The following is a 101,321-nucleotide window of genomic DNA, read 5'->3' as shown; positions in this document are numbered from 1 at the left end:
CCAAAAATCCATCTTAAAAATAGATTTTTCAGAAGTGAAATTTCTACATGGACTCATAGAAACCGTGTCCATCATTATTTGTGATGCTTATTGGTTGGTGAGGTTGTCACAAGTATAGAACTCTCTCTCTCTCTCTCTCTCCAAAAGTAACTTTGTGCCAGTTACTTATAAATTGAATTTGTCTTTTTTATCATAGAGTTCTAGTGTCAATAACAATTTTGGGTGGAATTTATATAAGGCTGGCGCCTTAAACAATAAGAGTAAGGTGCACTCTGAACTGATGCTGAAAGACGTGGTTCGATTGCCGTTAATCTTTGTAATAGTCCTTAAATCTATTTCCATATATAATTATGAAATTTAAGGTTTAAAAAAGAGTGTCAATTAAGTAGTAGATCTATAAATACTCGAAAATCTTGGAAATGGGTATTTAAGATAATAAATTACAAAATGCACTTTTTTTAGGTTTTGAAATCCACTTTTTTCTTTTCACATCGATACATCTTAGGGTCGAAATTATTTTTTGGAAGATTTTTTGGTATCAAAATAGCCTTTTCTGCTGAGTTTTGAGGTAAACTTTTTTTTATAGTACGAGGTTAACACATTATACAAACTTTTTACTAACAATTATGGCTAAATCTTAGTAAAATAAATTTATCACAATATTTTATGGCTTTTGTTATTATTGTGATAGGGACTTTTCTAATAATAGTATGTATGAAAATTTGACAGTAAAATTAGCTATTTGAATTAGAAAACAAACATGTTTTTATCCAAAATAAGCCATAAAATTTCAATAAGGCAAATATTGAGCAGAAGAAATATTTTATATGAACAAATCAAATCCTATTCCGGGTGGATCAAGATGAATGAAGAAATAAAACGTAATTTTGGAGATAAAAAATAAACTATAGATAAATCCAAGCAATTTTTTCTTAAATCCAAATGATATTTTTACAAGCGTCTGCCCCCAATTGGATCGGGGGATCAAATTGATTATAAAAACATGAGTTTAATTGGTCAATTTGACAAGAGATTAGAAGTTCAATTAATTAATTACCGCAATGAATTTTGAGTTTAAATTTTGATGCACAGCAAAAGTTATTGTTAATTTTGTCATTTGTAAAACTTTTTAACCTATTTTTGTTTCTGGCTATAATGTTAATGTGAATTCATGTTTCTTAATCTAAATAAAACTTTATTCTATCACCACTCATATATAAACGTCGAAGTAGTAATTCGAAAAGCTCAATGCTGGGAATCTTGCATCTATATGAATATATCAATCAAACCTATCTTAAACAATCAAATCAAGGTACACTTTCAAACCCTATTGGAAGATGTAATTTTAATATGGATAGCTTAAATGATGGCTAGAAAATCTGTTTCAAACCCTAATTCTGAAAATTTATTTTTTAAAAATAGTGCAGAATAGGTAGATTGATAAATACTTAAAATCTTGAAAGTAGACAATTATGATAATGTGTTACAACATGCATTATTTTTAAGACTTGACCGTATTTTTGTAAAGTAATGATCCTCTGAGTCCCTCACACACCCATGTGTGTAGAACCCCAAAGGATCACTATTAATTTTAGCACAGATCTCTAAAAAAATCAAGTCCCACACCCATGTAATAACTTTTGTAGAGATCTGTGCCAAATTTAATGGTGATCCTTTAAGATCCTTTACACATGGGTGCGGGAGGGTCTCATAGGATCATTACTCTTTGTTGTATCTATAAATCTCGAGATTGAAATGATATAAGAACAATCTTTTCCAACGGACTTTTGAAGTTTGCCGCACTTTTGTAGTATAAAGTTGACAACTTTATAGACCTTATTTCCAGAGATGAAATGGTGATGGCCCGATTGTGGTTTCCAAATCCAAATGTAAGGTTGAGATTGGGGTTGGGTTGGGGGATTTGGAAATCTACACCTCTGGTATTTTTTTTTTTATCTCATCGTGGGACTGAACCTAATCGAGCGATTCTAAGTTGGCTCATCGATCAATTTTTGAAAAGCTTTGTATCCTTCAAAAAACTAGATCAGACACGATTACAACTTGAGGTACTGCATAGGGCATGCACCAAAGTAATGTAGGCCACAGCCCGCTCCTCCTTACAGGGATATAGCCGACCTAGCTTGGACCAGGTTCCCAATAATAACAAGGAAAAAATCTAAAGAAAAATAAAATGTTAGCTGTTCCAGTTTTCGATAGCCATGCTGGGTAGAATTGGAACCGGCCAGGTTACTTGGAACTGGCATTTGGCCGGTCCAGTTTTAGCTAGTTTTTGTGGTCAAATTCCAAACTGTTTAAAAGAATTGAAAAAATTTAAAAAATTTAAGAAAATAAGAAACTTATTTGTAATGTGTTTTCTAATGTTTTCTATCATTTTGGTAAAGATTGGACGGTGTGTGAGCCATGAATATTTATTTTTATATTTTTGTTTTTTGAAATATGTTTAGAATGTTCCTAGATCATTTCAAAAATACCCCCATTGATTTAGATGTGTTTCATTTAAGTTTGGGTGCTCCTAGATCATTTCACAAATACCCCCATTGATTTAGATGTGTTTCATTTAAGTTTGGGTGCGGTTAGCATGCAGCCAACCTGCATATTGTAAAAATGCTGGGTTGGGAATAAATATATTTTTTAAATGTAATTTGTTCTTAATTTTTAGGGTATGGATAATCTTTAACATGAAGATCATGATTATGAAAAAAAATTGAAAATCAGAAATAGTAATTATATTAAAAAAATATTTGTATCTTTAGTTACAATTGTTTTGGATGGACCACCTATTTATGTCCATCTTTAAGATGGATGCTTTATACCTTAGGAGCGCATATTGTTTTATGCGATGGCCCGCATGAAACAATTGTTCTTTAAGTTTACCACAAACACAATCTTCATATTTGTTGAGTGTATTTTATATTTGGGTGTGGTTTTTACAAGGTTGCAACCTTAAACAATCCAATTAAGGCGCACCTCCAAAAATTATCATAACACGTAATTTTGTTGAAAAAAATTCTTAAGATTATCTTAAAATCTATTTTCATATTTAATTACAAAATTTTAAACTCCAAAAATGATGAAAGCAAGTAGATCTATAAATATATGAAAATCTTGAAAATGGTTGGTGTAGATAATGTACTGCAAGATGCACTATTTTTGGAACTCAAAATTTTTTTTTTTCTTATTCATACTTTTTAATGTCTAGACGATCAATTAGATGTTTTTTTCAATAGTAAAACAATTTTTTATGGTAGATTTTTTGAGGTGCATATATAATTCTACATTTTAAAGTTGCAACATTAGATAAACTTTTTCCTTTATATTCTTATTTTTTTAATAATTTTTTGCCGAACCAAAACCTACCCAATTTTTGTGAATTACACCGAGTCGATTATAGGTTGCTCAGGCCGGCAGGCCCATGTTTGGGTTCCGTGCCCGAACACAGAGCGGTCCAATCGTGGCTCGGCCGCATAGGGCAAGGCCCAAGAAAGGCTCGAACCTCAACATGGCGGCGTGCAGAATTTTCACGAAATTTCGGCAAAGCTGTTGGGTTTCGTCGGGAAAAGGAGTTTACGTCTTGTGAGAGTGCCTCACGGGAGCATAAATTTTGGGCCGCGTGACCTCATCGCTACTTTGGTCGATTCTCTCTCTAGGATCCCCTGTGTTTCTCTCTCTAGGTACGCGTGCAAAGGGATTCTAAACTTTGTTCAAACTTCAAAGTTTCAGGGAATTTCGGAAAAGTTCAGGTTCCATGATGCTCTAGGGAGCGTGTGTATATTGTGTACTGTTACTGTGTACCGATACACATCAGCATATCAGCCATCCATTGTTCCTGATGGACGGTGGATATGAACTATAGGTCTTCTCATCAACCCTCGTGTGTATCGCTATGTTTTAGACAAATTGTGTAACATAGCATCGGTACCTGATTGTTCATTGTAGCATGGTCAGCTTTTACTCCTTTTCCATGATAATTCTACGATTGCACAATATGTATCGATATCGATGATTTAAAAAACATCGGATTGGTACGGAATCATCGATCTTAATTAGAAATTGGTCACGCATTCTAGTTCTACATATATATAGGGGATTGGTACGGAATCATCGATCTGAATTAGAAATTGGTCACGCATTCTAATGCTACATATGTATAGGGGATTGGTACGGAATCATCGATCTGAATTAGAAATTGGTCACGCATTCAAGTTCTACATATGTATAGGAAAATGGCTGAGTTTAAAAAGGGAACCGGCAGTTCCGCACAACAAAACATGGGTTCGAACTACAGATTCACTCTTTGGATCGGTTTTTGACATGTTCGCTGTTTTTTCATGTGCTTTTTGCAAGTTCACTACTTTTTTTAGCACAGTAAAACGGCTATCCAGATCGCCGATTCACTGATCTAAACCGGTTTTTTGGATGCTCGATTTAGATCACCGATTCGTTTTTTAAATCACTGACCGATACCGAGACTGGAGCGTACTGGCCGTTCGTTCTTTATCATGCAACCCTAAACTAGAAGTATTCTTAAGACCCCAAAAATTTAAGGATGTATTTACCCCATCAAATGACGTGGTGAGAATCTGTTTTTGACTCCCAATTTTATTGTTTTAAATAAGGGAAAAATTTATATAGAGCTCAGGCTCTAAACAATCAAATTACAGCCCGACTCAAAAATTTTATTAGAAGAGGTTGTTTTGGTGCCCAAATATCCTCAAACTGAATATCTCGACATCAACATGCTTGGACATGAGAAAAAAATGGATTTCAAGTTTTGAAAATAGTGCATCTTGTAACGTATTTTTTTACCGTCAATTTTTAGTATTTTTAAATGTTCATAAATCTGCTCCATCTACACTATTTTTTAACCTTTAAATTGTATAATTAAAGATGGAAATATATTTTAAGGCTATCACAAAGATTTCCAATATTCAAACCACATTTCTCGATACTATTTGAAAGTGGACTCTAATTCGATGGTTTAGAACCTCGGCTCTATAAAAACCGCACCCCTTAAATGATCATAATGTGATTTTTAAGTGGACCCTAGAATTTCAGATCTAAAAAATTCTCCGAAATAACTCTTTTGCCCGATGGAGTTAATCACATGAGCACGTCATACAGGCTTTCAGCCTCTTTTTGGAAAATAATACTATAAACTTTATGACCAGTCAAAAGAATCATCATCGTCTAATGGATGATTGAACAGTGATAAGGGAGTGGACTCTGGTAGAGCCTTTTCCCAATATTCTCCTAAGCGATCTCCTTCACAACTTAACCATTTATTGAATTGTGATGACCCATGTGACCACAGGTTTTCTCTAGTCATGATGATCATAATATTGTTCTCCTACCTCGAAAACTGGCCGATAGTTTGGTTTCGAGTAAACAAGTCATGTCTTGACCAGTCTAAAAAATATTAAAAAAATACAAAAAAGTTTAAAAAATATATTAAAAAATGATTTACTAAAAACCCATCAATTTGTGTTAGAGATATTTTGAAAATTAAAAAAAAAAAAATATATATATATAAATAAATATTTATGGTCAAAATACTTTCCAATCTTTATCAAAATGATAAAAAAAATATTAAAAACAAATCCTCTATCTTTTGAGATTTTATATAAATTTTTTGAAGTTTTTAAAATAGCCGGTCACAACACTAAAATGGCCAAAATCCAAATAGGCTAGTGCTAGGTTCCGGTTTGACTCGCCGAGTTTTACAAACAAAGGTTGCACATATTTTTCTAAACTCTCTCTCTCTCCAACACCCTCTACAGAATTTTCTCTCTCTAGGTGCACATTATCTCTCTAGAATGTGTTCGAAAACAGGTTTCAAATAGCAGCAATCATTGAGAGGTGCTTTTGTAGTCGCGATGTTTTTCTGCTCACCGGTAATTAGGACCCGTGAAGAAAGTAGAATACAAATTATTTCAACTCAAGTGCCAATAATGAAAGCATGCATAGGGACCATGCTAAAAGGTAACACAACTCAAAATTCTTCGATTCCCACTTACCCATCAATATAAAGAACAAGAAAATATCTTAAACAAGAGACCAGTGTTTACAAAAGCTAACCGGTTAACCGGACATGGGTTTGGAAGCGATTTAACCGATCTAACTGGTAAACCGATCGATTCAACTATTTTAATTGAGCAAATTCCAGGTGGTCAAAAACATATTAAAAAAATAAATTTACTAAAATATGTAAATTATATAAAGAATGATTGAAACAAAACACATTCAAATGAAGTTGAAAATTAATAAAAAAAAAATACATTTTAACTCATTTTATATTTTTCAAGAGCTATTTTTAAAATTTTCTAGAAAAAATAGAAAAATATAAAAGTGAGTATTAATGACCAAAACAATTTTTAATTGTTACCATAATGTAAAGAATATTTTAAAAAGTATTACAAATCAAATTTTTTATTTTTGTAAATTTATATACACTTTTTTTTTTTTTTTTTTTAATACCGGTTGATCACCCTAACCGCCCAAAATCGGAACCGAAGTAGCTGGTTCCGATCTAACTGGGCGGTTAGCAATTAGATCGGGTAATTTTGCGAACAATACAAGGGACCCATTCTTCAATTTAAGTGAATATTCAAAAAGAAAAAAAAAGAAGGAAAATAAAATGTATTGCTCAATTCACACTTGCCCCACAACAAAAAGAACTTCAAAATATCTTTATTAAGGTATGTATATCGATGCACCCTAACTATGTTGCTTTACCATGCACTTCATTTTCGATGAAGTATTGGGTGGCACTTGGACATTGGGTTGACACTTGGAGATATATACTTTTTTAAAAAAAAATAATGAGCCAAATGTGGGTTCAAATTCCAAATTAAATTTTGTGTGGTATACATATTCAAATATAGAATGAATATGAACTATTTATTATTGTACACTAAAAATATGTACTTTTATGATAAAATAACAGTAATAGTCTTGCTATATTAACCTTTGGCTTTTACGCAAGTATCATGCGAGTTTGTCTTCAGCAGTCTTTTTTTTCCTTTTTCTATCTGTGAATCGGTGTGATTCACACACCAGGGCCAACAACTGTAGTTGTATTGGATGCTAGACCAATGTTTGAAAAGTCGGATTTTAGTTTAGACTTGTGAGAGTCTAAACTTTTGGTCCTCATGATCCGTGACCCGAACGAGTTGTATCTGGACAATTTTCTATAAAAACGTAAGAGGACTTGCAATTATGTGGTTAGTGAATCTCGATTCGGATCGACGATTTTTTAGACATTGCTCTTAAATTTCAACTCTTATGTCATTTCTTTTAACTCTAGGTAGCCGCTTATTTGATGCGACCCTTAATTTTGCGTTTTAGTACCCAAGTGGCCCCTATATTTGTCGCATATTTACATATGAGACGTAGGTGCATGTGCCTTGTCAAGTATTCTCAATTTGGCTCCATCTATTGCATGATCCTCGTCTCATACAATGCGTACCCCATTTTTTTGCTATTTATTTTTTCTTTTTCAGATAATTTATCCACAAGAGACTTTGTTGATTCTCAGATCCAGAGTTTCCTAGTTCTGGATAGCCTTGAAGCGAGAAATCAAGCATGTCAAGAAGTTTTCAAGTCCGGAGGGCTCGTTCGGCTTCCTGGAAAAATTTACTCAAAATTTCAAGGACGGAAAAAATTCCACGGAGGTTTATAGAAGAGAGAGATGATATAGGGTGAAAAAGAATATCCTTTTCCCATAAATGAAGTAAAAATTAGGATTAGGCAACGATTTATCTCCTGAGGATTAATACTGGAGATGCCTAGTTTGTTGGTACTAGGGAGAATATAATGAGAATTATTTTGAAAAAATATACAGTAAGACTATTTACCTTTAATATAAGGGGGTTACAATTAATCTTGACATTTGTATAGAAAATTGGGTGGCTGCACTTATTCTATTGATCAAGTTCAAAGTTTAAATGAAATTTTATCGAACTTTGTGACACACCCAGACTATCAGATTTCACATCTGTTTGGTATAAGTAATTGTGACATCTTTGCATCAAATGTAAATGATTTCATTTTATATCAGGTAGTTATAAGTAATTGTGACCTCCTTACACCAAGGGTAAATGATCTCATTATATACAATCTCAGATATTTTTAAAAAATCCAAAGAAGTCCTAAGTATCTCTTTCTTTTATTGCTTAGGACAAATCGTCCAAGATCAGCAAGCCAACTCAAGATGGCTTGCTGACTTGAATCGACAAATATCTGAGTTGGCACCGATTATTGTTTTGAAACACTGAAGTATCGATAATAATTTCTATGTCATGGACTATGAACTTGTCTTAAAGTCAGTTGTTCTCTCTCTCTCTCGACCTATAGAATTTTATGGGGTGTGAACTATGTTCATCAAACAAAGTATGTTGTACAGATGAGTGTCACCTTGTGGGCCAACACAAGCCCAAATATCAAGGGTTGGATTAAAAAAGAAGAGAAACACGAGGAAGAGATCTTATCCATGCCTGTTAATGAAAGTCTACCTAACGAATGAAGTTTCTATGAGGCTTAAGATTTATGAATATTACTCTCTATAATGGATCTAAAATCAATTTCTAACACCGTCAATAAAATTTGAAATTAAAAAAATAGTACAAATCTTGCGGATCTATAAACACTTATTTTTAGGGTCAAATAGATGGTCTAGATAATTTGTTATAATATACACTATTTTAGAGTTTAAAATCCTGTTTTTTTTTTTACAACCATAACGTTCAAGCCAAGATGATCGATGTGAAGGTGTTTCAATGCTTGATTTGTAATTTTTGATGAGTTATGATGAGAAGCTTTGCTTATTTTGATAAGGTTGCAGCCCTACCAAATAATTTCCCAATGGTTAATAATGAGAGGCACACGAAAAAATAGTTTCTCCCTAAGGATCGAGTGCACCCAAAATATTTGCTCTTACATAGCAGGCTTAATCCCATTTGTTGAGACAAATGAGAGAGAAGGGAATCAAGTGGTGTTTATACACTTTTAGTAAAAGCATGTAGGAAATAATTGTTTTAAAAAATAGATTGGTGGGGTGGATGGCCTATTACCGATGTCGATAAGCCATCCGAAAAAATAGAAAATTAAGAAATAAATAAAAAAAGTTATGAGAATTTTATCAAATTACCTTTGAATGGTCAATAATTTAACACTTTGCCCACATCTTTTTTTATTTATTTTTTAAATACCCATACCTATGAAAAATACAATATTGTGTTGAAATAGTTGCAAATAAGTAAATTCTTGATAATTTATCTCTAATAGATATGATAAATTGCCCGATAAATTATATGGGAGGCATACATTATTAGAGCCCTAAGAAAGTGATTCAAACCTCAAACATGAGGCTGTGCGACTCCACACATTACCCAATAACGCCATTTGTATTATGCAATAAAAAATTTACATATCAAACTATATATATGTTGAACCGCCTAGAATCAACACAGTGGCCACCAATTATCGATCTGGATAGCCATTTTGTAAGAAACAGGGCATTTTTTAAAAAATCGGAATTGTTCACAACTTGCTTGTGGCGATTCTGATTCACCCCGTTCGACTGTATCACTAAGTCGGATTGAGCACTACCAATAAATAAATAAAAACAAAAGCTTAAAATCAAAATTGGAAAATGAAAATGTGTCCAAGGTTCTTAGAACTCGGATCACTAATCACTAATCCCAGCCAACTCGGATGACTTCGAGTCGGATTGGCGATTTTTCAATAAATAACTAGCAAAGTAATTGTCTTGAGGAGTGGGGCAAGGCAAAAATTTCTCTCTCATGGGTTTATGGAGTGATGGAGAGAGATTCACTTCGGCATATGCAAGCCATTTCCATTTATGGCATGAATTAATGCTCCTTTGATATGTAAAGAAAACCGTCAGAAAAGCATGGAAAGGTCTCTTAAAACCAGGTTGATTCCGGGAGCTGGACCCGGATCGAAATAAATATATAGGCCAGGAGTCAGTAGAGCCCCGACCCGGTCGGACCGAAAAATATAATGTTGGACTCGGACCTTTCGTAATTTCCCTACTTGAAAGTGGGCAAATTTGTCGCTAGAAATGCTACAGACGCGCGGGCAGTAAAGAAGTAGCCGAACCCTTCCGTACTGTAATATCGGGGATATCGTACGGTAGCGTGATGGGGGATGTTTAGAGGCTTATATTTGCCCAAACATTAGAAGAAGCCCAAAATAGCCCTGAATAGCCCCCTTTAATGTTTGTTTGGATTTATCCGTAAAATGTCCAAAATCTCGTCTAGATCGGTAATTTGGATCAATTCTTTGGTTTGAGAATCCTTGTGCCGAGTGACCATCACGGTATCCATTCTTAGCGCTAACATCTCCATTTAACATCTTCAAAATGTACTTCCTCAATCTATTTTAAAAAATTGAAAAAAATGGTATATATATATATATATATATCTATATATATATACGAAAATAAACAGTGATTTCGTCTACCCTCATCGCCATTCAAACTTCATTGTACAGTCAAAGTTGTCCGATAGTGTTTTAATTTTCATTTTTTTTACTAATTGAAACGATATGAAATTTAGAGCATATCTACATCTTAGTGAGATGTACCTAATAAAAATATGAAAAAAATAATTCACAAAAACTGAATTGACCAAAATACCTCACCGCAGCATTCCTCGTGTTCACCTCCGTGATGGCCTCATTCGCTCTGCTCTCATTCGGTCAAATAGTGCTCCTATCCGTCCAATCAGGTGGTTGCCAGTATAGAGGTGGGCCAATCATGTGCAACTCCACTGCCCAAATACCCTGCATGAGGTTCTGAATGGTATAGTCAAATCTTCGCTCCCAAACTTGGTTAAAGAAGTTCTCTCTATCTCTCACATTATGCTCGATCGGTATTTCTAGCGCATAACCTTGAGGAACATGTAGGGGAATGGTCTGGACGTAGCCAAAGTGGCAGAGCATACGATCAAGGTAGTAACCCATCACCAGGTCATCGCATATCAACCAAACCCTACACAACCAACTAGGTCGAGAAGCCATAATGATTGGGTCCTCTAACTCTGGTAACTCGCCAGCATATGGATACCAGGTGAACTCCCCAAAAAAGTCAAATAAGAATGACAGCGAGGAGTAAGTGATTCACAATAATCACAAGAAGTAGAAGGTTACTTACTGTCTGCTCAGTCAACTCATCCACGTGAATACACAAAATGTAGGTGTCTGCTCAGTCAACTCATCCAGGTTAATACGCGAGATGTTGTTAATACACAAAATGTAGGTGTCTGCTTAGTCAACTCATCCAGGTTAATACGCGAGATGTAGGTGTTGGGAAGAGCTTTCCTATATATATATATATATAGGGGAACCAAGAGATTTGGATGGTTTGAGCCATACTGATTTTTATGTCCTATAAAGAACCAATCTAGTTAAGACCGATTCACAATCCAAATTGGTTGTTCATGATATGGACCATTGGGTTTTAAAATGCTCCAATTTTTTAAGGGTTTAAAATCTCATCATCATAATCATCTAAGCTTTATCCTAACTATTTAGGGTCGGCAATATGAATTATGTTTTGCCATTACAAAAGGGTGTGATGTGTATAATGTTGCAACCTTAAACAATCCAATTAAGACACACCTCCAAATTTTATCATAACATTATACTTTTGGTGTAAAAAATTATTAACATTATCTAAAAATTTATTTTCATATCTAATTATAAAATTTTAAACTCCAAATATTGTTAAAATCAAGTACATCTATAAACATATGAAAATCTCAAAAATTGACGGTCTAGATAATATATTGCAAGATGCACTATTTCTAGGACTCATTTTTTTTTTTTTCATATTCATACATCTTGATGTCAATATGATCAATTACCGAGTTTTTCTATATTAAAACAAAATTTTTCTATGGATTTTTTATGTGCATCTTTAGTTCTATATTTTAAGAGTGCAACCTTATATAAACTTTTTCCTTAACATTTAAAATTGTGAAATAGATGTGGTAAAAGTTTTACATCAGCCACCTACCTAACACCACCTTTCTCCTTTCTTCGAGCATGGGACTGACCATGACAAACTTGGTTTAAAGACCCATATGGGTTTAACAACCCATTAGCAGGTGCTCAATCGGGTCTCCATTGTGCTAGTTTGGATTTGCCCTCCATTGCAGTAATCTGGATCAATAATTTCCTCAAGTAACAAAAATAAATAATTTATTTTTCTCAAATAAAAAGAAAGAAAAAAAAAAAAAGGCTTATATAAAATTACAACTTTATACCATTGCAGTAAGTTGCACTTCAAAAATCCTATAGAATAAAGTATTATAGTACTGGAGACCTTCCTATTGATCATCTCAACCTCGAGATATATAGGTACAAAAGGAAAAAAAAATTCGAAGTCTAAAATACAATGCATCTTATAACAAGTTATCTAGACAATTCATTTTTAAATGTTTACTGCTGTGTTTGAATTGTACATTTTTATAACTTTAACTTTTATAATTAAGGATAAAAATAGATTTTCAAGTCGTCATAAGTTTTCTAACACAAGAACAACATCTTTAAGTAAGTTTTAGAAGTGTGCCTTACTTTTACTTTATAAGGCGACAACCTAATACAGCCCTCACCCAAATTTTTATTTTAATTATATTAAATGAATTGTATACAAAATTGCCAATCAGGATCATCGATTCGATGAACTAAATCACCTAATTCTATGACAGAACAGGAGGATCGGATGAATATCGATTCGATGAACTAGATCACCAAATTCTATGACAGAACAGGAGGATCGGATTAATATCTGACCGATTGTTATGGACCCAGCAAGGGCACTTGCTTAGGGGTGGCAATGGGTTTGGTCAAGGACCAAGACGTTAGCAAACCCGATCGGACCGAATAAAAAATTAAAATATCTATGTATTTCATTATATTTAAATATATTTTATAAATTCACACTCGAAATATATTACTAGACCCGGACCCAGATCCCTATCGAGTCTACCCTTCGGTTCCCGGGTCAGAGGTCCTTTGCGACCCCTACTTCCCTACACCAACTGAATCCAATTGAATCGGCACTTTTTTCTTGAAAACTTTTGAGTTCGATGCGAACTAGGAATAACCGACAGTCTCTTTATCTCAAATGAAAATACTGGATGATTCCGTCATATTGAAAGAGTGAGGGGTATTGTTATATCACCCTATTCTTTTTAAACAACGATATGGCGCAAAAGTAAAGTACAGGGAAAAGCAGCAGCGAGGTGGAAGAGACAGAGAGATGAACAGCCCGAGCAAACCCTCGGAGACACAGATCCAGATGCCGGAAACCACGAAAGCGACCGCCAATGATTCAGTCACCATGAGCGGCCCCCTCGTCTCACATTCTGGCGCCGCAGCTGATTTTCTGGCCACTCATGGCCTGAAAACTCGCCGGAAATCGGATCCCATCAGCGCTTTCCTCCGCCTTCTCTGCATTGTCTCATCAATAACAGCAATAGCATTCATGGTCTCTGCTCATAGCTCGGGCTCAGTTCCAATCTATGGATTCAACCTCCAAGTTGACTCCAAATGGTCATTTTCCGACTCTTTTGAGTAAGTTTCCCTTCGTTTTCCGGCCATTCAGATTGCTTCTGCCATTTTCCGACAAAATTTCCCGGCCATTTTGTAAAATCGTGAAGGTCGTGAAGGTATTTTTACTACTTTTCGAGCTGTTTTTGACATGGCGGAGCTTCTTCCCGGCCATTTGTTACAGTGGAGCTATCCTTTTGCTAACCTTTTTAGCTTTTCTTGACATGTTAGCGCTATTTTTCGGCCATCTTAGGCTCAGTGGTGCTAGTTGCACGCTACCTTATACTCGGTGGAGCTATTTTCAGTCATGTCAGATATTGTCGGCTCGGTTTTGTTGGCCACTTTAGGCTCAGTGAGCTTTTTCCTCACCAGCTTTAGGTCAAAAGCAGACTCAATGGAGCTATCTTCCGGCTGGTTTTCTGGCCATTTTAGAGTCAGTTACTCATTTTTCCGGCTAGTTTGCTGGTTATCTGAGACTGATCTATTTTCTGGCTGTTTTTCCGTCGAAAAAATAACTGAAATGGGTTGTTTTCCGGCCACATTAGACTGAGGATAGCTATTTTTCGGCTACGTGTTCCTATCATTGCTATCAAGTATCCAGAGCTCTGTCCTGAAATCGTTTGGAGCTTCTTTCTTTTATCTCATCGGCAATACCGATGATCACTTTTTTCTTTTCACTTACTCGTATTTTGCGGCGCCATGTGGAGGAATTTCCATGTACTAATACTTTCCGTTCTTGTTCCGGCCATTTAACGCCGGAAAATTTCCCGTGAAAGTTTTCTGGTCAGTATTTCCCGGTCACGGTGCTCGGAAAACCGTCAGGCCCCTGTAAAATTACTTGATTAACTCCTCAATCTTTTCATCTTTACAAATCACCGTTCATGAAAAATTGAAATTTTGAATGTTTACTTTACCCTTTTTGGGACTTTTTTTATTTTTTGAAAGTGGTTGATCAGGGTTCCGAAATTTCGGTCGAAGCCTAGTCTTATATTTCCTCGAAATTGCATTCCTTAAATTTATTGAAATCAAAATTCCGGGGTCATTTTTCAGGAGGGGTAATTTAGTTATTTGTGGTTTTTGGGCAGGTATTTGGTGGGAGTTTCGGCTGCCGCGTGTGCTCACTCGCTTCTGCAACTGCTGCTCAGTGTAGCAAAGCTTTGGAAGGGCATTCCGGTAATTCCTTCAAGGAACCATGCCTGGTTAATCTTTGCCGGTGATCAGGTATTTTGACGGCCTCTATTTTTTTCGTTCGTGTGACCAGGATTGCCCTTCGTATTTCCGTATATTATATGAATTTCGCACTCTAATTTTCTTATTATTTAAAACTCTGAGAACTTTTTCCTTGGGGAAAATTATTACTTGCCAGCATCTTTCTAATCTCTTTCGCCACTATATATTTTCGTATTTTTTTGAGAAGAAAATTATGAATTTATTTTTAAAAAATGGGTTTATCTCTACAAAATTCACAGCGAAATCACATTTTTTTTGAAATTTAATAGAAGTAGCTTTTTTTTATATTTACGTGAAAGTCCTATTTTTTGAGAGCACATAGCATTTAACTTTAATATTTTGTACACGGGGATTAGGCTCAAATTTGAATTTTTTATACACAGGACTAGGGTATCTGGGTTGTCATACCTCTCACCATCAAGCATCCACTAAACAAATTTAAAAGATTGGTTCAATAAAAAATTAACCACAATAAACCTACAATATTTTGTTAATGTTATTTCTTTCAAATTATTTTCTTGTATTTTTTATTTTTTCCCCACAATTTGATTTTAATCCAATATATATACAATAAATAAAATTAAGATGCACCGTATGCTCTAAAACATTGCGACTTGAACGTAAAACTATGAAATACATGAGAATATTTTTCTATTTTGAAAGTAAAATAAGATAGGTGTGATTTGTATAAGGTTGCAAGCGCACCCCCCAAATTTTATCATAATATAAACTTTTGGTCTAAAAATTCTTAGGATTATCTGAAAATCTATTTTGCATCTCTAATTATAAGATTTTAAATTCGAAAAATGGTTAAAATCAAGTAGATCTATGGATATATGAAAATCTTGATAATGTGACTCAAAATCTTTTTATTTTTTATGTTTTATATTTATACATCTTGATGTCGAGATGACCAATTAGAGGGTTTTTCAACATTTTCCGATGGCCGATGGATTTTTGAGGTGCATCTTCTTTAATTCTACGTTTTATCGTTGCAACCTTGTATAATTTTTTTCCAAATAAGATTTTTCTGTAAATTTGCCGATATTAATTTGTCCATATTTGGGTTCTGCTCACCAACCCCTCCTGACCTATTGATTTGTCAGGCTTTGGGTTTCTTAGCTTGTTTGACTAAGAACAAAAGTAGGAAAAAAGTTCAGTATCTGATTAAAAGTAGGAAAAAAGTTTGGTATAATGAGTTTGTCTATTTTCTCTTAATCTTTTTTTTGTTTTTTGTTTTTTTTGTTTTTGTAGATATTTGCTTATGCAATGATGAGTGCTGGATCAGCAGCAGCTGGTGTGACTAACCTTAATAGAACAGGAGTTAGGCACTCTGCATTTCCTGATTTTTGCAAGCCTTTGCATCGTTTCTGCGACAGAGTGGCAGTTTCCATTGCATTTGCTTTCTTGGGTGCTTTCATGCTTGCCTCCTCTGCCATTTTCGATGTTATTTGGCTTTCCAAGTATTAGAATATGAAAGTCTCTCTCTCTCTTCCCCAATAGAAAGCATTGTACACAACTTGCACAATTTTGGAACACTGTTGTCCATAGTTTCTCAATCTTTTTGGTTACTTCATTGGCCTTTAGAACAATGTTAAACTTCTGCTTAGATTTATTTAATGTATATGAGATAGAAGTGTTTTAGAAATTGAACAGGGGTCGAACTGGTCACGCACTGGTTTGGAGCATGGGATCCGCCCGACTGGCTTGTTGGTTTTTGGGGGGTATACCTGTAGAGAAATTTAAAGGATGCATAAAGAACACTATAGTGGGAACTGGAGCAAAGTCGAGAAGCTATAGATCCGTGCTTGTATCAAGCCAGCTCAAGCAGGCTCTGAACCGGATCCTGGTTTGGTGATTTTTGGAACAGTTCTATATCGTGGCCATCCGTGTCTCTTGTTGGTCTGGGCTCGTTATTGATATTTAAGGTATCTTAAAAGTACAGTGGTATTAGTTATTAGATAAGGACACGGTTTTTATGAGTCAATGGAAAAATGAGTCACCTCTTAGAAATATATTTTTGAGATGTTTATTTGGACTTAATTTTGTAAAATGGGTTTTTCAAAGTAGGTCCTTTTCCATTGCTTTCCGAGGCTTTTCTTGTATAAATTTTCCTACAAATGATGAGTGTTATTGTCCATAAAGGAAAAGTTTATATAAGGTTCCAACCTTGTACGGTTGAAGTAAGGTGTACCACAAAAGTCCTTCATTGAAGAGTGTTCCGGTAGAACTTATCATTGTGACCTTGAGATGAATGGACATGAAGAAGAAAAAAAATTTCAAAGTCCAAAAAATAATGCAGAAAGTTATTTAGACAGTCTATTTTCAAAAATTTTTTAAATATTTATTGATTTGTTTAATGTACTCCATTTTTTAAATTTTGAATTTTATAACTGAGAATAAAAAAAGATTTGGAAGCCATCATAAGGTTTTCAGTTATGCAACATCTCTAAGTAAATTTTAAAGGTGCGCCTTACTTCTATAGTATGAGGAAGCAACCTTATACAAACCTGACCTTTTCGATATAAAGGAGGATGAGAAGTTTCTCACTCTACCAAAGTTTTCCTAATTGTAGAACTTTTGTTGTGTGCAATAATGTCTTGAATTCTACTGTCTGCACTGCACTATGTTGACCGAAGGTCTAGTGCTCTCCACCCCTAACTGGGACTGTCTTGGGAGGCCATCTGCCCATGGTCATGGGTTGGGAGCTCTCGACTCAAAAATTTGGTGCTATTATGGAGGTATTTTTGGCATATGGAGGTGTTTATCTTGAGGTGTGAAACAAGATTTAAGGTCCATATCGGCTCTATTTAATTGAAGGGTGCAGTTGGCATATGGATGCATCCTTAGGTGTAGAGGTAAGGTGCACCTTCAAATTTTATCATGGTATATAATTGTAGGGGTAGAGGTAAGGTGCACCTTCAAATTTTATCATGGTATATAATTTTGATGTAAAATGTTCTTAGGATTATCTCAAAATCTATTTTTATATTTAATTATAAAATTTTAAATTTTAAAAAAGGTTAAAATCAAGTAGATCTATAAACATATGAAAATCTTGAAAATGGACGGCGTAGATAATAAAATATTAAGACTTAATTTTTTTTTATTTTTCATAGTCATATATCTCGATGTCGAGATGATCAATTGAAAGGTTTTTCAACATTAAAACTATTTTTTCGAATGGATTTTTGAGGGCACATGTGGTTCTACATTATAAAGTAGCATCTTTATATAAACTTTTTTCTTAATTGAAATGAGTGCTTAAAAACGGGTGAGTTGGATAGGAAACTGTCAATCCAGATAGAGAATTAGCCGAACTGGTTTTAAGAAGATATAGGTTTGACCATTATCCCTCTCCTAAAAATGCCATTTATATTTGTTGTTTAAGCTCATGTGATTAACACAAATCCACACAAAAAGAAAACCTACTACATCAACACATATTTAAGTTTCTATTTTGATTTTAATGTTTTTTGGATCATTGATTTGCACCAATCCAGATCAATCCAAATTGCCGATCCAATTATCTGATATGGATCTATGAGGTGAACAATCCAAGCCACTGACCTAGATTTTGAAACACATATTGAGATTGGCTTGTGTGAGAACAGTTTTGTACCTTCTAAGTTGCAATAGTGAAGACATTAATTGTCTTGACCTATGAACTTAATCATTAGATTAGTGATGAACTACGTAAATCATGGTGGAGCAATGATCCAATGCAACGACACTCCTGGAAAACTATGTTTGTGGCATTTGTATAATCCCAAATTTTGCACGCACACTCTCTTCATCTCAATAATCAATTCTCAAAAAAAAAAAAAAAAAAGTTCAATTTGAACCCTAAATATGATCAAAATGAGTACCTTCCAAAAACAAATATAGACCATTCATTTTGTGAATTTTAAAACTTAGTCTTTATAAACTCAAAATCATTTTTTTTCTTTTTTAACATTGTTCATCAATAGTAAAGCCATCCAAAAAAATTGGAAATGAAAAATTCCTTCTAAAGTCTAGATTTAGGCATCTCACCAAAATGAACGGCTTATGTTAGTTGAGCTAAAAAAGTACTTTCTAGGTTGTGTTTTTAATTTTTTCTTTTTTTTTGAGACTGTTCATTTGAATGAAAAGAGTGTATATTTCAAAATTTGGATCAAACAAATGGCAATAAGATGGCTTTTTAAGGTTGTTGTATCATATTATCATACAACGGTTGCATGAAATCATTGCCTATCATGGTGCTTCTTTGTGCATTATATTTTTACTCTACTTGAGTTATGATGATGCTCGAGATTTATTCACACTCATTAAAAATGTCGTCTCTTGTAAGAATGGACTCAAGGCATTGGTTGTGTAGATGGTGGGCCATAACCATTTAGACTGGACCAGACTCCAGAGTCTGACCGATTGGGCTGCCAATCGGTGCCTCGATTTGGTATGAAGTAAAAATCTTGTTTAGTTAATAACGGTCAAAATTAGTGCTTGATTGATTTTGGCCAGTTTGGCCGTCTGGTTTTGATCAACTCGACTGGCTAAACAAAGTTGAGAAATTTTCTTCTTCTTTTTTGAAATTCTATTTTAAAAAAATATTATACTTATACTTTTTAAAAATTTGATCCAACATGTTTGTTTGATTGTTGAACTAGTTTTAATTAGACTAGATCCCCCACTCATTCGATAACTAATCTGATATTTATAACTATGTGATAAGGTGCTACGAGATGATATCTTGAATTTCATTCATTAATATATTCATATTATTCGCTCTCTAGGATCTTATCATAAGCTCAGGGTCTCCATGGGGGAAGCGGGGTTGAAGGTGAAGGCTGTCCATATCTCTCTCAACCAAAGTCCCTCTACTTCATCTTGTCTTTTTTATCCATCGTATTTTGTCCCTCATGTTTATATCGATGCAAAATACTCACAACACACATCAAGATGATCACGAACGAGCAATGATTCTCAAAATTCATGGAACAAATCAGTTTATGCAATCAATTTCAAAACAAATTCCCCTTATGACTAGAGGAATAGCCTCTCTACCTGGGTAGTTATGGGTTTTCCCTACCTCAACTTCAAACTGGGGTCTCAAGGTTACAACCATAAATAAATAAATAAATAAATAAAAAAATTTCAAAGACCTCAAATTCAAGAAAAGATGCTTAAGAGAGAGCAGGGCTTTAAATACCAGATCAATACCCTAAATTGTTAGGGCACCAGTATTTGGTTCACCGATCCGGATAGTGTATGTATAAAACTAGAAATTAAATAAATAAAAAACATGTGGAATCAGGCGGTTCTGGACGTTTCTTGTATCAATAGAAGTATCCCAACATTAAGAAACAATGAACATCCCTCGTATCTAAGGGGAGAGAGATTTGAACACCTTGAGACTCTAGTGAAATTGTTCAAGTCAAGTATCTTAAACAAGCGACTACATTATGGAATTGTATACAATGAGACCATTTGCTTTTGGTACAGAGGTGGTCACAATTATCTACAACAATCTGATGTGAAATTTGATAGCTTGGTTGTACCACAAAGTTCAAAAAAATTTATTTGAATTTTGAGTTTGTCAATGAAATAAATACAACCACCCAATTTCACATCCAACAGTCAAGATTAATTGTGACCACCTTGTACCAAAGGTAAATAATATTTTTATATACTTTCCCACTATAAAAAAGACCCACTATTAAAATGGTCTTATCATAGGTGATTATAATTACCACTATATTATATGAACATTTGGTTTAAACTCATAGGCGGTTATAATTACCACTATATTATATGAACATTTGGTTTAAACTATAGATTTTGTATCTAATAGCTTGGGGGTGATTGTGCCCTCCTTAATCAATGGTCCTATTATATATCTTCCGGTATTTAATTCATCACTCATGAGCAGAGAGGTAGTAGGTAGCAGCATGAGCATTTCAAAGGGCAATGTTTTAAAAACTGGAATTAATTTGTGGACTCAGGTACCAGTATTGGCTTTGCGAATTCTAAGCCAGATTCTAACTCAGGTACCATAAAAAGGAAACCACAAAAAACGACTGAAATCGAGCCCCACCAAAAAAAAAAGGAAAAAGAAAAAATCACATGGAATTTTAGAATGGCATGAATCCTTGTAGGAATTCTGGACCACGTAGAATCCAGGACCCCAAGGTAAGCCCTCACAGGGGATTCCAAGTCAACTTTGCTTTTAGGGCTTAACTCGGCCCTTAAACACTAATGCTTGGGTCACAAAATGTAGATTGAGGGCAAGGGCCTGAGACATGACAAAGCCAGGTCGCCCTAATTGTTTTCAGCCCCCTCTGGGCTTGGGCTGACCCTACAAGGATTAGATTGGGCTGGGCTTGGCCAAGCCCGTTACCAGTCCTATCCACTATATGGGATCAATGTTTGGTATAGTAATCCACATGACCATTTGGAGCAAATGACCATGGGAATCACCACCAATGGAGGGAGGATGAGACCTGCTCCAAAATCATGCATCTCCTTCTATCAGAGTCCATCCTTTGGTATAGAAGGAGATGACCATTAGCCCCACTTATCTACTTCCAATGGCTATCTAGGTTTTAAAAACATTCTAAAAAATGGTCAATTGGGTTGGAACCGGTCGGTTTGAATTGAAAATTGGAGGAACCGGTCTAGTTCTACCAAAATATTGGGAGGGAATTGATCGGTTCTTTAAGAGAAACCGCAAGTTTTGTCAAAGAACCAATCCCACTGTCATTTTTTAATAATTTTTTTAAAAAAAGTCGTTAGCTAGATAGCTGATTTGGACTGCCTATCCATCGATGAAGGACCCATTTTCCGGATTGGTAACCCTGATCACCTATCCATGTTTAAAAAAATGGTGAAAAACCATACATTTTAAAACATGGTGAAAAACCATACATTTTAAAACATGGTGAAAAACAATACACAAATTTTTTTCCCTCCCAAAATTATGATTTAGAAAGGACCCAATTTGCACTTTTTAGGCATCCTCACCCAACATTTTTTATTCCATACTGTAACCTCAATACTATTTTTCTTTACAACTACCTCCAAATTTTAAATATTAATATTTTAGTACTAAAATACCATGTAGTTTAACACCCAACATGTGTTCGTCCAGCACAAAAATGTGGCAAACCAACAAGAGTTGAATATAGAACTTGTCCAGTATAAAAAATGTGTTGGACTGACTTTGTACAAGTTGTGCCAATTCAGCACATTTCTGCCCGACCGACACAAGTTGAATATAGAGCCGATTAGGTACAATAAATGTGTCGAATCAGCTCTGTATAAGTTGTGCTAGCCTGACACATTATATATCGACCGGCTTAGAGAGAGAATGGAAAATGTGGCCATCAATTGAATATTTTGGTCTAAAGAAAATCAACTTTTGCATTTGAAGATGGTTACAAGTCAAACATTGAAGTAGGAGAAGTAGAAGATGTGTTTGGAAAGAAGGGAATGGGGGACATGTCTAGAAAGTACAAATTGAGATATTTATAATCTAAAAATATATATAAAAAGTTATTTATTTTTTTGTATAAAGAGATTACAGTCATTCTGGTCTTTTCAATTTTAAAATGGGTAGCGATAAGAGTGTCATTGAGTAGTCTTAAAGTTAAATTTTTTTTTAAAAAAAAGTTATAAAAAACTCAAATACTATCCTTTCTATGGATCTTACCCCAACCTAATTTTTGTTCTCACTTCTTTCTCCCTAATACACTTTCTATATAAATACCCCCAATCAAATAAAAAATTAAAAAAATCTTAAACTACCCTCACTTATTTTTACTTTAGAGGCGTCTCTCCTCTATCCCACCAAAATAGGGGATTTGGCACCTCCACTATGTAAAGTGCGGTCCCGCAGCAGTACAAAAATTCGCCTCTCTCTTCCATCCCACCTGGCTCTGGCACTGTGTAAGTGGAGTCCAACCGTAGAGCTTCTATGTACGGTCTAACAACAGGCTCGGCACTTTATAAAATGCGGTTCGGCAGCAAGGCTTGTAAAATATCGGTCCTGTAGTAGAACTCTCATACTGTGTAAAGTAGGGTTCGATAAAGAAAGGCGAAATGTCTTTTTATAATTTTTACAAAACGAAAAAGTTTTGTTTCGGGTAAGTTATATAAAAAGTGTGGTGTTTAGGTTTTTTTTTTTTTTTTTTTTTGTAATTTTTCCAAATAATTATCTGACCGCATAACTCAGCCCAAGACATCCATTGTAACATACTAACATCTAAGGAGTGAGAATAGTCGTGACCACTGGTAATAAAATAAATGATCATTCCCCACGAAAATAAAAGTATATCAATGCTATTTCTCCATCTTCCCCTTCCAAAGCAAAGGACAAATGGATAGCATCCCTTCACAAAAAGTTGCACAAATTTCAGTAGGAGAAGCCCACACCCTTGTTCTTTCAGGTACAACATCTCTCTCTACTTTTGTTCTCCTTCCATTTATTCTTTCCATAAACCCAATCTGCAAATTTTCATCGATGCGCTCATATCTGAAACTCGAGATTTTGACCTCATTGGAATTTAAGCATATATATATATATATATAACAAATTTTCATCGATGCGCTCATATCTGAAACTCGAGATTTTGACCTCATTGGAATTTAAGCATATATATATATATATATATATATATATATATATATATATATATATATACTACATTTTCTTCCGTTTCTTTCTTTCTTTCTCTTTCCTTACTTCAAAAATTGGGATTTGGGTTCAATTTTGCAGGTGATGGCAAGGTTTATTCATGGGGTCGCGGCATGTTTGGCCGGCTTGGTACTGGTAATGAAGCTGATCAGAATTCCCCTGTTCTTGTAGGTTTTGAGAGAGCGAGACGAAATTTTGCAGAGGGAACCCTAGAAATGGCACCCAAATTTGTTGCGGTTGCCTCTGGTGCTTACCACAGTCTCGCATTGCAAGGTAATTTTTTTTTTAAAATTTTTGCTTTTTCATCTCTATACTGGTATTCATGATTTTTTTTGGCTCAGTTCTTTCCTTTCGTCTCTTTCATTTCAACCTATTTTGTCACGTCTGAAGAATTCAACACATCAATGAGTATTGGTGCCATATATATTTGCATTGTTTTTTAATTCAACACTCCATATTCGTTTTGAATGATGTTATTTATTTTGTAGAGATTATATTATCAACTCTAACCCACCTGGACCTGCCAGGTCGGGTGTCCGGATCTGGTCAATGCTGGGCCGGGCCTGGGTCAGGTCAACCCTTTTCTGATTTGTTTGTTATGTAGTGAATAAGTGTGGGTATTGGTGCCTGCATTCTTGTGAATTGCATAATTATTATGTATATGAGAATGCACTGGTGAATTGAGAAAATTATGTTTATATAGATAATACATAATTATGTATGGGACTGTAAATGTGATTAGTAATGTCATGGAAACATCATAACCATGAGGTTGTCACTGTCGAATCATTGATTGGATGGTGATAATCCACATGGTCAAACATTAAAAGAAAAAAAAAGAGACAATCCACTGGGCGATGTTGTTATGGATAATATTATTGATTTTTTCTGTTAGGTATGTATGCATATGAAATTTGAGAATGCTTAATGCACTAGTGAATTAGTATGTGTATTGATGGACGCAAATGAAATTTTTTAAATCTACATATGTACATATGTAACTATGTATGAGTGATTTAGCATAGGGATTACATTTTGCAAAGAGAAATAAAAAACAACTAATCTGGAAAAATACATGGGATAAAACAAATCCCCTGGAAAAGAGACTGTTACTACTTATAAAAAACAAACAAGATATCAGATCTGCACAAAATCTTGTTTGGATTCTCATTGAAGATGGCTTGAAGAAAGAATGACAATAGTAACAATACCTTAAAGAGCTTGTGTTTTGTGGTCATTTTCTGTTTCTGTTAGGCATTTTCTTAATAAATATGTTATCAACAGATTGAAGTTGGTGGTTAATATCTTGACATTGATAGATTTTGAGCCCTCTGAGAAGCTTTATTATATGCTTGCGTTGAGAAGTATAGTGTCAACTATACTCGTCTCATGGAAGTTGCCTCCTTCACCCTTGCAATCCTTTCTTTTTGCTGATCCCATTCTTTATTCTTGTAGATGATGGATCGCTTTGGTCATGGGGGTACAACTATTGTATCCTTTTGATAATGGCATATTTTCTTTCTCTCTGATCATCAATATAGCTAAAACTTGAGCCCTTTGTTAGAATGTTAATGGTTTTCTGTTTCAATAGTTTTTTCCTTCATAGTTGCACGGATGGCCAGCTTGGTCATGATTCAGGTAATACTTTGACTCCTCATGTCCTAAATGGATTCAGTGGACTGAAGTCTATTGATGATTCAGTGGATGAACCAAATACCAACATGAAGGAACAATTGAAGGTAAACCAGTCGTGGCATGTTTTATTGTCTCTAGTGCCTTCAAGGCCCTTAGTGATGGGACTTCAGACTTTGAAGGTCCAAAGTTAGAAGGCTCTTAGTGATGGGACTTCAGACTTTGAAGGTCCAAAGTTATAGTAAAAGTTCCTTTGGACTTCTGTATAAAGTCGTTGTCATTTTGAACCTTGAAGCTTCAAAGTGGGGCAGTTTTTTAGAAAAAATGAGAAAAGGGAAAAAAAATGGGTATGAGCGTTAACTGGATCTTAAAATTCACCAAATAGACGGTCAAGATTTATTATTGGATGGGGGCTCATTTTAGTATATGTAAGGTGCTAATTGAATTTTATTTTTTTGGGGATTGATTGTTGGGATGAAGAGGATACTCTTAACAATTTTCAAATTGTGGTTTAAGAAATTTGACATTAGAGCCACTTAGAAGCAGCCCAAGGGCTTTGTCCTTTATCACTCCATATGTTCTCCTTCCTTTCTTTATTTATCATCTTTTGGCTGGACTTTTTCTCAGGTTTCTTCAATAAAGGCTGGAGGAATGATGTCACTTGCAATTGATAGTCTGGGGAATCTCTGGATATGGGGCAACTGTCCATTTCAGCTTGATAAAAGCAATACAAAATTCTCTCTTGTGAGCATTGTCCCTCCAAAGCCTGTTTTGGATTTCCATGGACGATTTGTTCACAAGGTGGCTTGTGGTAATGAGCATGTGGTAGCCTTAGTTGGCTCCTCAGAAACTTCGAAGGATTTGCTATGCTATTCTTGGGGTAACAACAATCATGGTCAGTTGGGTCTAGGGGACACCGAAAGGAGGAGTCACCCTGAACTTGTGAAGACTTTTGGACATGACAGTCCTTGGATGGTTTGTGAAGTAGCATGTGGGGCCTTTCACACCGCCATACTCACACAATCAAAGGCAGGTAATCATAAATCTATGCTATGATACACATGTACACGCGTGCACACACACACGTGTGTGTATATATATATGGAAGATGCTAGGGTTAGCCCACTTCCTAATGGAATAGTATAAGCGGAACGGTCCAGATTCAATCTGGGCCGATCTGACAGTCAGAAGCGTATTTTGGTAATATAATTTTAATATTGTTATATAAATCCAAATAGCATGAAATTTGGAGCATCAACTTTTTTCATCAAGGCGCACCTAATAAAAATATTAAAAAAGTAATTCGCATAAAATAAATTGAACTTCAAGGGTATTTTGGTCAGTTTATTTTATGCGAATTATTTTTTTGATATTTTTATTAGATTCCAATATTTTTGAAGAATAGATGCTCCAAATTTCAAGTGATTTGAATTTGTAGAAAAAAAAATTAAAATTCAGTTATGAAATACAATTGTGATCATTAGATTGGCCCAGATTCAATAGGGGCCATTGGACTTATACTGTTCCATCAGCCCATGGGCTAACATGAGCTTTTTCCTAAGGCTGCAACATTAAAATGTAGAATCACAGATGCACCTCAAAAATCTATCGAAAATGTTTTTTTAATGTTGAAAAAACACTCTAATCGATCATCTCGACATCGTGATGTATGAATATGAAAAAAAAAAAAAAAATTTGAGTCCTAGAAATAGTGCATCTTGCAACACATTATCTAGACCGTCAATTTTCAAGATTTTCATATATTTATAGATCTATTTAATTTTAACTTTTTTTAGAATTTAAAATTTTCTGATTAGGTATGCAAATAGATTTTACGATAATAATAAGAATTTTTTACAACAGAATTAAATGTTATGATAAAATTTTAATGTGCGCCTTAATTGGATTGTTTAAGGTCGCAACCTTATAGAAACGGCACCCATAATAGTATAATGCAACCACACTTTTAGAAACCATGTTTGTGGTATTTGTATGACCCAAAATTTTGCACACACTCTCTCTTCATCTCAATAATCAATCCAAAAAAAAAGTTCAATTTGAACCCTAGATATGGTCAAAATGAGTCCCCTTCAACAACGAATGTAGACCATTCATTTGGTGAATTTCAATATCTTAACATCGACAAATTCAAAATCATTTTTTTCTTTTTTAACATTGTTCATCTAATGATAATAATGCCATCTAAAAAATCTGGAAAAGAAAAAATCCTTCTAAGCCCTAGATCTAAGTATTTTATCAAAATGGACGGCCTATGTTAATTGGGCTAAAAAAATATTTTCTTGGTTTCGTTTTCTAATTTTTCTCTTTTGTGATTGTTCATTAGAATGAAAAAGGTTTATATTTCAAATTTTGATTCAAACAAATGCCCCTAACATGATTTTTGAATATTGTTGCATTATACTATGATACAACCGTTGCATGAAATCATTGCCTATATATATATATATATATATATATATATATAGAAAATGATCCTGTGAACCACTGGGCTCAAAAGTAAAAATGAGCCCAACGGCCTAGATTGAATTTGGGCCGATCTGACGATCACGGATGCTCGATAGTGTTTGAATTTTAATTTTTTTTCTACGAAACCAAATCACTTGAAATTTTAGACTTGTGTTCATAAAAAATAGGTGAATCTTTGAAAAATATCAAAAAAATATTTTAGATGAAAAAAATTGACCAAAATACCCCAGTAAAGTTTGGGGGGTATTTTGATCAATTTGTTTTTTTTAGGATTATTTTTTTTAGGTGCAGCTTGATGAGAAGAATACACACTTTAAATTTCAAGTGATTTGGATTTGTAGAAAATAAATTAAAATTTAAACACTACCGGACATCCGCGATCGTCAGATCGGTCTAGATTCAATTTGGGTCGTTGGGCTTATTTTTTCTTGTGTGCTCACTGGCTCACAGGATCATTTTCCTATATATATATATATATATAGGAAAACACAACAAAACGCCTATAAGTGAAGTTCTATAGTACTTCACCTATGGCTTTATCACCGTTCAAAGTTTATCATATGGTCATCGATGTTTGATAATGTTTTAATTTTAATATTTTTTTACAAATCATAATAATCTGAAATTTTGTAGGTGTGTGTGCCTTAGTGAGATGCACATGAATAAAATATAAAACATATAATTTGAATGATAAAAATTACGTAAAATACCCCTATAAAGTTTCAGGGGTAATTTTATCATTTTATTTTATGATTATTATTTTTTTAATATTTTATTTTGGTGCGACTTGGTCATATGTACACACGCCCCAAATTTTAAATAAATCCGATTAATACAATAATTATAAAAATTCAAATATTACCGAACAACTGTGACCGTGTAATGAACTTTGGATAGTGATGAGGTATAGGTGAAGTAATATAGAACTTCACCTATAGGCGTTTATTATATGTTTCCATATATATATATATATATATATATACTTTTTTATTTTGAGGGGTTGTTAACTATAGATGACCCCTATATATGCGCGTGCGCACACACACACACACACACACAAAGAAGCAGACATGTTTCCCTTCTGTTATAGTTTTCATGTTGGTCTTTCAAAATCTTTTGAAGTCTAAATCATGGTTCACATTGTTTTGGCCCAAAACAATAACCATCTCAATCACCATAGGTTTTTGGGTGAGGTTATTTCCATGCATTTTTGGGTAAGGTTATTGTCCAATGAAAAACAATTGTTTCTTGTCTTTGAAGGCCTCAGATATATTGCTGAAATTTCGTATTACTTTTAATTATGCTCATTTTCATAGATGACTGAAGTATGAGTAACAAATCTAACTGATGGGTCCAGTCTCTCTAAAACAGCTGTTATAGTCCAGTGACTACAATTGCTTTCTCAAAATCCATGTTGAAATGGACAATCCAGTAAAAGATTATGAAATGGATTATCTAGGTCAGCCATTGAGGTAGCAGTCAAGATGGAGCAAGTTTTAGTGCTTCAAATCCTTTTTCCTTTTTATGTCTCTTTTGTTCCAGATCCACGAGGTCAAGAGGATGGATTTGCAAAGTTTTGGGTCTTCAATCCATCTCAAGATGGATTTTGGAGGTGCAAATGTAGTCCGTGAACTACAATGTAGGTGTTACTGAAACAGTTTTTCTAAGTAATCTATAAATCTCTATTCTTAAAGAAGTTTTATCGAACAACTGTGAGACCAGCTTTGCTTTATGGGATGGAATATTGAGTAGTCAAGAAACAACGTACTCCTAGGATGTGTAGCTGAGATGAGGATGTTGAAATGAGATGAGTAGCGAGACACGAAGGGATATAATTCAAAATGAATACATTCGGGAGAATTTATGTATGGTTCCAATTGGTAATAAGATAAGAGAAAGTAGACTTAAGTGGGCTGGTCATGTGCAGCGCAAACCTAATACAACACTTGTTAGGAGGTACGAGTTGGTTCAAGTGGAAGTCTCAAAAAGGACAAAGGGTTGACTGAAAAAGACATAGTTGAAAGTAGTGAGAAAAAAATGGCAACTTATGACCTCACTGAAGGTATAACCCTTGATAGAGCATAATGGTGGACCACGATTGGTGTAGTCAGCTACAAATAGTTGGAAAAAGACTCTAATAATGATGATGATAATGATGAATCTATAAATCTCTATTCACATCAATGATAATGGTTAACAGTAACCAAAAAAAAAAAGTAATATTGAAAGGGAAAGTGTCCTGCGATCTGATTGGCCATGTGAATGGTTAGGCCATTGGAAGGTCTTCTCCGTCCAATGAAATGATGGATGTCAAACATCACTGAGGTCATGTCCTAATCTGGTGGGTCCCACTCCCTCTCCATTACCTTTCTTAATTTCATTGAGGGGTGATGACTCCAGTTGTGTATGCTTTTAATTCTTCTTGGATTATAGTATGCATACTCATTGTTGTAATACTGAACTCATTCACTATATTTTGGAACAACCATGCAGCCTTCAGATTTTTATAAAGTCGCCCTTAAAACCTGAATTTTATCCTGTGTTTAGTGGGGTCTCTTTTGAGTATTGATGTAATTCCCTTTTTGACTTTACAATGTTTCTAATGTCCTCAATTTCAATCAAACCAACCAAGATGAATTTCATTCTCTTGGACATTTCATTTGAGTATTTTTGTGGCATGTGACTTCATCACTGTCACTTCAATCATATTTTCGGCCAATGTTGTTTTTCTATTCTATTGACTTTATGTTTTTACCATTAGTTCCTCATGTAAAACCTACTGCTGAGTCAGGAATTGAAGGAAGATTAAGCCACTGCTGGACATTTGGCCTTGGTGATAACGGTCAACTTGGGCATGGAACCACCAAGAGTACATCTATACCTGAAACTCTGACTGGATTACCTCAAGATGCATTGCTCAAATCTCTTGATTGTGGATTATTTCACACTTGTGTGGTTAGTGAAACTGGTGATGTGTTTATATGGGGCATGGAGAGAGGTCTTGGCCTATGCCCAAATGCCTGTTTTACTGGGAATGATGCGGGGGATGCATTAACTCCTGTAAGGATGATTTGTGAGGAAGATTATGGACCAAGATTTAGAGACCCGATTCAATTAGCTTGTGGTGCTGCTCATACTGTTCTTGTAGCGAATGGTGGCTCTGAGATTTGGACTTGGGGTCGTGGAACCAGTGGCATTCTTGGAACAGGTAACACAGGTGATAGTTTTCTTCCTTGTAGGGTGATATGGCCAGAACCTGGTGCGGACCTCGAGGAAAAAGAAAAGGAAAAAGAGAAAAAGGAGATCGAACCTCCTGAAGGGGACTCTAAGGAGAAAGAGAGAAATGAGACCGTTGAAAAGGTTTCTGATGAATTGGAGGGTGATAAAATAAAGGAATTGGAGAAAAAGTTGGCAATGGCATTGGATGAAGTGCAGCTTCTTCGTTCAAAGTTAAGTGTTATGGAGAGCTACATCAATTTGCTTCATTTCTCAATTTTTGGGGAGAGCATAGAGAAGGGTGATGTGCTCTCGACCTTGCAGAATGTGGGAATATTCGATGTCGAGAGGGAGTGGGAGAAGATGCTTGAGTCGGCCAGCCATCGCAAGCTTGGTCAGCTTGAGGCATTCTACCGTACCATGCTAGCTGGAGTGAAGGACAAGCTGATTAAGAGAAGGATACAAGAGTTGCTTAGGGATTGCTTCCATTCTCTCTCTACCGGAGGCCATATTCCATCCAGGGATGATTCAGTTTTCAGATAAGTCTTAGGCTCTATGAAGCTCTCTCTCTCTCTCTCTACAAACACGCACATGTATATGTGCTCTCTCTCTCTCTCTACATGCATGCACGTATACACGTGTGGTCTCCTATAGACCCTCGAGTTCGTTTTTGAACCTGTATGTGCCATCACCTAAGTTTATGGTTTTCCCGAATATTCAAGGCAATAGGTTTGTATCACACAGTTTGAATGACTACCCATTTTGTATCATTTGTATTTCATGTTTTTGTGTCCATTAAAAGCATTAGCACTAATTATAGTAACATTTATAACCAAGAAAAGAAAATCCTTATTAAAGCATATAAACTTTTGATGTTAAGCTCCTTACAGAGGCTGCCTTTATCTCTAAAGAGAAGCAAATGCATCATCATTGTGTCATTGCCAACTGTCAACTGTGGACTTTTCCTGACCTCTTTGATAGTACTTTTCCTTTGTGAAGCTCTGATAATTCTTTTGTGTAAATCATGTTATGTTATGGAAAGATATGTTATGGAAAGATGTAAGAATGGTTAACGTTCCAACTTCAAACCTTTTTAGTCTTTTGTTTCTTTCTTTTTTTCCACTTATTTGCATTGAAATCAATGTTGTCAGATTCGCTTCGGAGGTTTTTCGGTTTGGTGAGAAAAACGACGCAATTCGATATTTCGGCTGATTTGGAAGAAGACTTCGTATATATATTTTTAATTTAATAGAAATAAATTAGATATAAATAAAAAATAAAAAATTTGAAAAAAACAAATTACTTTTGTATAGATATTTCTTTATTTCGGCTGAAGCTTATGTCAAATCGGACTGAAGCTCACCGAAGTGGCCCGAGGCTTTCCAAAAGTGGCAATACCAGGCTTTACCTTGCATCGATTTAGGCTTTACTTTGCTTTGGTCTAGGCCTAAAATTAGAAGGCTTCGCCACTACATCTGCAGCCAAGCAAAATGAAATCTCTTTCGAAGGCTTAGCCACTTCATCTGAAGCCAAGCAAAATGAAATCTCTCTCTCTGCATAGAGAACACTTGGCATTCAACCTGTATTAAGAGTGTAGGTTATCGTGGCAGGGAGCTGCTTCTATTTAAATTTGAAAATAGTTGATTTGGGTATAAATGTGTGGGGGTTGAGTGATCATTTCCTACTTCATTGGAGTGCTATTATATAAGGAAAAAGTTTCATCTCTTCCTTATTATTAAAGAGTTTATTTTTTAAAAAATAATTTTCACGGATGTAATTATTCTATTTTACTTTCATTATCTCCAACTTCCATATCAATGCATTTTTCATGAAATTGAACCATGAGTTTAAATCATATACTTAGGTATGATTTGAATGACTCGAATAATAACTTAGAAACACATGATTTCCCTATGTTAACATTTTTCACATGTTTCAGCTAATCCTTTATCTCTATAGGTAGAAAACATTCTAGTCTCTACCAAAAGCCAGAAGGGCTTGGAGAATGTAAAATAAAAGTTAGATGCCAAAACCAAACGTAGCAATAATATATAAAATATATTGGAAAAAACGAAGTGATAATACATGCTCGGAGGTTGGAGGAGACTGTCATGGTAAATATCTTAAATTAATAGTTTTTTATTCTATGATTTATGGTACTACTAAATATGGTAACTATCTTAAATTAATAGTTTTTTATTCTATGATTTATTTGATTAGGTACAAGTAAATATACGGGTCAAGGCGCAATTTTTTTTAATAACTTACTAAACTACGTTTTTGTTTTTAAAGTTTTTATGGGTGTTTTTTTTTTGGGTAATTGAGTAGGTGGGACAGGCCGATATCCGTTTTTTCAATAGATTGGGGAGTTACATTTTGAAGGTGTTTTTTCAATAGATTGGGGAGTTACATTTTGAAAGTGTTTTTTCAATAGATTGGGGAGTTACATTTTGAAGGTGTGTTTTTTCAATAGATTGGGGAGTTACATTTTGAAGGTGTTAATTGGGGGTATCAGCGGTAGAAGGTGTTTTTTTTGGGACATTACATTTTGAAGGTGTTAATTGGGGGTGTCAATGGTAGGAATGGATACCTGTTGTTCAATAGATTGGGGAGTTACATTTTGAAGGTGTTAATTGGGGGTATGCTAATGGATACCCATTTTTGGGGAGTTACATTTTGAAGGTGTTAAATTGGAGGTGTCAGCAAATACCCATTTTTTCAATAGATTGGGGAGTTACATTTTGATGGTGTTAAGAGTTACATTTTGAAGGTGTTAAATTGAGGGGTGTCAGTGGTGGTAGAAATGGATACTCATTTTTTCAATAGATTGGGGAGTTACATTTTGAGGGGAATTACATTTTGAAAGGTGTTAATTGGGGGTGTCAGTGGTAGGAATTGGGGCGTGTTAGAGTTACATTTTGAAGGTTTTAAATTGGGGGGTGTTTGTGATGGTAGAAATCGATACCCATTTTTTCAATAGATTGGGGAGTTACACATTTTGAGGGGAATTACATTTTGAAAGGTGTTAATTGGGGGTGTCAGTGGTAGGAATTGGGGAATTATATTTTGAAGGTGTTAATTGGGGGTGTCAATGGTAGGAATTGGGAAGTTACATTTTGAAAGTGTTGTGTTAATTAGGGGTGTCAGTGGTAGGAATTGGGGAGTTACATTTTGAAGGTGTTAATTGGGCATGTCTGTAGGTGTTGTGTTAATTGGAGGTGTTAGCGGTAGGAATTGGGTAGTTACATTTTGAAGGTGTTAAATTGGGGGTGTCAGCGGTGGTAGGAATGGATACCCGTTTTTCAATAGATTGGGGAATTACATTTTGAAGGTATTAATTAGGAATGGATACTACGATGTGGTAACGGAATGTGGGGATGCTACCACCCCGATCCCAACCCCTTTCCTATTGGTGTTTTAGTTTGTATAATTAGTTTTTATAATTTTAAGGTTCACAAATAGCATTCCTACTAATATTTTTCAAGTAGGAGCATAAAATTCAATCATTTATACTTATTTCCATTTTACTAATAAGAATCAAACTGGTGAGAATTTTTTTTTTTTAAAAAAAAAAGTATTCCATTATCTTTATTTTCATTTTATGAATAAAGAAAAAAGATCTTGTTAACCCATGAGCTGATGGAATAATATAAGCCCAATGGTCCATATTGAATCTAGGCCAATCTGACAGTTACAACTATATTTCATATGAAAAATGATCTTATAAGACCCTCCCCCACCCATGTGTATAGGTCCCCAAATGATCACCATTAAATTTGACACGGATCTATAGAAAAGTCAAGTCCTACACTCATGTGATAACTTTTCTAGAGATCCGTACCAACTTTAATGGTGATCATTTGGGATCCTATACACATGGGTGGGGGAGGGTCTTATAGGATCATTACTCATTTCATATTTCAATTTTAATATCGTTTTAAAAATCCAAATCACATGAAATTTAGGTTGTCCACTCTTTTTATCAAGGTGTATCTACCAAAAATATTAAAAAATAATTTGAAAAAATAAATTGACCAAAATACCCTTTAAAATTTTAAGGATATTTTGATATATTTAATATTTGTGAATTATTTTTTCATATTTTTATTGGATTCGCCTATTTTTAAAGAATAGACTATCTAAATTTCAAATGATTTAGATTTGTAAAAAAAATAATTAAAATTCAAATATGAAATACAATCATGACAATTGCATCGGCTCAGATTCAATCTGGGCCATTGAGCATTTACTTTAGCTGTCAGCTGACGGTGAGACCTCATATTCTCCATTTATATCGACCTCATATTCTCCATTTATATATATTTTTTCTTTAGAGAGTTTCATTCCATTATCTTTATTTCCATTTTGCTAATAATGATATAAATGGGTAAGGTTTCTTTTGGCTATTTTCCTATCTAGTTTCATTAGCAGCATGACATTTATTTTTTTGTGGTATTGTGCTTCCTATAATTAAATAATTTTGTATTGGTATATATTTCTTGTTCACTTATTTATTCATGTATATTTCTCTATTGTGCGCTACCTATGATTCATTTTATCCCATTTGTGCACTTATGAACATTTTATGTACACATGTGCACTTTTATCTTTTTGGCTGTGGTATTGTGCTTCCTATAATTAAATAAATTTGTATAGGTATATATTTCTTGTTCACTTATGTATTTATGTATATTTCTCTGTTGTGCGCTACCTATGATTCATTTTATCCCATTTGTGCACTTATGAACATTTTATGTACACATGTGCACTTTTCTCTATTATGTGCTACCTATGATTCGTTTTTGGTTAGGGCATTGTGCTTCTTAGAATTATGTAATTTTAAGTTGGATGCAGTTTGTATAGAGCCTAGGCTCTAAACAATCAAATTAGAGCCTACTTTCAAATAGTGTAGAGAAATGTTGTTTTAATAGTGAAAATCTTTGTGATAGCCTTAAAATATATTTTCATCTTTATTTATGAAGTTTAAAGTTTCAAAAATAGTGTGGATCGACAGATCTATGAAAACTTGAAAATCTTGAAAATTGACGGTCCAAAAATGTATTACAAAATACACTATTTCCAAAACTTGAAATCCATTTTTTTCTCACGTCCATGCATCTCGATGTTTAGATGATCAATTAGAGGATATTTGGGCATCAAAACAACATCTAGTGAAGTTTTTGAGGTAGGCTCTAATTGCCTCGGCTCTATATAAACTTTTCCTTTTAAGTTTGTGTATATTTATGTGTTAACTTTTATATTTACCTGAAGTTCATTTATCCCAGGTGTATTTATGTAAATTATTTATGTTACTTTTGTAGTTGTGTGTATTTCTCTATTTCTTTGTAAGTGTATTTATATAAATTATTTTCATTACTTATGTATTTATGTGTATTTCTCTTTTTTTTTTTTTTCATAGAAATACATAAGACATGCTTGTACAAATATGATCCAAATATGAGGGATCAAAACTCTCAAATACGGTTATAAGAGAAGGAATTGATCCACCTATCTTGATCGAGGAGAACAGGAACATGCCATTGGACAAAGATTCCGAAATCGCCGATTCTAAGGAAGGAATCGATCCACGTATCCTGATCGGTAGAACAGGAAGACGCCATTCTTTAGGAAGATTATGAAATCGCATACAATTGATCGTAGGAAGATTTTGAAATCGCATACAATTGGTCGTAGTTGAGTATTGAAATTGGTTGAAGATCACGAGGCGCGTCGAATAAGAACACTATTTTTTGAATTACTTTTAATTGTTTGTTGGATCCATCAAATCTATCCTTAAGGTTTTGAATTAATTTTAATTATTGGTTAGATCCATCAAATCTATCGTTAAGGGAAGAATGAATTAAGGAATTTTAGTCTGTCTGTTCTATTTCATTATATCTTTCTATTTCATTATATCCTTTATAAAATCGTTTCATTTTGTAATATTACTTTATCCTATTGCATTAATTGCTACTTCATCAATCCTATTGATTCGTTCTATTGCATTTATTGCTATTTCATCAATCTTACTGGTTCATTGTATTTTTTTTGGTAACTATCTTTAATTCTATCATCTCATTACTTCTTATTTTTTATTTATTTGCATATGAAATCCTAGTCATCTAGACACTCACCTCTTGCAAAGAAGTTCGTCTCGAACCAACGGACTGGAAAAGACCTTTACAATTCGAACTGACTTTAAGATTTAAAGAGCAAACTTTTTCTGGGCCTTATTCCTGGCAAAGAAGCTCATCTCAAACCAACATCTCCGGGGTCGACTAGAAAAGGCCTTTACAATTCGAGCTGGCTTGAAGATCCGGTTCGACTGGAAAAAGGCTATACAATTCAAACTGGCTTGAAGAAGCAAACTTTTCCTGGTTTCATAAGGGTGGAATTCCTTAGGCTACAAGTCATTTTTTATTTACCTATAAAATCCTAGTCATCTGGACACTCACCCCTTACCCCTCGCAAAGAAAGATCATCTCAAATCAGTGGTCGACTGGAAAAGACTTTTACAATTCGAAAGAAGCAAACTTCTCCTGGCTTCATATGGGCCTTACCCCTCGCACAGAAACAATTCTCATGTCTTACCCCTTGCAAAGAAGATCATCTCAAACCAACATCTCAGACCTGAAAGAAACCTTTACAATTCGAACTGACTCGAGAGGCAAACTTTTCCTGGTTTTACATGGGCCTTACCCCTCGCAAAGAAGCAATTCGAATTGACTTGAAGAAGCAAACTTTTCCTGGTTTCAGATGGGCTTTACCATGACTTGAAGAAGTAAACTTTTCCTGGTTTCAGATGGGCTTTGCCATGTTTGATGTAGCAAACTTTTCCTGGTTTCATATGGGTGGAATTCCTTATTCTACAAGGCTAGAAAGAATTCATATTCCAACTTCGATTACTTTACATCAAAGAGTCAACACAACACATTCATAGGAGTTATAGATTTGCTTTAAGAATTTGTAAAAACTTTAATTCCTATTATGTTGCATAACATCTCAACAACAGAGATCGGCTATTGAAACACACAAAAGCAGTTTCCAGAAACAAAATTCCAGAATTGTTTTTGTATCATTTTGCATGACCTTGTCTATTAGTTTGCAACCACGAGAGAAAATAGTACAGCTAGGCAGAGATATAAAAATGAAGGGTAAATAACTTATTGCATAACAGAACACCACATTCTCTTCTTTCTCTCTCTACCCCAAGAGGAAATCCAAGCAGTGAAAAACACACTCTCTCTCTATCTCTCCTCTCTTACTTCTTATAGAGGAAACCCAAGAGAACAACTCTCTCTCTCCCCTCACACACGAAACCCAGAAACAAGAAACCGTTACAGAATTACAATTCTCCACTTTAAAATTTTTGAGAATTTCTTTTATTTTTGAAAATTTCCTTTACACATCTATTTTGGCAAATATATATATATCCATTCGTCACAACTTGAATTTCAAAAATGTAATTCATAAGCCCAATGTCTGTCATCTCAAATTTAGTAATCATAGATTGCTTAAAATCACCAATCATGCTAAAGTTATTTTCGGTGAAAATTAAATCATCAACATATAAGCAAACTATCAATAGACCACCATTGTCATTCATCTTCAAATATTGAGCATAGTCAAAGGGGCACTTATAAAAACCATTTTCTTGAAAATATTTGTTGATTCTTGAATTTCAAGCTCTTGGAGCTTGTTTCAAACCATAAAGTGCCCTTTTCAATTTATAAACTTTATTTTCATGCCCCTTTATAATGTAACCTGGTGGTTGTTCAATATAAACTTCTTTTTCAAGATCACCATTTAAAAATGCAGATTTGACATCCATTTGAAAAAACTTCCATTGTCTTAGAGCAGCCAGACCAATAATTAATCTAGTAGTATCCAATCTAACAACAAGAGCAAAAACCTCTTTGTAGTCAATCCCGGCTCTTTGCTTATGTCCTGCGGCAACTAGTCTTGTTTTGTATCTTTCTACTTCACCTTTCGCATAGCTTTATAAACCCATTTCACACCAATTGCTTTATGCTGATCCGGAAGTGTTGTAAGCTTCCATGTGTCATTTTTCTCAATAGCTTGAATCTCCTCATCTATTGCTTTTTTCCACCTTTTGCCACGAACTGCATAGTCAAAACTTACAGGTTCGAAGTCGACTAAGAAACAAAATAAATTGTGCTCATTGTTAGTATTTTCTGTTTGAGCATAAATTTCACTCAAACTCCGTGTCCTTGGTGGCCTTTCATTTGATCTTTCATCCATGGAAGAAATAGATAAACTTGACTCTTGTTGAGGAGTTAAAGGTGGGGTATTTTTTTCTTGTGATCTCTCTTGAACATTGTCATTTCTATTCATTGATTCATCCAACTCCACAAACATTTTTTTTCTTCCGCATATGTGGTTGCTTGCACTACTGTCAAGAAACCATGTGTTGCTACTTTCACTCTCTTCTTTTTTACATGCCAACATGAGCATTGGTTCTTGATCCACTTTGGATTTTTCTACACAGTTCACTTGTTCTCCATTTTCTTGGGAGTTCTTAAATTTGCATTCAGAACTGTAATAGCCGATTTTTTTACAATTAAAGCAATGAATCGAAGATCTGTCATATCTTTGACAATTGAATGGTCGAGTAAAGTTTCTACCACATTGACCTCTTGAGGATTGCAACATATGGTTGTTTCCTTTTTCGGCATTGAAATTGGAATTATCGTAGCATCGTCCACTTCTATTAAATGTCCCACATCCTCTTTGACCTCTACCTCTAAATCTTTCTCTTTCATCTTTTAGGGAGAGATTATTTTTGAGCACTTGTTCCAAAGGGGTGTTTGTTTTATTCATCATTCTTTGTTCATGGGCTTGCAAAGAACCCACGAGTTGATCGGTAGTCATAGTCGACAAGTCTTTACTTTCTTCTATTGCTACAACTATGTGCTCAAATTTATGGGTAAGAGATCTTAATATTTTCTCCATGATACACACCTCATCTAGCACCTTACCATTTCTCTCGAGTTGGTTTGCTATTGCCAACACTCTTGAGAAGTAATCTGAAATTAATTCTATCTCTTTCATGTGAATTATCTCGAACTCGGCTCTTAATGTTTGCAAACGAGCTTTCTTTACTTTTTCTTCTCATTTGAAAACATTATGTAAGATCTCCTATGCTTGTTTTGAAGAGATGGCAGAACCAACCTTTTCAAAGGTGTTTTTGTCAATGCCCTGATAGATTAAAAACATATCTCTCTTGTCTAGTCTCCTTGATTCTTTTAAGATAGCCTTCTAATTGTTTGTCATTTCTGCTTCATCTTCTGGGGTTCTGGGTTCATTGTATCCTTTTACAACAATTTCCCACGCATCATGTGATCCGAGTAGTGCTTTCATCTGAATGCACCAATTTTCATAATTTTCTTTTGTAAGACGAGGACCTTGTAGTTGGTTCTTTTCGAACCGTGCTGTGATACCAGTTTGATAGAAATTTGTTGCAACAAAAAAGAATTCAAAATATAAAATAAAAGAGTTTCAACTCAAAAAATATATAAGAAGCTTGGATTGAATCAATCGACACTTTCACTATTGCTTTAGAATAGAACACAAGGCTGTAGTACAATAGAGCAACCACAATCTTTCATTTACGCCTAACTTGCCCTTTCTATCTCAACACACATATTACATCACAATAATGTCTTATTATTTATAGACTCAATTAACCGCCTATACATATAGTCTACAAAGGGCCACACACCCCATCACATTGTACACCTCTTCACACCAAGCACCCCTTCACATTGTACACGTCTTTTCACCAAACACCCCATCGATTCAGTTAAACCGCCACTTATGAATCTTCTAGAGAGAAAGAATGAGCATAGTCGTTAAAAAACAAATTAATATTCGACATATATTAATGTCCACAAACTCATACACAGATACAATGGGACGAGGTGCGAGTGCAAGCCTCTATTTCGAAATTGGGAACACGGATGGGACTTATTGGTGTGCAACCCTGCAACCCACATGAAAAGACTCATTCCTGCTTTCCCTTTGACTCTAAATAAGTTTGGGTTTTATCACGACACCACCAATGAATCATTCAAGATATTCATGATGGGTGGGTATGTAAGGGGCTTTTGGATGTTCAGCTCCTTGATGGGATACTGGGAAAGGGTCTCCGGGGGGGCCGACGACTGGGTACCGGTCAATGATAACAGGACTATGAGCATGGACATATCACTATTGTCTATAGGCATGTTCCTGTGTGTCCAGGCCGCATGCTTTGGAGTTTTCAGATCACAGGTCATTTGACGAATATCGCTCGTTCATTTTTTATATGGAGAGAAGAATGGGACAGCATCGCGTTACCTTCGATACTGAATTTCTCAGAAGTACGATTGAAATTGGTGAGATGCGGAGAAGAGCTGGTCTGCTTGGCTCATAAATGTCAGGAGCGGGGATTAGAAATATGGGTTTTAAGCAATATGAAGTGGGATAAAGTGATCCAAATTAGCCTTGGAGGAAACAACATTTATCCTGTTCTAAGTGATATGTTTCTGATTTTGAACAACAATTCTCTCCTCATTGTCGATCCAGGCCGCAACAGCAACAGAGGAGAATTCCAGTTTTACGATGTAAGGAGTACCAAATTGCTTGCCAAAAGCTGCTCTGAAGGATTGTACAACATTTTTCCACTTGCACCAACACTTTACACTATACAGTAACTGTAAAACATTTCACATTTCACATTTGACACACTTGCACCAACGCTTCACACTATATAGGAACTGTAAAACATTTCACATTTGAAACATTTTGTAGTGCACCAAAGTTTAACTCTAAGATCTCTTTTGAGGTTAATGACACTTATCTTTATAGTTTTTTGTAATTTGGATATTTCGAGCTTCAAATCAAACTATAAATGAAAGGTTTTCATTATTGGCTCGTCATTGTAATTGAGTTTTAATTTTATTTTCCTTCAACGGTTGGGATGTGATGCAAAAATCACACCTTATGGCTCTATAGTATTCTCCCTCTTATTAAAGGGTATTTTTGTCACTAAAAATAGAACTTTTTTTAGTGGAACCTCTTAAAAGGTTTTGATAGAGGAAGAAACGCGTGGGTGAGTGAGGGAGGGTGAGTGATGTAGAAAGAAAACTTGTAAAGCAAGAAGCTTGGGGTTGAAAATTGGGGGTTTTACAACAAAACCCTAGTACTGGTGGACTGTTTTTGTCAGTATTTCTTCGCAGCATCGGTGAGTCAAAGGAATGACTAATTTTATAAATTTTTCCTCTTGATAGTGAATATATCTTTGCCGGGAATACATCTTTGCCGTCTTGCCCGTGGATTCATTTTTGTTGTACTTTGAAGATTTCCCATATTGTTTGTGGTTTTATTGTTTTTTATATTTTCCCAACATCTAGTGGGATTTGAGATATCCCGATTTGCTGTGGATTCATTTGTGTTGTGCTTTGAAGATTTCCTATATTGTTTGTTGTTTTATTGTTTTTTATATTTTCCCAACATCTAGTGGGATTTGAGGTATCCCGATTTGCTGTGGATTCATTTGTGTTGTGCTTTGAAGATTTCCTATATTGTTTGTTGTTTTATTGTTTTTTATATTTTCCCAACATCTACTGGGATTTAAGATATCCTGATTTGCTCAAAAGGATTGATTGAGTTATCTCCATTTTACAATAAGTGGTATCAATAAACAAGTTTGCAGAAGGTAAAGGTAAAGTTTAAACAAGTTTGCAGAAGCTAAAGGTAAAGTTTTACTCTTTAAGAATCCAACTGCAGGGCAAATAGAACCCGAAACTCTTTATAAATATCCTTTTGAGAATTTTCATCCTACGGCGATTCTCAAGTTCATTAATTAAAGAAAAAATATCTTTTTATCTCTTATTTTTATGTTTCATTTCTTGATAAATCCAAGGTTTTAAAAGATTTCTTTTAATCTCGGGTCACTTTAAACCTATTTTTTAACCTAAACAAATGTGAGGAAGATATGTTCTTTCTAACTCCAATCCTTTCTCCCTCTTCACTTATATACCCAAATTTCTTTCTTTCTTTCTCATGTGTTTCTCTAAACACCTCTCTCTCTCCTCTCAGTAATCTCTTACCTCCACGAAGCCTTTTTCTCTCTCTCTCATCTCTCTTGAAGTTTGGGAGGCTGGCTTTTAGAGAAGGCATGTATTTTTAAATTTGCTTGGCCCAAAAAACAAGTTTAAATTAGCTCAGGGGGTTAGAAGAAATAAAATCTATGATTTTTATGCCTTAAGATATCTTTTAAAACCTTGAGCTTATTGTGAAATGAAACCTAAAAATAGAGGGCTTCTACTCTTCCCGCCATCCTATGTAATTTTACAAGAAAAAGCTACATGCATGTCATTTTCTAGCGAGCTAATTTTATAGATGGGGCAAAACATAGTTTCAAGTTATCATAAAGGCGTTACCGCATTGAAACTGCATGTTTTTGGCATGGCTTAGAGGTGCGCTTTACACCTTATACATACCGTACCCATAATATAATTAATGAGCAAGGTTTGGTATGTCTTCGAGGTGCGCTTTACTTTGAATGTTTAATATCGACACCTTATACAAACCATACCCGGATAATATAATCAAGGGCAAATTATAAAAAAACACCCTAAAATGAACTATCTATGCAACTTACCCCACCCCAATCTTTTCTCTCACTTTTTTCCTCAAAACAACATTTTCTTGCAAAAACCCCCCAAGGTAAAAAAGGTTATTATGTTTTGAACGGAAATGCCCATCCTGTACAAACCAAATCAATTCACGGGTCCCAAGTAGCGTACTGTCCGAGCGCGTCTTTGCACTGACGGAGCACGTTATCATAATGCCGGAGCGCTGTGGCATAGACCTGCATTGCCAGAGCGCACATTCAAAATGCGTTTGTACTTGTTTATACTGTCGGAGCGCGATCCTCCATTGTCGGAGTGTTGTGACTCTAGAGACTTCATTGTCGGAACGGAATACCGGAGATGTCTTTGCACTACTGGAGCGAGTTCTCATAATGCCGGAGCGCTATGGCTCAAACCTGCATTGCCGGAGTGCGCATTCAGAATGCCGAAGCGCATGTTTTTACTGCCTGAGCGCATGTGAAAATAAGAGAGCGAATGGCGTGTGAAAACAAACAATAGTAGTTTACTCTTATTTCATGCCACTTTTGGGTTAGGGGGTTATTTGCGAGGAAAGGTTGTTTAGGGAAAAAAGTGAAAGAAAAGACTAAAGTGTTTTTTTGTAATTTTCTCTATGATCAATGAGCAAGGTTTAGGTGTTTTGATCCATCAGTAGATGAACCTCATTCTAATATGCATTTCTTTCAAATTCTAAGTTTCATGAGTCGACAATCTCAACCACTACAATCATGAAGCTCATTCTAATGTGCATTTCTTTCAAATTCTAAGTTTATAAGTCGACAATCTCAACTACTACAATCATGAATACGTAAGTAATACACTTTAAACTTTCAAAATAATTTATTTTGAAAATATTGAAATTATTTTATTTTATATATTGCCATATTAATTCATGAATGCAATGCAAAGACATCTTTGCAGTGATTTAGGTTGGGTTTCCAATACTATAAAAAGGAATTTAAATGGAAACTAGATAGGGACAGGTCTCCAGTAGCTTATACGCCATACATAGTCTTGTAGTCCATGTAGTGTAATAACAGTAAAATTAGGGTATTTTTGTCATTAACTAGAATAATGGGGCTATTATAGTCATTCTCTCTCTAGATTATTGCGAGAAAAAGGCCGCATCGACATTTAGTTAATCGGCATCTATTTTTGTCATTAACTAAAATAGTGGGGCTATTATAGTCATTTTCTCTCAAGATTCATGCTAAAAAAGGGCGGCATCTTTGCCAGTTTCACTCACTGGCGTCTTTAGAAAGAGAGAAGTTGCAGAGCTTCCATGGTGGTTAAAGAAGAATATCTGGGGAAATATTTCTTCATTCAGTGATTTCAATGCCAAATTGTGGCTAGTTCGAACTTTATCTTGTGAGTTTATCGTAGATTTTTAGTCCATTTATGTTAGTTTTGCAGTTTTTGAATGTCGGACAAATTTATGTTACATAGGTAGATATTTAAATACTGAATTATATTAATTTTGAGAATAATCATTAATTTTTGGGTATTTTATGCTACATTTTTGGGTTTTTTCTCCATTTGTAATTCCTTAGCATAAAAATGGCGGTAGATGAAGTTGTTAACTCTCTCTCTCTCTCTCTCTCTCTCTCTCTCTCTTTATTTACAGTGACTTTTTCTGCCTATTTGTCATATCTGATGAAAAATGGATATGTGCTCATGCATGTGAATTTTTTGTTGCAGTCTAAGAAAATATGGAGACTTGTTGGTTTACTGCTTAACTTGCTGGATATGGCAATGCATGCTTGATTTTTTTTTTTTTTTTAAGCTTTTTATCCCCCTTCTTAATGTCTGGTCTTAGTTTTAATCGGGAATTTTCATAAATTTTTATATTAGCTCTGAGATTGCTCTGCTTCGATGTCAGCTCCTCTCTCTCTCTCTCTCTCTCTCTCTAAATAGCTTTGAATTTCAGCTTCATAATCTCTCTCTTTCTCTCTCTCTCTCTCTCTATCTCTCTATCAGGAACATGGAATTTGCTTGAGTAATCTCTTTCCATGTATTGGTTTTTTGTGCGATTGCTTGGAGAAAGGATTCAGTTGCCTTTCAGCTGCATCTTCTTTTATTCTCCTCTCTCTCTGATGTTTTGATTTCATCTGCATTTTTTTAATCTCTCTATGTCTTTCTCTCTATTCCCCACTCTCTGTCTGTTCAGGTCGAGTTAAAAACTATAGTTACTTTCAAGGTTACTGTTTTTGAGAAACAGGGTACCATCCGTCTTTTTGTTTCCCTTTCCTGCAATTCCATTATTTGGGTTGATCCATCCATTTTGAGTCCATAAGTTACATGTATTTGTTTCATGTGTTTTATCCAAGATTACCATTCTTGGATTTCTTCGTTTCTCAAAACTCCCTCCCTCTTTCTCTCAGTGGCTGTGCACATTTGACTTTTGTTCTTTATTTTAGCAATATACACTTTGTTCAATTGAGAAATATAGAAATACATGTTGCTTGTGTTGTTTTCCTGCTCTCCTTCTTTGTCTGTCTCCATACTGTGACTTTTCAATGATTTACACTCGAGAAATGTGAAAGAAATGTATTAATGTGACATTAGTTGTTCGAATCAGTTTTTTGCAATCTCTCTGTGTGTACATGTGTTTTCATACTATTGATTCATCATTTATCCCTTTTAACACATGTAATCTCCTCTATGGTTTTAGGTGTGATTGTGGACTGTGACAAGTTAGCTCCATGCGTTCATTTTCGTAGATTGCTGTTCAATATATTTTTGCCCAGTCTTTCTTGAACGAGATTGTTTTTCAGAGTAGTGGGATTTTGGTTTTGTAGGGCGTCATCTATCAACTTCATTTCCCAAAGAGCTTTTAATATATCTGGTTTTTGAGATGGATAGTCCTTTTTCGAGGCCCAAATCTTGCAGAACCGAAGTCCGAACATTGATATTGAGTCTAGTGATAATAGTCACTATTATATCAGTTTTTGAGTCTTTTACTTTCCCTCATGGAACTACTTTGTTGCTTCTGATTCCTGCGTTTAAGGTTCCTTTCATTGAATCTCTGAATTTCACATTCCGGAGTGTGGACTCTCCTCTAAATCTAGCGAAACTTCGAGAACTGCCCACTTTGAGAGATAATGTAACAACCAATACTGAACCCCAACTATCCTTAAACACACCTGAAGTACTTCACAAAGAGGAAGATCCCAAGCAATTCTGGACAACTGAAGTCAGCTCTGATAGAAAGTATCCAATTAAAGGTGCACCGAACAGCGAGGAAACAAAAAGAGACATTCATTCTGTTAAAGAATTGGCTTTTTCTCATCTACCTTTCTCATCATCAATTTCTCCTGTGAATGGGATATTGCCACTAAATCTGGCGGCGGAATCTCCAGTTATACCTGTTTCCTATGATTTCTCAGCAATAAGTGTAGAAGTGATAGAGGTCCACCCTAATAAAAGAAATTCTGAGCTTTTAGAAAATAACTCAGTGGTTTTCAGGAAGAACCCTACTGTAAATATAGCTCCATACAACAATCAAACAGTGGCAAAGGATAACTCCCATCTGGGCAACGGCCAATCGACTCCATTGATGCATGCTTCAAGGCGTAGACATGGTCGATATCGCTCAATGGTATGGATTTAAATCTTCTCTTTAGGCTTGAAGTTATTTGGACAAAGTATTGTTTATGCAATGAGCATTTTGATAGAGGCAAGTACTCAATGGACTTGCATTTGATATATCATTGAGGAGAAATGTAAGGTTTGTAATATTTGTTGGGGAAGTGTACCATAGTGAAATGGACTCTGAGAAGCACAGTCCTTTGGACCATCACCGTCTGAAGAAATGATGGGTGATAGAGTAGGATCCACCAATTGGGTTGTGCCCTGTTCTGGTCAGTCCTACTTCTCTCTTCACCACAGTGATGGTCCCAATGGGCCTGGGATATAAGTATATCATAGTACGGATTATAGTATGTTTTCTCTTATTTAATATCATTGGAGAAACTGTTTAGCTGAAGGACACAATTCAATTGGACTATACTATGTGTTTCCCTATCTTTCTTTTTCATTGAAAAGTGATTGATTTTGAATCTAGAACAAATCCATTTTGATCTTTATTGATTTTGATTTGTATGTCCTTATTTTTTTCTCTTACCCTCCATTAATGCTTGTTATTTTTGGTCTAGAAACACCGTTGGTCTTCTACACATGACCCAGATCTTCTCTATGCAAAAGAACAAATCCTGCATGCTCCTCTTGTGACGAAGGATCGGGATCTCTATGCTCCGGTATTTCGAAATTTATCCATCTTTAAAAGGTGTGATGGTTGACGATTTCTTTTCTCCTGTTCCTTGACTTATTTAAATGATGGAATGCCTGAACTTTTGCAAAACTTTTATTAGAGGATTTGGTTTTAACTTTCAAGTTTAGCTGAATACATCAAATATAAGTTGCATATTTTTGAAGCAGCTTTTCCCTGTTAAAGATTCATGTTGTCCATATTTCTGTAACATGTAAGATTAAACCTTTGCTCTTATTTGATGTGGCATTTAATGAACCTATTATTGGAGAAGTATTAGAATCCCTGTGTGTGTGTCTCTCTCTCTCTCTCAGTCAATACACTGGGTTCAAACCCACAAAGTAATTGTGTTCCAATTGAACTGATGTCTCAAACATCACTCTGTCTTTCATTATGGTTAATTTCCTTGTTTACTATTGAAGTTTGCTTTTTCTTCCAACATTGTGCTTTTATTTCTCTCTTCATAGCTGATATTATACACGCTACAACTGTCTGGGTTTAATTTGCTTGAACATCAATTTCTAATTTAGTTTCCTCAAGAATCATGACTGTTAACCATGACATAAGCAACTGTACTCAAGTACTCTGCATTTTTCAAGTTGCAGAAGCTACGAATTGATGGAACACATATTCAAGGTCTACATCTATCCAGAAGGGGAAAGACCCATTTTCCATAAGCCAGATCTAAAGGGAATATATTCCTCAGAGGGATGGTTCATGAAACTGATAGAGGGTAACGAACAATTTACAGTTAAGGATCCAAGGAAAGCTCACATGTTTTACTTGCCATATAGTTCCCGAATACTACAACAAGTCTTATATGTTCCAAATTCACATATACTAAGGCCTCTGGCTCTTTTCTTGAAGAACTATGTTGACATGATCGCTGCTAAATATCCATTTTGGAATAGAACTGGTGGAACAGATCATTTTCTTGTTGCCTGCCATGACTGGGTATGCTCACACAACCCTCTCTAACAAATACAGAAGTCAGGTTTTGAAAGCTTTTCCATTTTTAAAGATATGACTATAAGAGCTGATTAGGTTACCTTCTTTTGTTAGGACCCATTTTCTTGCTGTTTCTGTAGAAGGCATCTCTCTCTCTCTCTCTCACACACACACCACACCCCATACCACATACACTTTTCTTGTTCTTAGTTTTACAGAAAATATTCTCCAACTGCTCAATTGCCGTCTCTCTCTCTCACTCTCTCTCTCTCTCTTCTCTCCTCTCTCTCTCTCTCTGTAACAGCTTCTGAACCCATATTTTTGAACTCTCTATTTCTTCTTTCAATATTAAATTCCTTGTAACAACCCCTGCATTTTTTGCGCAGGGGGCTTACGAGACCAAGCTGCACCTTGAGCTCAGGAAAAATGCCATGAAAGCTCTCTGCAATGCTGATCTCTCAGAAGGCATATTCAAGCCAGGAAGGGACGTCTCTCTCCCCGAAACATTTGTAATCTCCTCACAGAACCCCACCAAAGACATTGGAGGTAAACCCATCTCTCAAAGATCGATTCTCGCCTTTTTTGCCGGAAAGTTACATGGCAGAGTGAGACCCATCTTATTAAAACACTGGGAAAACAAAGAATCTGATATGAAAATCTTTGGTCCAATGCCTTCTGGTCATCGGAGAAGGAGAGCATACATCGAGTACATGAAATCAAGTAAATATTGCATTTGCCCAATGGGTTATGAAGTTAATAGTCCTCGAATTGTAGAGGCAATTCACTATGAGTGTGTGCCTGTAATCATAGCTGATAATTTTGAGCTTCCTTTCAGTGAAGCACTGAAGTGGGATGAGTTTTCAGTGGTGGTTTTAGAGAGAGAAATACCAAGACTGAAGGAGATATTGTTGTCGATACCAGAAAGAAGGTATGCTTCAATGCAGGAAAATGTGAGAAGAGTGCAGAAGCATTTCTTATGGCACAACAAGCCCGTAAGATATGATATATTTCACATGATTTTACACTCCATTTGGTTTAACAGGGTGAATACCTTGTGGGCCTGAGAAGATGTGGATTCTGGGTTATTTTGAAGTGTAAAGTTTGATTTCTAGAGCGAGAAAGATTTTGAAGTGTAAGGTTTGATCTCTACATAGCCAGCAAGGGGTTATCTTACTTGGATAGAAGAAATGGAAAAGAAATCCAAGTTTTTCATTTCTTAGTTTTTCATGTTTCGTGAATGAGTGAGAGCTTTGGAAGAGTATATAATGATTCATCTTTTCAATGGTCAAGAGAAAGGTTTTCTCATTTGGAAAGACAAATGGAAGTATAGTAAGCGGCTTCTGAGTTTTCTCATGAATAATTTATCTCAGTTTGTAATCACATACAAGAGAGAGAGAGAAAGCTATCATGCCTAGATGAGAGAGAGGGAGAGGTTTTATGTACGGGGATTGTATATAACGAAACCATTTACTTTTTTTACATAAGGGGTCACAATTATTTACAACCATCCGATGTAAAATCTGGCAATTTGGATGTGTTACAAAGTTAGAGAAAATTTCTTTTAAACTTTGAGCTTGGTGAATAAAATAAATGTAACCACTCAAGTAGATCTATAAATATATGAAAATCTTGAAAATGGACGGTGTAAATAATATGTTATAAAATGCACAATTTTTGAGATTTAAAACCTTTTTATTTTTCATGGTCATACACCTCGATGTTGAGATGATTAATCAAAATTTCAAAATTAGAATTACCTTTTCCGATATATTTTTGAGGTATTATAAGGTTGCATCCTTATATAATCTGTAAAATGGATGCTCTATACTCGCATATTGTGGAAATGCGGTCCAAACCTCATCAAACAATTTTCCTGTCCCCATCTTTCTTATCTCTGCCCTAATAAACAATGTGTTGGCAGACAATAAAAGGAAAGTTTCTCTCGCTAGAAGAGGCCCACGCCTCCCATAGCCATTATTCTCAAGGCACCCTCCCTCTATCATTTAGGAATTCATAAAGGATATGATAGATATATTGTAATTGTTTATTGATTGCATAGGGGCTTTAATGATTGTATAGTCAATAATAATAATAATAAAATGGAGATCGCTACCAAAAAGATATGGAAATATTACCAAATAACTGTGACCTTTTATGACCGCGTTCTGCATTATCTTCAGCAGTATAATTTTGGATTTCTGGTCTCACTTAGAGAGAGAGAGTCCATGGTGCACCAATATAACAGCGTTGCACATGGAAAGAGAGACTTCTTGGTGCACCAATATAACAGCGTTACACCTGGTGAGACAGAGAGATAAGTTGGTAGAGAGAGAGAGGAGGGGGTATTTGTTTTTCCTTCATTCAAATGACAATGAGAGAGACCTTAGGGGAGAGTGTTGTGGGTTATTTTTCCATTCAAATGTGAATTGCACTAAACATTTTGCTAGACAATCCTAGTCTTCGCTATATAGAGCGATTAGTTGACCTCTTAGAAGAGAGAGGAAGAGAGAGATTTGGGTCATTATCATAGTTTTTTTAAAATTAATTAGGGTCGGCTCTATAAATTTTGATCTGATATTTTATATTTTGAAAAATCATATTTTGAGACCATAAATCTCTACATCTTATTTTATAGCTATGACCCTTAATAGAGTCTCTTGATAACAGAAAACTTGGCCCAATGGGTATTCAGCCAAAAGTTCAACCGTTCAAGTGATTGTTTGTTCAGTTAGTGGCTTTTATGCATTCTTTTGTTTCTCTCTCTCTCTAAAGGTCGCCCATGGGTGTTTCACTGAAAGCCAAAGTGGATATTTGCCACTCTCTCTCTCCTATATTTTTCTCTCTCATACCGACACGCATTTTTCCCTCCAGAAAATAGACGAAAAAGCTCATTTATGAGGGGGGGGGGAGTTTAGATAGAGGCGAGGCTCTAAACCATCAAATTGAATCCTATCTCAAAAATTTCATTAGAAGAGGTTGTTTTGATACCCAAATATCGTCAAATTAATCTCCCCCATCAAGGTGCATGGACATGAGAAACAAAAAAAAGATTTTAAGTTTTAGAAATAATGTATTTTGTAATGCATTTTTGAACCGTCAATTTTTAAGATTTTCAAGTTTTCACAGATCGGTCAATCTATACTATTTTTTAAAACTTTAAAATTTATAAAAAAAAATATATATATATTTTAAAACTATCACAAAGATTTTCAGTATTGAAACCACCTTTCTCGATACTATTTGAAGGTAGGTTCTAATTTGATTGTTTAGAGCCTGGGCTGTATACAAACCGCATCCTTTATCATCCTCCATTCCTTTTTGCAACCTCTCTAAAATTGGGCATCTCTGTCTTTTAAAGTAATGTTTTGGTTAAAATCTTCTCTCACTAAAAAGACACGTAATTAACCGTTTCGAACAAACTTCACTAAAACATATGGGGGTATTATAGTAAATTGAGTTCCTCACTGTAATATAAGTAAAAAACAGCTTTCAAGGAATTGCAGAGAATCCATGGCGGCTCAATCGTTGTGAGGTGATTCTAAACCCAAATTAGCTTGGAATGTAAGCCAACTTGTTGTAATAGTAACTGTATTCTGTTCTTTCATGGTAAATTTGAGCTTCTCAGAAGTAAAAATGGTGCATTATGAACTCATTTTCCTTTACTTTTCCATTTTGTGATCATTTTTGTTTTCCCCTGCAAGTACAGATAATTTTTTTTAGTTTTCCATGTAAAATATTCACTTTGATCTTTTCAAAAGTAGGAATGGTGATTATTAATGCATTTTCTCTTTGATTTTCCCCGTTTCTTGTTCATTTTTTGCATATGTATTACCTTTAAGTTTTCTGAATTTAATTATACTTAGATTGTTGATCTGTGGTGACTGAGATTTGTTTGGGAATTATTTATTCTCTGTTACATGAAGTTTTACTATATTTTCTTCTACCTAATAATCTATTTAGATTTTGATATGCATTCACTTAATCTTAATTTTCTTCTCTGGTTTTAATTTAGGCATTTTTTCAATGCTTATCTGCTTTCCTCCTTTTATGTATTTGGAAATTCAATGTGTTAAGTTTGTTTTAGATGGACATTATTTTCAGTTCATCTTTTGTTTATCTTTTAAATTGAGGTCTTTATGGGAGAATGTATCTGATTTGGAACTGGATTTATGATTTCATGAACTTTTGATTTTTGTAGTCTGATTTCAGGTGCAACTTTTTGTTTGTTTTTTAACTTTTTCCTTTTGTATTTGTTCCAGATTGCAGAGTAATTAATAATTATTATCTCTCTTGTTTTCTCTCTCTCTCTCTCTCTCTCTCTCTCTCTCTCTCTCTCTTCTCCCTGCCTGCTGGTTTTCAATGGATGTTGTATACCTCTTTTATACATGTAATTCATTTTGTTTTCTTCTCAAACTCATCTAGATTTAAGCTGACCTTTCTTTTTCGATTTCTATTTCTTTTTATTGGTTTTCTTAAAAGCTTTTGTAGCATTTTATCTGCCTTTATCATTCTTATATCTATTAACTTTTTTTTGGGATGACATGAACTAGATTCGTCTCTTTTGTTGTAGATTGCTTCTTCTTTTTTAACTATATTGTTTATTTCTCATAGTGATTTCTCTCCTCGTTTTTGACTTTGTTATGCAATGCAGATTGATTGATCAGTTCAAAAAATTAGGCTCTCTGGTGGTTTTTCTTTTGAAATGCAAGTTTACGCATTCCATTTTCATGGGCATATGAGATAATCTGTTTGTTGAAATGGAGTATAACCTCTGGGGCAACAGAAAATTTCACCTAGAATTGAAGAGTTTGATATTGTTCTTGTGGGTAACACTTCTCGTTGTATCACTCTTTAAGTGTTTCTCAGTTCCCCATGAACAGGCTATCTGGTTTCTATTGTCTTCTTTCAACGTTTCGCTGCACGTATCTGGGAATAACACCACACTGAATGCCACTTCTCCTCCAAATCAGATTAAAATAGGTGAAATCCCAAGTCTAGGTGATGGTTTGGTGAACATCACTGACCCATTAGTACCTTCATATAACGTCAAGATACCTGATATGGAAGAAGACCCTGAACCAGTGGAGAAAGTCTTAAATGACTCTCGTCAAGAGAATGCTACAATTAGTGGGGGAATGAGAGAGAAAAGAAAAGAGGAGAATCGTGTTTTGGATAAACAGTTTTCGCTATCCCCTCTTGGGTCACCTTTGTTGGATTCTTTCAAGAATGGGTTGGTGCCAACTAGTTCTCATAAACAGTTTTTGCTATCCCCTCTTGGATCACCTTTGTCTGATTCTTTCAAGAATGGGTCGGTGCCAACTAGTTCTCAACTGAATCCATTTTCCTTCAATTTATCTCAGTTGGGCGTACAAGTGACTAAAGATGTTCCCAAAAGTGAAATCTCTGAGCCTTTAGGAAATGGACCACCCATTTCTCAGCGCAATCTGACTATTGAGAGTGTTCCGCTCATTAAATATACAAAAGAAAAAGTTAGTGTTGTGCAGAAAAAAAATCCTATGGTTCAAAGCATGAGCCCTTCAAGTCTGAGTGGAAGTTCTTTTCGCCCCATGGTATGGTATTTCGAATCTTTAATTGTCTTATGATAATTTCATTGTTAATTTTTTCTTGGCTTGTAAATTGGGGTTTGGTAAGGTTCATGTCATGCATTACCTTGTCCGACAGAATGCTGTTAGTTTGAGAGAGCGACCACCTTATGCCCAGATAATCATACTAATGAAAATTATAGTGATAAAAAATTTGGCTGGGCAACAGTGTTGCATATGTTGAAAAAGCTGATGCAATGAGTGGAAAGCACAAAGCTACACGCATTTATTCTTTAGGCCACAAACAAATAGGATGGTGTGAGCACATCATAAATATTTTCACTCTTTACATTTTCCTAAATTAGCCATTTATTTTCCCTGTTCATTCATGTAATATTTATTTTCCTGTTCATTCATGTAACTCCTTTCCATATACTCTTGTGTACCATCTAATGATTGGTACTGGCATGCCTAATCACAATTTACTGGCCATAAAGAAAAAATGGAAAAGCTTCTGACTTTGTAATTTGCACAAGCTGTTTTCTCTGCACCAAGAAATGGAATTCTCGATTTGTCACTGCAAAAGGAAATTAAGTTGTGATTTTCATTAGAAAACCTGTTTAGTATGGTTAGATGGGTTGCAACATGGGATCAGTTGGGAAGCCTTTCGAATCCAGTAAATAGCAAATTTGATCCCTTCTGATTTTTTCATGTAATTTCAATATTTTTGGCCTGCTCTTGACTGCATTTGGGCCATGTGTAACTTTTGTTATTTGGTGTAGAAACCTCGTTGGTCCTCTCCACGTGACAAGGAGCTACTGTCTGCCAAAGAACAGATCCAGAATGCTCCTCTTGTGAAGAAGGATAGAGACCTCTACCCTCCAGTATTTCAAAATATCTCCATGTTTAAAAGGTGAAATTATTGAAGTACTTATTTAAGTTTTATAATGTGCATTGCCTTCTTAAGATCAATTTTTTCCCATCTTCACTCTAATGTTGGTCATGTTATAGGCAATAGAGTGATGCACTATTTTTTAGCTCACTCTATTCATAGTGCTTCAGTCTATATATATTTGTAATTTGGTAGGATTGGGGTTTGGGAAAGAATAGGTAATGTGTTGAGAGGAAAACTCAAATTATTTATTGATTTGGGGAAAGGGTTGAAAGGTCTAGTACCTGACCAAACTAGAGAAAGATAATGTAAAAAGGGTTTTGGTAAAAAGCTGCAGGAAACAAAAGTTTTTCAGAAACATGCCAAATATCCTAACTAAAATACTAAGGGCAAATATCCTAACTAAAATACTTAAGGGAGAAAACGCTATATTCCTATAAACACCACGAAAGCGCAACCATATAACCATAATGGTTTTCGGCAAATCCAAATGCTCTGACCAAACTTGACAACAAGGGAACTGGGAGAAGAAAGACTTTGAGATCTCAGTTGCTCTAATCACCGATGCCGTGACAAAAATTCAAAGGGAGGGACAAGTATCTCTTGTTCTATTGTTGATGGTGCGAACCATGTCAAAGATAGAATTCCATTATCTACCCTTGGTCCCTGACATATCATCATTTAAAAATCTTCTAACTCAGACCATAATGACCTTGTAAGGGTGTAATCTCAATACAAAACATAACAATGTAAACAATTAGAAATACAAAACATAACAATGTAAACAATGGCTATCTCTTACAGAGAAATCCTTACCACTAACTCTCCTGAGGATTTTTGTTTTTGTTTTTTTGTTAAGAAAGATGTATTTCAAGAAAGTGAGATTAATCGACACTGGACTACAGGAGCCTTTGAGTAGCACCTCTTTGTTGATTATGGCGATTGATGACTCGTATAGGAATTTTGTAGACTCATGCTGTTCTTTCTTGCATGGTAGTTCTTTGGCTGTAATCCAGTCATTGATGATTGGTGGGGCATCACTCCTTGTATAGGCTACATAAACAGGTCAGAGACGATGTGATGCATTATGTTATTCATCCTGTGCTCTGATTAGCTGCTTGCCTGAACAAGTCTTAAGAGATTTGCTGTGCTTCACCACAATATAGCTTTACAACAAATGAAATGTATTGCAGCCTCCAACTTTAGAGCACAGAATATGCAAGGCCTAACGCCTCTTTTAAGCACACTAAATCATTTCCTTATAGCAGACTAGGCTACTGCTAGATGAAAGTGATGTCGAATGCTCTTGGATTTGTTTAGAAACTAACATATATAGACTCCTCAAATCTTGCGGTTGGCCGTATCTTTCTTAATTACAGCTTCTGAAAATGTTGTGTCTCTAGGATATGTTGGCATGTTAATAATAGGGTGTTCTTGACCTTTCTTAACTTATAGATGGTTACACTTTGTCAACACAGTGGAGGGAGCAGTGAGCATATGTTCTCCTTCTAAAACCTCCATGTTTTTAGATATGGTTGGATCAGATTCTATTAATAAAATAATGGGAGAAAGAAATATAAATGCAATAACATAAAAAAATTGTATTAGTAGGTATTAGTAGGTTTAAGTATGAGAAGCCAGACTCTTTATATGGATAAAAGTCAGTATAACGATGTTCTGTACTCATTTCGAGACTGAAAAATCTAAGACAAATGCAAAATATTAGTAGGTTTTTTTTTTCATATGCTCATCAGACTCATCTATGGACAAGTAGGAACAAACTTTACAAAAAAACTACCTAAATGTCTAAATTTGATAACTTAATTGGATAGTGGTACATGCAACTGTAACACTGCTAAATTTTTCATCTATATTGACTTGGACCTGTTTTTTTTTTTTTGATAATCTTGATTTGGTTCTGCTTACCAAGAAAGATGATTCTGATTTGGTTCTACTTATCAAAACGGATAATTTTGATTTGGTTTATTTATATTTCTTTCAATAACCCTTGTTCTAGTTTCCCACCATTGGTCTCGAATTCCTATATATTTTTGCAATTTGATTTGTCTGAAGTTCATGCATTTGCTCTCCGTTAACTTAAGAGCACTGTTTTGAGAAATGGCCTTGAAACACATTGCATCATGCAAGACATCTGATTGACGTTTTCCACATTTTCGCTCTTTAGGAGCTATGAATTAATGGAGCGCATGTTTAAGATCTACATCTACCAGGAGGGTGAAAAACCGATTTTCCACCAGCCATTGCTGACAGGAATATATGCCTCTGAGGGATGGTTTATGAAACTGATGGAGGCAAACAAGCAATTTGTTGTCAAGGATCCCAAATTAGCTCACATGTTCTACTTACCTTATAGTTCTCGCCAGCTTCAGATCACTTTATATGTTCCCAATACACATATGATGCAGCCTTTGTCACTTTATCTCAAGTACTATGTTGACATGATTGCTGAGAAGTATCCATTTTGGAACAGAACAGGTGGATCGGATCACTTTCTTGTTGCTTGCCATGATTGGGTATGGCTACCAGACTCCAGCTAAAAGATTTTGTGTTCTTTCTTCTTTTAATTCTCTGATAATTCAAATGGGACTTTATGTTCTAAAAGTTTTAATATTTTGATTTCCTAAAGTCAAAAGCTGAGCTGATTTTCTAAACTCAGACATAGGGATTTGAGTTTTGAAAATCAACTTGCTAGCGTGCTGTTTATTTGGGCACAGCCTTTGCATATACAATAAATCTTGAGACGGTCGTAATTTATCTAAACACCAGTAATTATCAGTATAAATATTTGTTTTAATATAATATTCTGCACTATTGGATGTTACGTAATAGTTATGAGAATTAATATTTGTTGTGGTATAATATGCAGTCGTATGTATAACCTTACTATCAAATCTAATTAAAATCCTTTATTGCTCTACATCAGTGTTTGAAAACATGGAATCGGGCTTGGACTTGTTGCGGTCCTAAGCCCAAGTCAGCCACTGACCTGGCTGAGTTGGAGGTTGGACTTGGCCGAGCCTCTGGGTGAAAAAACGCAGGACAGCAACTCCGCAAAACTTGCTCGAGTTTTGTACTTTTTCATCCTGACGTGGTCGGGTGTTGATTCCAATGACTCAGGCTAATCAGATCATGAGTCATCGGTTGTTAAATCGCTGCTTTATGAACCAAAAATAATCTTCATCTTATATAGGCAGTCAGAGCTTCATGCCATTTTCCAAATACACCCCTCATTTTTGTCTCTTATGCGAAGTAAGATATTGGTATTTTTAATATGCGGTCTACCAATACAATAAGAACAAAGTTTAATTTTCTATATCATATTCTCAAAGCTGAAATTTTTGTCATATTTTTATTTTTTTTAAAAAAATTATTTGTTTCACATTTTCTCATCTCAAGTTCCACTTTGGCTTTGAAAGAAGATCTCTTCCATGTCCAATTTTTCCTAATCAAGTGAAATATTGTTTTGTAACTGATAGTCTCTGTTTTTCACTCTGCTAGACTGAAACATGTTTGATCTGTGATTGATTCTAGAATTACAGCTGAGACCTTAAGCGATTAGACATCACTCTTCTTTTATCTCTCAAATTTTGTATTCGTGATATTCTCTCTTTCACTTTGCTAATCTTAAATAAAAATGTCTGATATCTGAGGGATCAAGAGAAGACCATAAGAAATCGCACATCATTCTTCCTCCCCCTCCCCCGAGAAATTTCATGTGATTTGGATTTAAAAAAAAAAAAAAAAAAATTAAATACGAAATGTAGTCGTGAACATTTGATCGGCTCAAATTCAATTTGAGCCATCAGCCCATAAGCTGATATGATATATATTAGATGTCAAATTGGATGGCTTGGGGTGAGTCAAAGATTTTTTTTTTGGAACTTTGTGTCTAACCAATGATACTCTTACAACCAGCCGTTTTGAAATTTAAGAGAGAAGAATGATTGTGACCTCCTTGTACAAAACATAAGTGGTTTCATTGTATACAATCCCTACATATGTACAAAAGGTAAATGGTCTCTTTGTAGACAATCCTATATATATATATATATATATATATATATATATATATATATATATATATATGGAGTGTATACAATGAGACCATTTACCTTTTGTACAAGGAGGTCACAATTACTTACAACCATCAGATGTGAAATTTGATAGCTTGGGTGTATCACAAAGTTCGAAAAAATTTCTTTTGAACTTTGGGCTTGGTCAATGAAATAAATGCAGCCACCCAATTTCACATCCAATGGTCAAGATTAATTGTGACCGCCTTGTATAAAAGGTAAATGGTCTCATCGTATACTTTTTCATATATATATATATATATATATATATATATGAGTAATGATCATATAGGACCCACCCCCACCTATGTGTGTAGGACCCCAAATGATCACCATTAAAGTTGGCACCGATCTCTAAAAAAATTATCACATAGATATGGGACTTGACTTTTCTATAGATCCGTGCCAAATTTAATGGTGATCCTTTGGGGTCCTACACACATGGGTGGGGTAGGGCTACGAGCATTTCTCTCTCTCTCTCTTTATATATATATATATATATATATATATATAAATATATTCTATTTGGTTGCACTTGTGCACACATTATTCTTCTCAATTCAGTACTACATTGATGAGAAGCACTTACCTCAGGCACCAAGTGAAACAAAGTTGCATCCAGAGCTTCGAAAGAACACAATCAAAGTTCTCTGCAATGCTGATTCTTCAAGGGAAATCTTCAAAGTGGGAAAGGATATCACTCTTCCTGAAGTTTATGTACGAGTCAAAAATCCTGTCGCCTATGTAGGAGGTAAACCAGTTTCTCAAAGGCCCATTCTAGCCTTCTTTGCCGGACAAATGCATGGAAAGGTTAGGCCAATCTTGCTAAAATATTGGGAAAACAAAGACCCAGATATGAAAATTTTAGGCCCAAAGTTTTATGGGATTGGAAAGAAAGGTCCATATATTGAATACATGAAGTTGAGCAAGTATTGCATATGCCCAAAGGGTTATGAAGTTAACAGTCCGAGAGTTATGGAGGCCATTTACTTTGAGTGTGTCCCTGTGATTATATCAGATAACTTTGTGCTTCCTTTCGATAATATCCTTAATTGGAAGGCTTTCTCGGTTGTAATTTTAGAAAGAGATATACCGAGGTTGAAAGAGATACTGTTATCTATCTCAGAGAAGAGGTATCTGACGATGCAAGCTAGAGTGAAAAGGGTTCAGAAGCATTTTCTATGGCATAACAAGCCGGTAAAGTATGACCTCTTCCACATGATCCTGCATTCCATTTGGCATAATAGAATTCACAACATGAGGTTGTGAAGGTTTCATGGCTTTGGATTCTTTCTGTACAGTTATAGTTTGAATGTGTGTGTGTATGAGTGAGAGAGAGAGAGAGAGAGAGAGAGAGAGAGAGAGAGAGAGATCCACAGTCATGCGAAAAATGTATCATACAGTTGGGAAGAACCAGTAGTTGAGATCCACAGTCATGCGAAAATGTATCATACAGTTTGGAAGAACCAGTAGTTTCCTTGCTTATGTTTCTTTCAATAGTTACCTTCTCATGTCTTTTAAATGTTCACCTTATGTTTCTTGTTCTGAAAGTATGAGATTTCTCATGTACTTTTCCACAGCATGTCTACCAATTTGCATCTTGGGATATGGAAAACCAATAATTTCAGTACCTTTTTTTCTTAGTAGTTTTCTGTGAAGGAAAGAGAGAAAAAGGGAATGTATACAATGAGACCATTTACCTTTAATACAAGTGGTTACAATTACTTCCAACTGTCCGATGTAAATTCTGATTGTTTGGGTGTATCACGAAGTTCGAGAAAATCTCTTTTGAACTCTAAGCATGGTGAATGGAATAAATGCAGTCATTTAAATTCATATCCAATGGTTAAGATTAATTGTGACCACCTTATACCAAAGATAAATGGTCACATTGTATACTTCTCCATATGAAAAGGGTTTGAGAAATTTAAAAGTTAAATGCTCTCTATTTCGCTCTCATGTGTATGTGATCGACTAATTCAGAGTTGAAGGCATGAAAAATACCACTCAACAGTCGTACTTTATGAAATTGTTAAAGGTGTCAAATCATCGTATTTAGCATTAGGAATGTTTTTTTAAGTTCTCATTTGGCTCGGCAATGGAGTAGGGTTAAATTACTAAAATACTCATGTGTTAGGGTTCTTAATCTTGAATAGAGACAATTTGATAATTTTTTATTTTTTATTGTTAGGAGTTGAGTGAAGCGAAACTGAAATGATGTTAAATAGGATGACTTGACACTTGAAATAATATTGTTAATAATTTGACTATTAAATTTATATTTCTCTTTAGTTTCTCTTAGAAGCGTGCACTAAAATCCATTGTAATTTATTTTGACCGAATTGGTAGGGAAACTAGAAATCTTGCTTGGACTTGAGTGATTTGCAGTTGAGGTTAGCAAAGCTATATTTCAAGTTAAATTCCTACTGCTGAACTGCCCAAAACAAAAATGTTTCTTTTCCTTCCATAGTCACCCCGTAATTTTTATGCCAAGAAAAACAATAAAGATATTGAAGGCGAAACAAACATGAAAAGTTTATTATGCATCTGTAGATGCATGAGTCCACCTTATTTTTTAGATTTGAAACCCATCCTAAATCACTTTAAATCCATTATTGCATTTCATCCGTGAATTTGTCGGTTCAAAATATGGTGCATATTTAATGAACGGCCAAACTCTGACTATCTTGAAGATCCAAATTCTATTTTATTTTTTAAATTCATGATTGTGATGTTCACATTTTCATTAGGATAAAGTTTAGATGATGATTGTGATGTTCAAGGTTATCGAATTGTTGTATCTTTTCATATAAGATCCATCTCTAAGTTGGATTATGGAAGGTATATGCAATAAGTTTGTTGGCCAACACTCCCAAAACCTGCCCAGAAAATATGAAATCTATATGGCCAAAATAACATCTATGACCATGTGGATTATCACAGACCAATTGATTAGCTAATGATCGCTGCAAGATGGTAGGGATACACAATTTATAAATAAATCGAATTGGACGATGGACCCAACCCCCAACACTCTTCAACTAGGGTGGCAACAGGTCGGGGTCGGACCCGGACTCAGACCCAAAAAATGTAGTGTGCGACCTGGATTAGGGCCCGACCCAAAAATTAAAATATATATGTATTTAACTATATTCAAATGCATTTTATGTATTGGGACCCAAAAAAATTACGGAACCGGACTTGAACCCAGACCCAAATAGTGTTTGGGTCTAAGATTTAAACCTGGACCCAACTCATCGGATCCAATTTTTGGACCTATACACGGACTTGGATTGGGTCTACCTTTCGGGTCCCAGTTCAGGTCCGGGTCTAGCTCAACACATACATGGATGGTGATAACCTCATTATTATGGGTTATGATGGCTCTTTATGGATCATATAACAAGGCACAAGTTTAAAGCCCTACCAGTAGAACATTATAAATATGTTATTCCTTTTATTACTATATAAGGAAACCTTCATAGCGCTATACATGTTTATGGAATATATTGTTCCCATCTGTTTGATTTGGAGAGTGGAGAGTTGGGATAGCTTTGATGTTGATCAGAATGTATATTGCATTTGATTTTTATTTTTTATATTATAAATCATTTTGAAGTGAAGATTAGGGCATGAGAACTTCTCACATCGGAAAACCTAATAATAAAAAAAATATTTTTAATAAAAAAAAATGATCATAATACGACGACCAGTTTGTCCCAAAATTCGAATGTAACTACAATGAACCACTGATTCTTTTGTCAAACTCTAGCGACTCGCAAGTCCTAAGAAATTATCGAAAATTCACCAAAGTAAATCGACCATTGGCTCACCATTGCAGTCCAAAATTCGAACCATCTACCTTTTTTACCAGGTAAACATAGCTTTTACAATTTTTTCATGAATTTTCCCATCTCTTGAGCCGGCTTGCCATGGAGTAGCAAATGACTCGATTGCCAGGTGACCGAGTCGTCCATTTGTATGATTGTACCTGGTCTTGACTCTTGAAACACTACTCCCTTTTCTCAAGAAACACAGCTGCTCCATCTCTCTATAGAGAGTCCTTGCACCCCTAAAGTGATTCTTTTCGAAATTTTTATTCATTTGAATGGATCTAGGACCAACTTTTGAGAAGTAATGAAAAAGAGGAGTATTTGGCCGAACTAGTGTTTTAAATTCGGCGATTTCTAAACCAGATTGTCATTTCGGATGGAAATTGCTCGGGACCGAATGGGTTCCAATAGGGTATGGGTCATGGCTTAATTCGTGTCCTAAGTCCTTCTTATATATTTTTTATTTTCATTTTTTTAGCTTATTCAATATTTTTTTGGTCCTCTCCAAATCGTCATACCATAAAAACTTAATTTTTATTTATTTTTTAATATTTTTTAGACCATCTATTTAGATCGACCTAGATCCAATTTCGATTGTTAATCCACCAATCCAACACATATCCATTGTTCTACCCCTTTGGGTTTTGAAATACTCACCCAAACATTTTGAGAAGGATTTATGGCCAAACTTTTTAAGAAGGAAGAATTGAAAAGAGAAAATAAGGCTCCATCCGCTGTACTTCCAAAACAAAATAACAAAAAAAAAAAAAAAGAGAAATAAATGGTAAGCACGGCATATCTTATATGTTCAAGGGTACATTCGTTCTTCAAATATAGACTTCAACCTTCAAGGGTATGTCTGAAATTTCTAACCCTAAGATCGTTGTTTTCAAACCATATGAGACATTTATGAAACCTCAAATTTCCCTCCAGTTTTCAAAATAGAAAACAACGCCACAAAATTTAGGGTTTCTGCAACTAAGACACATCAGTCGTTTGACCTAAAAAAATGTTTTTATTGGCAAAAGAGAGTAAAAAAAAATGGTCGCTCAAGAACAAATTAGAGCCCTATTTCAAGTAAGTTGTCGTTGATTCTCGAAATTTTCTCAGATTTTCATGGATTGTTCTCTGCAATTTAAGAATTCTTATTTTGTTTTTTGCCTGTAATTTTTTTGGACTGTCTTGGAAATTCTCTTTGGAGTCAATCAATACAATTAAGAATTCGAGCCTTCTTTCAATGAATTCATGAGAATCTGTATCAATTTTTGACTGATTTTCTCTTGGAATTACAACTTTTTCGTAAGCCTCTGCATCTAAAGAATAATTTATTTTTATAACACTGTTTTGGCCAATGTATATTTCATGGATGTAAAGGATTGAACATTTAAAAGAATGAATTTCTTCTCTTTCGACTGTTGAATGATTATATTTAAGGGTTCAAGTCTTTTTCCAATTCATAATCAAATATATGTATGAGATCTGTTACTTTGACTGATTTTCCTCTAAATTTAGAGGTTTTGTCTTGGATTGTGACACATTTTCTTGGAATATCTGCATTTTGAATGATCCAAATCTTCTTCACTCTTTTTTGGAGGATTGTATATTTTAAGTATTTTTAATCAATTTTTTTGATATTTTAAACCTTGTTTTAATGGATTCATGAGAATCATTATCAGTTACTGGTTTTTCATTTGATTTTCCTCGAACTTCAGAAGCTCTTGACTCGAATTGTGACATATTTTCCTCAGAATGTCTCGATTTGAAGTAATCGTTCTGTTCGTTATTGTTGATTCGGCTAATCGACATCATCTTCTTTTTTTTTGAAAGGAATTTATATCAACTATTTACCATTTAATCTGCATCAACTATTTGTCCTTTTTTACCTAATCAAATTCATGGTTACGTTTATCTCTTAATTAAATTAATAAATAGGTAAAATGTTAAATAGTTTTTCTCTTGGTTGCATTTCGATAAATGTTCTTGTTCCTTTTACCTGTTTTTTGGCTATATTTAGAGATTTTGTTTAGTATTGTAAAGTGTTCTTTGACATTTCATTGAGCATCACATCAGTTGTAATTTTCTTGAATTGAATGATTTCTGTAACATATTTCAAGAAAGAAACATTTGTGGAGAGGAAATTTTTTTATTTTTTGTAGTTTAGTTAATCTGTTAAACATTTTCCTGTGTTTTTTATGTTTTTGAAAATAATATCAATAAAATTGTCAAACCAGTGGTCGATTCATTAACCGATTTACCTGCAAAGTACTACTTTTTGAAGATTTTTACTTAAGCAGCTCCTTGACCATTTTGTTTAAACTTTGCCAAATTGTCTTTATTTCTAGTTTGGAATTTTGAACAAACAAGAGCATTTTGACCATGTAATCAAATAGCTTAAATAATTTGTATTTGTTTGGGATTCCAAACCCAAAACAAGTATTTTTCATTTTAAATGTTTCATTGCGAGTTTGAAACTTTAGAAAAGGTAATGTTCTTCATTAGTGGCAGGTAACCCTTTGGTCACTTAAGCTAAATTATCAAAAATATATTTTTTGGTTCATGATTTCACATACTGAAATAAATTTTTTAATAAAAAATATTTTTCATTTTAGATCTTGGAACAAACAAAAGTATTTACTCAACTAACTTAAGTAGATTAAATTACTGTAATACCCTCACCATGTCAAAATCATAACCCAAATTAAATGCAGTCAAGGTATTTTTGACAAAATTCTTAAGGAGGCACCATTTCAATAATTGGTTGATTAAGTAACTTATTGATTTTTCGAAGTAGTTTGATCATATTGATACTGCTCTTTGCTTTTTTGTTGTTGTTGTTAACATTTATGAAATAAGCACATAAAATTATGGCATATTATGAGACTATTTACCTTTATCATAAGAAGGTCACAAATATCCCTAGCTATCTAATTTCCAATTGGACATTTTTGAGTGTGCCACGAAGTTTGAAAAACTTTTTTTTAAGCTTTGCACATATTAATGACACGCTCACACTCACCCGATTTAAAATTTGATAGACAAAAGTTATTGTGACTTTCTTGAGTCTAAAATAATTAGTCTTTTTATATAACTTTCCTATATTAAAATTAGAAGAGGGTGGGTAATTCCTCTCATGATTTGCTCGCACCTTCAAAATATATATGAACAATTGATTCATGCGGGCTGGGCCACATTTCTACCATATGCGGTCCAAAGATACAAATAAGTGGCCCATTTAAAAACGACTAATGATCCAAATGTTGTTTTAATATAATAATTATTTCTAATTCTCAATTTTTTTCTTTTTTGCATATTCATGATCTTTATGTTAAAAATTATATATTCTTAAATTAAGATCAAATTTTATTTTAAAAATATATTTGTTGTCAAGCCTGCATTTATGCAATGCTTGCTGCATCCTCAAAATATTAGGTGGAATAGCTTGCAAATTTGATATTCCACCCATGTTTTGGGTGATAATAGCCAAAGCAAAGGTACGAACCACAAAATCTGGGTTAATATTACAGTCCCCAATTTGAAATGCGGAAGAAAAAGCAAAGAGCATTTCCATAAAGAAAGGGTATTTATGGAATTTGGAGAATGTTGTACTTTTACCATCTGCCACGTGGATGCATCAGGTACGTTGCTTGCTTTGGTGGGTTTACGTTTCTTTCCCCATTTTTCGACCTGTAAAAGATTGTGCATATGAGGCCGTTTGCTGTGGTCACAGTAGTAGAGAAACTCAACAACTCATCTGACCAAACTAACCTTTCCATGACCATCTCACTCTCACAAAATAATTTTTAATTGCTTACAACTTTTGCTAGAAGTTACTGCATTAAAATAAATTTTAATTGCTTACAACTTTTGCTAGAAGTTACTTCATTTTATTTTGACAATTTTGACTGCTTACAACTCGTGGTTGTCCTTGATATCCATGTATGCAAAAAACCACACATTTAACTGTTTGAAATATCAGGAAAACTTAAATAATAAAAAAATAAATGATGCAATTTTCAAACAAATTCTCTTTATCCGCACCTCTTAAGGCCATGGAGTACTTACCTGAGAATGTGGTTAGTGAAAAAATAGGCTTTGTGATAAAAATATGGTAAAAAGTAAACCCACACCTAAAAAACCTACTAGCAAATGGTTCTAGTGCTAAAGAGGGTTTAAAGTTTTAAAAATGGCGTAAATTTGGCTGATATGTGAATGTTTGAAAATAGGTGGTCTAGAGAATGTATTACATGATGTACTATTTTTGGGCTTTGAAGTCTATTCTTCTTTTTCTTTCAAATTTATAATTGTTGAGGTCGAGATTATCACTTTGAGAGTTTTTTTGGCATCGGAGGTTCTAGTATCGTAAACCTCTATGATGTTTTAAAGCTCCAAAAATAATACAAATCATATTGATTTGTGAGCACTTGAAAACAAAACGGTCTAAATAACGCATTACAAGATGCATTATTCTTGAGGTTTGGAATCTCTTTTTTTTCTTCTGGCTCATAAGTCATAATTGTAAAGGTTGACATAAACATTTTTAGAGATTTTTAGAACCAAAAGTACATTTTTGAAGAAGTTCTGAGTAGGATTGGTGATAGGCTAGGCCAGGCGAGCCTGCCCTGGTTCCTATAGGCCTTGCCTTAGTCTGGCCCTAGTTCCTATAGGCCTTGCTCAACTAGGCTGAAGAGGCCCTAGCTCTGGTTGGGGCCGGGCTAGGCCCAATGCACCCAAAGGTAAAAATATGGGGAGAAAAGGTTATGCCAAGCTGTGCCATCTCTCGTGGCCCAGGCTGGGCCCGGACCTCAAGCCACATTTTGTGACTCAGACCCTAATTTTTTGCAACCCCCTTGATTTCGAGATGCTGACTTGACATTTCACTAAGCCCAAGTTAGTGGATAGAGCTGGTGTTTTAGAACCTTGTGATTTTTTATTCGAATCTCCAATCTAGATGGAAATTAGTCATGACCAAACTGGTTATGGAGTGTATGGGTCTAGGACTGATTCCCACTTAAAATCTCCATGTATATCTTTTAATTTTTTTGAAGTATATCTAATGTTTTTTTAAGTGACCTTTATATCCCCATCTTATAAACCACTATTTTTATTTTTTATTAATTTTAAATTTTTTTGCATTACCAACTTAGACCCATCCAAATCTGTTAGAACAATCCCACACAGATCTATGAATAAACGACTCACCCCACCAATTTGGGTGGCTAAAATAGAGATACTTGGACATTTAATAAAAGGGTGCAGTTGGCATATGGATGCATCCGTAGGTGTAGAGGTAAGGTGCACCTTCAAATTTTATCATGGTATATAATTTTGATGCAAAATGTTATTAGGATTATCTCAAAATCTATTTTTATATCTAATTATAAAATTTTAAATTTAAAAAATAGTTAAAATCAGATCTATAAACATATGAAATCTTGAAAATGGATGGTGTAGATAATATGTTATAAAATACATTATTTCTTAGACTTAAAATCTTTTTATTTTTCTTAATCATACATCTCCATGTCGAGATGATTGATAAAAGGGTTTTTCAATGTTAAATCAACCTTTTCCGATGGATTGTCGAGGGACATCCGTAGTTCTACGTTATTAGGTTGTATCCTTACATGAACTTTTTCCTTCAATGAAAAAGAAAGGGAGATCCCTCCATGAATGATAGTTGCCAGTTGAGATTGGATTGAATTAGACCCATCTTGGCCCTCACTACCTACCCCACACCCACTCGTGTGTGAGCTTTTGGACCAGGGGCCGTTGCATACTTATGATAGACTAAACAGGAGAAAGAAGACTTTTTCGAAAGGGGGGACCCAAAATTCTTGGTACGTAACCTCACATGCGTGCACAGCCCGGATCCTTAGGGCACATGGGTCCAAGAGAAATGGGGCTTTCTGATCTCAGGTGGGCCAAATCATGGAAAAAAGGGCAGTGGATAATGATGGATATGGTTTGTTGCTTGGAAGAGGGAAAAGCCACTAACTAATAAGCATTAATTTCTCACTCCTTTTCTCTCTTTCTTTTTGCTTATTATACACCATGGCTCTTTGACAGTGATTGTCATCAAGAAGATATGTGCAATTGTGCATTCCTCTTGATTAGTGATCTGGCCCTGCAAATTGATGGTGTTTGAGATCTGGGGTTTTTGCTAGAGGGATGGAGAATTCAGTAGAAAATTAGTGGGATAGGGGATTCTGGGGTTTTTTTGATAGAGTCGAGGAGGATTCAGTTGATAAGGGATCTGGGTTTTCTGCTAGAGGAATGGAGGGTTCAGTTTATTGTCACTGTAAGTCTTTTTGTGTGATTTTGGTTGCTGCATGTGCTGCTCATGCCTGCATTCTGTTGTGGGTTGTTGAGATTTTTCAGTTTTTGTCAGTTTGGTGTTTGTTTTTTTTTTTGCATGGTTTTTGGATTTGGGTTTCTGATTTGTGGATTTGTTGATCTGGTGAAAGCTGTTATTAACTGTGAGCCCAATATTGCATTTCCTGATTTTGGTAGGTGTTGCACTTGGTATTGGTTTTGGAAAATGATCGCATTCTGTTAGTTTTGCTCAACTCATATCTAAAGTTCCAGTTTTTATTGATTTTCTTTGTGGGTCATTCTATTTTGTTTTTTTTTTGTTGCTGATTTTTGTTTTTGTTGGGCATGTCTTCATATCGCCTTTTCCATGATGGTTTTCGTTGCTTTTGGTGGCCGCAGATTTTTAGGCTGAATTCTTTTTGGTAGTTTTTACTTTTTTCTGTTTTTTTTTCTTATTTTTAAAGGTTCCCTGTTTATATTTGGATCCATCAGATCATCTGCTATTTTATGTTTCTCTGCGCCTTCATTTTTAATTTTTTTAATCCAGACCTTATTCACTTGTCTGTGTAATTCACTTTTTGTCTCTTTGAATTGTTGGTTTTCTTTGTAGCGAGTGCTGTTGGGTTTGATTGAGTTTGGTAATATAGTTGCGGTGATTTCTTAGAATATATTGACGGGTGGTGATTCATTAGCAATGCTTAGGCAATTCATGTTAAGCATCTGTGCTCCAACTTGCATTTCCATATCCCCCCTTGCCATGACTGGCTTGAAGGAGTTGTCCAACAGTGCATGCTCATCGCTTACAACCAGGAAGAGTTGGACATACCACTTCTCAATAACTAATAGGCATCCACTTCTCACGTTTTCTGTTAAATAGCATACTACCTATATTCAGGCTAATGATTTAATTGGTGAAAATTTTCCATAGAGCTGGTTGTCACATGGTTTAGAGAATCAAAGTCTGTTCCTAATCTTCTAGGCTAGTATTCACATGAAGTGCTTGCTTTTAATCTGCATAATATTGCTTAGTGCCACGTTGATGGGATTTACTGTTGGTACTATTTTTGTGCATTCAGTAGCTTCCTTAGATGCAATACCAGAACCATGGGACTTTCAATATTCAAGTGTTGCATATTTATCAATCGTTTGAATTGACGGGTGAGCAGTGAGTATGATATTGGGGTTGATAATGTGAAAGATTTATCATTGAATTAGTGGAAAGTAACCTACAAATGAAAGTACACCTTCATCTTCAATTTTTTAATTCAGATTTGTGGTACAAAAGAATCTCGGAAGAAATATCATGGGTGGCAACCTGGGTTTGAGTTGTCTTAGATTGGTTTTGACAGGGTGAATCGGTCCCAACTTCCCATAAGATGTCCTGGAGACTATATGGTTTGCATTTGGAAACATTATCATACTGTAAGTATCATTTATTTGTAATTTTACTTTGACACATTCAATGTCTTACTAAGTTAGATGGTGTTAGGGATCCATTTATGTGAGCAACATGGTTTGAATTGTAGAGACTGGATGATGATATTTGGTTTTTCATGTTCTTCTTTTGGAGTATAATATGTAAATTTCTTTTTCCCTTTTCTATTTATATGCTATCTCATTCTTTCCGCTGTCTTTCTAATTAAAAAATGTGTTTCAATAGCTTATTTTAGCATAAATAAATAGGATATATACTTACCACATAATATCGATTATCATGCATTAGAATTTTTTGACCTCATGAACAAATGGTATTTGTGATTATTATCTAACCAAATATGCTTTGTATTCTTTTAGGCTTTTTGTGAACCATGGAATGTGCATGTTCTAGCAAGGACATATCAACCACCACCTCAATTGTATGTTCTTGAGTACTATGGATAGTTTTTTATTTGAATTATTTTCGTGTGTTGTAAAATATATGTTAATTAATTGTTTTGCTTTGTTGTAGGTTGGGTTTGCCTCAAGTGACTATGGCCTCAATGAAAAACTAGCCAATGAAAGGAATTATGAGGTGAGTTTAATTTTTTTTTTTTGTGGATGGGTGCATATATGCTTTTTTCTGTATGGTTGAAGAATTACATGCTCTGCGCAAACCACTGGGCTTCATTTGCTCCAGTAACATCTTCTTTTCTGTTGGAATTTCAAGATTAGTGGAGTTTTTGAAGTCTCAGGATTTTCTTTGTGGAAATATGCTTCCGTCCTTTCTGTTTCTTGTTTTTACTTGTGATATCCTTGTTATCATGGCAATGCCTGTTGTATATCATGTGTTGTTGGATGCTTTTTTGATGTTCTGGGACTTTTGATTGCAAACTCACCCAAAGTTTCAATATACTTGGATCAGTTGTTTTTTTAAATTTGTACCTTCTGATTGTGGTTTGTATGAAACAGAGTTCTATTGCAGGAGGTGGTCTATTGAAGTGTTTTGCCTGACAGTTTCAAAAGAGTTAGGATAATAGCGAGTTGCATTCTCTCTAATGCAAGAAATATGACTTTTGTATTCCTTCAAAATTACTTCTCATAAAAATTGTCTTATGTGTTATGTTTTTCATACATGTGCACTTTTTACAAGTAGGAACTTGTTGCCTAGCTGATTTTTTACGAGTGGGAGTTCACATTGATAGAACTGGTTTTCACTCAAAAGCATTTGTAGTCTTCATGCTAGATGTGTGCTGATGGAAAGTGTACTATCCAATGGATTGTGGTGATGGAAAGTGTACTATCCAATGGATTGTGGTGATGGAAAGTGCTCTATCCAATGGATTGTGGAAAGCCATAATTTCTGGGACCATCACCTTCCAATGAAATGATGGGCAATGAAGGAGAGGGAGACCCAGCAGAACTAGATGTGACCCCCAGGATGGTTTTCCCATTCTGCAGTGTCCATTTCTTCATCAGATGGGGATGACACCAACAGTATGGGGTTTTCCAGTCCATTGGAAGAGTATTATTTTTCTTCTCTAAAATGCTCTGTATTTGAGTGTGCTTAGACATGTATACAAATTGATAATTTCCCTCTCAAATTTTAAAGAGGATGCTTTCTGCAACTCGTTATCTTGTCAGTTTTATCTGTTATATGGTATATTCTTTGTTTTACAAATGGACTCAAATATTGCCCTTAACCATGGCTTAGCCACTTAACTTATTCTCTTTGTATCAGGTTCATGTGAATGATGTGATAAACTCGAAAGGACTTTCTATCTTGCCTTCTCCTAGCTCATCCATTGATGAATCTTCTTCTTGTCTTGCGGCTGTATCTTCTTATCTTGGTCAACGTTTCAGTAACTTTATTGGTGAGATTTTGTCGAAGTTCTTGGCCATCTTAAAATCATTATTATGAGGCATTGTCATGATCGAAACTCCTTTTCTAGATGTTCCCAAAGCTTATATATACTTTTGCGTACTGGTTGGTGTTGCACACTCAAACTTCATTGATGAATACCATTTTTTTATCTTCTTTGGTGAACTATACTGACTTCTCAAAGTGTATCTAGTTCCCTTTTCATCGATGGGATGTGTCCTATAGGCCAGTAAGCTGTATAAAATTATAATTGATTGGGATCATGACTGTCCAATGAAATGATGGAAGGTGATGGTGAGAGAGCATGATCCACCAGAACAGGACATGATTGCAATGGTGGATCCCACCCTGTCTCCGTCACTGTCATTCATTTCATTTGATGGTGATGACCCAGTGACGATGGCTTTCCCAGAGTTTGTTGCATTACAGTTCACTTCTCCAATTGATTTTTTATGTAGGACTTCTTATTTTGCAGTCGATACTGTGTATAGAGATCTCGGCAAAACCGGACAAGAACCTGCACCAGCACTTTCTGGACAGCATGCAAGAACTTTATGTAACGAGTATGAATCTAAGGCAGGCTGTTCAATTTCTTCTGGAATCAATGGATCCAGTAGGAGTAGCCCACCGGTCTCTGAGAGAACACAGAGTAATCATCGGTACTATTCCTCTGTAAATACAAATGGTCAGATTGTAGAATCAACTCGTAACTTTTGGAGCGACCCTTCCATTTTTCAAGGGTATGGTACTCCCTAGCACTTCCTGATGTTTCATAGAGAATATAAATGTCTTCAATGAAATTGCCAGTATCTAAATCTGTTTATTAAAGAGATAAGATAACATTTGAAATTGCTTTGCTCTTGATCATCGTAGTTTTAATGCTAGATGAAACCAAGAAAGGGATGGCCTTAACCTTCAAGACAATTTAGACATTAAATGTCTGTTATCTTCTTTTTTGAATTATTTTTGGATGGGGGTTATTTGTCATTTGATGGGATTACTTTATAAAGTTTAGGGTTGACATTTCTATTTGAAGTTGTAAGGGCATTGAATGTGGCAACCTGTTCTATGCAGTTCCTGTAGCACTACTAGACTGGTTTAGTGAAGCTCCTATTTCTTTTTGAGGACATGTGCATCTTCAAATCCATGTTTTTGGGTTCCCATGGGGACTTGCCTCTTGGCACTATGGGTACTTAATTGGGTTTCAATGCTGAAGCGTTTTTCCTCTTCCCACCTTCCTGGCATCCTTTCTAGGTGTTTGGGTTTTCTGTCGGTACTTATTTTGTATTGAAATGCTTTCTCTCTGTACTAATTTTGTACTAAAATGCTGTCTTTATTAAAAATAATTTTTTTTGGTGATATTTTGTTTGCAGCTTTCTTCTATGCCTTTCTGACTCTGATGTAGATTGCTTTGATTGATCATGTTCTGCCATTAAATATCGAATCTGTGTTTTACAATTGTGAGCCTGATGATGTTAGTATTCTTTCATTGTGGCTATATTAGCTTAGCATGTTTTGGGTATCTATTCTGTAAATGAAGTTTAATTCGATTCCTATGGCCTCATGAGGGGTGCTTTAGTGCAGGTTGATGTTCCCTTTTTTTGGATTCAGATTCGCTTGGAAATTGGCATTTGCCTGTTTGAAATGCTCATTTATTCATGTGAGACGGACCCACAATCGAGTTCGAAGGTAACTGCTTGAATTTGTTGTGGTCTTCCCTATGAAGAGCAAAGGACGTATTTTATCAAATTGTTTAAATTGCTGTCGCTTCGCGTACTTGGGGTGTACTTTTCATATCTTCAGATTTCATATTTGTCGAGAATCTTCTCTATCTTGAGTTTTGGGAAGTATGCTATAATCCAATAGTCAATGTTGACCATATTAATTTGGGGCATCACCCTCTGATGAAAGGATGGTGAAGGTGAGAGAGTGGGATCCACCAGGAAAGGAAATGACCTCATTGTGGGTCCCACTGACTCTTAGTCACTGTCCATTTCATTTTATTGGACCGGTGATGATCCCACTGAGTTTATATAGTTTTCTTTCAGGTGAGGTTATTATCATTATTATTATTGTTATGATTATTATTATTGTTATTAGTATTATTATTATTATTATTATTATTATTATTATTATTATTATTATTATTATTATTATTATTATTATTACTATTATTATTATTATTATTATTATTATTATTATTATTATTATTACCATTCTTCTTTTGTTTTATTTGTTGAACTTGTTTTCTTATAACATCAGATAGCTTTTATCTTTTCCAGTCTCATTTCTCGTGTTCAAAAGACATTGCGCGGATCTACTGATGATATAGGGTGGTTGCAGCGCATGGCAGGCATGCCCCCAGTTGTGGATGGTACTGATCGATTCATGGAGTTGCTTGATGGGATTAGGTATCTTTAAACCATGTCAAATTATATGGCAAGCTTTTATGATAATAGGATGATAAAAATATCACTTCAGGATATACACCATTAGGTTATGGAATTTCTGGTTGCTGTCATTTTTCTTTAACAATGCACCTGTAGAGACCAGAACTCCTGTACTATTATTTCGAAAATATGCACATTAAGCCTTATTGTTGTCAGGCTTGAAGGCTTCTGCCCTCTTGAAGAACTTAAGAGCATGCAATGTAGTGGCTGGGCACTTTTCTTGCTGTCCTTTACTGTATTGAGGTCCTCCTGTGGAATCTGTTACCACCTCCTTATGTAGTTAATTGTATCCTTTCATCCACAAAAGAATAATGCAATGAATCTAGGGGCTTGTCATTTGAACCCATGTTTTTGGTATTGGTAATCAAGTACATCAGTGGAAATTCTAGCTAGCCCTTTTTTACATGTTACCACCCATTTTTTGAGCTGGAAAAGCAAAAACATTTGTGCTGATGGCAATATCTTGAGTGCAAATGGTAAACCCCCAGTATTTATTGCTAAGTAAATGTTGGGATTTACTTTAATACATGAGAAATAAACCAGAGGTTTGTTGATTCTCGGGGTCTTTTTTCTTTTGGGAAGAAGAATGGAGTTCCTTTATTCAAAACCCTATTCGTTTTTTGGCAGATATGATTGGAAGGTTATGGTCAGGGGCATTCCAAAATATGAACATCTTATGATGGACCTCATTCTCATTCAATCTTGAAATTTGTCAGATTTTTTTTTATATTTTGGAAGGGAATAATTATTTCAGTTGCCATGGGCAATTCTATCATTCAGAGAGATCTTTATGATTCTGCAGAAAAGATTACTATTTGGGTCTTTTGGATTTTTCCATAGCACCATATTCTTCCCTATGTGCAAATTCTTACGCTTGGTTGTTTTAGATGTTTCCTTGAAATATATATATATATATATATATATAGAGAGAGAGAGAGAGAGAGAGAGAGAGAGAGCTGAGGCTCTAAACAATCACATTAAAGCCCACCTCAAAAATTTCACTAGAAGAGGTTTGTTTTTATGCCCAAATATCCTCAAATGGCTTTCAATTTTTGGAAATAGTACTTCTTGTAACGCATTTTTGGACTGTCAATTTTCAAGATTTTCAAGTTTTCATGGATCCGCTCGATCTACACTTTTTTGAAGCTTTAAATTTTATAATTAAAAGTGAAAATATATTTTAATGCTATCACAAAGATTTCCAGTATTGAACACATTTCTCGACACTATTTGAATGTGGGCTTTACTTTGATTGTAGCCTCAGCTCTATACAAACTGCACACACACACACACACACACACGCACACACACACATACATATATATATATATATATAGGAAAAGACTTTTCCTATTTGTTTATTACTTTGTGAAAGACATGAAATTAAACAATTTTGCCTGACCATTATAGAAAATTGTCTCTTCTTGAATGTCAGGAATGGTGAACACAAGTTGCCAAATTCATTCGTTTATTTGTTAATTCCAGGTGAGGGTTCCTTGCTTTCCAAAGAGTATCGTATTGTCCAATGTACTTTGGTGTACTAATACTCCATTGGGTTCATCACCATCCAATTAAATGCTGGACGAGAGTGGAAAGACCACCAGATCAGTCCCTTATTCCAATGGTGATCCATGTTCCACTCTCTTTGCATACTGTCCATTTTGATCGTGAGCCCAATGGACTATGGTTTTTTATAATTTATTTGGTTATAATGTACCTTCCCTTTCTAAAGTGTATCATGCTTCTCCACCGTGCATCACATTCAATTTAGGCTTATGATTCTGAAATGTTTAGGCCTCTTCAGCAACCATAGTCCACTGTACTTTGTGAACACCAAAAGGTTCTTCTCAAAGATGGGTCTAGCTTGTCATATTGCAAAGATCCACAGTGAGGTATGGCCATATTATGCTTTCAGAAATGATATTTGGTACTTTAGTAAATGATTGAAAAGCACTCCTAGTGACTGAAACCAACACAAATGAAGTTCTTATTATGCGCAGAAATGCTCATGGACTTTTGATGAAGATAGATCATCAATCGTGAATTCCTTAAGATTTGAACAAGTTTGGTTCATTTGGATTTTTTATATGCCAAAAGATGCTGCAGTGTTTTTTGTTATTTTCAAAGTGTAATGAAAATAATAGCAATGAACCATCACCTGAAATCATCATCATCATCCGAGCCTTATCTCAACTATTTTGGGGTCAGTTATACAAATCCTTTTTTGCCATTCTGCTCTATCAAGGGCCATACCTTCAGTCAGACTATAAGTCACCGTATCTCTTTCATTACTTCCATCCATGTTTTTTGGGCCTTCCTTTGCCCTTTTAGATCTTCCCACTGGAATCAAGTCACCCCTCCCAATTGATGCTGTTCTAGGTCGACGCTGCACATGGCCAGACTACCTAGTCTACTTTCCTTCATTTTATTGCCTATTTATTCATTCCAAATTCTATATTTCTTGTTTGCCACTCATCCATCTCAACATTTTCTATCGCAACCGCACTCATTCTCTGGATATGTTCTTTTTTACCCGCCCAACATTCTATCCTATACACCGCGGCTGGTCTTATAGTCATCCTATAGAACTTCATTTTATTTTTATTGGTATGTGACGATCACATAAGATTCCAGACGCACATCGCTATTTGTCAGGATTAAAAAAATGCTAGGTGGCCCTCTCAAGTATGAGACTGGCCAATATTATAATGGGGGAGAAGGGTGTATAAATGGGGATTTGGAGGTTTTTATGCACTGAGAAACCCCATAGTGTATGTTTTATTTTTTGGTCTTTATATGTTTGATATTCTATTAATGTCATAATTGTAGGTCTGTGAGTGTATCTTGCGCACATATTATTGAATAATCAATCACAGATTAACATTAGAACATCATGAAAAACACATGCATCTAGGAATCAAGATCCAAAGTTCAATGATTAGAGCCATCGAGTGTGGGTGGCCGATAACCTCCTCTAATAGCCTCCCTTGAAGTTCTCCAAGATTCGAAACCGCGCCTCTTACAACCAAATTGATTTCTTTGAAATCTTTTCCTGTCTTTTCCTAAATAATTGTTTTGATGTGTCCCCTACACAAAAACGACATTGGTGAACCAAGGGGTTTGATGTGTTCTTTTGCCGTGAAAACCAAAGAAGTCTGAAATTTGAACCTTTCCCCTCTAAGGCATAAAACCAGAAAAACTCATGTAGCCTTTTGGGCCATCAGTAAATTGAGGTAGATCTCCACACATCATAAAAGAAACCACTCATATGTTTCTTCTCATTCAAACCATGGTATCCTGATCCCCTTTGCTGGTAAAATTGCGGTGTCTCTTCTATTTCCACTAGTTTGTTCCAGTTTACTGCTCTATCTAAAAATATAATATCATGGTTTAAGTGTTAAAGCAAATATAAACCATAAAAACAAAGCAAAATACTTTATGGGGGTTTTCTCATCTTCTGATTTTTTATTTAACTTGTAATTACTAGGCTTCAGTGGAACATAATGCCTTGGAATTGAAACAATACATCGAGGAACTTTATTGGGGATCAGGCAAGCGCGTATTATTGTTAGGCCACAGCAAAGGTGGGGTTGATGCAGCAGCTGCATTATCCCTTTACTGGTCTGAGTTGAAGGATAAAGTTGCAGGGTTAGCTTTGGTCCAAAGCCCATATGGAGGCAGCCCAATTGCGTCTGATATTTTGAGGGAAGGTCAAATTGCCGATGTAGAAACAAGACGGCTTATGGAGCTTGTTATATGCAAATTAATCAAGGTATCATCCAATTATTGTTTTCCTTTTTCTTTTTGTTTTCTTTTTTTTCAATAACATGCATTTAGGAAAAGTTGTATGTGAGTCATGGATGCAAGAGCATGCTGACCCATGAACGTCCATTTTACAAAATGGATGTTAGGTAAAGTGCACCGGATGAAAATAACATATGGACGATGCAAAAGAATATGAAATTTTACTTTTTTCATATGTATGATCACCTTGGCCAAGATCATGAATCCCAAATAATTTGGATAAAAATCTTAAAGAAAAAGTCCTTTAAGATGGATTGTATAGGGGGAACGCATATTTACATATGTGTCTGTTGTCTCATAGAAACCCCATCTAATATATACACACCCACCCACACCCATACACACACACACATATATATATATATATATATATATATATATATATATATATATATGATCACATCTGTCTCTCTCTCCATTGCATTGCATTCACTCTTGTACCACAATGTAGGGTGATATGCAGGCACTAGAGGATATATATATGATCACGTCTGTCTCTCTCTCCATTGCATTGCATTCACTCTTGTACCACAATGTAGGGTGATATGCAGGCACTAGAGGATTTGACATACGACAAGCGCAAGGATTTCATACTCAAACACACCCTCCCCACAGATGTCCCCTTGGTCTCCTTCCACACTGAAGTGAGCATTGCCCCCAGTGTTCTGGCCACCATGTCCCATATCGCCCATGCTGAACTCCCTTCGCTCCCCTTACCCTTACCAGGCTTGGGCCTGGGCTTCAACAAGAGAGAAGAGTTTGACGGCAGTTATGAGGAGCCCAAGCCCATGAAGAAGAGGCTCCCTGTTGTAATACCTCTTGCTGCTGCCATGGCAGCTAGCTCATTGCATTTGCATCTGAGGTATGGAGAGGCGAGCGACGGGCTGGTGACGCGGAGGGATGCTGAGGTCCCGGGTTCGGTGGTGGTGAGGCCGGAGAGGAAGCTTGACCATGCATGGATGGTGTATTCATCGTGGAGGAGGAAGAAGGATGAGGGTTTGGAGGTGGAGGGAGGCTCAGAGGAGATGTGTGAGGCTCTTTTAAGCTTGCTTGTGGAGATTGGGCAAGGGTCTTTGAATGGGTGATTCTCTCTCTATAATATATGTAGTTTTCTCTCTCTGTTTCTCTTTCTCTATCTAAAGTGATCTGTAATGCTTATCAGATTTGAATGCATCTGCGCTCGCACGTCGCTCTCTGAGTTAATATAATGAAGAAATATGGCTCTAAGTTACTGTGAAATGGTATCATCACAGTTAAATACATGAAATTGTGAGATAAATGTGAAACTGAAAAGGTTTTGTTTTCCATACATCATTTGATTTTGTATGATCTTTGTGTTCGATTGTTGATCTGATATTGGAACTCAAAGAAACAAATGTTGGACATGTTTTCCTTTCTTCATATTTAACTAATGGCACGTTTGGTTCGCATGAAATTGTTTTTCGGAAAATATTTTGATATGAAAAAATTCTCTCACGTGGTTAAGTGTGAAATTTTTTTTATATCAATTAGTTGCCAATTGGTGTGAAAAGATGCGTTAAGATCAAATGGTATGAAAATATTTCCACACTTAACTACCGATAGAATTGTTCTATATAAAAATATTTTTTAAAAACAATTTGACGTGAACCAAATATGCCGTAAAGGACCTAAAAAAGGTTGTTTTGACGTTGGGAAAACATCTAATTGTTGATCACAACATCGAGATCTATACATATGGAGAAAAGAGATATTTTTAAGCTTAAATATAGAACAACCTTCAATACATTATTTGAACAGTCTATTTTTCAAGACTTTCATGCATTTATAGATATGTTTGATTTGAACAATTTTGGAGTTCAAAATTTTATAGTTAAATATAAAATAGATTCTCATACTATCCTAAAAAATTTTGAAACCAAAATTGCATCTCATGACAAAGTTTGAGGGTGCACATTAATTTGATTGCTTGTTTGCAAAGAATAACATATTAAAACCAACCAACTTATCCGCAAAATGGTTACATTTCGAAGCCCACTAAAAATATTGCAAATATCTCTTTGATTTTTTAAATTTCGAGATATTCAAATATTATAAGTATACTCATTATTTTTATTTTATTTTTTGATAATTAAAATGTTTTAAATATATAGCGCTTTCCAGCACTATAGACCTAACATATTTTTAGCCGTTCCTACTGCTACAAACCTAATGCTGTGCAGCCCCTGCAGCAGTTGGTGCTTCACTAGGTTTGTAGCAGAATCACAACAGATCTATTAGGTATGTAGTGGCAACACCACTATGGATATGTTGGATCCATGTTAATTTTCCGTGTTACAGACCTAATGGTTCGTATTTTAGCTATAAAAAAAAAAAAAAAAGGGGGGAAAAATAAGTACAGGCGTGGTATATGAAAATTTTAGGGTTTTTAAATTTTGTAAAATGGAGAGGATATTAGCGATAATTTCTAAAAAATGTATCACTCAAGCATATCCTAGACTATTTTATTAGAAACACCCAAAATACCCAATTATAGCTTTAGAATCATATATTGACAATTTAGTGCCGACCAGAGCCAAATGAACTAAATATTCATATTTGTTTTGGATTTGAAATTTATGACATGCAAAAGATATATATCGGTCGGCCCAAACTTAAGTGGTTCACGTCAAATGACAAATTCTTCCCAATTCTTCGGTACCACACTTAAATGTGTTATTTTCCATTGAACCATCTTATTTCGACTTTGAAATCCAGGTCAAGGGGGCATTCTTGTATTTGGCACTATTAATAATGGGATAAATACTAAGGGAAAAGTTTATATAGAGCCTAGGCTCTAAACAATCAAATTAGAGCTTACCTCAAAAAATTTCACTAGAAGAGGTTGTTTTGATGTCCAAATATCTTCAAATTGATCATTTCAACATCAAGATGCATGGACTTGAGAAAAAACTGGATTTTAAGTTTTGGAAATAGTGCATCTTGTAACGCATTTTTGGACCGTCAATTTTTAAGTTATTCAAGTTTTTTTAGATCTGCTTGATCTACACTATTTTTTAAGCTTTAAATTTATAATTAAAGATGAAAATATATTTTAAGGCTAATCAAAGATTTCCAGAATTGAAATCACATTTCTCGACACTATTTGATGGTGGGCTCTAATTTGAATGTTTAGAGCCTCGGCTCTATACAAGCTGCACCCAATTACTAAAGGACACTGTTTTTATGAGTCAGCTGACTCATATATAGATATGTGCCTTCTGCCCATAATCCATTTTAGAATTTGAACTTAAATTTTTGGTAATTATAATCTTTAAGATGGGGGAGTAATATGTAAAAAATAAATTTAAAATTTAAAATGATTGTTTTTTAAGAATAAATTTAGAGCATCGATTTTGTTTTTACGCAGCACTAACACTTTTTCAAATGCATCATTAGGATGGATATGTGATGCGTGAGGGACAGTATAAATACATTCCCCGACGTACAAAACACTTTTCTATAACTAAAGGGTGTGGTTTGCATAAGGTTCCAACCTTAAACAATTCAATTAAGGGGGAGCACCTCTAAATTTGATCATAAATGAAATTTTGATATAAAATTTTTTTAGGATGACTTGAGAATCTATTTTCATCTCTAATTATAAAATTTTAGTTAAAATCAAGTAGATTTATAAACACATGAAAATCTTGAAACTTGACGATCTATAGATAATATCTTGTAAAATATACTATTTTGTGGACTCGAATTTTTTTCTTTTTTCTTTTCATACTCATCGAGATGATCAACTATAGGATTTTCCAACATCCAAACAACCCTTTTTATTATTTATAGGAATTTAGAAACTTTATTAGAAGGAAATTACAGAATCAGAAACAATTTTCTCTGTTAAAAAAGTATCTCTTGGCAAAATAATCCCCCAACACATTGGCTTCTCGATAAACATGCACAAATGATAAATTAAATGGTCTAGACAAATTCAAAATTTGTAGACAAATCTAAAATATGTAGCAACACATATCTCAGCTCCCAAAACAACTTCAGCTCCCCTTTGCACACATTGAATAAATCACCTTCAATAACACAAAAGTGACCTAAATTCCTTGCCACAAAAAAATTTAAACCATGAGGAGAGCCGAGAATGCTGTAGGCTGTTTTCTCCCCAAAATAAATTGCAAAAGTAAAATTTACATTTCCATCCCAATCCCTCACCACTCCTCTAAACCAACTAAACCAGGGTTAACTAACTAACTGCCATTAAAGTTAAGTTTAAAGACTCCCTTCAAAAGTGGTACCCATCTCCCCTTGCGCTTAACATCCAAACACCTCCTCGTGGCCCTAAAATCCAAATTGTCTTTTATGATGGATTTTTGAGGTGCACCTTTAATTCTACATTTTAAAGTTGCAACCTTATATAAACTTTTTCCTTACTAAAATACTCCTTCTCATTTAGGATTAGATACTTATAATATGGGAATTTTGGGTAGAGAAATTTGTCAAGATACGCATATCAACTATTTAACAATGGGTGAGGTTTCTATAAGGCGTTAACCTTAAACAATCAAAGTAAAACGCCCTTCCAAATATTACTAAAAGATGTATTTCCGTGTTGGAAAATCCATTTTCACTTTTAATTATGAAATTTAAATATACAAAGCTGGCATATATTGAGAAGATCTCAAAACACTTACTATTTTTAAAAAATAGACAGTCTAAATAATGTGTTATAAAATATATTATGTTTAAGACTTACAATCTTTCGTTTTGCATATCTATACATTTCAACTTTCCAAGGGTACGATGGTCAATTATAGGGCTTTCAATGCGGGAGCAATCTTTTTTGATAAATTTTTGAAGGATCAGTTTACTTTCAAAGGCTGGCAATAGACTAGGGGGCCGGGCCAGCCCAAAGAAACGTACAGCGGCCCGAGTGATATTATATCCAAGATCACCGAAATCGAAATGACACTTCCTCAAAAATGGGAAATTTCACCGAAATCAACAAAAGTCGGAAACCATCGATTTCGCTGCCCTTTGTTCATCTCACACGTGCATTGGCACGTGAAACCATCCGCCCCGTCACACAGGCTCTCTAACTCCTCTCTCTCTCTCTCTCTAAAATTAACATCGCCCTTTAAAATGTTCACTCTCTCTCTCTAGAAAATTGTATAAAAAGAAAAGAAAGCAAAAGCATGACACTGAAATACATGGTTACATATGCAATGGAGGATAAAGCCGTCGTTACATCACACCGTTAATTTTCTCTCCCCTCTGTCTCTCTCTAAACTCCTCAAGGAGTTGAAGCCAGGGTTACCATATCTGATCCCCATTTGCTGTCCTCTCTCTGGTCTCCTGTGAAAGGAAGGAGGGGAAGTTGGTCATGGTGACGCCTAGCTGCATCTTTGATTTGAGCCCAACACTTTCTCTCTCTAGGATCCACTTACTCCCTCGAAGTTGTAGTGAGAGAAAATAGGGATTTGGGATGAGATTTGTGGGTCATGGCTTCAGAAAGCAAGGGGAATGCTTTATCAAAGGTGAAGCTCATAAATCCAGTTAAAGATGGTTCTTCTTCTTCTGCCAATAAATTGAATAAGGGAACTTTTACTGTGAATAAGAAGAAAATTGAGTGCTCAAACAGAGGGGCTGGAGATTTGAAGCAAAAATCTGTGGTCACTGTAACAAAACAAGAGGTACCCATTTTGGATTTGGGTTTCTCCCTATTTCTTGCTTGATTTGATGGCTTTTTTTGGGGGGCGGGGTCCCTATTTCTTGCTTGATTTGATGGCTTTTTTTGGGGGGCGGGGGGGGGGGGGGGGGGGCAGAGAGAGAGAGAGAGAGAGTCTTCCATCCAATATATCCAAAGTTATTGGTTTTGCCCTTTTGAAATTGATTGAAATTTTGGGTCTTTTTCTCTTGAATTGTTCATCTGACCTTTATTTTATCCTCAATTTAGTCTTTTTATTCTTTTGGATTCTTCATGAGACATTTATCTGAAATTATTTGTTATTTATTTCTAATGAAGCTTTTCATTTTCATTTCTTGAGGGGACCTTTCTTGAAATACATGTGTGATTCTCCTCTTAGGTTTCCATATGGTTTTGATATTCCTTTTTTTTTTGTTCAACTACAAAAGTGTTCTTTTCATTTATCACTGGAGTTTTCTATTGTCACCCATTTGAATTCTAATATATCTTTTGTTTTGGTTGTATGATAGAATTCTCAGTGTAAGGTCAGTTGATGCTTATCTTTGCATCTGGATTTGTGATATAGGTTAAAAAAACAACAGCAGCAAGCTCATCAAAAACCACCACAAAAACTAATACTGTTAAGGTGAAGACTGAGAAGAAAGTTTATACTTTGCCTGGCCAAAGATATGATCCTCCTGAAGAGGTTTGAGACCTCTCCTTTAAAAATTTCTTTCTTTAGGGTACATAATACATTAATTGTGATTAAATTTGTAACTTCTTTTGTATTTCTGTGGAGATTAGATTTGAAACTATTGTGTTATTTTCTTGCAGCGGGAACCATTGAGGATATTCTACGAATCGCTTTTGAAACAGATTCCTTCAAGCGAAATGGCTGAAGTTTGGTGAGTAGTTTTCAGTTTTTCCATTACTGTTCATAAATATATACATCAGTTTTATTAGATTTTGTTCTGTGTATTTGTTTTATTTGTTACTTTTTTTATGTTTGAATTTCTCTATCATATGAGGCTCTTAAAGATTTCCTTGATTGGAGATTTCTCCTCAGTGGAGTCACCCAAATGTGTATGGTTGATCTCTAATATTAGTATCTGTTCAGATTCACTACTCAAGGGGCTCGGTGTATAAACTCTGCCCTTTTCATTTTCTATTTTTTGTATATTTAGTGCTGATGTTATACCTACAAATCTTTGCAAGTGAACTGCAAGTTTTCGGGTGAGCCGGAACCAATGCTTTGTAGTCTATAATTCATACAATTAGGGATTAACTAATAACAAATATTTTAATTTTAAATTTATTTTTAGTGTGGGTAAGTCCATTTTGTTTGGTAAAATACCTTTAACTTTCAATTGAGAAGAATTAACTCAAAAATTGAGGATTAAGCGAGTAAATATTTAATTATGCCCATCATAATGTGACTCAAGTTATTGGAATTCAGATGCATCCTGATTTCAAAGGAGAAGCTATAGCTCATGCAGCTAATGGGTGAGTTAGGGCATGCAGTTTATATGGGTGAGTGAAACCACTTTAGAAAAAAAGGCCAAGTGGCCATCTTTATTACATTTTGTAATAGAAATGTTAACCAAACTTTGACAACAAATCATGGTAGAACTGCTAGCATATGATGGGCCCCTAAATGACCGCTTAGTGATAAAGGAGGTAGGGGTGCAGAGACGGCCAAGAGGTTTGCTTAGAAGCTGCCACGCTTGAAAGAGTACGTAATAGCTCATTGATCGAGCGCTCTTGCACTGAAGATGAACGAGGCTAAGCAATCTGCCGAAGTTGTGGGATGTAAAAATGCATCGGTAGAGGAGCGTTCCGGATGTAAAAATGCATCGGTAGAGGAGCGTTCCGCCTTAGAGCGAAAGTGAGAATGTCGGCTTGAGTAACGTAAACATTGGTGAGAATCCAATGCCCTGAAAACCTAAAGTTTCTTCCAAAAGGTTCGTCCACGGTGGATGAATCAGGGCCTAAGATCAGGCCGAAAGGCGTTTATGGACAACAATTGAATATTCTTGTACTACCCCTTGTTGGTCCCGAGGGACGGAGGAGGCTAGGTTAGCTGAAAGGTAGTTCGGTTTAAGGATGCGAGGTGACCTTGCTTTTTTTACAGGGTAAGTAGAGGAAATGCCTCGAGCCAATGTCTGAGTACCATGCGCTACGGTGCTTAAGTAACCCATGCCATACTCCTAAGAAAAGCTTGAACGACCTTCAACAAAAGGGTACCTGTACCCGAAATCAACACATGTGGGTAGGTATTGAATACCTAGGGGCACGAGGCAACTCTCTTTAAGGAACTCAGCAAAATAGCTCCGTAACTTTGGGAGAAGGGGTGCCTCCTCACAAAGATGGGTCGCAATGACCAGGCCTGAGCGACTGTTTACCAAAAACACATGTCTCCGCAAAGTTGTAGGACCATGTATGGGGGCTGACGCTTGCTCAGTGTCGGAAGGTCAAGGAAGTTGGTGACCTAATGACAGGGGAGACGGCGACTGAAGCCCTGGTGAACAGCGACCATAACTATAACGGTCCTAACGTAGTGAAATTCCTTGTCGAGTAAGTTCCGACCTGAACAAAAGGCGTAATGATTTGGGCACTGTCTCGGAGAGAGGCTCAGTGAAATAAATATGTCTGAGAAGATGTAGGCTACCTGCACCTAGACAGAAAGACCCTATGAAGCTTTACTGTTCCCTGGGATTGGCTTTGGACCTTTCCTGCGTAGCTTAGGTGGAGGGCGAAGAAGGCTTCCTTCTCTGGGGGGCTTGAGCCATCAGTGAGATACCACTCTGGAAGAGCTAGAATTCTAACCTTGTATTAGGAATTACGGGCCAAGGGACAGTCTCATGTAGACAGTTTTTATGGGGCATAGGCCTTCTAAAAGGTAACGAAAGAGTGCAAAGATTTCCTCGGGCTGGACGGAGATTGGCCCTCGAGTGCAAAGGTAGAAGGGAGCTTGACTGCAAGACCCACCTATCGAACAGGGACGAAAGTCAGCCTTAGTGATCTGACGGTGCCGAGTAAAAGGGCTGTCGCTCAACAAATAAAAGTTACTCTGGGGATAACAGACTGATCTTCCACAAGAGTTCACATCGACGGGAAGGTTTGGCACCTCAATGTCGGTCTTCGCCACTTGGGGCGGTAGTACCTTCCAAGGGTTGGGCTGTTTGCCCATTAAAACGGTATGTGAGCTGGGTTTAGAATGTCGTAAGACAGTTCGGTCCATATCTGGTGTGGGTGTTAGAACATTGAGAGGACCTTTCCCTAGTTCGAGAGGACTGGGAAGGATGCACCTCTAGTGTATCAGATATCGTGCCCATGGTAAACGCTGGGTAGCCAAGTGTGGAAATATCATACATTATCGTTCTTTTCCAGCATTAGCAATAGGAATGTCATACATTATCATTCTTTTCCAACGTTAGCAATAGCAATATCATACATTATCGTTCTTAGAAATGTATTGGTTTCTAGCAGCTAGTTGAATTGATAGGCTTTTAAATAAATGAACCTATTCTTGGTTGACAGTGTAGGTATCTTGTGTTCATGCATTATAATAAGATTCGCAAATGCAATATGCATGATGTAGGGTAGAATTGATCATGCTCAAGTGAATCTGAATCCCACTCAAAATCGTTTAATTTTCAGTATTTCCATATTTTTGTTTTATTTATTTATTGATAAGTTATTCTCATAGATTTCTAGCTATCATATTTAAAAACAAGTTCTTTCTAGCATAAATTAGTGGTGACCAGACATTTGAGATATGCAACTAAGTGCTGACTATGATCAGTGTAACAAATTTTACTGTTTGGAGGATGTTGAAAACATCGAGTTTATGGATCAGGATTGAGATGAAGATATAGTGTTGGAGAAGCCAGGAGAAGGAATAAAGGAAAAATTAAAAAAAGTGAATAGTGAATAGTGCAAGGGTGATTGGATTTGTGCAAAGGCAACAAAGAAGGCAAACAGCATACTGGTTTTAGTATTATAAAACTATTAAATATTCAGGGAGAACAGAAAGATGTTTTACACAATAAACTTGATATTCTCGTAACCATTGCTAAATTCGCATCCACATGTATTTAGCCTATAAGATATATTATAACTTGGTAATTCACCATGGCAACACTACTGTACATTAAAAAGAGAATCACCAACGAAAGCATGAGAAGCACCCGTTCATGTCTAGTTGCTTCTGTGGGGTTTGACCAGAAGATCATGGCTACTAGTAGACGGAAGTCATATAATGGTTCTCAACTTCTCATAGCTCTCATTTGAGTCATTTCTTCCAATTTTATGACGTTACCAGCGTGAAGCGCCTTAAATTAGAGCAGCCTCCGAAGTGCTGAGGAATGTTGATTCAGCCACCATCTAAATTCAGTATTGTACTCCAAAATGAGAACATGGCTGCATATATAGCTTTTCAAGGCTATGAAAACTGTTATTTCTATAGCTCTCCAAGAAAACATTTATCCTTTCATAGTTTGCAACATAATCAGAGCAGAACTCTCTCGAACTAGTGGTGCAAGCAACCTGCTACCTCCCATTTAAGATGTCCAGTAAATGAGAGGATATGTGTAGGGTACTACTAAAGCATTGTATATGCTTTCTTGGTTTTCATTACTTTGGCTTTAACAATTACCTGGAAATTGTGCCTCTGAATCCATAACCTTCTTGCAATATTTCATCAACAGGGCCCTGTGCAAGCACCTTAACGTCTACAATAGACCTCGAAAATTTGGGAATTTTTCCACAGGTGTCTTCTGGTCAATGTAATTTGAAACCAGCACCAAAGTGTGGAAAAAATGAATAAGTTTTCCAACTCATCAAACATTGCATGAATTGGAGTTATTGTATCAAATTCATGGCTATTATATTAGCCACTGCCATATGACTTACAGGAATCACGACATACTGTTCCTATAGATGGGTTTGGTAACCCTACTTCGGGAGATGATATACCCTGAAGGGCCTTAGTGGGTCCACATGCCCCATGAGCCAACACCATAGACCTCAATGGGCATAGTCACCACTCAACATGCACCCCTCCAATCTCTAAAAATAGAGGAAAACCAAGATCCTGGGGACCCACATCACGACCAAATCTTGATAAGAGAATCTGATCTCATAGAACTAAACTACCATTTCAGAATTTGTTTGGTATTTCCCTTATAACATCTCAAATGTAGATCTGACCATCCTGATTTCGATGTCACTGGAAAGATCATTGAATCCTCTGCAAGATAAGCTAATTCTTTCACCTCCTGTTTTTCATAGAATTATACTGTCGTGATCTTGGCACTTCTTCCACAGATCCCTAGCTCTTGCAGATTCCTAAGTCTACTGTGGGGGACCAGGATCATTTTTGGCATCGTTCAATATTACCTCCATAGCTTTCTACCATGAGGTCGGATTGATCTCACTCTTGACCATTGGAAAGCTTACAGAACCCTCCATCTAATGAGCTAAATCTTGAGTCTCTTGACCAGATTCGCCTCTGAACTCCTAGTATTAAACCTCCCAAGTATTAATGCGAAGGTTTTTTCCTCTCTCTCTAGAGATTGGAGGGGTGCATGTGGAATGATTGAGGTGTATGCCCTTATGGGTCTTGATGCATGGGAGTACCTCACATGGGTCCATTAAGCTCAAATCCAGGGTGAAGCACCAATTTGCATGGTAGAATACCAAACATTGGTATTCTATACTGCAATTTCTGGTTGTCTTCTGGAAGTTATCGGTGTTTTTTGCCATAATTTTGCATCAACTTTGATTCAGGCAATGTTTGAGGAGTTGTAAATAGTCAATTTGCTGCACTTTAGCACTAGTTTAATTGTTTTTTTTTGGATGAATCGGTGGGGATGATGGGCTGTTACCCGTTTTATTAATAAGAAAAAACAGGAAGCACTAGTTTTAAATTGTTTAATCACAAGAAGCTTTTGGAAATTGCTGAAACTTTGGAGGTTTGTTGTAGGATGCAAGGTGTATGCATGGGATCTGATGATAAATAGTTTGGGACCAGCACTAGTGTAGTGGGAATTATTGTTTCCTATTTTTACCTATTTGTTATTCCTCCATTTGGGCTTCAACTTATATTTACCACCGATCTCCTATAAGGCCACACCTGAACTATACCTCTCTATAAGATCCCAAAGAAACATGGAACTGCTAGACCCATACAAGAGCGCTACCAGAAACCCTTGTGTCATGGTAAACTTTGACATCAATCATATCATGCATACTTCCATCCTTTTTGTTGCTCCCTCAAATAGCCCAAATAAAGCATGGGGAAAACTGAATCATGCCCAATTTCTTGAGTCAAGCTGACATGCACTCCCCAAGCTAACCAGCGCAGCTAGCAGTAAGGAGTATGAAGCACACCCAAGTTCTACTTTAGAGAAATGGGGAGGAGTGTAATACAATGTATCTGGAGGTGTATATAGTGCCCCTTTATATTTGGAACTGTCTTTGATGCAAGGAATGACTTTTCTAGTGTTTAGAAAAATCATGAATAAAAAAATCACAAAAAAGAAGCCTATGGACATGCATCAACTGTTTGTTGGTGTGTCCAACAAACAGTGTCAAATCTGAAGCAGAAGTCTCTCAGCCATGTCCAGATAAGCCTACCTGTTCTTTTGAACTAATAGAAGATACGACCTTTGAAACTTTATCTTTGACTGATTTAGAATGACTTGTAATGTCCAATGAATAAGCTAAAATGACTGCAATAAAGCAGAGTTATATTACCCAAATATCCATAATATCCATGACAAGCAGGCTTATTGGATAAGAAAAAAGGTCGATGCAAAAACATTCTTATAAGACCTACCAAATGTCAATAAGTGGAAACAAAAAATTTATGTTAAAAGTTCTTTATGCCTCTTTTTTTTTGATTGTTAACTCCTTTTCTCATAAATTGTAAATTGTATGGTACAAAATTCTTTTGTGGTATGATGTCTGTCCAGAATTCGTGTATGGTTTATGTATGATCAAAATGCAGACATAAAGAATAATGCACAAGGAGCCTTTCAGATGAACCAAAGAATATATGTGTGCATGTGCGTGTGCGTCCGTGTGTGTGGGTGGGTGTTTTTTTTTTGTGGGGGGGGGGGGGGGGGGGGGGGCTGTTCATTGAATTTTTCTATGATGTTGTGGAAGTTGTATTTAAATTTAGTGGATACCACATGCATTCGCTTGTTGCTTGTAAATTTAGTGGATACCACATGCATTCGCTTGTTGCTTGGATTGTATATAGAAGCCTAAGTTTTCTATCTAGAAGAAATAAGATATTTCTGGTTACACCTCCTAGAATTGAGAGAGATATTTCTTCATATGCATTTCCTAAATGTGCAAGCTGTATATATACACTCTATCCAAAGTGTATATGCACAACGTGCAAACTGGTATGGGTCCAAGTTCAAGCCTGATTTACGTCTGGGCTGGGCTCGGGTTTCCATGATATAATTCAGGACTGTCGCAACTTCTACATATTTTCAGGCCCTGGCCCAGCCAAAAAAAAATCAGGGGGCACCTGTATTCGTACTCCATTTCTAAAATCCATTCCTCGTTTGACTGGGTAAAAATACGTCAGTTAGTGGAACTGCAGCAAAGTTGACAGTGACATTCTCTTTGCAGGAGATCTATCAAAGTGGACAAAGTTGCCATTATCATCCTTGAAATGACTGGTTTCTTATTTTGGCTATTTTGCTTTCAAGATTTCAGCAAGAAATTTAATCCCATGCTGAAATTCTGAAGTTGTTTAAGCTGTTCAATTCCAAATATTATTAAGCTGTTCAATACGTAATATTGTTCGACAGTTAACTAAAGATTTAGTCTATGCTGTTTGCGAAACATGCCTTAGTTTAGATGAGAGCCCTTTGGTTCCCAAATGGCTCGGTGCTTAGGGTGTTGAGGATGGCAATGCAATATCTAATATCCAGCTGACTTAACAAAAGAAAAAGTAATTTCAATACTAATATTTTCTTTATGTGTTTCTGATATTTAGCTTCTTCTTGTAGTTTTTCAGTAATCATCTTGTCTTTTATTCGAAGCCATTGCTCTCATCTAATTTTTCCTCACACTGCATAAATCAGCCTATATAAATAAATAAACTATTTGTAGTGGCCTGTTATATTCTCTACCTCTACTTTCAACTGTTTTCTTCTCTCATGTGTTAGTATGATGTATACATGTATATATGAATGAATTTATGTTTCTATGTATATACGTGTGTGTGCATGTGTGCTTGTGTATATGTATGGATGTGTGTATTCAGTGCTTCATTGTTGCAATCAGGATGATGGAACATGGCTTGCTATCGCCTGAGCGTGCAAAGAAAGCTCACGAGCGAAAGCAGAGGCGGCTGCAGCAACAGAGATTGGGGGGAACTCCCATCAAGTCCCCGGTGAAAAGGGAAGTTTCACAGAGCTCCCAAAAGCCGAGCTCTTCTAAGAATGGTGAGCTCAAACCCAAAAAAAGAAGCCTATATTATGATGAGGATGATGATTTCACTTTGAAGCCCAAGAAAGGGAGAGAGAATTAATGCTCCCAAGAAATGTATAAAAAAGGAAAGCTCTGATAAATCTCTCTCAAGAGGACCAGTTGAGAAAGTGTAGAATAATTACAACTAAGAAATTTTTCTTAAACCATTTACATGGAATAAATTTGCGAACATTCTTTCTACCTTATTCTGAGGCAATTCAGTGTAAACTGTTTTTAGCGCTATATCTTTTTCGGAGTGGTCATTTTATTCATGTTGTATTAAGCCGAGGGAAAATAATGAGAAAGGCCCTTTGCAAAATGGCAAATCCTCTGCAAAATGCAATTAGCTGCATCATCTCTCTCTCTCTCTCACACACACACCATTTTGAATGCTCTCTCTTCCTCTGTTAAAAATCTCTCTCACTCACCATTGTGAATGCTCTCTCATCTCTTCCTCTGTTAACAATTTATCTCTCACACTCTTCGAATGCCATCTCTCTCTCTCTCTACGGTGTCGAAGCAACCCCCTGCTCTCTAGCTCTCAAAGTAACAAAGGTTTTATGATTCACCAGGTGCATGAGCAACAACACATAAAGACCAAGAACAAGGAAGTGCTTTACATGTGATATCAGTTTATAGCAGCAAAATTTGTACTCTCTTGCGAGATGGAACCGATAAAGTTCCACTTCAATCTACCTCACCAACCCAACAACTAAAAGAACAAAAACTTCTCTCTCTACTCTCTCTCTCCCCCCCCCCCCCCCCCCCCCCCCCCCAACCCATCTAAAAGAAAGATCTCTCTCTCTCTCTAAAAAAGCAGCTGAAGCACACAACTACCATCCTACAATTCAGTGACTGCAAGAATTCTTGTCAAGACCTTGAAAGAATCAAGTGCTTCATATAGATTCTTGGCACGCTAAATCCATATAGGTTGGCCATACACGAATGTGGAAGCTCAAGGCTTCTTCATATAATACATAATAAACAAGTCCAATAATTACATAAATATATAGGAGGCTCAAATGGGAACCAATCGAAAAAAAAAAAGGAGAAAAAAAAAGAAAAAGAAACATTTTTTCAATTAAACATCATCAGTACCTCCTTGTGTATAGAAGTTTGTACAAGACACACTAGTTAACCTTGAACTGGCTAGAGTTCCTAAATTGCCCTTGGTCGAAGCAGCTATGTTTCCCGATATGCCCTTGGTTGAAGCACCAGGGTTCTTGACTACAATGAAATGGCTTTTGCAACTTGAGTTGTCAGCGGCTGCGGAGGAAGCCGGCTGCACAGTTGACATTCAATTTCATTTGTTCTGAACAAATCAATCAATCTCACAAAAAAATTCAGATACAATTCCTGAGTACTTCGAGACATTTAAACATGCTCCCTGTGCAATATTGGATACTTTTGGATTAGGACCTGGTTTCTATGCGGCCAAGCTCGCATATGCAGAAATGCGGGCCATTTAATAAATTAATTTTTGAGATGGATTTTAAGACTTAATTTTTAAGGACATGTAATCTCTATCATGGAGATCATGAATATGAAAAAATAAATAAATTTTAAAAATTAGAAATAATAATTCTAGTAAGAAAACATTTGGACTGTTAGTTTCCATTATTTTAAGATGGAACACCTTCTTGCATCCATCATTAACATGGATGCTTTACACTTTCTGGACCACATATGTAGAAATGCGGTCCAGCCCGCATGGAAAAATTTTCCTTTGGATTATAATGGGGTGTATATTTACAAATATGAACATGCTTCCAGTATATATTGGATTGCAAATTTTTCAAATTCAAATATGCTACTGTTATATTTGGAGTTTAAGGAATGCAATTATGAACATGTTCCTGAAAATGCTTTTGAAGAGTAGATTTGCAACTCTGAGCATGTGTTTGATGAACATGCTTTCACTATATCTTGGATTGCAAATTTTTCAAATATGAACATGCTACTGATATATTATGGAGTGTAAGTATGCAATTATGAACATACTCCTGAAAATGCTTTTGGGGAGTAGATTTGCAATTATGAGTATGTGTTTGGGGTATTTTGCTAGAAATTTGCAAACTTGAATCCGGCATATATTTTGTCTATTAATGAAACAAATACAGATTCTCTGGCTTGTTGCGTTCAGTTAATGACAATATTCTTAGGATTATGCATATAACAGGAGCTTCTTTCTTACCACCCCGATTTGCCATTCATGGAAATCCAAATTACTGAAATCCGCCTCATCCATTTCCTGTATCAAGAAACAACGCATTAGCAGGTTTCCCAATATCAGCAGGTAAAAGGAATGGTCTTTAGTTATATTATCAGAGGGAAGAAGGATATTGAAATACAAGACTCATTCGTAACGTATCTAAACAAAACCAAGTTATCCATCAAAAAACAAAAGCAATTTTATCAGTCAAAATTATTAGATATAGAACTTATCAAAGTATAAAAATGGTTGTATTCACCCACGATAAATTCAGTTCTCTTTGATTTACCATCCAGCTCTAATCAGCTACATTTACCAAATGCCTCTAAATGGGATTTATGAAAAGTTCAAGTCAATATTTGGATGCATAACAGTTGTGGACTGTAGAAACTTTGGGTAATCAAGATACTCTTTTATGGACCTTTTCTATTTTTATGATCACCTAAACAAAATGGGACAATGGGAGCACTTATGGAGGTCATGTCAAAATCGCACATGCACTTATGGAGTGCCAATTCAGTAATTGGGTGAATCAAGCACATGTCCCAAGAGAAGGAACCATGAGATGAGCATGTCAAACTGGACATGCATGATTGATCACAGCAGAGCAAAAACGAAATTATTACCAAAATGGGAGGTATATCACAGAGATGAGAAACATACTATGCTGTAGATGGTAGGTATTGTCTTTCTTCCTTTGGAATTCACAGTAGGCACAACATGAAATCCAGGTGAAACTTCCTGTGACCTGAAAATCCATCTGAAAAGGTAAAGAACTGCATCAGCTCTAGTAAGCATTAATGTCAGAATTGCATCTGCACCAGTGTGCATGTGAAGAGAAATATTGTAATCAATAAAAACTAAGAGTAGATTAGAATGAAATTCTTTTTTGGGAGTGCATTTCAAGTATTGCCCTTAGAAAATATTTTTTTATGGCAAATAGACATTAAATGGAAGAGGTCAATTCTACGAAATAGTGGGTTAATACCCCAATGTCAATGAAATAATGAAGTATTGAAACTCAAAAACAAGAGACTCTTAATTCAGAACCATTGATAAATATGACACGAATAAAAAATGACTATCAAAGGAAGATTTATTATTTGAACATTAGCATATTGTTGGAACTCAAAATGTGGCATGCATGAAATTCTCTGACATACCCAACATAGAAGAATATGCAGAACTGTGACCACTCCCGGATTAACAGTCGGATCCAATAATTATCTGTAGCACCACCTGTGTTAATATAAATCTGCCAATCACAAAAAGAAATTATTTAGTGAACAAGTTAGAGGCGAAAATGGACTGTCTGACTGGCAGAAACTTCATACCAAAATTTCCACAAGGGCTGCTATCTTCATCGCATCTTGAAAGTTCCTGAAAGAGAAACAGAGAAAAGAACAACTTGTAATATACTGGAAGTCATGTAATCACTCTGTAATCCATGACCTTTCAATAGCCATATTACACTTGTGTTCTAGCTCCTTAAATCACCAAGCATAAAAGAGTAGAACAAAACACATTTCATACTTGAACATTTTGTACTTCATATATACCGCTTCACGAGTAGCTGGCATGTTCTCTTGTTCTATATAATTCAACTGCTCCCGCAATGCTAACAGGTTCTGGTAGATGTGGAGGAAGATAACATAGTATGATACAATATGGTTAAGCAACAGGAGGACCTGGATTACAAGAAAGTGAGATTAACTTCTTGAGTTAAATACAGGAAGCCAGAAAATTATGATGATTTAATAAGAAATGAGAAGTGCTATGAAAAACGTGAATGTCTATAGGATCAAAACCTCAAAAAATAAATCAAGTATCCAATGTACTTGACTCAATATGTATAAACATAAATTGAGGCATTTTATAAATTGAGAAGTTGCAATTACTACATAAATGACATCCTAAGTACTGAACAGAACTCACAGAAAAGTAGGGCAATGCAGCTTTATAACCCACAAGTGTCAAATACAGAACACAAGCCATTGTAGCTGTAGTGCGATGTTCTGATACTGATAGGCGTTCACACATGATACTATAACCATGAGAAATGAGAAGGAATGACACCAAACATGTTATCTGGAAGAAAACTCCAGTTATGTATACCCCGAAAGATACCCATAAAGAGCATGTCTGGAAACTAAAGCATGAGTACCTGCATGATAATATTCCATCAATCAAAGAACGCTCCTATGGAAAACCTATCTGATGATTAAATGAGAAGCTCATAATGATAATTCAAGGTATGAGAAATGCATAGCGTGCATTTTCTAATACACACTCATAATATGGTAGATTTCTATTGAGAGGTGTTTTGTCTGTCACAAACATTTAGACAAATATTAAATAAATTTATGAGACTGAAAGCGACATAATCAAGCTTCAAAATCATGCAGATGTAGAGACTTGTTTCAGTGAATTGTGTCTATTATATCTCATCCAAAGTCTTGTCTAGAAAATTAGGAACCACAGGTTTACCACAGCAAACAAGAAATAAATTTAAGGATCATATAAGCTGTTATCTCGAAAGAGAAGATGTTATCAGAGTGCTAAGGAACCAGAAATTAAGAGGGCTTGCAGCGTCTAAAGAAACATGGCTATTGAGACAATTCTCATTGAGAGATGCTTTTTTCTAGGCAATGAAGAGAAAAATGGCTTTCATTTGTTATGAAAGAGCTGCAAATTATATGCTAATGATTTTTCACAACACAAGGAACTGTAGAAGATGAACTTGTTATAACATGAATATGTTTACAGACTCAGATAAAATGAAGGTGATACAGGTCTAGATTTGTGATGCAAGAGCTTGAAACATGTTCCCTTGTAGATAAAATGCTCAGTCCTCATGTTGTGTGATTTCCATTTATTGTGCCTTCTCAAGTCGACATGTTCAAATCCACAGGTTCATTACGATGGGTGGAGGCTGCGAACTTGAGGTTTCTTTTGTGTAGAATCTAACCGACGATTAAACATCCCAATGGATAAAGACAAGATTTTAATGTATAGCAGAAACAAAAGTGCAGGCAAAATCTCTCACTATTCCACATAATGACATGAATCCAAAAGAAATTGAAACCCGAATACTTTTTCCCTATTTATATGTAATACTCGCAAATGTCAATAAAGGTATTTTTGTGCTGTCATTTCTAGCACACACATACCAGAACAGACATGACAATCCCAATTGCATTGCTTTAATGGATGGTACCAATGTGAGCATCCACTGCAGATTGTTCGTCTGTTCCATAGCACAAAACTTCATAAGCCATCACTATTATAATATATGCATTTAAGCTATCTTCACAGTTCATAAAGATGCCAAATAATAATTACAGCAAGGAAAATCAAGCAAAAACAATACAGAAGGCCAAACACTGGCAAAATAAAATCAAAATTGAATATAAACTCTCAACCATTTCATGAATCATGATACGAAATCCCAATAGGCATGTACGGTGATTTTGGGATTGGGAAACTTATTGTTACATGGTTCCAACTTCCAAGTTGAGAGCACGTCCAGATTACATGTCCAGAGTGTCTGAGAGCAGCAAAGACTTTTTGAGAGGAGAAAATAGAGAGCCATTTAGCTATTGCATTTCTTTTTCAATTAAAAGATTTTAACAATTCCTCGCTATCCTCATCTTGTAGACTATATCAAATTATTGATTGAAGCATTCAAAGTTATGACAAAAAGGCACCTACCTTGGTGACTATGTGGGCCGGGGGCCTAGGCGCATCGCCTTGAGTTAGGCGCCTGCCTGGGGTGGAGGTGCCTCTTTACAGGCCTAGTGCCTAGACCAAGGCCCCCTCCCTTCTCTCCTACATTTTTTTATGGACATGGTTTCTATGCGTCCTCGGACTGATATCTAGAAATTTGGCCCCCATAATAGCCCATTTTAAAATAAATTTTGACCCATATTTTTAAGGAATATACAATCCCTAACATGGAGATCATTAATGTGTAAATTAAAATAAAATAAAATGGGAACTCAAAATGATACCTTTTCGAAAGAAACATTTGAGCGATTGATTTTAACTTTTGCTTTGAGCGACCATCACTTACATCCATCTTTAGATGGATGGGTTATGCCTCAGGGGACACAAATGTAGAAATGCATCCCCCAACGCATAAACTACTTTTCCTTTACACATTATATATATATCATATTATGTATATGGTTATACAAATTTATCATATAAAAAACCCTTTCAGATTACTATTGACCAGAGATTATTGAACAGAGATTGCAGAATATTCAAAACCAATACAGAACGAACCAACCATATGACATGAATTTAAGTAGATTCAATGCTAAAGCCATAAGAAAGCAATGTTTTCAATGTATTTTCATTTCCTTTATAAAATTGGCAGCTATATAATCAGATGAAAAACCCATGCACAGGCTAATTACACCCATAACACCAAATTCATGGTTAAAGAATCCTAAGACATCCTAGCCAATCCATCACATTAATAGAATAATTTTTGCAGTACTAGCAGAGAGAAAGGAACTGCAGTATTGAACTGAACCGAGACCAAAGCTTCAAGTTATCATCAAGCATATTGAACCTAAGGCAATTGAGCTACCACAAAAATGTTACCAAATTTTTAACAATTGCCAAGTTGAAATGAAACAAAAACCTGCGAATTTTCCCTCCAAACTCCATTGGCATTATTCCCACAAAATGCCAAATATTTTGTACAGTTCATATCACTTTCCGATCAATAATCCATGCAACTTTACATCAAAATCAAGAGAGAAACATCAAACACTAAAAAAACACTAACCACCAAATATTATCCTCAGCACTTTCAGTCCATAATTGAAGTTAAAAGCACAAAGAACCTGAAAACGGCGCTTTCTCCAAGTGTTGAAGGTCCATGAAAATGCAGAAACCGACCATACCATAAGGCATCCCATATAAAGCAGAGGCAAAGGCTTGTAAGCTGGATCCGGATACGTCGAGCCATAGATCAAGCCATCTCCACTCTCCATTTTCACTGTTTCATAATACAGAAAAGAAAAACAAGGGTTCGTTCCTTTTAGTATAGAAGAAAAAACATCAAAAACTAGGGTTAGGGTTTTGTGACAATTGATTGTCTTTCGAATTCAACACCCGAAAATGCAGAAACCAGTTTCAATCAGACGTTGAAATAGGCGGGTATCTTTGTGAAAATGTTCCGTTTTTCCCACGTGTGACAGGGTTAGTGCTCGGTTCGAATCCACTCGGTTCAAGCCGATCTCATTCGGCTTGGCTTTAATCCGCTCATTGTTTTATTCCTAGCTACCGCGGGTGCACAAGGAATATGCCAGGGGAAGTTCTATGCTCCCTCAGGTCAAAGGAGTCTGCTCAGGACCAAATTTCAGGGATGTAACCTCAACAAACAAAGAAAAAAGAATAATCATATTTGGTTTATATATGAAATAAAGTCTTTGAGTTAGAATTGTTAGATTAGAGTGTTTATGATCTTAAATGCAGTTCTTGTTTTTGAAATATTTGTTTGGTGATTCTTGAGTGGATCCTAAAATTTTCAGAGTATTCTTTGTGCAATAGTCCTGAGTATTATTTTACCTGGCATAAGTGTTTACCTTTCACAGAGGTCATGATATCCCAAGCCGTAAGATGTCAGATCTGATGGCTGGGGGTGTGTGTACATGCGCTGCATTCAAAGGCTTAGAAAAAATTCTTCAGATGTACAAAAAAATGATACCTCAGTTATTCATTGTTAGGGTATTTATGTATTTTGTGCATGAAAGTAGTTCTCTAATTGCATACAACCGCATTTCAAAAATACATATGATCATTCCCTTTGTTCCTGATTTTTTTCTCTTGGTTTTAAATACATAGCATGCAGCCATACATTTATTATATCCGTTAGGGATCTGCTTAGTGGTAGACATATCAGCTCAGAGATTTAGAGTTTGAACCCTAGAAATTTGTCCACAAATCCCAAACAAACAAACCTGACAACTCGCTTGATTGGATCAATAATTTTAAAACAGATTGATGG

At 35.5% G+C, this 101,321-nt stretch overlaps 7 protein-coding genes across 45 annotated transcripts; 6 read left to right on the top strand and 1 right to left on the bottom strand.

Moving 5' to 3' along the window:
• The first annotated feature begins 13,268 nt into the window (after window positions 1-13,268).
• Window positions 13,269-16,474, top strand: LOC18443382 (CASP-like protein 3A1). The gene is made up of 3 exons (XM_011628416.3): window positions 13,269-13,620; window positions 14,682-14,817; window positions 16,081-16,474. Exons 1-3 carry the CDS (start codon window positions 13,307-13,309, stop codon window positions 16,294-16,296), a joined length of 666 nt encoding a protein of 221 aa, XP_011626718.1. The 5' UTR covers window positions 13,269-13,306; the 3' UTR covers window positions 16,297-16,474.
• Window positions 16,475-23,168: 6,694 nt separating this feature from the next.
• LOC18443380 (Regulator of chromosome condensation (RCC1) family protein) lies at window positions 23,169-31,605 on the top strand. Of its 24 annotated transcripts, none has more exons than XM_020673058.2 (7): window positions 23,169-23,252; window positions 23,672-23,773; window positions 24,028-24,072; window positions 24,956-24,991; window positions 25,123-25,239; window positions 25,760-26,165; window positions 30,411-31,605. In XM_020673058.2, exons 4-7 carry the CDS (start codon window positions 24,956-24,958, stop codon window positions 31,376-31,378), a joined length of 1,527 nt encoding a protein of 508 aa, XP_020528717.1. In that variant the 5' UTR covers window positions 23,169-23,252; window positions 23,672-23,773; window positions 24,028-24,072; the 3' UTR covers window positions 31,379-31,605. The 24 variants fall into 24 exon arrangements, with proteins under 24 accessions (XP_020528717.1, XP_088723016.1, XP_020528719.1 ...); XM_088866890.1 differs by having other exon boundaries at window positions 25,115-25,239; XM_020673060.2 differs by having other exon boundaries at window positions 25,107-25,239.
• Window positions 31,606-44,737: 13,132 nt separating this feature from the next.
• Window positions 44,738-50,272, top strand: LOC18443379 (putative glycosyltransferase At3g07620). The gene is made up of 6 exons (XM_088866889.1): window positions 44,738-44,859; window positions 46,290-47,089; window positions 47,646-47,776; window positions 48,364-48,508; window positions 48,626-48,712; window positions 49,093-50,272. Exons 2-6 carry the CDS (start codon window positions 46,346-46,348, stop codon window positions 49,768-49,770), a joined length of 1,785 nt encoding a protein of 594 aa, XP_088723015.1. The 5' UTR covers window positions 44,738-44,859; window positions 46,290-46,345; the 3' UTR covers window positions 49,771-50,272.
• Window positions 50,273-51,974: 1,702 nt separating this feature from the next.
• On the top strand, window positions 51,975-60,757 carry LOC18443378 (putative glycosyltransferase At5g03795). 3 transcript variants are annotated; one of them, XM_006853568.4, is made up of 5 exons: window positions 51,975-52,238; window positions 53,358-54,276; window positions 55,032-55,162; window positions 57,327-57,675; window positions 59,830-60,757. In XM_006853568.4, exons 2-5 carry the CDS (start codon window positions 53,464-53,466, stop codon window positions 60,502-60,504), a joined length of 1,968 nt encoding a protein of 655 aa, XP_006853630.2. In that variant the 5' UTR covers window positions 51,975-52,238; window positions 53,358-53,463; the 3' UTR covers window positions 60,505-60,757. The 3 variants fall into 3 exon arrangements, with proteins under 3 accessions (XP_006853630.2, XP_020528778.1, XP_088723014.1); XM_020673119.2 differs by having other exon boundaries at window positions 52,180-52,267; XM_088866888.1 differs by having other exon boundaries at window positions 52,198-52,312.
• An 8,325-nt stretch (window positions 60,758-69,082) lies between these two features.
• On the top strand, window positions 69,083-80,239 carry LOC18443376 (uncharacterized). 14 transcript variants are annotated; one of them, XM_088866884.1, is made up of 13 exons: window positions 69,083-69,366; window positions 70,457-70,538; window positions 70,730-70,802; window positions 71,175-71,236; window positions 71,329-71,391; window positions 72,538-72,670; window positions 73,154-73,418; window positions 74,263-74,367; window positions 75,022-75,089; window positions 76,564-76,613; window positions 76,923-77,020; window positions 78,616-78,900; window positions 79,472-80,239. In XM_088866884.1, the coding sequence occupies exons 8-13, from the start codon at window positions 74,323-74,325 to the stop codon at window positions 80,015-80,017; spliced, it is 1,092 nt and encodes a 363-aa protein (XP_088723010.1). In that variant the 5' UTR covers window positions 69,083-69,366; window positions 70,457-70,538; window positions 70,730-70,802; window positions 71,175-71,236; window positions 71,329-71,391; window positions 72,538-72,670; window positions 73,154-73,418; window positions 74,263-74,322; the 3' UTR covers window positions 80,018-80,239. The 14 variants fall into 14 exon arrangements, 12 of the variants coding, with proteins under 12 accessions (XP_088723010.1, XP_020528744.1, XP_088723007.1 ...); XM_020673085.2 differs by having other exon boundaries at window positions 74,961-75,089; XM_088866881.1 differs by having other exon boundaries at window positions 70,650-70,802; window positions 74,961-75,089.
• A 4,037-nt stretch (window positions 80,240-84,276) lies between these two features.
• Window positions 84,277-93,288, top strand: LOC18443374 (uncharacterized). Its single transcript, XM_006853564.4, has 4 exons — window positions 84,277-84,601; window positions 85,181-85,300; window positions 85,429-85,499; window positions 92,902-93,288. The coding sequence occupies exons 1-4, from the start codon at window positions 84,410-84,412 to the stop codon at window positions 93,146-93,148; spliced, it is 630 nt and encodes a 209-aa protein (XP_006853626.1). The 5' UTR covers window positions 84,277-84,409; the 3' UTR covers window positions 93,149-93,288.
• A 666-nt stretch (window positions 93,289-93,954) lies between these two features.
• LOC18443373 (uncharacterized) lies at window positions 93,955-100,848 on the bottom strand. The gene is made up of 9 exons (XM_006853563.4): window positions 100,156-100,848; window positions 98,470-98,546; window positions 97,235-97,463; window positions 96,833-96,987; window positions 96,634-96,679; window positions 96,463-96,554; window positions 95,963-96,059; window positions 95,282-95,338; window positions 93,955-94,369 (listed from the first exon to the last, which is right to left on the bottom strand). The coding sequence occupies exons 1-9, from the start codon at window positions 100,303-100,305 to the stop codon at window positions 94,169-94,171; spliced, it is 1,104 nt and encodes a 367-aa protein (XP_006853625.2). The 5' UTR covers window positions 100,306-100,848; the 3' UTR covers window positions 93,955-94,168.
• Window positions 100,849-101,321: the final 473 nt, after the last annotated feature.

The sequence above is a fragment of the Amborella trichopoda genome, chromosome 5 (assembly GCF_054954075.1).
Source record: "Amborella trichopoda isolate Santa Cruz 75 chromosome 5, AtrichopodaSantaCruz75HAP2 v2.0, whole genome shotgun sequence".
Classification (NCBI taxonomy): domain Eukaryota; kingdom Viridiplantae; phylum Streptophyta; class Magnoliopsida; order Amborellales; family Amborellaceae; genus Amborella; species Amborella trichopoda.
The sequence above is the reverse complement of the archived record's forward strand: the minus strand, read 5'-3'. Positions and strand labels throughout refer to the sequence as shown.

What these genes read in the sequence shown, in the direction of transcription:
- LOC18443380 (XM_020673053.2), top strand. Translation starts at nt 23,183, where the DNA reads ATGGATAGCATCCCTTCACAAAAAGTTGCACAAATTTCAGTAGGAGAA. An exon ending in CTGGGCCGGGCCTGGGTCAG is followed by an intron (nt 24,073 to 24,955) that starts GTCAACCCTTTT and finishes TTATTCTTGTAG; the next exon opens with ATGATGGATCGCTTTGGTCA. An exon ending in GTCATGGGGGTACAACTATT is followed by an intron (nt 24,992 to 25,114) that starts GTATCCTTTTGA and finishes ATAGTTGCACGG; the next exon opens with ATGGCCAGCTTGGTCATGAT.
- LOC18443373 (XM_006853563.4), bottom strand. Translation starts at nt 100,305, where the DNA reads ATGGAGAGTGGAGATGGCTTGATCTATGGCTCGACGTATCCGGATCCA. An exon ending in ATGAAGTACAAAATGTTCAA is followed by an intron (nt 96,680 to 96,832) that starts GTATGAAATGTG and finishes TTTCTCTTTCAG; the next exon opens with GAACTTTCAAGATGCGATGA. An exon ending in CAGCCCTTGTGGAAATTTTG is followed by an intron (nt 96,555 to 96,633) that starts GTATGAAGTTTC and finishes TGTGATTGGCAG; the next exon opens with ATTTATATTAACACAGGTGG.
- LOC18443382 (XM_011628416.3), top strand. Translation starts at nt 13,307, where the DNA reads ATGAACAGCCCGAGCAAACCCTCGGAGACACAGATCCAGATGCCGGAA. An exon ending in TCATTTTCCGACTCTTTTGA is followed by an intron (nt 13,621 to 14,681) that starts GTAAGTTTCCCT and finishes GTTTTTGGGCAG; the next exon opens with GTATTTGGTGGGAGTTTCGG. An exon ending in TAATCTTTGCCGGTGATCAG is followed by an intron (nt 14,818 to 16,080) that starts GTATTTTGACGG and finishes TTGTTTTTGTAG; the next exon opens with ATATTTGCTTATGCAATGAT.
- LOC18443376 (XM_020673090.2), top strand. Translation starts at nt 71,189, where the DNA reads ATGGAATGTGCATGTTCTAGCAAGGACATATCAACCACCACCTCAATT. An exon ending in CCAATGAAAGGAATTATGAG is followed by an intron (nt 71,392 to 72,537) that starts GTGAGTTTAATT and finishes TCTTTGTATCAG; the next exon opens with GTTCATGTGAATGATGTGAT. An exon ending in ACGTTTCAGTAACTTTATTG is followed by an intron (nt 72,671 to 73,153) that starts GTGAGATTTTGT and finishes CTTATTTTGCAG; the next exon opens with TCGATACTGTGTATAGAGAT.
- LOC18443379 (XM_088866889.1), top strand. Translation starts at nt 46,346, where the DNA reads ATGGATAGTCCTTTTTCGAGGCCCAAATCTTGCAGAACCGAAGTCCGA. An exon ending in ATGGTCGATATCGCTCAATG is followed by an intron (nt 47,090 to 47,645) that starts GTATGGATTTAA and finishes TTTTTGGTCTAG; the next exon opens with AAACACCGTTGGTCTTCTAC. An exon ending in AATTTATCCATCTTTAAAAG is followed by an intron (nt 47,777 to 48,363) that starts GTGTGATGGTTG and finishes TTCAAGTTGCAG; the next exon opens with AAGCTACGAATTGATGGAAC.
- LOC18443378 (XM_006853568.4), top strand. Translation starts at nt 53,464, where the DNA reads ATGGAGTATAACCTCTGGGGCAACAGAAAATTTCACCTAGAATTGAAG. An exon ending in AATATCTCCATGTTTAAAAG is followed by an intron (nt 55,163 to 57,326) that starts GTGAAATTATTG and finishes TTCGCTCTTTAG; the next exon opens with GAGCTATGAATTAATGGAGC. An exon ending in TTGTTGCTTGCCATGATTGG is followed by an intron (nt 57,676 to 59,829) that starts GTATGGCTACCA and finishes CACTTACCTCAG; the next exon opens with GCACCAAGTGAAACAAAGTT.
- LOC18443374 (XM_006853564.4), top strand. Translation starts at nt 84,410, where the DNA reads ATGGCTTCAGAAAGCAAGGGGAATGCTTTATCAAAGGTGAAGCTCATA. An exon ending in TCACTGTAACAAAACAAGAG is followed by an intron (nt 84,602 to 85,180) that starts GTACCCATTTTG and finishes TTTGTGATATAG; the next exon opens with GTTAAAAAAACAACAGCAGC. An exon ending in AGCGAAATGGCTGAAGTTTG is followed by an intron (nt 85,500 to 92,901) that starts GTGAGTAGTTTT and finishes TGTTGCAATCAG; the next exon opens with GATGATGGAACATGGCTTGC.